At 45.6% G+C, this 143,486-nt stretch overlaps 1 long non-coding RNA gene across 2 annotated transcripts; it reads left to right on the forward strand.

Annotated features, from left to right (window-relative positions):
* The first annotated feature begins 18,359 nt into the window (after window positions 1–18,359).
* Window positions 18,360–106,265, forward strand: LOC135443398 (uncharacterized). Of its 2 annotated transcripts, XR_010439006.1 has the most exons (4): window positions 18,360–18,673; window positions 40,559–40,639; window positions 74,064–74,440; window positions 105,452–106,265. It is a non-coding gene; the product is annotated as an uncharacterized LOC135443398 (long non-coding RNA). The 2 variants fall into 2 exon arrangements; XR_010439005.1 differs by lacking the exon at window positions 105,452–106,265 and having other exon boundaries at window positions 74,064–74,741.
* The last annotated feature ends 37,221 nt before the right edge of the window (window positions 106,266–143,486 follow it).

The following is a 143,486-nucleotide window of genomic DNA, read 5'->3' on the forward strand; positions in this document are numbered from 1 at the left end:
TTCCCACAGGGAATCTGAGGAGGACTCTCCCTCCTCAAAACCCCCAAATTCCAGTGGCAGCAGGGTGGGCTCTGGTGCTTGCCCAGCTGAGGGGACGTGCCAGGGCAGGACCATGTGCCAGCGCCTGTTTGTGCCCCTGCAGCTCTGCCACCACTGGCAGCAGGGCACAACCTTGAAGTGCCCCATCTTGCAATGGGCACCTGAGCTTTAAAAATCTCAAAGTGATTATGAAGGGGGTTCAGCGTGGTGGCAGCCACCCAGCACCTACAGCTGAGTGATGAAAATACACTGGAGTGAAGTGAACTAGCTGCCATCTCCCTGGAGATATTCCTACAGCCTACCTGAGTCTAATACCCCAAGAAATTTGAAATTGATGTATTTTTAGAGGACATGTCAATTTTGCCTTTTTATTCTGTCAGCCAGCTCTCACTGTACTTTCAGATTCAGATGGCACCACAATTTCTCCTGTCTTAATTTTGATTAGATCTCCCCAAAGACACGTAAAATCAATATTCATTTAATAAAATATACCTGCCCCTAGCCCTTTTCTGCACTATACTGAGGCCAGGGATAGAATATTAAACAGACTCCCTGGCACTGGTCTTGTCAGCAGTGGCAGCAGCATTAAGAGGCATCAGACATCCCCAAAAATGTGGTTGAGAGGCTGCAGGGGATCAGGTTATGGGTGACAGAGTGGGTTCCCCCAAGAAAGGGCAGCTTCCTCCTTGGGAGCCAAGTTTTGGCTGTCTTGTTATTCTAACTGATTAAGTTAATTTCCTGGATGTGGAAATTGATTGACATTTTTTGTTATATTACTGATATAAACTGCTGGTTTAGAGTCTGTATGATTTAAAAAATATTTTTTTAATATTTTCTTTGCTTAATGAGTGTAGAATTGAAAACTGGATGCACAGCTGTACTTGCTCACACACAGAAAAGTGTGTGAGAGATTGTAATTTCAGTGAGCAAAGTTGTCTGTTGGAATATGAGGCTGTTTTTCTTCCTTACAATGTCCTTAATCATTTTTCATTATCACAGGTACTGGTGATAGGGTAGATGCTCCTCCCCAGAGAAGAGCTGATAGGAGCCTCATCCAGGAGTGGCAGCTGAGAGCTCCTAGTGATGGATCTGAGTTCCACTTCCTTGGGTTTTGTACACCTTAAACTGCTCAGATAGAGTGACACTCTGCACTGTGTAGTTCCTACATTGTTTTGTTTGGTTTTTATTCCTCCTCTGTAAAGTTATATTTTGTTTCCCTAATTGTATTTGCAGCCTCTCTGCAGGAAAAGAGGAGGCAGCATTTGGAGGGCAGTGCATGATCAGGTGATGCAGATACCACTTTTGGGAGGTTATATTATCCACTCCCCTGTTGCTGGGTACCACCCTTCTGCTGTGCAGCCCAAAGCAGAAAAAAAAAATTCTTCAGCAGAAAAAAATCCCTTTTTTCTGTTTTTTCTTCCCCACTGCCTCCTTAGTACTCCTTCCAAATGGATTGCATTTCCTCAGCAGAACTACAGAGGTTGTGGCTGTGGGTGTATTCTGAACTTTATTTTAATTTATTTTTCATCATTTCACAGGCTCCTGGGACATCTTAAGTATGGGTCAAGCCAAGGCAAACATGAGATGCCTTGGTTGCTTGTCTGTAGAAAGGACCTGGTATGCTTTGGGTGTGAGGATAGGGAATTTTCAAGTCTCTGAATATGGATTATTTTTTTTCTTCTGTTGTGCTTATGAGTTTTGAGGTGGAAAGGAAGTCTTTGTATATTCAAATGAAATTCTTATTTTTTAAATACTACAGCATTTCTGTATATGCAAAGTCTTCACTGACTTGATATTTGATTCTTTATCTTTTTTAGCCACATTACATGTAGCGATGCAGATGTTGGAGTAAGTGCTTTTACACTGTTGTGCTGGTCTGGAATGCAGACAGCCATTGTCCAAAGCAAATCCAGCACTTTAACCCAGGATCACACCCTCAGCCTGTCTGGTTGGTGCCTTGGGCTGCAGCCTCAGCACGCCTTGCCTGCTGTGACCTGTGATGCTGTGATGGCAGCAGCCCCTGCCTTGTGAGCAGGCAGGGAGGGTGATGATGTTTTAAGTAAATATCCATCCAGCTGAGCCTGGTCAGGGGTCTGAAATGGGAAGTGGATTCCCTTTGCAAACATCCCCATCCTTTATAGAAAATGTAAATGAAATGGGGATACTAATTAAATTTATGCCCTCCTGGCATGTCTAAGGGCAAAGACAGTGTGTTAAAGCAGGTGACACAATCCCAACAGCTTTGCTGGAGGAGGGAACACATCACTGCTGCTAGGCTTTGATAGAATGAGGGCAAACCTCTCTAAGATGCTGATGTTTCTGCTTTGTCTTATATTTGCATATTTCCTGTGCTTACACAGGGCTCCTTGCTTGCAATCAGTTATCCAAGCACTGACGAGTCCTCAGCACTGTGGAGCTGTCACTGGCTGTAGCTTCTTGTCTTGAAGGCTGTGAGGGCCTCCTGGTAGATGAGGTTTTGTTGAAGGTGGAGCTCCACCTCCACCTGGGACAGCCCAGCCATGCACAGCAAGTCCTGTCTAAACTCAGACTCCAGAGTAAATGTGGGTGCTATCTGAATCTGGATTAAAAGCAGAACTCCTGGTTATTCCTGACCAGCTGCAGCTGAAGCATTAGGGGATGGTATCCTGTGCTTTATTGTAATGGGGTGGCTTGAGGTTTGTTTTCATCTGGTTGCCCCTGAGCTTCCTGCAGGCTGGAGCACCTGTGCTCAGATTTTCCCCTATGTCCTCAGTGCCAGTGAGACATTTCAGCTTAGGTGGAGGCAGCGCTGCAGCAGTGCCTGTGTACAGACACTGCTCACTTGGCTGAGAGTAGGAAGGCAAAACTGGGGTCCCAAATTTTCTGGGGAGCCTATGGGATCCCTCAGCAGATGTGGATGGAGAGACCCCCCTGCCTTGCAGGGAGCTGGGGGTGCCCTGGCTGCTACAAAGCCACTGGTCTCATGAACACCCTTGCAGCTCCCAGTCAAGCCTTACGTTAGAAGGCACTGGAATACAAGAAATGAATCCATTTGTGTATCCTGGTAGCTGTATCAGAGCCACTGGGGTGTCCAGGAGGAAATGGTGTCACATGTTGGCAAGGCAGCAGCTGCATTTGCTGGCTTAGCTCAGATCTGGTCATTTAAAATCTGCAGCTGAAAGGCTGAACTATGAATCTTGGACTTGAAAGTAATTTTTATCTAAACACAGGGATTTGAAAGCTGGAAACCTATCAAAGGTACAGGTAAAGTATCTGAGTACCTTTGAAAACAAATGGCTTAGGAGAGCACTGTGTAGTAATCTCCAAAGACAGCCCAAACAACTGCTGGAAGTATTTAGGGAATAGGAAACTGGAGTGTCTGATATAGGAGAGGGACTTCAGAGCAGTGGGCTGGAGATGCACTGAGAGGTGGTAAGGACAACATCTCTCTATATACATTGAGGAGATACTGGATTTATTGCAGCATGCATCTGAAGGGCTTTCAGAAGTGGACAGGGGCAATGGAACCTTGCTTGTGGTGACCAAAATAAGAAAAATCAGTGGAAAGCTCTGGGAGTTCTTGTCCTTGGAGGAGTGGGGCTGCAATGCTGCATGAATCACGAAGGTCTCTTCCTTAGCCTCATGAGCAACCAAGGCATATAATCTCATTAGCAAATTTATCAAGCTGCATCTTAAGACTGATTGGGCTGCCTGCCCTGTGACTGCTGAAAGGCATCCACAGCTTGGAAGGGCCAGGGACCTTTGTGCTGCAGCCTGAAGTCATTCACAGCCAGCTGATGCTGATTAGTTCTTGTGTCAGTGCCGTCCTTAGCTCAAATCCCTGTTTCCATGATGCAGACAGCATAGCTCATACCTTTACAAACCCCCTGAGCTGCACATCTGACACAGGCAGCTCACTCACTCTGTCCTCTCCTCTGAGAAGGGTTTGTCATTCCCCTCCTGCTTCTCACAGCTGGCTCAGTTCAAACACATCCTGCTTGGACATGAGCTCCTCAGAGCCAAGGTCTCCTGCTGCTGCTGGGGCAGCCTGACATCTTTAGGTCTTTCAGAAATACTTTGTCCTCCAGCTGCCAGCAGAGCCTCATTGCCCTTGAAACCCTGTGTGCTGACGTACCTGTTCACCTGCACTCACCTGCAGAGAGAGGTAGAATTTCTAGTGAGACCAGCCTTAGCTAAAATCAGTCTTCGCCCAGCTCTGGTACTAAGCCCCAAGCTTGGTGGCTGTGGGAAAGGCAGTACTTAAAAGGACCAACACTGAAAACTGTTTAATTTTCATGATTTTGTCCTCTTTAGCAGGATTGTTCATCAATGTCATAGAATCCTGGAATGGTTTGGGTTGGAAGGGACCTGTAAAGGTCATCCTGTGAAGTCCATCCCCCTTGCTGTGGGCAGGGACATCTTCAACACTACTGAGTTGCTAAAAGCCCCGTCCAACCTGGCATTGGATATTTCTGGGGATGGGGTATCCACAATTTCTCTGGGCAACCTTTTCTAGTGCTTCAGCACTTTCTGGGGAACCTGCTCCAGTGTTAAGCATCTTCATTCTAAGAAAACAACTTCTTTAATCTATATCAACCCTCTTTCAGGTTAAAACCATTGTCCCTATCACAACAGGCCCTGCAAAAAAGTTTGTCCCCAAAAGGAATCATAAGAGGTCTAAAAGCCCAATATATGTTATACAAAGTACATGTAATAAAATAGCTTATTTATTTATGGTTGCACTCTTGTCAATAGTGACTAAGAAAATGCAGTTGTAATTCTGTGATGGTTTTGTTCGTAATAGACTTTCTGCTCCTAAGCTGAAATTTTTACTTTAAATTTTCTGCAGATTTTGAGTGCTTCAGTTCTTTGTTTAAACTAGTTGTGTCTTCTTAAATAGGAGTCACAGGGGCTGGGGTGAAACACCAAACCTTTTAGGCAGTGTCATGGTTCACTTGGCTTTCCAGGGTGCTCCTCAGCACTGTGGGTTTATTGCAGCTTCAGCTCTAATGCACTCAAGTCAGGACTAGACCCTGCTGTGGAGGGTCAGAGAAGCTTTTTGCAGTGGTGCAGTTTGCCATAGGCATTACTCTGCCATAGATAAGGGGTTTATCTGTCCAGTTGTGCTTTTGGTGGCTGTAGTTTGAGGCCCATCGCACTGGCTGGCCCTGAGGATTGAACTGTCAGTGCAGAGCAGATGCTGACAGGGGCCCTTGCTTTCCATGCTTCATTTCATCTGTGTGGAAGGAAAGGGGAAACAAAAAGGGAAAAGTCAGCAAAAACAAAAGCAAAAATTCTGCTGCAGCTGTTTGAAACAATGAATGAACTATGATGTGATGTTGTGGGTGTTTGTTTCATTTTTTCCCTCATTTCCTCATGCAACTTTTATTATCTCTCAGTCTTGGAGATGGGAAGGTCCACTGTCATGACCTGGTGCCTTTGCCTGAATCCAGACATCCCATCCCCCATTAGCTGGACTGGGGGGGCAAACCCACAAGAATAGAGATATTTGAGATTTTAAAGAAATGTTTCTGTATCTATCTGGAAGTAAGTGACTGGTTTGAGCACTGGCCTCGTGGTACAGTGGACCTCTGGAGGCTGTAGCAGGTGATCTCCCAGTGATGCAAGCCCCGTGGTAGATGTTGTCATCTTTGTCAGCTGCTTGCCCTGCATCCTGGAGGCTGCTGTGCTTGCCATGGGTGGCAGAAGGGGAGCTGTGTCAGCTTCTCAGCTGCTACCAGTCAAAGCTGAGGAATTAGTTTAAACTGTTGATTTAATTAAGCTGGAGAACGCAGCAAATAGTTTGTGCATGCCAGTAATGGGTGCCAGCAGGAGTGTCCTCTCACTCCTGCCAACTCTGCTCTTCAGAACATCTGAGAACCGGATGCTGACTAAGGGTGGTGGTAGGGTTTGATCCCCTCTGGTGATTTTTGTGTCATCATGTTTAAAAAAACATCCCTTTCACTGGGAGGCTCATCACATGGTCTTTGAAGGGTTCACATTCTTCAGGGTATTTCTAGTGCCTTTTGATAGGCAGAGCTGTGATCCTTGGGTATTGTGCCCGATGTGCCTCAGGCCATCCTGATGAAGAGGACTACATTAGTGCAAAGGAACCACTTAAAATAGTGTACAATAAACTATCACAGGCTTCTGGGCTTCCTGCTTGAGGGCTCGGATTTAGAAGGCAGTTTCACAGAGGTCCCTTTCTTAGGGCATGTGGAGAAGGAGGGTGGCAGGAAATGGTGACATTAAGGCATTTCAGGATCACAGACTCTCTCATCCCCCAGTACCCCACAAATGGGGCTGTTTGTAACCCTTCATTACGCTATGTTAGGGTTGGGAGAGAACAGACTCTTTTCATCCTTCCCAATCCGTGTGTGCCTTCAATGATTTTACACTGTTGTGAGTGTTCATGAGAAGGCAGGGAGATTGGATGACCTCATATCATCTTGGGTGCATTGATGCGCATCTCTACAAATGGAACTGCTTCAGTTCAAAGAAAATCATCAATTTCCCTTGGTTTCAGGTCCTTACTAGTGGTGTTTCTGGTACTTGAACTGTATGGGGCAGCATGGGGCAGCTGTGCATGTTTCCAAATGTAGCTGAGTAGTTAGACCTCCTCAAATGAAGTGTTCTCAGAGTTGATGCAGATACTTAGCTTTTGCTTGCAAGAAGCTGTTTGAATCCAACTTGAGTAGCCAGGTGGGCTGAGGTTGGCAGCTGAAAGAAAATGCAGCCCTGACAGGGTGAGTTCTTACAGACTTGCCCTGTATCAGTGAGAACAACAGCTACCAGTTAAATGGGCTTTGTTAACCCAAGGCCAGAACTTTGGTGTGGCTCTGGAAAGAGCAGGCTGGCTTTGGCAGGTTTGGATATCAACATGATGCATTTCCTGGTGGTGGATGGTGGGAAAGCCCACGTGTGCTGTGCAAAGAACACTCTTTCCTTGGAAAAGTATTTACTGAGATAGCGATGATGGACAAGTCTCCCATGGTAAACGTGACTTCACAGATCGTGCTTTCAGCCTCATGGAAAAAAATAGAAAAGGTCTGGAGGTTTGAAGGTAATGTGTTCTAAAAATAAATATTAAGAATTATTGTTGATCTTGGGCCAGGTGGTTTCAAGATCAAAATCAAGGCCAAGGCATTTCAGGTTAGGTTTTCAGGTCATTCTTATTGGCTTTGTTAATTCATGCTGCTTATGAGGTAGGAAAAAATTGTAATATCTAGAAGAATCTTGCCACTTTCTTCCTGAAAAAATGCTCATAAGGTGTTCTGACTTCTCTGCCAATACACCAGTCTGCTTTGATATACCAGTTTATTCATTGGAAAAAAAATAGTTTTTGGTGCTTTTTGTGTAATCAAAAGTCATGTGACATTATTTTGGTGTGGTGACATATATATAATGACAGCATGTGGTTGCATTTAAAGGGTTGCAGGAGGACTTTAAAAGATAGAAAGCAAAACAAAGAAAGAAATTAGAAATCACCATTAATATGACCCCAGATAGGCAGACAAAAAACATAGCAAATAAATAGTTGGAATAATTTCTTCCTGGGTTTTCTGACATCTTAATGGCAAGCTCCAGCACTTCTGGTAGCTTGGAATTCCATCCTGCTGGATGGCAGAGCTGCAGTGAGCACATCAGTGGAGCGACCTTGGCCCTGGGGAGGATGTGGAAGAGACCAAAACCCCAGGTATGACCAGGCTGCACATCCTGATCCAGCACAGGAGGCTGTGAGAGCATTTTGATGGAACCAAGATCAGATTTGGCTCTAAACACTGTCTTGGTGGTGGCTTCTGGTGAGTGCTTCTCAGGCTGATGATTTCTGATGTTTCCTCTCTGAATTTCCCAGTATTTTGTTGCTGGCTCTCTGTAACGCTTTGCTCCTAGGCTGGAGTGCCAGGGAATTGGAGCTGAGAAAACCACTGGAGCTTTTTGAGGTGCTGATGCTGTACCCTGGTGCCCCTTTTTGGGAAGGGAACATCAGTCCCCTGCCTGAGGCAGCTGGGCTATTGCTTCCCCCAGCATGGAGCCAGCCTCTGGAGGGGTGGATGGGGCTGAGCCCTTCAGGAGCCACCAGGGATGGGGAGAAATTCTCTTTTCCTGGGAGAACCTGTTCTGATCCCCTATCACTGGGGTTGGCTTTGGGCATAGGGTCCCCCTCTCCTTGTCTTACTGTCCTAGGAGGGCATAACCCTGATGCTGGGAGCAGCTGGAGCCAGCAGCCATGGCAGGGCTTGTTTTCCCAAGATAATCCTATCGGGAACGGCTCGGCAGATGTAGGTGAAAGGTGATGCTGGCACTGCCCAGGCTGGCTGCCACTCTCCAGGCTGAGTCCTCAGCTTTTTATATCCCTGCTGCATCACAGTGCAGCTGCCACCCTCCTGCCTGTGCTGAGGATCAGTGGGCAGGGGATCTGAGCACCGTGCCAGCTGCAGGAGCAGTGCCACACGCCACAGTGTTACCGCAGGTTTGCATCAGCCACAGATGTGTCTGACCTGATAGCCTGACTCCCAAACAACCAGTGCTGGGTCACAGGAGGGCAGGAGTGTCATCTGCTTGAGAGGAAAAAAAAAAAAAAATTAATCTCCTCTAACATTTTAATTATTGTTGCTGTTTTTTAGCCCTGAATCATGAAGTTTACTTGTCAGTATGTCACTTCCTATTATATTCTTGATGTGTTTCTTATGATACTTTTGATGTATTTCAGTGTCCTCTCCTTCCTCCTTTTCTTCTTCTTTAACCTTGGAGCTTCTTTACCAACTGTATTCCACATTCTGGTTATCTGCTGTGAGTACCAGCTCTGCACTTGCCATCCTATGTAAATGGGAAAGGGGTTTGGAAGGGGCACTGATTTCTGCTGCAGCATCATCCCCTGGAGAATTGAATTCAGTCTAGGAAGCAGACTGGTGAAAAGCGTGTCTTAATGAGCAGTCTTCAGAAAGAAGTTATTTCAGGTATTTCAGCCAAATAGCTCTGAGGACTTAAAAACTGGGGCAAACAGTATCTTCACTTATGCAAAGATAGTGTCACTCTCAATGATGTCTCTCCATTCTTTGTGAGAAAACATGGACATGAAAACAGATCTTCTATCTCTGGAGCAGATTACGCCCATGACAGAGAAGTCCTGACTCCCCAGGAGAGAGAGGCAGAAGTGGGACTGTTTGCTTCCATCAAGGATAAGTCAGATGCTTAAGGAAGGTTGGGCTTCTCCCAGGCAGCTCTTGGGCAGGAGAGACAAAAGCTCAGGCAGCAGCTTCTCACATGGGTGCAGTGACAGGTGGATCTGCTCTTGGTGTTAAGGGTTTGCACAGACATCCCTGGCTTCACCTCTGGGTTTGGTGGACTTTTTGGTGAGCCTTCCTTCTGCAGGGAGACTGTGTGGAGGCCTTGGCTGAGTCTTGGCAGTGGAGCCATGGAATTGGTGTACAGTCAGTGCTGCAGGACCAGTTGTACAGACTCCAGGTTTTCCCTCCCTATTTGTGAGTTCAAGATGATGTTTAAACAGCTTAATCGGACCCAAGGGTTTTTTAATTTTTTTTTGAGCAGTCAAAGAGCACTCCCCTGCATTGCTGCCTTTGGAAGGGTGGCAGTGCTGCCATCAGAGGGGCTGTGGCAGAGCAGAGAGGACAGAAGTGCCAAACTGTGGGGTGTGTGGATGGAGAACCCTGCACCCTCCGGGGCAGCATCATCCCTGCAAAAGAGAAGAGTCCTTTTGGGCTTAAAACATTGATGAATGTAAATGAGCCATCTGATGAAGGTGCTCATTGAGGGGGTTACACTAGGTGACCTTTAAAGATCCCTTCCAACCCAAACCATTCATTGAACCTCTGATTCTCTGAAAGTTCTCCTGAGTCTCACAGGCTTTGTATGTAAATACACTATTTAACTGCATTCCCTATAGCAAATGGTATGTGGCAAGGAATTCCTTTGATGCCTTTAGATGCTAATGTGGTGATAAAACAATCCCTTCTTTTTCCCTTGTTTTTTCTCACAGCATGTAAGCTCTTCAGAAAATCATGTCATTAAGTATTTAAGAGCCTAGAAGTGATTAAAATAAAAATATTGTTAGCAATAAATAAGTGAGAAGAGGTGCAATATTTTGTCAGTCTTGAAGGAATAAAAATTTAGAAATATTCAGGATACAGGAAGGTAAGTTGAATTTGTGAGGACATTCAGGCATCAAAATGATGTGAATTATTTTATATAATGATATATAAATTATTTTATGTAATAAATTATAACCTCCATCCATGCAGCTGAGCGGGATGATGCCTTGTTTGTGCAGGGTTGGTGGGAGGCAGATCCAGGGTGAGGAGCAAACAGCTGATTCCCTGCAGCTCTTGTGCTTGTTTTGCAAACCTGGAGAGGGTTTTACAGGAGACAGACTTTTCAGAGGTCTTGTTTTTTTTGTTTCTATTTTCTTCCTCTTGAGGTGGCTGCAGTAATATTCAGTAAGGATGGAGGTGAAAGCAGAGTGGTCGGAAAAGAGACTTAACTAGGACTGAATTGTTTTTGTTTAGCAGAATTAAAACTAAATTAGTGCATGTCAGGAGTCTCTGTGAGTATAAGACAGTGAGCAAAACATCTGTTCACAAACACGTGAGATGGGACAGGTAGAGCTGAGTGCAGCCCTGATTGGAATCCTTGCATCAGCAGAAAAAGGATTTACTCTTGGATATCAGCAAAAAAATGAGTCCTGGCCTGTAACTTAATAGTATAACTGTGTGATGCAATAAATAGAACCTTTCCATGCTGATTTAATTAAACCAGTGCAACATCTATGTTTAGATGAAGCCAAGTCCTACACTGTTACAAAATCTTTTCTAATAATAGTATTTTTTTCACCTCATGAAGGTCCTGATCCCTGAGCTGCACGTTAAAGCTGCCTGTGACAGCAGGGCAGGCATTTATTTGGATCTGACAAGTCAGAATGAGTCAAGGTCATTCCATGGGCTTTGTTATTATTTACTGAATATTGAACATGTGCCCTTAATAAGAAGGACCTTTCAAAAAAGTAACAGGAAAACAGAGCCCAATGTGCCAAAATGTTTCTGTGCTTGTATTCCCAGTGCTGTTTTGAAATCTTCACCTCAGTTGCCTTTGCAGAGCCTTGTGCCAAGCCTGGAGCACGTGGGGCTTCTCCTGGGCTCCACGGGGCTGCTTGGACTTCAGGCCAAGTGTGACAGTGCCCAGGGAAAGTCATTACCTCTGGGCTGCTGTCCTGGTCTTGCATGAGGAGGCAGCCACCAAGGATTCAGCTTTTAAAGGAGCCAGATATTAAGCTGGAAATGCGTCGGTCCTGCAAAGGGTGACTTAAGCTCATTAAAAAATGTCTTTTTCCTTCTTGGCCTCTACCCCCTCGCTGCTTCTCAGCAGCTTTGTGCTGATTTGCTTTGCCCACAGTAAATACTCCCAGCAAGAGCAGAGTGTGGTTTCCTTTGGATTGAGGAGTTGAGCTCCAGAGGGATGCAGAGAAGGGTTCAGGAATGTCCCCTTTTGGCCAGCAAATCAATTTGGTGTTCGTGGGGCTGGCACTGTGTTGATCCAGTGCCACAGGGATAAAACTTCACCAGCACTGGAGCCATTGGCTCAGTTTCGGTCCCACCAGTGCCTTCAGAGGACCAAGCCCATCATCCCAGCTCTGCCTTTTTGGAGCTGAAGCAGGGGCAGCATGGATGGCATAAGGACAATGATGGCATAAATGGGGACAATTGTGAATCCATTTTAACAGAGGGACTTCAGGAGGCTGCACTGGCGGGGGAGTTGGTGAAAGCAAATGTCAACTGCGACCAACATGCCTGGATATGGTTGGTTTCATCTTTGAAAAGTAAGGGGCTGGTGTCTTCTGTTCTGTGTTTTTTTGATTTTTTTTTTTTTAATAGCATCCAATTAATCCCTCTGTTAGCCACTTTTATAATTTTAGCACAACTCCTTTGCTCCTGGAGTGATGTAGTCTTGTGAGAATTTCAGCATTTATTTGACTACAAAGCATGTTGTTAGCCTGCATGGTAACAGCCTAGATCCTGAAGGCTTAAAGAATAGGTCTAAGATAAAGAACTGAAAATGTAATGAGCAGGAGGATTATTTTTGCAGCTGGCATAGTGATTTTTCTTTCCTTTCATTGTAAGCTGGTAACTAATGCTGTGCACTGAAAATCATAAACAAAAGGTAGCAAAAAGAGTTTGCAGGGTTCAGACTGAGCCCTGCTCTGGGAAGCCAGGATGGTTCATGGTGACCAAGCCAGGTGTGGGAGCTGTGGGTCATTTTGGCCAAGGCACAAAGCGAGTTTGCAGTGAATTTTCTCCCAGTTTTCTCTGAACTGCAGCAGTGCCTAGCAAGGGAACCTGGTACTGGGTTTTGTGTTGATATGCAGTGGAGCAGCTCTGGAGATGGAGCAGCAGCTCCATGTCATGCCAGAGCCACCTTGGTGCTGGACATGGGATGGTGGGAGAGCCACTGGGGGCAGAGCTGCTGCGTGCCGGCATTAGGGGCCAGGGAAAAGAAAGAGGCTCTTGCTTGAGCTGCTGGCAGCATGGGAGGTGGAATGCTGCTCCCGTGGGTGTGAACAGTAGGATGGAAGGGCTCTTCCTTCACCCCGGTGTGCTAGTGATACAGTGAATATAATTGAGAGACTGTTTTAAAAATGCAAACAAACAAAAAGAGTGCAAAAATCCATTCCCTCATGCATTTGAAGGGTTACAGCTTATCTCTGCAAGATTAGCATTGCAACCAGCATTTCTAAAAAACACCCTTTAAGCCAGAATGCAGAGTCTCCTGTGAGAGCAGGAGGCATGAAGTGCTGTGCTGAAGTTCTGTCCCTTGCATTCCTGCATCCACTTCAGTGGATCTGCGGGTCTGATTTTCCCCTGATGTACATCTCGTGCCATAAGTGTTCAGCAGCTGATGTCAGACTGGTCTTTTTGCATGCCTGTTACTGAGTATCCCACACTCTTGGATCGGTGAGTGGTCAGGTGGATGTTCCTCCTACCCAAGGAGCCTGATTGCATCTCAGAAGGAGTGTGGTCATTGGCTTGAGCTGCAAGTGGTTACAGGCTGAAATGGTCTTTCTTTGTGGATTTTGTTTCTCAGTGACCTTTCAGTTTTTCTGGGTGAGGCAATCCAGTATCTCTTAAAAATCACACTCTTCAGCTCATTGTAAAACATCTTTTTTCAAGAGAAGGATGTGTGGAATGCTGTGTTCCATATTAGAGGTGATTTTGATAGCATGAAATAGAATTTTTTTGGTACTATCACCCAAGTTGGGAAACATTCATGTCTTGAATGCTATGAAAAGGCAAGTTAATATTTTTCTTACAGTTTGTTCCTTTAGTCTTTTTATGTAACAGTCTACCATTTATCAGGAGAATATCTCCCCCCACTTCTCCTTAGGGAAGGTTTTCAAGATTTTTTCTCTTACTGTATTTGTGTCAGTTGGTGCAGATTGAGAATAAGGTTATGAAATTTTGCTTTGAAAATGGTCCAAGGTGATGTGAGGTGCTTAAAATGTCAGATTGTGTGACATTTGCTTAAGATTTTCCTTTTTGTCTTCAAAAATGGTTAAAAGAAGGGGGTTAATTGTAAAGTATCTCATCAGTGCTTCAAATTGTAGCACCCCAGTTTGTGATCCATCCTCATGTGGAGTCACTTTGTGAAGTCAGAAGAGCATAGTCATGACCTGCATTTTGTGTGAGAGCTACAGCTGTAAGTATACAGCCTGTTGGTCACTTGGCTGTTGATTCAGGTTGGTGGGCAGACCCATCCCAAGTGTGGGTGAGGAGTCCTGGGTCCATAAGAAGGACACAAATTTGTGTGATGATTCCTTCAATGGAATAGCTAGACTTACACTTTAAAATTAGACTTTATTGGGAAACTATTACAGAGTTCTTGGAAACATTTTTGTTTTGCACTTCATGCCTTACCAAACAATGCTCCTTTGCTTGTCTTTTTTCAACCCTCCCTTTTTTTATTGGAGTTTCCAGAAAGGAATTGATTTTTAGGATGAAAAATTGTAGGGTGAGGCAAGATGAGTGGTTCTTGCCTCCACCTTGTTTTCCTCAAATACTCAGGCTTTGGACATGGACTTGTCTTTGCCTGGTCACAGACTGGTGGAGCGTCTGCAGCACCCTCTCCTCATTAATCATGTCCCAGCCATAGCTGCTTTTTCTTCATCTGGGAGCAAAAGCCCCATCTCCAGGGACTGCCTGAGATGTTCACCAAGCTTGTGAAGCCCTCAAAAGCAGCCAGGTTACTCCAAAAACTTGGTGTTGCTGAGTGAGGAGAAAAAGCCACAGCAGCCTTTACAGTTTTTTTCCTTTGTGTTTCTTTGGGAAATAATTGGTTTTGTTTATTTATCTTTTATATGGGCTTAAATATTATGGGCTCATGATATAAGAGATTGTTAACTGGTGTCCTGCCATAATTCCATAAAGCGAACAAGTTCATGTTTCCTCACTTATGCAAAACACAAGTCCTATTGACCCAGAATCCATGATTTTGCCACTCTCGCTTCTATGTCAGATTCAGTCTATAGCTGCTCTGAAATTTTATGGCTAAGAACAGGAAGCCAAGGAGAGGTTTTGGAGGTGGCTTGAGCTGATTCATCAGCTGGATGTTATTGCAGAGGACAGTGTGGGCTTGATCCTCTTCTTCCTCCAGTGGTGGTGCTGAGCCTTCTCACTAAATCAGGAGAAATGCAATCCCTTGTGGTAGCTGAGAGCAAACTGCTGCCCTTCAGGAAATGCACCTGCAGTCATTTGCTAGAGAATTTGTAAAAAACCAGGTTGAATTGTTTTCTTTTTTTCCCTTTCTATTCTCTGTTGGATAACATTGACCTTGATAAGCCATCTCAGCATCTGGAGACGTTCTTCTGCATGGAGACGTAACAAAGCCATTTTGGTATGCTCACCTTGTGTTTAGTGATTTTGGTGTTGGCAAACTGAGCACATACTGCTCACAGTGCCTGGTGGCAGGAGCAGCAGACATGAATACCCCAGTTTCATTCTTGCCCACCATAAAGTCACTGCTGGAACTTACTGCAGTGATCCTGAGGTTTAACAGGTCCCTTACTGCATTTAACTCACATGGCTGGGTTGTAATGAACATGTTGGAGTGTAAAAAACCCAGCCTTTTCCTTCAAATAAAACACAGGCACAGAAAACATCCCTTGTTTTTTGAAATGAGCCATTGCACTTGGGACTCTTTAACATTCAAAATTTAACAGGTAGGACTGCTCTCTTCCTCACATATTTTTCAACTAATGAGGAACAAGTCTTTTCACTCTTTTTGTGTGTTTATTAATCATTTGGGGTGTCTCTATTGCAGGGCACACTTTGCTCATTGCTGGTTCCCTACAGCTCATGTTGACAGCTCTTGCTGCCCTTGGAGAGGAGCCGTGGCTCAGGGTGCTGCTCTTGTGTTGAGGGTGATGCTTTGTTTGCTCAGAGCTGCCACGTGCCCAGCCCGTGGTGTTTCTGTGTGTGAGTGATTCAACCCTTGTTGTGTACAAGTAATGGAGTAGCTCTTGTCAAGGGATGGAGAAGATGAATGTGTTTTTCAAGTGCTGGCCCATGACTTGAAAAACCTGGATGTGTTTCAGAGCTCTGCTGCCAACCTACTGCAGGACCTTCAGTGAGCTGTTAAGGGCAAGCCCTCTCCTGTTGGGGTTGGTTGGGGTTGGAGAGCGCTCATGGACAGTCTGCAGGGAAGACCCTCCTCCAGTCTGAGGGGGAAGCAGCAGTGGAGTAAGCTGGAGTGATGTTCTTTCCAGCAGGCAGTGTGGTCAGTATTAAAAATCTGGCACATTTTGAGGGTAGAGTCCAGAGAACTGGAAAGTTGTCTTTTCAGGCATGTGCTGGGCACAAGGGTTTGAACTTCATCTGCCTCTCAAACAGGGTAGTAATGAGACAGTGTCTTCTCCTTACATCAGGGGGTGAAGTTCCTCCATACCACAAAGGAAGATGCTTAAAATGAGCATTAATCATCTGCAGTTGGTTTATCTGTTACAGTCTGACTAGAAAAGCCCATATGTTTATGTAAAAACACAAGTTGTGCAAGGTGCTGGTCACTGAGCTCTTGCATAGCCCGTGAGTCCTGCTGCCATCCAGCTGGCCTTGAAGGCAGATGATGGGAGTGCTGTGAGAGGTGTGGTATATGCAAGATGGGGGGAGATATAAAAAGTAGAAAACAAAACAAAAAAAAATTACATTTTCGCTTGTTGGACTGTGGGGCTCGTCTCCCAGGAGAGCTGAGCAAAGTACATATTGACACATCCTTGTTGGAGCCTGGAGAACGAGTCCTGCTGGTGCATCAGGCACAGCACAGCAAGGTTGGTGGGACAAGCCTCATTTCTCTGGAAGCAGAGATTCATCTCAGTTTGCATGCTCATATTTTACAGGTAATTGGTTTATGGAGAAAACAGTTAGCTCGAGGATTTTGGGCAGGTGTTCTTGCTGCAGAGAAATAGGTTTTACAGGCATTTTCCATGTCATGAAGTTATCAAGAGTAGCTGAGATTGGCTGTGTAATTAGTGTGATGGGAGTTATTTTGGGAGATACAAATCCTTTTCCAAAGTGTTTTCATCAGCTCAGGGACTTGGGTAAGACCTTCCTCAGCTTCATTTCCTTTAACTGGGGGGAAGTTAGGGAATATTTCATTTCCTAACCCTCCCTATCACTGGGAAAACACTAGAAGCAAGGACAAGGCAATTCAGATTTCTTTTTCCACAAATTAGCAGACTTCAAGTCTGCAGACTTCCAGTTGCCTTGTACCAACCTGCTTGCTGGGTTTTGTAACAACAAAACACGTTGGAGGCACACCAGATTTTTGTGGGTTATGGTGTTGTCCCCACAAGCCAGCTTAGCCTGGGTTGTACTAAGGTAATGGTGCATCTTTGCTGCAAAGAAGGCAATTTTTATTATTTTCCCAAGGGAAGAAGTAGTTTTGGTTCAAAGTAGATTTTGTATGTGAGGTGACTTAAACATGATCAAAGTCAGTGGAATTTTATTTCAAATAAACATGTGATTCTCCTAATCAACCCTTTAAAGAGAACATCTGGGGAAAAAATGTCAGGGTTTTGTACATTTAATTATTCACTTGATTTTTCCCTTTTAAATATCTGATGACGTTTCCGCTGTTTGAGGGTAGATAGGACTTTATTGACACAATTAGCAAAACAAATGATTATCACACCTTTTCCTTAGCCCTGTCCTATTTGATCTATTTGCTTGTGCTTTCATTACTCCTGTGCTTGGTTACATTACACACAATGTTATCACCTTCCTGTGCTTCTGTAGCTAAAACAAAGTAAAAAAACCTTTTTTGGCTCTCAGCTGCTCTCTGCTGTTTTCTTTTTACAGATGAACTAGAAAGCAATGTCAGGCAAAGAGTTATTTGAGTTTCCTTTCAGCACTTGTTGGGCCTTATATCCGGGCCTGGCGCTTGCCTGTGTTTATGCGACAGCTTTCATATTTTAAAATAACAAACAAAAATCCCAGCAACTCTACTCCCAGCACAATTAGTGCGATCAGATTAAAAGAAATGAAAAAACAAACAACCAAAACCCCCCAGATCACGATGGGTTCATATATGTCAAATACGAGAATTTTTATGACTAATTCCTCCGGTATTTTGAGCCACTTTGCTGGGATGTGTTTATTTTCTCTGAAAGCAGAGGTGGGAAGTGTGGCTCTGTCTGGTCGGAGGTCACATTGGGCTGTTGTGCTGAAGGGCAGAGTGTTTCTGCTCTGTCACTGGTGGATTGTGCCACACTTTGCTGTGGGTTACTGAAGGTGTGATTCTCCTGATGGTGGAGAGACATTTTCCACTGAGGTCAGGAAGGCAGATGGTGCTGCTGGCCTGCTGCCCTACAGCCCTTTCCATCCTTCTCTTCCCTGGTAGTGAAAATACCTCATTAGGTTTAGGAAGTGTGGCAAAAAGAGAGGGAAGGAAAACTCTGCTCTTTCACCTGACAAAAGAAAAAGAATAGTTTTGAAAAGATGTGTTGGCTAGGTGAGAACTACTTTCAGTTGTTGACTTCTCCTCCTCCTCCTCCTTTCACATCCCCTAGAACCCATGAGGCAGCTGGAGGTGGTGATCCATGCTGTGTCTGTGGTCACTGTTACACTAATTTAAATAAATCATACAAATAAAAAAAAAAAAGAAGCAAACCCTAAAACCTTCCTTCTGTGCAAAAATAAATCAAGAGATTGGAGTGGGAATAAACTTTGTGCAATGTGGTAAGAGCTGTAATGTAAATGGCCTGTCCCTTTCTTCTCTCTGAAGGTCCCAAGCCCATGTGTCCCACTTGTCTGGAAGAACATTTGGAGTCCGGCAGCCTGGTCCTTTTCATAGCTCCAGAGGATTTTTAGGAGCATAGGGAGCATGGGATGCATGGACCTGAGGACCCACAAAACCTTCTGGAGAATGTTCGCTGTGGATAAAAGCATCTGGAAGTTTCTACCATCTTTTTACCCTGATTTTTCCTGGGTCACCCTGTGTCATTTGTGGCCCTGAGGATTATAGCACACAGTCACTTACTGGAATACCTCCCCATGCATCTTCTTGAAATGGAGCCACTGCTTTACCCAGCTGGCAGATATTTTCTCCTCTCCCAGAGCTTTTCCAGTGCAGCAGCAGCACTCCTGTCCAGCAGGTATGTAAATGGTTTTCTCATTGACTGCCCAGTTTGCTTTCTTGATCTTCAGTTCAGTCTTTTTTTTTCCCCCTACTAGCTTCTGCTAAAGGTAAGACCTACCAAGGCCCTGGTGCCATATTCTAAGGGTGACTTTTCTTTGTTGGGGCAGACCCAGTTTGAGATGTAGGTTCTCATGGATCAGTAGTGTCAGCTGCTGAAGGTTCTGATGACCAACCACAGCCTCATACATGAGGGAAAGGATGGATGTGATGGATGGATCTCTTCATTCCTCCACCCGGATCCTCCAGGACCCTTGGGCAGCTGTGTTTGTAACCCGCAGCTGCCATCAGCCATGTGTGCATCAGCTTATCAGGCTTCATGGTCTCCTTTCAAAAAAGATGACACAAGTGGTTTTTCTCTTCTTGGTTCAAGAGAATTTCTGCTGAAGAAAGTAAGGTTGAGGATGACTTATCCCATAAAAAATGAGATGCTTTTAGCTCTAAAATTAAACTATTCCTATTCCATATAGACGTGTATAACTCAACAGCACTAGTGGTAACAACCAAATTTGCATTGTATGAGTCATTTACAATGAATCAGATGTTTTTGTGGAGGTGAAATTTTTTTTCCCATTCTTTCTAGCAGAGAATTATTGTTTTGGTTTCTGTGGGTATCATTTTGCTGTGAAAATCATTCTCTTTGGCACTTGTGCTGTTTTGGTCAAATGCTCAGGTGTGCTGGTGTGTTGAACAGATCTCTTCTTCTTACAGGGTAGATAAAAAATTTGCTCTTTGTCTCTAAATTTTATTTTCACCATACAAAGAGGAGATGCTGAAGGAAAAGGGCTAAAAATGCTTTGATGTACATTTATTCTGCATTCCCCTCAGCATTTGTGAGGCATTAAAAGTTTCATCTTGCATTGTAAGCAAAATTTTGCATCAAAGGAAGGAAATGAGAGGGGTAGGGTGGATAGATCATGTTCAGTGGGAAACATAATCAGTTGCCTCACTCTTCAGTTTGACTGTGACTCGTAGGCCAGATGGAGATGGTAGACAGAGATTGGGGATAAAGATGTTCTTTGCTTTATCAATGAGCAAAGTCAAGTGCTTGCTGTGCTTGTAAGAGAGGCTGGAGCTAACAGCAGGGATTTGGAGGTGGAAGCAGCATCCTGCCAGGCTGGTGGGGATGGTCCATGCTCATCCCTGCAGTGTGGTCATGTGCCAGGGCAGAGCCTTCTCCAGCAGCACTGCCTGGAGCTCAGCCCAGCAGGGCAGACCCTTCTGTGTGCTTGCATGGACTCTGCTCTGCTGCAGAGACATCCCCTGGAACCAGCTCTTCATTTGCACATGGTTTTCCTTCCTTAACCTGAGTTAACAGCTTTCCCCATCACTGAAGTCCCTAGTGTTTCATTAACTAGCTCCTAACAACTTCTAAAGCACCTGAGAAAAACAGATGACTTGCAGTTGTTCTTTTTATCTACAATTAAAGCAAGCACCATTGATAATTTAATTTTTTTTTTTTTTTGTGGTCAGCTGATTGACAAAGACATTTCAAACCAAATCTCCTCTTGTTGCTGTAAGATGTGAAAGGGTCTTTTGTCAGTAGCACATTGCAGTGGAATGAGCTTTATCTTTTATAAGTAACTGGGAGCAAATGGGGTATCAGTTGCTCTGCTCTGGTGCTGCCAGGCCCTTTGGTGCTTCTGGACACTGAACAAAACCTGCCTGTGACCTGGATAACCCAGAGCAGCCCCAGGGTGCTTGACCTTTCATTGTAGGGTCAGCACTGACAGCGAGCAGGGAGAAAAGCCATGGTGGATGTACCCTGAATTTTGTGTTCTGCATGGCCCCTTGCAGGGTGACTCCCCAGTCACACTCAGTCAGGCACCTGGCACATCTGGGCCACCTGGGATGGCCCAGGAATCAGAGCTTGGCCAGGAATGATGTTTCAGTTGTAAATGTGCGCTGTCCTTTACAGGGAGGAAAAATCATCTCAGGTTTTCTTCAGAGCAGGTCTCACCCTGCACAGATGTGGGGCAGCTTCAGAGGGTAAGCAGTTTAAGGGCTTTGCTGTTGGTCAGCTTGAGCATCCAGGCAGGGGGCTGCTGGCTGCATCCCTAGGTGCTAATTAAAAGATGAATTACATTAGCATTCAAGATATTTGCTGGTAAAGTAGCAAAGATTTGCTTTGAGTCAGGTTGTGGATCCTTGGATCAAAATGTCCTTTAGGGGGTTGGTCTGTACACAGATGCATGTTATTAATAATAATTTAAAAAATACAGAAAGCTTCTATTTGGCTGCCTGAGAGGATTATGTATGTGGGTATGTGTTTCAAAAGCACATAACTGATTATAAAAATCATTGATGGTCTAAGTCAGTATTAAGGATGGTTGGATGACAGTGAAAAGCAGCCCTGGCACATTGCAGGGATGTTCTTGTCATGACTAACCCCTCTCACTCTCACCCCTGTGGAATTTTTCAGTGCCCAGCACAGACCAGCACTGAAATTGCAGCTTTGCAGAAGTTTTTAAATCTCTCCCCAGCTGGCAGCAAATTAAGGAATTGCAAGTATTTATTGGTTTAAGGATAAAATATAACCTCAAAAGCTATAAAAAATTTTGACAATGAAGCTTTTTTTAAGGGAGTCTTACTTTATGGTTTTCTGAGTCAAATGTGTCAAAGCCTGACAGAGGAAGAGGTTTTAATCTACAGGTGCTGTCCCTTGCTTGATGGTTTCCTGCTTCTAAAATTACTTCCAGGTTTTTTGGAATTGGGTCTGAAACTAGTTTCAGTTTTCAGTTTGTGGGCAACCTTGCTTACCACTTCAGCAGGCTGGATTTGTGAGGGGTGGGGGCAGCAAATGCTAGTGCTTTTAAACATTCTTATTTTGGCTGCCAAAAGTCCATTTGCCACTTTTAAAATATTTACAGCTGAATCTTTGGATTCACATCTTCTTTTGCTCGAGGAAAGTGCTGAAGCTGGCAATGCTGAAATGTTGCTTTGATCTTTCTTCCCCTGTCCTGCATGGGGAGTTTGGAGGAGAGCGTGCCCAGGGTGAAGTATGTTGATTCACCTGTGTCATCCTGCACAGGCTGACTTTGCTCATCGTGCAGCAGTGAAAGTCAGCATGAGCAAAGCAAATTAAAGGTGTATGTCAGTCCTTAGTTTATGCTAAAAAGATCAACCACTTTTCAAGTGTGCATTTTCTCTCCTTAAGGGCTGTCCCTCCTTTGGGGCACCTATTAATGAATGCCATTTGTGCCCAAACTTTGTGCTCTTACAGCAGGGCAGGTAATTGGGGATACATTAGGCCATATTTCTGTTTATTCATATAAGTAAATAAATATTCATTATTTTTAAAGATCTGGAATAATCCTCCTAGTATGTCTTTAATGATCCTCTATTGATGACTTTAAGACCTTTCTTGGAATGTTGTATTAACCAAAGCATCCCAATCATTACTTTCAGAATAAAAATATTTCTTTATGTGTGATCTTTACTTTTCCACAAGCACCTGCATCTGCCGGTACTGACTTACTGTGCACAGTAAACACTGAGCTATCTCTTGACTTACTGTGCTCTTCAGGTTGCAAAGAAGCAGTGACCTAACACAAAACATATTGTTAATGCCAGGAAGAAAGCAAGAGGTGTCTGCTTGTCTTCTGAATCCTTTGTGTTGCTTTGAGGGGCTCTGTGCAGAACTGGAGGTGCTGACAGGCTGTTTTCTGGTGCTCCCAGCTGCTGGGCAGTGTTATGAGGATTAGCATTGAGGAACTCTGAGCAAAATTTGTCTCATGCCACGAAAATGTAAAGCCTCCAAAGCTGGCTGGCATCCCAGGGCTGCGAGAGGCCCTTGGAGGGGCTCTTGGTGAAGGTGGCAGGATTTGCACTGTTCCCTCTGTGAATGGGACATGATCTGAAGAGTTTCTGATTAAGCTTTAATAATTTCCAAGCTGGTTTGGTTGCTTACATAGGGCAGCAGACAAAAACTGCTGACCAGGAATGGCTGCTATGGGACCAGTCTGCCATCATAGGAGGGCTTCTACCTAATCTTCCTGTCCTACAGTGTGGTGCCCAGTTCAGAAACACAAAATATCATTTTGGGCAATATTTTATTCTCAGGGTGTTTTCTGAGCTGAGATCAAACCCAGCCTCCTACCCTGGCAGTGTTTTGGGTATCCTGTGATTTTGCTGGCTCTACTTTTGCAGGGTACCATCAATAGGCTGCCTCCTCTTTATTTTTGCAGTGTCAAAATCAGGAGGTCAGATTAGAGACCTGGGGCTTCAGCAGCAGAAACAGGGCCTGAGTGTGTGCAAAAAACCAAAGTCCCTATATTTATAACTATTATTGTAGACAGCTTGGGGGATGAGGCACAGCTGCATTGCAGCCGTGGTGCCTCTGGAAGGTGGATCTCTTACTATCCTGATTAGAAGTGTATCCTCAGGTCAGGTTCAGCAGCCCAGTTTGCCTGGCTGGGGGCATTCCCTGGGGAGCTGAGTGATCTGGACACCCCACACTGCCCTGGCTTGGCCCCCTCCACAGCTTGGATATGCCCTCCTGCCACTGGCAGCATTCTTGTGGCACATGGATGTGGGATTGCCATCATCCTCCCCACTGGCACTATCTCTTGGCTTTCATTAAGCTTTTTGCACAAAGCAGCTCTTTGTGGTGGCCCCTGTGCAGTTTTATCCGGGGCTCCATTTGCATCACCATCAGGTGGTTTTCATTTGACCTTTGCCTTGCTTAAAAATTAAGTACCAAGGTACTAGGGAGAGAAGTAATTTCCCAGATAAGCACTTTTCCCCTGCTCTTCTGTAGTTCATGGGGGAGCTGGCTTACCCTGCCTGTGGATGACTAAGGAGGAAATTCTTTTTTGGTTAGGATAATGCTGACAGTTCACTGGAATTTTTTTATCATGGGTTTATCATTTCCTCCCTACGAATTCTTATGTTCAGGGCAGGAAAAAAAATTAGTGGTGACCACAAGTTATGGAATTTGCCTTCTGTGGAAAAGATGCTGAACAGGTAAATCGTGCTGTCAGGTTTGCCATGGTTTACATGGAGGATTTGCTTCATATCCAGTTATATAAACAGGCTGGTGAGAGTCATGAATATTCTAGCACCTATCATCTTTCAGATGTGTTTTTTTAATGTTAGAGTTAATTAATGCTCATATCTGTTGAATATAGGTGAGTGTAAGCCTGCTCATCTTTCAGGTGGGGAGGAGGTTTGCATTTATCACTTGTCTCTCTGAGATGGCAAGGTCAAAGTCGAGTTTATGTGTAAGGGGCTTCTGGGTCACCTTGTTAATCTCTCTACCTCCCTTTTTTTGTAGAGAGATCTGGATGTGTGTCTCTAGAGAAGGCAGATGGAGTTTGGCCAGAGAGACTCTGCCTTTTGGTTAAACATGTGTGTGTTCTTGCAGTGTTTGCTTCCCAGTGATTGCACTGTTGATCTTTCTGCAAAGGCTTGACACTGCTGCTGAAAAGCTTTGACACTGCAAAGCGTTGTTTACTTATGAAAGTGTTATTATGTTTTGAATATCTATTATTCATCTCTTGTGCTAAAAGTGACATTATGTCATAAAATTGCTCTTAGATTTCAGAGCTTTGAGGAAAAGCTGTTTTTTTGTCCCAGACTCTCAGTGACAGTACTGGAAAGTGCCTTACCCTTTGTATCTCTGTAGACCCCTTTTATGAATTGTGAGTGACAGCAGGAAAAGTATAAAAGAGTGCAGAGGAGCTGGTTTTGATGTTTATAAAGGGCTTTGATAAAAGATGCAGCACACAGACTTGATGTTATTTCCTATTTTTAACTTCTTAGGAGCATAAACTGCTCAGATCCAATATTTATGTAAAAAGGGAAAGAGGGGGGCTGTATTTCTTCTTTATTTTCTCCTTTATTTTTCTTTTTTAGGGCCAGGTAAATTAAAATAGGAAAGTGTCTCTCTTCTATGCCCTAGTAAAATATTCTTCCATGAAGCATCAGTAAAGCCAACTCCATGGTGCTGAATGTGTGGATGGTGCTGGAGGAAACCAGCTGCAGTTTTGAAGGCTCCTTGTTTGCAGGCTTGTGCCTTCAACCCCCCAGCCATGGCTGGCTCCAGTGGACCCAGCAGCCATGGTGATGTGTGTGGTGATTCCTCAGTAATGGGGAATGAGAGTCAGAGAAATCAAACATGGAAAAACTGGGGCAGTTCCTCCCCTTTCTCTAAAAGTCAGTTCACAGTACAGGCATCTCTCTAATAAGTAGATTTGCTTGCCCCACAGAGATGCAAGGCTGTGCTGGCTGGGTAATTGCAGTTTTACTGATGAGAGTGCTTGTCATTATTTCCAGCTTTCTTGTTGCAGTCTCCTCTTTGGTCTTGTCTGCCAGTATGGCTGGCTTGTGGTGGGCCTGTGTACTCCTTCCTGCATGTGAACTCCTGCATATTCCCATGCATGTGACACATCAGGAGCTTTATGGCACTTTCCATGTGTGTGTGCATAGAAAATACGTGTGAGAGTGGATATGGGCTGTGATGCATGCATGGCATTGGCATGGACATTTTCATGATTGGTCCTTCATCCATGCATGGGCCTTCATGCTGGAAGGTGAGTAATGAGAGTGCAAACCTGTCCTTGAGATCCACCTGATGACAAAAGTTATCCTCTTGCTTGAAACACCGTATTTTCTATTTTATTGGGGCTAAGTGCCTTTAAGCACCCTGTGGAAGGAGTTTTGCTATCCCTTGGAGAACCCTGGATGGAGCAACTTTGCTGAGTCCCATCTTGCTGCAGTGGAAGAATTCCTCTTGATGGGATAGACACAGGAGCAGCTGTCAGTGGAGGTTTTGAGTTCTTCATCAACATACAGTCATTCAAGGGGCTGTTCAAAGCAGATGCTGGTTTAAGGTTGCTGGACTTTAGCAAACACATCCCAACTCTCACCCATCTGAGGGGAATGAGCACTTTCTGCTCTGTTCTTCATGCAGGAGCTTGTATGTGAAACCATAAAAAAAAGGGAATTACCAACCTTGGGTGGTCATTGGGAGTGTGTTTGCTTGGGTGTTGTCTCCCGGCTCTCTGCTGTGTCTCCAGACCTCAGGCTGGACACTGAGGTCTGCAGGGTGGGAAGTGTTGTTGTAGAGCTGTGCCTGCTTGGTAGCCTTGCATCTCCTTTGTGGTGTTGAGTCCCCAGTTACATGCCAAAAGGACAACTCTGGTCACACACAATTACAGGGGATGAGGCACAGTTTTATTTTCTTCTTGCCTCACCCATGAAACTGTGTAACAGCATAGGTGAGCAACTGACTAGTTGGACTTGGCTAGCTTATAGCAGTAGTGTGTCAGCTCATACAGGTGTCTTTTCAACTTCTGACAGGCTGTCCAGTTAGGCAGAAAGTGTGGCTATCCTTAGTTCTTTTGTAAGGTATGGGAGGACTGTTTTGTTCAACTGGAGTGGACACCATGGTAAATTGGAAAAGCTGTTGCTGAGTCTAGAAGAGATGAGTTGGGGTAGAATTTGTTCAGCTGAAGTGACAGATGCTGCCTGTGCCCCAGCTCTGGCACTGCTGTTGGAGGGTTCTTGCCTTGCCTTGGTGCCTGCTGCTCAGCAGGTTGGGTGCTCCCATTGCCTTTCCAGCAGCAATCCATATGCTCTGGAGCCCAGTGGGGGCCCCCCAAAACCTCTGTGTCATTGAGCAGGGCTGTGCCAAAGTGTCTAATGAAACATGGATCTTGGCTGGCAAGAGCTGCAGTTCCTCTTCTTTTGAAAGAAGCTGGGAAAGGCTCCCCAAAACAACCAGTAGAGAAAGTGTCCAGATGAAAGATCTGGTAAGTCTCAGTGTCCCCTCTGTGGTGTTTTCAGGCTCTTCTGTAATCAGCTGTCATTTCAGGATCTGGGCGTATTGGACTTCAGGGAGTATGGATTGAAACTTAAACAAACAGTGATTCTTCTATAAATATTTAGCTCACACTGTTTAGGAGCTGCTGGGAGTTGGAGACAAAAAATGGTTTAAAGTTCATGACTGTCTGGAAAAGCTATCGGAGGGAGGCACTTGGTCACCAGATTGCCTGGCATGTTGGTTTTGAATAGCTAATCCTCCTTTTTTCCCCCCCTGAGGAAGAGGATATGTTAAGCATCCTTTGGAGAGGCATAAGGTTGCTTTTTTCCAGTGCTTACATGGCTGCACTGGGGACTCAAATCAAAGAGGTTTTCTTCAAGAGAAGACATTGCATGGAGTAAATGGATGGTGCACCCTGGCAGTACACATCTTTTCAAATCTGGACTGGTCATCAGAAGTTCATACATCTGCATGGGAGAGGGGGGATGTGTCTCCAAGTGTGTGCTTTTGTCTGGCCACCTTGATAGCAGGACAGAGGTTTGTGCCTGGGCCAGCTGCTGCCAAAGGAGGTGGTCCCTGTTGGGGGATACCATGGATCTTGGGCTGCCACATTGTTCCTGCTCTTGCAAAAACCTTGATAGTGAGATAAACCTTTCTCTGCCAGCCTTCTTTTTTTCTCTTAAATATGGAGATAATACACTTTTTTTTCAAATTGCAAAGCTCTTTAAAGAATAGAAAAGAACAAAATGTGATGATAAGAAAGGCATTGGTGAGACAGGCAGGGGCATACAGGCTTTGAATAAGCAGGGATCTTCACCATGCACAAGAGTCTGGGGTTACTGTTTAAAAAGAAGAGAAAGTAATTGATTATTTTCTCTCTCCCCCTGTCTTGCTCTTCTAACACAAAGTACTTGCAGTTGAACTAGATGAAGGTTGTAGGTCTCTTTCAACTATCCCATCCCATCCCATCCCATCCCATCCCATCCCATCCCATCCCATCCCATCCCACTAATATAACAGTAAACACGAAATGTTTGCCATGTCCTGTGAAACATTTTACAACTGTTTGCACCACCCCTGCCCCTGATTACATCCTGGGTCTTTTTGTACCAGGATGATTGGAGTGCCCTGTCCTTGTGGCCAACTGCTTTGCCTGGAAGGTTAATGGCAGAGGAGAAAATGTGAGGGAAGGACAGGTAAGAAAAATGTAAATTTCTCATTTGTCAGGTTGTTGAAACTACTTTTGAGGTTTGAGAGAAAATGTCAGTATTTGAGTTGGAGGTGGTGGCAAGCTTGATGTTTTTTCCCTTTCAATAGTTTCTTTTAGTGCCCTTCCTAATTTAAAAGAAGGTGTTTAAATTATTAATGTTTCAGCAGTGAAGCAGAGGGATTCCAAAGCCTTTGGCAAATATCTGCTAAAGCATCTATCTTAAAAAAGAGCTTCATGTTTTTTTCTGACACCATCTTTGACAGAAGCTCCCCTTCTGTGAGAAGTACCGAATTCACAGAGGTGGACAAAGAACTTGATTTATGTAGAAGGTAATTTTCTCCAGTGGTGTTTGGCCAGAAAACATAAAGATGATAATGATTTTTATTTTTTGGCATAGCCTTTACCAATCTCTGTGCTTCTGCCTGTGTTTGAAGCAACACTGTGCCATGGGCGAGTGCCAGCACACTGTCTGTGATGCTCAGGTGCTGCCTGTGAGAGGTGGGTACCCTTATCTGGTCCTTCTGGCTGCAACATCCTGGAGATGAGAGGCAGCTGAGGCTTCAGATACTTTCCCCAAAGCTGTAGTTTGAGCTCAGGCCTCCCATTAGATTTACCACACATTTTCCTCCCTATTCCCTTTAGGTATTTGTACTGATTTTGTACCAAATCTCCTTCTTGCTACTTGAATAAAGAATAAAGTATTATAACTCTGGCTTGGGGCAACTGTCCAAGGGATATATTGGGATACACTTGGCCTTTGAAAACAAGGACTTCAGTCTCCAGCCCTGTCAGTCCTTCTGGCTCCTGGAAGTTTTTCTTCCAAATGGTTATTTCAAACCTCAGAGAAGAAGTTTGTGTTTTTTCAGAGCTATGATTAATACCATTTTTACGCTTCGTTGCAAAATGCCACACAATGAATGAGACCAGCAGGGTGGTGGTTTATGGGTGGCAGGGAAAAAAAAAATCAAACAAACACTTTTAAATGCTGTTTTGGAAGAGTGATGTGCGTGTGCATGTTTTATAATCTTCTGTGAGCTGTGGGGTTACATTCCTTTTAAAAAGAAAAGAGGAAAAAAGGTTTAAACTTCATCTGTGGAAATAATGTCAGAAATAGTTGAGAAACTGAATAATTACAGTCTTTTTGTGGGTCAGTGAAAGCAAAGGATTGCTATGCAGTTGGCTTTGCAACTGAAAAGTCACAGGATGGTTGCTGCTGGCAGGGACCTGTGCAGGTGCTAGGTAGCTACAGCCAGTTGCCCAGGACCATGTCCAGATGGCTTTTGCATGTTTCCACAGATGGGGACTCCACAATCTTCCTGAGCAAGCTTGGTCACCCTCATGGTAAAATGAGGCATAGTGCATGGTATTTCAGTACACTGGCCACCGGTTTCTGCTTGCTTCTATTGCAGTCTGGGAAGTTTGTGGGGGTGTGTGGTGTTGGGACAGAATGCGTTGAGTGCAGGGGAGCCTGGGCTGCAGCTGAACCCCATGGCTCAGGCTTGGCAGTGCTTGGCTGGGACTTGGGAGTGTTTGGCTTGGCATAAGATGGCAAAAATGGTCTCTTCAGCAGTTAGCAGGGAGTCTTGCTGCCTGGTGGCCGGGTCTGGGCCACTCTGATTTGCTTTTGAGGCTGTGCTTATACCTGAGCCTTCAGCCAACTCTGCTGTCTTTTGCTTCCCTTCCATTGACAGTGTGCATATTCCCAGCTGGGGGTCACTTTGCCACTGTGTCATGGTTTGACCAGGAAGGAGTGGGAATTCTGGGAAGCTGTGGTCAAACCAATGAAGGTTTTGGGTTTGAGACTGGCGTCCGGTGTGGCCAGTGGGGTTTGGACACACCTCCGAGAATACACAGGGGTTAAAAGCAAGGCACTGCCCTGGCACTTCCTCTTTTGGACATCGTCAGGCGAAGAGGTCAGATCTCTCCCCCGCCCGGCCCGCTGCTGCTGGGCGGGGGAGGGGCCAGCCACGCGGTAGGCCTGGGGCCTGGACAGAGATGGTGTTGAGGGGGCTTCGGGGGGGGGCTTCGAGGATGGAAGGGTGGAAGGTCCCAGAGAGTCAGCCCTCGGGCAGCCAGCCCCCCCCCTCCCCCCAGGAGAGCAGCCAGCCAGGAGGAGAAGGAGGGAGACTGCCCGGCCGCAGCGGCAGCGTGTGGGCAGCGTGCGTGGGAGTCGTTCCGGGACCGACAGACAGAGACTGAAAACTTTTAACCCTTTCTTGCATGATTGGGGCCTTACAAAAATGCTAATCCTCCTCGAAGCTGAATAAGAAGGGAGATGAGAGATGAGATGACTTGGCCCGGAGATTGTGGAGATGATTGGATGGGGAGAGATGATTTGGAGTGGCCTTTTGGCTGGACTTTTTCTTGTAGCCATGGACTCAGTTGTTCCTGTGACACAGACTGCATTTAGGGGAGGCAGTGCCTCAAAACCAGGAGGGTTCATTTGTGAGGACCCCCCGGCCCCAGGGGGTTGGAAAAATATGGGGGGACAGTTGTCCCAAAAGCAGAGACTGTGCCTTTTGGAGTGAGACAAGGCATCCTTGAAAGACCACCCTAAAAGCAGCTCTGATCCATGTCTCGGTGGTGAGAGCACTGGGCATGGAAGGAACATGTCACAAGCGGCAAAAGGACTTTTTTCCCCCGGGCGGTGCCGAAGTGACAAGGAAGCATCCGGGATTTCAGTGTGTTTCCAGGAGAAGCCTATGGAACAAGAAGGACTCCTTTCCTCTTCATGAACTGCAGTTTGAGTATACTAAAGTGTCGTGCTGGGCTGGGCAGTTGGTGTTTTTTGAGAGAATGTATTGGATTGGGAAAGTCAGGGAGTGGGGAGGAGGAAAAGTGGTTTTTGTAAGGTTTTCAATTTTTTTTTCCTTTTCCTTATAGTCTTTCCCTATTTTTCCTGTAGTTTTAGGTAATAAAGTGTTATTTATGTTTAAGTTGGAGCCTGTTTTGCTTATTCCTGGTCACATCTCACAGCAGACACCAGGGTGAGGCATTTTCATGGGGGCACTGGCTCTGTGCCAGGCTCAAACCATGACACACTGGAATCTAGGACTTATTTATCAGCATAAAATCAGGCTAATTACACCTTTGAAGCGTTCAGCTTCAGTAGTGCTGCAGCATCAGGTGCTTCCCTGAAAACTCCATGTTAGTGGCAAACCCTGGGGAAAAGAGGCCTAGAGGTTTCTTGTGGCTGTGTGCCTAATGTCTCCCCATCCTGAGGACAAAGAGGATGCTAGTGCATGTGGGATGCTAGTGCACCTAAGCCCCCACAGAGACATTTGGGTCAGCACAGATTTGCTTCCTGGTGGCTTCATGTGCATCCCTCACACATGGAAAATAAGCAAAGCCTAAGACTACACTCAGCCTCGCCTTGTTCTCTAGTGTTTCCTCCTGTCTTCCATCCATGGAGAACAGTAGCCCTTGTTTGTTGCCCTGGATGCATTTTTCTTTTCCTCTAAGCCATGTTCTTTTAATCCTGTTTTTGTTGCTGATAAGTGATGGGAATAGCATCAGTGAGATGATACCTCCCAGTGCACACTCCCACTGTCTGCAGACATGTCCCATATAGCCCTTGTGCCAGTGATGGGTATTTTCTCATTAAAAATAGACCACAGACAATGGCACTTCCTAAGGACCGTGATTTATCATTTAATAACAAGTGGTTACTCATTTCCTTCGGAAAACTTTCTGGAAGTGTTATTTTTCTTTTCCCCCTTGCTTCCCATTTTTTAATTTCCTTCAAAACCCTTCATTACTCATCAGAGCCACTGTGTCTGTTAAATGAAGTGTTCCCTTTTCAAGTGGAAATTATATTTATGATTTAAAGTTAATGAAAATAACAACTCTTAACCCGTTGGGCATGAGCTTTTCTTTGTAAGTGCCTGCAGCCCTGAAATCTTAGCTCAGCCGCAGGAAATAGCAACAGAGAGCTGGGTAGGTAAGACTTGAAACACTGTGATGCTGATCCTAAATGGAGAATGGATGATTTGCTTGAGCTGACTTCAAAGAAAATGTCAAGAAATTTTAGAACTCATATTGTCTTGAGTTGCCAGCCCTTAGCTGTGATACCTCCAAGTTCTCCTGAAGGATGGAGAGCCTGCAGAACTGCTAGGCAGTCTCATACCAGGTCTGGTATTTTAGTGACTTTACCAAAGAAGTTCAGAAAGCTGTAGAGTGGTTCTTGAGGAAATCCCAACAGCTCAGTAAACAAACTTGGGAAATGTGTTGAAGATGAAATCATTGTAAGTTGGTATTTAAGAAGCTAAAAGAAATAGTTCTGTGCTGGATTGGAAGTCATTTGCAGGGTCAGTAGCAGATCATATGGTAGATTGCAGATGATACAGGAGATGAAATGCAAACAGGGACATTGCAGGTACTTCAGGTCATAACATCTTCCCTTACAGTTGCCTTAATGAGCTGCAAGGGTATTTAAAGGTACGAAAAATAAATTTAATAAAGACAAGTGCAAAGCAGCACTCTTGGAAAACGGATGCACGTACCCAAAATGAGCAGTAACTCTCAAAATGAGCAGGTTAACTACAGAAAGGAATCTGTGAGCTGCAGTGAATGTCAGGCTTGTTGTGAATTGCAGTCAGATGCTGTTAGAAGACAGGTAGATCTTGAATAGCCCAGACAAAAATGGCAAAGGTAATAATTTGTCCTATAAAAACCCTGTTTGAAACACAACATCCAGTCTCAGCCCCTCTATTTTAAATATGAAAGCAGGCAGCTTGGGAAGATGAAACTTCTGTTTGGGAAAATTTACTTACAAGGAATAGCTGGAAGATTTGCATATGTTAAACCCAGGGAAAAAAGCCCCAAACCACCAGCCCACAGGTGTCAGGCTGTGGTTTGATGGTATGCTGTCTTCAGCAGTAGTTTTGGGGCTAAGTATCTCTGCTCTCCTGGTACTGACTGTGCTGCATCTCATTGTGTGGTCAATTGTGTAGTCACAACTTGTGTCCACACTGTGAGCTGGGACAAGGAATTTCATTCAGTATAGAAAAAAGCTGAAGTGTCTCCAAATTTATTTCAAAGTATGGCCATGCAGACAGCAGATGTTATGCAGGAGGAAGGAGGGCAAGGAGAGGAACTGGAGATTGTGAGCCCCTGCTAGAGCTGAGACTTGAAGGAAACACAGCAGATTTGAGACATCCAGGAAGGTGGTGTGAGGAGCACACAATGTCTCTCCATGTCTGAAGACAGGACTATACAAAAATTGCATTACAGGAATTCCTTTTCTGGGCATGGTCTTCCTGTGCATCATCTCTGTCACGCCTGGTAGCAGTGGGGTAGGCTGGCATTTCTCAGAGTGTGGGTTCCAGCTCCTGGTGGTGGTGGTGAAGGAGAATGAGTGAGGCTGGAGCTGACCCAAAAAGCATTAGAAACCTCTTTGTTAGCAGCACAGCAGCCCTTTCTGGGTGGTGGGGCAAGTGATACTCATTGCTGGGAACTGCAGCCGAGTCCTGCTTGCTCTTGGCAGGGCTGTGCCGGTGTTGCCTTGGAGAGCAGCACAAAGACAAGCCAAGAGAGGGTTCAGGGCTTGGTGGCTGCTTGACTTCCCTCCTGGTCCAGCATTTCTGCAGTCCTTGCATCCAGATTTTGGCATGGCTTCTGCCCCTGTCGGTCCTGCTGAGGCTGAGTGTCTCAAAGCCTCCTGATGTTCTAAATCCAAATTCCTGTCATTACTGCTTTGCACTTGGCTTTTTGGCTCTTGGAAGTAGTTTGGTTGACCACAAATTGGTCACTCTCCGCTGTGATGTAAGCTGATGATCTCCTCTGCTGTGGGTGCTAAACCAAATATCCCTGCAACTGCTGGGATGCTACCAGGCTGGTGTTTGCAGCTGATGGGAATGTGCTGCAGCTATGCAAGCCTTGGTGATTCAAGCTGATACTTAGGTTTATGATGAAATGCTAAATGCCTGGTCTGTTCTGTCCAACCAGCTCTACCCCTGGGGAAAAAAAGGGGGTTTACTGCAAGAAGAAAGGATATTCCGGTATTGGTTGGTTGATAATGAGAACACAGAGCATCAAAGCTTAAACAGTATGTGCTGGGTTTTGAAATCACTGGAGGATATAGAAAGAAGTGCCTTGAAGAGGAAGATCACAGATAGGCAGACCTACAGGATATGCCTGGCTGATTTTTTGTAGGCTGCAGAGCTTTCCCCTGTGGTTTGCAGGGTTCCCTTGCCTTGCTGCATCTCTGTACAGCTCAAAGCACAGCATCTTTGTCCATGATCTTGGAGGATATAGATGTGAGCCTTGCTAGGAAGATCTAGGCTTCAGTTCCAGTCTTGTTAATGCTAAAATACCCTAGAGAAGAAAAAAAAGGCAGTTTGCTATATTTGCTTGTGACGTGTTTGACATTTTGTCACTGAATCTGGCTTGTGCTGATCTTGGTTCCTTAAAGAATAAAAGAAGCATGGTAATTTGTCTTAAGATGGATACAGAGAAAGTGAAGAAGAGAACAAGTTGTTTACTATTCATTGCCTTTTTCAGACTGAAAGGCTGGGGCTTACTCTGGGAAGAAGTCAAATCCCCAGACAGTTCCATATAACATCACCAGATGAAGGGGTGGCCACCACATGAGGCTGACTGATGGCAGGGCTGGTGTGGCAGGACTGCTGAGTGGAGCTGCAGAGCTCTTCAGTAGGGTCAGCAGAGTTGTAGTGGCATCTCAGGGATGTGTCTTTGGACACACAGAAAACCCATCTTTCGTGGTTTGGGTGACGCTGGAGGCTCCAAACTGCATTCCTGAAACCCCACGGTGCTGTACAGGTGACTCAACAGCATCAGCTCTAAACCAGGAAATGCAGAGTCTAGCAACTGCTGGACTTCAGAGGACAGGGTAAAAGGACTGCAAAGACATTGGCACAAAGGATTTTTAAAATATTTTTAAGGAAGACAAACTAATAACAACTAACTTTCTCTAGAAATCCCCTTTCAAGGAACAGATGCATTATGTTAATGACAGTGGTGAATATAATTATGTGTAAGGATGAAATCTTGGCTTTGGTGACTTCACAGGACTAGTATTTCATGCAAAGAGGTGTTCTTGGAAGCCAATCTGGAAGTATAGTCATGGCAAGAGGATGTAGGGCTGAGTGGGACTTACCCGATAGCCACAGGAAATGTTTAATGTTGTTTTTACCTTGATGTATTTGGTCCAGGGCTGTTGGTACTGCAGGGCATTCTGAGCAGGTGGATACCAAACAGCATTTGTGACCAGGTAGGCCACCCATCTTCTGGTCAGTTTTCCTGTAAGAACATCTGTAAGGCAGGATCAGCACCTCTCCTGGATGGTACCCCCACAGGGAGCTGTGTGGCACCTTCCTGGGGTGGGTGCTGGTGTGTCAGGACTGCCAGAGCTTTGCTTTCACCTGCTCATCTCCCCACACGCTTGCTCAGGGTGCTGAAAGCAGAGAACCTCAACAGAGCAGACACACCTCTCCACCCCAGCTCTTTTTCCCCATCATTGTTCCCAGTTTTCTGTTCACCTCCCTCCAGCAATGTGGCTGAGGGCTGCTGTGACCGCAGTGAAGCCTTGCTGGCATCTTCTTCCTCCTCTCTTCTATCCTGCCTCTCCTTCCCTCTCCAGCTGCCGGGTTGCTCTAAGCAACTTTGGCTCCTGTCCCAAGAACAATCTCTCAACACACAAAAACCAGGAAGGCTAAAATAACACTTTAAAATTGTTAAATAAATAGTGATGGAGCTCTGCTTAAATGGGAAACGCAGAGTAATTTGTTAAAGGCTTTTTGTGCTCTCTTGGACAGGGATTGGCTGTGTGTGTGTGTGTGTGTGTGAAGCATTTCTTGTAGCTTCTAAGCTGCATCTCGTGGCCCCAAGTGGGCAGAGAGGGTTATGTGAGTCTGAGTTACTAAACACTTACAGTAAAAGTGTAGTCATCCTGAACCTCAGCCAAAGAGCTGGAGGTTTTGTAAGGCTTTTTTTTTTTTTTTACGTTTTCCCTTCTCTCCCTGCAGGATGCTGCTGCGTCACTTGCATTCTTCACCCCAGCCCAGCAGTAACTCTTTCCAGACTGCCAGCAGCAGTCCAGGCACTTACATCCTGCTCCATCCCCTCTCCAAGGGCTTTGTGCATAGGGCAAGGGCATCCTTCCCCTCTCCCTCAGCAGAGAAGCTGCTGCCAGCTCAGACAGAGGTTCCCATCTTTCTGAAACATGAAAAACACTCATTTCTCTCTCACACTTTTTCAAAACTGGAGCAAAAATAGAATAGCATTTACTGCCATATGAGAGAGTGAGAATGGGAGGCTCTGGATAAGCATTTATAAAATATCCAAGGGAAATGGATGCCGGCAAAGGCTCTGCTGAGTGGGAGTGGGTGTACCAAAATGTATGTGTCAGGATGAGAAATGTATTTCTTGGGAAGGACATGGAGAACTGGCTGCTTCCCAGCACACAGCTCCTCCTGCGGCTCTTCCTGTGGGAGCTCTCTGCATTTCTTTTTAACACATGGACTATCTCCCCAGCCCACTCTTCTGAGTAGAAACTAATCTGTGTTTTGAGAGAGTTGTTTCTTATTAACTCTCTGAATGGGGAAAAAATAACCTCCACTCCCTGTAGTGGGAATTGCACAAGTCAAAATTTTACATTCCCTTTTCCAAACTCCAAAGTCATTCCTGGAAGGATGGGTTGTGGGTCAGAGAGGGGCTGTGCCCTCCTGCCCCACCTGCTGTGAGAGCTGTCAGGTCTGGCTGTCAGTCTGAATGCATGATGAGAGCAGAGTAAAACTGCAGTCATGGCCTGAGCAGGGATACCCAAAATTAACATCAAAAGGAAAGGAGGGAGTTGTCCAAATACAGCCTGCAAACCTTTAATTCTGTAACAGTGGTATCCCGAGCCAGGTAATCTCCAGCATCAGTGTTGCTGCAGTAATGGAAGCAGCTGATTCTGTGGGAAGATGAAGGTTTCATGGAAGGTATAATAATCTATCTTAGATGTTTTAATTTTCCCTTTTCATCCCAAACATAAGGAGCAGAATTTCCTCCACTTTGAACGGGTCTTTTTATGTTCTCTTTTTACAATTGGGTAGAACAAAATCATGTTTCTTCAGTATATAAAATGAATCTGGCAGTCTGGTTTTGTACTTCAGCCTCCCAAAGAAACAAGCAAGCATAAAGCAAGAAGATACACTGCCTACTAAAATGTCCTACTTATTAAAAAATCCACAATAAAATCCTCTTTGAACATCCTGTTTCAACTCTGCAATAAAACTCACTGGTCAATTAATGGTGGATCTCCTGTTCCCATGGAGAAAGGCAGTTGCAGACTTAAGAGGTTGCTGTGGGAAAGGGGGGAAAAATAAAATTAAAAAGATCCAGTCTTGGTCTTGCAAACAAAGGTTGCCTTGGATTGCAGTCACATGTTGCAGTTCAGCTGATCTTGCTCATGCCAAAAGGGGAAAGATTTCTAGTACTTGCCTGAGCCCCACTGAACTGGTTTAGGGAATTAATTAGAAGAAAATTACTCACCTTTTGTGTTTTTTCCTATCTAGTTTCCTCTTAGATTCAACTACCCTGCCTTAGCTCACTAGGTCGGGGGGTCAGGGGCAGCTGGGACAGGATACTTGGCCATTGTGTGAATTTAACAGTAATTTAAAATTACACCACTGACAAATGTGTTCTGGCTTTTCCCAGCTGGGGAGGAAGAAGTCTCTAAGTACCCAAATCTGGGATACCACTGAGCTTTGTAAGTCCTACCCCTGGTGGCTGAGTTGCATCAGCAATATCAGGGCAGAAGCCCCTGAAAGAGTGTTCTGGGGTCAATTGCAGTCCCCAGGCACATCAGATGAACTGATAAGCTGGTGTTGGTAAAAACCTCACCGTGCATATGTCTGCATGCAGTAAATAGTTTTGGCCTGGTCAAGCTCCTTCTCTAGGGTGCACCACTCTGTGCTAGAGGGAAATGTCCAGAAGACCCTCATATGGCTCATATGGACATCATGTGAAATGACACAGAATCCACTGGTTTGGCTTCACAGGGTTGATAGTGAGGTGTGCATTACATGGCTTTTTGGGGCAAAGCCAGCATAACAGGTTTATCTCTCCTCCTGGGTGGTTTGCTCAGGCCTTAGGGCTCATTTCTGATCTTTATAAGGTGTATCAGGCCCCTGGGTTTCAGAGGGTCAGAGGATACTTTGACTGAAGGGTATGATCTCATCAGAGCCAAGTATTGAAAAACTTCCCAGGATTTTGTCGCTTTGCCCATGTGTGTTCTGTGTCTGGCTGTGTCTAGAGAGCTGCTGGGCTGGCAGTTGCCAGGAGCTCCACTGCCCAGCTCAGTCCAGGCTTTTGCTTCCTTGGTACCATGCCATGTACCTTTATTGTGGTGAAAAAAAAATCTAGTGCTTGTTAGATCCCCAGACCTGTTCATTTTTAATAGGTTGGTGTTTTTTTTTTTTTTTTCCTAACCCTGAGACATTATGGATTAGGGCTGCTGAATAAAAATAAAAGTGAAGAATCAAATATGTTTATAAATTTTATAGTGAAAAGGCATATCTCTTCTTCTTGGCTGAGGTGGTATGAAACGCTTGCCCCATCCCAAGTTTCCTGTGCTCCCTGGTGGCTTCGAGGTCCTTGTTTGCAGCACCCCATGGAAAAGATAAAAAGCTTTGGTGTGTGTTCCCTTCGGGGCAATGTGGATTTCTCCTCAAAAACCTCAGTTCTGGCGACCGGTTTATATAAATGCCTAAAAAATGAGGCTGTGCCTTATCTCTTGAGAGATCGTTGATGGATCCATTTCTCAGAAAGATATTTTATTCAGTCCTTTAATGCCACGCCACTCCCTTCATTCAGTTGCCTGGAGTCTTTTATCACGGCTCCTCTTACTCATTGCTTAGCCAGGTTGGGCATATTTAGTTCTTTTAATCTTTCCTGCACCTCAGCTGTCTTTAATCATCTTTCTTGATGTCAGGACGTTTGATGCCCACTTCTGCCGAGAACAAGCCTAGGTTGGTTCTTTTTTAGTTGTGTTTTTTTTTTTTAAATTCTCTTTTTTTTTGTGTGCGTGTGAATTGCTTGGGAAATGTCTCCAGCCGCTTGCCCAGGCTCATGCCTGGATTCCTCAAAAGCTCCCTCGAATGTCTCAGTGGATATTGAGGAAAATTTCTGGCTCACCATGTACACCACTGGACTTGGCACCCTTTGGGATTAATTAAAATGTTTATTTGTTGGGTGTGGGCAGCAGCACATTTGCCCCCACCAGATGTTGCATGGATTCTGTTTCCAGGGGCAGATTTCTCTGGGCATCTGGAGAAGGGTGCAGGTGCTGATGGTGTTTATAGAGAACAGGTCCAGAAAGGTTACTGTAACCTTTGTTTCCTTCCTGTACCTGCCAGCAACAAGGAGAGAGAGGTTTAATTGTTCCTATGATCTCAAAAGCAAAGCCTGATGGTAGCTTTATAGGTGCCTGTGCTGCAGGTCAGGGCAATGCTTCTCTGGAATCATGACCCCTCTTGCTGCAGGTATTGATGCTGTCCTTCCTGAGTAGTTAATCTGTTTTGCACCCAAAAATAGTCATTCAGAGCTTCCTAAATGAGTTTGAAGGTGAGGATTGCTGCTAGCTGGTACCAGGCTGAGCACTGCATCCCTTCAGGGCAGGGTCTTCAAACTCGCTGTCTGAAGCTGATGTGTGGAGGTGTCCAAAATTCCATCCACATACCTCCTGGATACCTGCTATTTCTGTGGGAGCTGTTTCCTAAAGCCTGATTCAATCATTTTCTTCAAATAGGCAGGCTTAGATGCTGACTGGAAGGGGTTAAGGCCCTGATCTCCAGGTTTGCTGGGTCTAGGCCATGGCTGTGCAGCCAGGGGTGGCTTCCCTGACATGGACTTTGAATTACAGAGCACTTGGCAGGAGTTAAAGAAGGCCAGAAGCTGCCTCTCCCTCCCCCACCTCCCATTAGGAGGGAATGCTTCTCATACTCTCCCAAATTTAGCAGTGCAAATGTGGCTGGGTTTAAGTAGGCTGAGCTGTGAGGAGATTTTGATGGTGATAAAGGTCTCCTTCCCTCCTCTGCCTCACACTTACACTGCCTGTGTGATAGAAAGCTGTTTGATATATGGCTGTGGGAATTGTTGGTTGTGCCAACAAGGGCTTTGTGGCCTGAGAGGAGAGGATGGGGACCTGGATGGTGGGATAGAACAGTCTGTGAGGACCACCACCCAGCAGAGCACTGAGAACCTGAACATGCTGCTGCCTGATGTCCGTGTGGCTGTCCTGTTTGACTCTTGGGCAGTAATGAGAGGGCTCAGCAATGTCTGGAGGTCACCATGAGGAAAAGCCACATCCTCTCCATGGTGACACTGGGATGCTCTGGGTCATGGAGCTGCTTCCATTCCTTTTCCTCACAGCCCTGGGCCACCCAGGCTCCCTGTCACTCCTGTCTGTATTTCCTCCTGTTACTCCTTAGGAGTGTTTGAGGGATTGCTCTGGAGCTGGCAGTGAACATCTCAGGAGGACCTTGACAGGCATTTTCATGCCACTGGGGCACTGTGGGAGTCCAGCATGGGACAGGCTGTAGGGCTCCATCACTGATGCCTGAACTTTGCTGGCTGCAGAGGAATATGCTGCCGCTTCCGCCATGTCCCTTCACCAATTTATATATTTATACATATGTATGCATATATGTATATATTTAAATAAGTAATATGCATTAAATAGATATATAAATATCATAAATATTTAAATGTATACATAAGCTGCTATTTATATAAACTATAATTTATATATAACTGGTTTCCACTGCAGCCTTATGTTGAAAAATTAAGGCAATTGAAGGTTTTTGGTTGGAGGGAGGGGACAAGATTGAGCTTGCTGACATTTCTTTTGTTGCAATGTTATACAGGTCTCGATTGACTGCAGAAAGGAGAAGGGAGGAGCATGTCGAAGGGAGGTCAGATCCTGCCAGGGTTTCCTGGCAAATGAGGTGAGTGGTGATGTCTTTCAGCACTCATAAGCCTAGAGATAGAAGCCCTCTGGGTCTTCCCTGAACCCTTTGTGTGAGACCTCTCCTGTTGATCCTCCAGATTTCCTTTTGGTACAAGTTTCACTGTGTTTGCCTCTCCAGGCCTGATGGGAGGATTGTAGACAGCTGTTGTGCTTGGGAGTCTCAGAAGGGCTGGAGACTCTCTGGAATATGTTGGGGTTTGTGCATCACACAGGACTTGTTTTGGGCTGTATTTGGGCTTCACAACAGGGGACTTTACTTGTCTGGGTTTAGAGAACTCTGCTGCAATTACCTGCTACTGATCCAGCCCCCCCCCCACCCCAGCCTCCTTTTACAGTCACTGGAGGGAAAAGGATATTTTTAGGAAGTGTCTGACCCTGACCTGCTGTAGGCATCTGAATGGATTGAATCATTCCCTACAATACCTGTTTCTCTGCATTGTCAGCACAGCCAGGGCAGCTTGTTTGGTTGTAGGGTCTGCAAGGCGTGTAATGTCTGTACCCTGTGTAGGAGGACTGGAGTTCAGGGTGCTTGCTTGTGGCTTGGGGTGTCCAAAGCCACTGCATGAAAGCTTGGCCTCTCCTAAGCTGCCCTTAAATTTTCTTCAATGTTTGGACACAGCTTAAATCTGTGAGCCACTTGTCTGAGCCTTCTCTCGGCAGTTATACACCCTGACTGGCAGCATATGTGCATTCCTGAAGGATAGGGTATGATTGCTGAGGAGGTTTCAGTCCAACTGGGTCATCTCACACTGGCTGTTGCAGCCCCAGTGAGAATCAGCAAGAGATTCCAGCCTCAGGAGTTTATTCCAGCCCCAGGAGCTGCTGCACTAAGGCCCAGTGAGGCTGCTGGGGCTGCACTGTAACCTCCTGGGAACCAGTCCTGGAGCTGCTCTGCTCTTTGGCTTTCTCAGTGATGTGGGTTGTGGCTTTTCAGCCACAGGAAGGTTTGGAACAATGCTTGCCATCACCCCATGGGAACCTGACACCTGTAGAGGGAGCATCCACATCCTGATACCTTGGCTAAGGTGCAGAATCCCCCAGGAGTGGTTCCGTGAAGAACTGGGGCCTGCATGTCAGCTCTCCATTGATTAGAACCTCCATCCAGAGCTTTTGTGCACATCCCCGCATCTCTCAGCCAGGAGAATCCTGCACAGACATCTGCCTGACTTTGCTAGGCCACCCCCTCTGCCTTCCCTCCTAGTTCTTGGAGGTGGAGATGTGTTCTGCTTGTGTTTGCAGAGTGCTCAGCCTGGGCTGGCTCATCCCTACTGCAGTGAGGCTAAATATTGACACTGGTTGAAATTTAGATGTACAAGGTGTTGTACCTAAGCAGAGGTAACTCTGGAAGATTTTTGGTGTGTTTATGCTTCTGCTGATGCCCTCAACATATTTGTTCTCTGAGGGCAGTCTGTTCAGAAATTAGGATTGATGATGATGGTCCGTTGTCAAGATTATCACCTTTAAGTCAAAGAACAAATATAATTTGCTGTAGTACATCACTCTTGTTTAGTTGTAATTGGGCAAAGGAAATGTGTGTGTGTGTGTGTATGTGTGTGTGTTATTCTTCATTTATTTAATGTTTTCTCTGTAATTTACTGTTAGCTTTTCTGTATTGCTGATAATTGGAGTGTTTTCATTGCCACCCTGGAGAGAGGAATCTCTCCTTTTTATAGCACGGGAAACTGTCGCAGTGAAATGATGGAGTGGTTACTGTGTGGTTACTGCTGCCCTTTGCCAGAGCCTGGCACATCCCTCACCTGCCTTCTGTCTGTCTGTCTGCCTTGGGGACCAGAAGATGTTGCAGGGACTCACGGTGCCCTTGTATTTGATGCTTGCTTCTCCCACTGGTCTCTTTGCTCTGAACTGTGCCTCGATTCTCCATCCAGAGAGCAGGAATAAACTGATTCTTTGGAGTAGGTAGAATTGGTGTTAAGGATGAGCAATTTAACGGGAGATGCAAGGGCTGTGTCTAAGAAGGGGGGATGCTTTTTGTAGTATCAGTGATTCGAGGAAACAGCCTCATTTTTATTTGGCTGCTGGACATCTCTCTGGGTTTTCCACAATTAAGTTCACTCCATCTGGCTTTCTTTCTCAGTCACTCCGGTTTTTTTGAAGCATTTTTGTGCTGGGCTGACACTGTGGATATCAGCAAGGATATTCAGGGCTCATGAAATGCAAAGCCAGGAAGCTTTCTCTGCTTTCTTTGAGTTTAGGATTTCCTTGAGCTGGGATGCTTTGGGATTCTGGGACATGGTAAGCAGGAGAATGTTGTCATCTCCATCTTGACCAATATGAAATGAGCAGCCTGCCTGAAGTGAGGAGGGTTTTGCAAGCCTCAGTGACACCATTTAAGTACTCGAAAGGGGTGTGAATTGGGGGTGGGTGGAGAAGGAGGTTTCTGTGTGCTTCTCGGCAGCTAAAAGCAGGTGTTCAGTCATCTGAGAGTTGCCCTAAAGGCAGAGAATAAGGATGCAAATGATCTGTGAAACATAAAAGGAACCATCTGAATGCCCCTTTTCTTGGTTTACCTCCACCCTGGGTAGTTTGCATGACACAGGCTGATCAACCCTGAGAAAAAGCAGTTCTGTCCAACTGGAGAAGATAACTTTGTCAAACCTAACGACCTTGCAAAGAGGCGAAAAAGCAAAGCCCAGAGCCAGGACACAGACGGAAAAGTGTGGGCTGTGGCTGTGCTGTTTTGGTGGGGATGTGGGGCCCTGGTTGGCACCTGTGGGGTCCCTGCTTCCCCCAGCTTTCACAGCAGCCCAGCTGAGTCAGTGGCGGTCCCAGAACGGGTCTGTGATTGCAGCTTCAGCCCTCCTTGATGAGGCAGTGTGGGGAACACTGGGTGAGCAGAGCCCACCCAGCCCCTGCCCCAACAAGCAGCACATGGGACTGGCTGCTTTACACCCACCTGGAGCGGCTTCTAGGCCGAGCTTTGCCTCATCTCTGATGCACTAGCAATGCACGAATCCAAGGGGTTGCTGCAGCTCCAGGGCTGCCTGCTCAGGTGGGGACAATGCCTTAGCTCGAAACTGGTGTGGATTTAGGACCCTCCTTGTCCAGCCCTGAGATGCTGAGTGCAGGGTGGAGCAGTGCTCAGCTGTTGCTCTGATCATCCTCCTCAGTCGAGTTCTACACCCAGCCTGCATTTGCACCATATCCTAAATGAACTTTTAACAGAGTTCGTTTCTTTGCTGTGATTTGGACCTGCACATGTGTCTCTTGGGTGTTGTCAGCTCAGCTGTAGCTGCAGATGGCTGGTTTCCCCCCACCTCTCACCTGTGCTCTCCTGTCCTGTGGGTGACCATTTCATTGATAGTTTCTCTAATTTTCCCAGTGTTAATGAGTTTTTCCCCAACTACCATCCCCCGCTTCCCCAAAGCCAAGACATTGACTCTTGCACTGTGAGGGATAATTGCTTATTTATTTTGTGGACTGCACCTCCCTCTTTCTGATTTCACTTGATATGTGCAGGATGTGGTGATAAAAATCTGTTTGAGCTGTCTCCTGTTTCAGACATTTTTGCTTCTTTAAAGTAGCTTCATGGGACAATGAGTGTGTACAGGGCTGCTTGGATAGGAAAGTGGAGAGGGAGCAGCAGGCTGAGCCCTGTGCTGTCTGCATGCTCCATCCTTGCACCCAGGTGCTTGAACAAAGGTTTTGAGGTGTTCTGTCCTCACAGAGCCACTGATACAAATTGGGGGGAAAAAATGTGACATTGTTCAGTCTACTCTCCCTTCAGCTCCTTGCAGACTTCTCTCCAAGATCCAGCTGCTTTCCATCAGCAGCTCCCGGGGTTGTGTGGGCCAGCCGGCAGCTTGCCACGTTCAGTGGTGACACGTCTGTGTCTGGAGAGAGCAGAGCATCCCTGTGGATCTGTACAGTCTCCTTTGCAGACTGCCTGGTGTGTATGGCCCTGTGGCCCCTTCCAGCCTTACCCATTCTGTCATTCTGTGCCATTCTCTGTGTTCATGGAGGCCATCCAGTTGCAGCCTGCATATATTTAGCTGAACCAGGTGTTTTCTGGCCTTTTTTTTATAGGTTTTGCATCAGTGGTTTGTTTGGTTCTGCTGTTTCCTCTTAAAGTTAATGTGGTTTACTCATATAAGTTAACAGTGTCTATGGGTGGTTTACTCACATGCATGAAAAAGCTGCTCTCAGAGGTGGTTTGTATTGTCTGTATTTTTATCTTGAGTGTCTGATCTGCAGCATGTCCTGCAGAGATGGCTCTTTTGGGGGGATATTGCCAGTGTTTGGATGCTTTTCCTTAATAAATTTGACTCGTTTGAAGAAAACTGTGTTCATTTTCTGAATTATGAAGTTGCGTATTGAAAACCTTTATGGAGTAAAGGGGGCTGAGGTCAAGAAGGGTTAGTTATGAAAACTGGGGTGTATTCTGCTAACATCACAGTGCCCCAGGGGTAATGCTTCTGAGCTGTCACCCTGAGTCATAACTGCCCGCCCCAGTGCAACTTCCAACCAAGGCAGTGTCACATTAGAGAAGCTGGCATGGAAACTGGAGCCTAGAGGCTTGAGGGGCCTCAGTGATGGGGCTGCTGGGTACATGATGCTGATATACCCCTGTGGAAAGGGGGATTAAAAATTGGGCAGGAAAACACAGGGTCCAAGCTGCCGAATGGCTGCATGTGTTATGTTTCCTTTTTTATTTTTTTTTATTCTTCCTCTTTTGTTTGTCTGTTTGCCTGGATTTGGATTCCTCCCAAAATGAGGACCTGAGAAGTCTCTAACAGCAATAAAGGGAGCTCATCTGCGGAGGAAAGGGTTTTACCCTTATTGCACCCTTAAGCAGACTGACTGGGAGCTGCTGACTTGGGATGAGATGGGTGGTGGTTTTCCATCTTTCTGCATGGTCATGACAGGGAGAGCTGATGTTTGTTCTAATTGGGAATGTGTAGTGACATGCCAGGAATACATCCTTGCTGGGTTGCATTCTTCTGTGGGAAGGCATCAGCTATACATTGTGATGGGGATTAGACCTTACTGTATAGATAGTGTTTTGCAAATATATTTTCCTGGGAAGTTTTCCTAATTGGGCATAGTCTCAAAGAGCATGAATTGGATGGTTCTGACTTTTTAATGTTATTCCCAAAGCCGTGGTGTTTTGGGTGAACATCTGAGGCTGCAGACCTTTCCATGTGCTCTGCTGTGAGGGTCCCACTGGTGTGGGCAGGGCTGCTGGGCAGTTGGGCAGAACCAGCTGGGAAGTGGCAGAAAGGGCATTCCTTTTGTTTGATTGCTGGCAAATCCCATACCATGTAGGTTATCCATGGAGAGATGTCACAATGATGAAGGAAAATGGAGAGTCTTGTTGAATTAAATTTTCATATTTCTTTAACCGTTGTGCTAAAAAACAAAGCCCTCCAAAAAGCTTGGTACTTCTTGGGATTAATTTTTGTGTGTTTTCTCAGAGCACAGATAAAGGCTATAAAAGGAGTTTCATTTTCCAAAAGGGGGAAGAGTTCACTGAGTGTGAAGTGCCCTGTAGCATATTCCCAAGTGACCTTGGGCAGGGTCAGACAGCTGGACTAGAAATGTCCAGAAGTGTGACTGGGCATCCAAAATGCTGACCCACCTGGACATGTTGTACCAGCATTACTGTGCCAGTCTCAACTGCTGTTTGGTGAACTTCATGGCTCTTGAATGGCTGTGGTTTGGAGTCAGGTGAGGTTGGGTGTGAAATAAAAAAACATGGTTTTTCAGTGTAAACACCACTTAATTCTGTGGAAAGAGTGGGAACAAATAATGCTTTGGACCAGGATCCTCTATGAATCATGAAAATTTTCTGAACATTTGGCTTATGTTAGATGTCCAATTTCCAGACAGCTAAAATTAGGGAGAGAGCAGTAGTAGTTGTACTTTCTTGATATTTCTGTTGCTTGTATGTAAAATGAATTTAGTATTAAGTCCTTGTTTCCCTGAAACAGAGAATAAATGTAATACTTGGAGCTGTTTCCTGGCTACAGCAGCAAATGAATGCCTGTGTTTGGGATAACAGGCTGATCTTTGCCATGGGTAGCATCTTTGAAACTGCCAGCATGCTGAGAGTTAATGAATGTGCTTGTATTTCTCTTGATGAGCTGGCGTGTTAAGGCTTTGAAATCAATGTCACAGCTGCACACCACTGCAAACCTTTTTATTTAAGGTGTTCATTTCATGAAGTTCAAATAGCACCCATGTTGGACTGAATTCCAAATCGCCAGGAGAGTTTCGGACAATTTTGCTTGAGGTTTCTCTTGTGGTTGCTTGCAGGAGAAAAAAGCCAGAGTAAAGTAACCAAGGTCAGCACCTCACTTCAAGCTGCCAGTAGGACTCCTCCAGAGAGAGAGGGATTGAGTTACCCTCTGCCTGCAATTCATCCCTCATGCCTATAATCAAATAATCCAGTAAAACGGCGTCAAAAAGGATGGGAAAGTTTGGAAAAATTTTTGCTGTAAGTTGAGCTGGGCAAATGATGCTGAGTCATGTTGGTGTCTTGGGCACAGATTTCTCCTCAGAAAGTGCTGGGGTGTTATTTTACCCAAGGTATTGCATTGAAGTCCTGATGTCCATGTGTTAAGCAGAATGGATGCATCTTCAAATCACCGTACTTGCCCCATCTTGGTAGTAAGTCTTAATTTTTGAGTGCTGTGATTCTGATTACATTTTTCACTTATTATTGATCAATATATGTAGTGCCTTCATTTGAATTTAATTAGTTCTTGTTTAATATTAAAGTAGGCTTTATTACAGATAAGTACTACCTTGCATTTATTAGTTTTTCCATTCTAGAGGATCTGTAAAGTCTTCCCAGGGTTGATTCCTAACCTGAGGATGCTCCTGACCCCTTCAATGCCCTTGGAAACATTATCTAATTGTGGTAAAAACTGTCCAGCTCATTTTCATTTATTTTCCATCTCCTTTTTCCTCCTTAACTTGATTGTTGTGAAGTCATTGAGCTAACAACAGTATTATTTGGTTCCAATTTACGTTATTGACATTTCAGCTTTCTCTGGGTTAAATGGCATCCTGGTATTCCCTGCCAACATTGCTTTTTGTCTAGTTAATGTTGGACTAACTTTCAAGGAATAGATTAAAAAAATATTTCTGAGGTTTTGCTAATTTTTGCCATGTAAGGGCTGTGTGACTCTCAGAAAGTTGCATTTCAGCAGCAGGCTGGACTAGACAGAACACTGGTGCACTCTGTGATGCCAAGGAAATAATTTGCTGCAGTGCCCTACCACATGCAATCCTTGTTTTCCTTGGGATGTCTCCCATGGACCTTCTGGCTGATTTTTCTCATTCTTCAATCTGATGTGATTGTCGTATGTTGTGGTATGTAGGGCTCCAAGCCAAGAATATCCAATATTTTTGAAATGTGTTCATTACTGTTTAAAATAGGCCTTTTTTCCATTCTCTTATAAGATTGTGCCACTTCTCTAATATGCTAATTTTACCTCTTCTTTGGCATCCATACTCCTTGGTGTTATTTTGGTGTGTACTGTATATATATCTTATGTATAGCTCTGTGTGAGTATGCATTACTGTATATGATTTATATAAAGCTTGTCTGTGCTGTCAGAAGGAAATAACTCTCACTTTTGTGGTGGGATCTTGGCTTGGATCTGCTGTGTATGACCAGTCCATTGCCAGGTCTCTCTGTCTTGCTTCCCTTCATTCCCAAGCAAGGCCATTGCTCCAGCCAGGCATGGGAAGACACAAACTATGGAGCACCACTGCAGGTGACTGCAGGTGAGGGATGTGGGGGCTTTGGAGCTGCTGGGTGGAGGTCTCCAGATCCCTGAGCTACATTCCTGTGTGCAAATGAGCATGGGTCCACAAATGTGGTCAAGGTGTACATGGAGAAAATGGCTTTTAAAATGGGGATAAAACTGCCCTGAAATAGAGGGGGAGACATATTGGACCATGACTAGAGTATCACAGGTGTGGATGAAGGCTGGAGACAGCAGCCAGGGCAGAGGTGGAACGTGTGTGTGGGTGGAGAAGATCAGTGTGAGAAACTGCACTGGATGGCAAACGTGAAAGGAAAGTTCTGATTTAGATGGGAAGATCATTAATTGGGCAAATTGATTCCCCTGTAGTTTTTTGAACACCTACCTTACTTTGCTATTTTGCTTTCCTAATGTACCTACTTGGGTCACATGCATGGACCCAAAAACTGGGTAGAAGGACTGTGACAGTGCCAATATGTTTGGGGACAGGAAAGGAGCCAGAGTTAACTGTGGCATCCAGTCATGGAGGAAGAATGAAACTTTGTGGTCAACTCTGACTTGAGGGAACCAGTGTAGCAACATGACCATTTAATGTTGTTCATGTTTTTTGGTTCTGCTTAGAAGAGGGTGATCTCTATTGCCTGGACATTCATGGTCTTTGTTATATGATGGCATCTCTTTAAGGCCTCCACATTGTCATGGTGGTGTCTACCAAGGGGATGGAGACCTGGCTCATTGTGACTTTGTCAGTTTTACATATTTGCCCAGCTGAATTGTGATGGTCTTTGTTGTAGGCAGGTAAAGGTTTCCAAGAAGCTCTGGAGTTCCTGGGCTGATGACCTGAAAACAGAGACATAAAATATGTGAAGTGAAAAGCAGGAGGATGGGTTGTTCTTTGGGACAGTTGGGTGTTTATTAGGAGGAGGATGTGAGGCTGAAGTGATTGCAGGTAAGTGCTCTGTGTACCTTGGCTGCCAGTTTCTAGGCTGTCAGCTGAGGCAGGTGTTATGCCAAAGCAGGATATTGCCACCTCCAGCAAGGATCTTGATGTGTCTGGCATGACAGGGAAGGCTCTAAACTGGATTTCTACTCAGTATTACACCAGATTTCTGGGCTGAAGGGACAGCTCTTGGTCTAAGGAGCATAGTGGCTTGTCACCAAAAGGGTTGTTCCTGATTAGTGCTGGTGGAGCTGCTATTGGTGATGGTATCACAAATACTGATCCTTTCCTACAAAGGAGGACATCTTACAGTGTGATAGAGGCCAGAAAGGTGTTAAACTGTTGGGCCTTTTTTGTCACTAAATGTGACACCATAAGTCAGCTAGAGCTCTGAAGATGGCAAACTTTCATAGGGTGAAGTTACTGAAGGAGGGGAGACACTCAACATGATTAGCTTCATTCACTGGAGCCTTAGGAAGTTGAGGATGGGTTGGTGACTGTATGGGTGTGAGCAAGCCTCCTGAATTGGTTTTCTTTATGTCAGCCAAAGGGGGATTTTCCAAGATTGGTCCTTATGTTCTCCGAGCGAAGCAGGCTGAATGTTGTTGTATCTGACTCTGCAGGAAAGCTGGCACGGTGAGCTGACACGGTGGCAGTAGCACTCAAAATTGTGTATTATTCCCTTCACAGCCAAAACTAGAACAAGAAAAATATCTTGTGTCAACCTGGCCTTTGAAATACAAATGAGTGAGCTCAAGCTCACTTGTAAATGTCACCGTGTGCTTTGTGCTCTCGCTCCCTAATGCGGTTGCTTTGCTTTCCCAGGTAACACATTTTCAGGCTTTTGCTTCAAGTGATGCTTTGACAAAGGGAGAGGAGAAGAGAGTCACTGTGCTTTGTGTTGAGTCCTTCAGGGCTGTTTTCCCACTGAGAAGCTGCACTGACCCTGAGCCAACTCAAAACCATCAGCACAGGCACTGTGCTCCCATGAAAGCCCAGCTGCAGCCTCACGTTCTTCTGCTGTCAGACTTGGGGGCATGGTGTATGAAAGGGCACTGTGCAACTCTGACAGCCTTGGCTTTCTTTATGTGCTGTAAGACTTTCTTAGGCATTTTTGTGTCCCTCTGTCAGGGAGTCTGTGCTTGCTTGCTGAAACTCATTCATCTTGTTTTAAGGGATGAGTTGTCCTGTCCTGGACCACCAGCAAACAGCTGTGCCTGGCCAAGCCTGCTGCAAGTCTGAGAGAGCAGAGGGGCAGGCACTGATCTCTTCTCTCTGGTGAGCAGTGATAGCACTCGAGAGAATGGCATGAAACTGAGTCGGGGCAAGAGGGGTATAGGTTGATTATTAGGGAAAAGCTCTTCACACAGAGGGTGTTTTGGTACTGGAATAGGCTCCCCCAGGATGTGGTCACAGCACCAAGCCTACCAGAGTTCAGGAAGTGTTTGGAGAATGCTCTCAGGCATATGGAGGAACCCCTGGAGTTGTGCTGTGCAGGGTCAGGAGTTGGACTCAGTGATCTCTGTGGGTCCCTCAGCTCAGGACAGTTCATGATTCTGTATTTCTATGGCAAAGCATTGACCTGGGCAGTCACCTTTAGGGTCCTTTCTACTGCCTTTTGCAGGATGCACTTCTGGGATTTACACTAACTCCTGCAGCTTCTTCGTCAACTTCTTCCCCTCAAAATTGAATCACAAGGCATGTAGAGAGCCAAGACTGCAACAGGGTATGTTGCTTTGGTAGAGAAGCCCAATGTGGAAATGAACTGTGCTATTTTGGGTTATACCACGATGGGCTGGCTGGGTTTGGTGACGTTTCTGTCCTGTCTGGGATTAACCTGATAGGGATGGTAATACAAAAAATAACATTCAAAGCAAATAAATGTCTCAGAATTGCATTTTGGGTGCTAGAAGATGCTCATCATCAAAACCTAATTGTTTTAAACCAATTTGCTGATTAGTTCAAGCCAGCTTTGAGACTCCTGTCTGAGTAAGAGGCATTTCTGTGGAGTTAATCAGAAAGAACTGCAGTTTCTTTTACCATGAGCAAAAATAAATGTCAGACTGAGGACAATGTGTAACAGCAATGACTGAATTTGTTGACTTAGCCAGAAATATGCAGCCAGTAAAAAATAAAATCATGTGGAAATACCTCACAGGCCTCTGAATCAGTGCTGACAATTCCTCTGAGCTTTATTGCAGTTGATGAATAAAGTTATTGAGACGAGTAGCAGGAGATTCTCTCATCTACCAGCACTGGTGAGAGTCTTCTCCACAGGCTGCAGGTGGATCTCTCCTCCCCTGTGGTTCTCCATGGGCTGCAGGGGCACAGCTGTCTTACCTTGGGCTGCACCAAAGGCTGCAGGTGCCTGAAGCACCTCCTGCTGCTCCTCCACTTATTCCACAGGGAGCTCGTCACTAATCCAACTATGTGGGTTTGGCATTATATTGGGGTTCTATATGGTGTGGAGGAGGCAGCTACTGTGTACCTTCTTTCTGGCTGGTTAATACTCCTAGTTTGCAGTGAATCTACCCTTGCCCACACCTCTGCTTTTACCATTTTAGTTAAAAACTTAGCCTGGTGCTGTGTACGGCTGCTGGGCTGTTGCTCATTCCCCACAATGCTCAGCCACAGAGCATACACACAGGGGCTGGTGCTCCAGTCCTCTGCCTGGGTTCCTCCCCATGCATGACTGTGATTTAAAAATATGTAGTGGGAGACTTCCCAGACTGAAAAGGGCTTAATCTTCCCTGGATGAGCTCAGCTTTTTTTACAACACTCCATTTACACCAGTTGATGTCTTTCCAAGAGTCTGAAATCAAGATAGTGACCCACAGCTGGTGCATCTGCCAGAGCTCCCTGGGCAAAGTGCTGAGTCTGCTGCTCTCTGGGCAGGAGGCTGCCAAGAGGTTTGCCCACAAACCTAGTATTTAGTGTGGTAAAACAGGGGTTTATAAAAAGTTTTAGAGGCAAGGCTGTGTCAGTGTGCTTAGATGTATTCATGAAATAGGGTTGTTGTTTGAAGGAAGTTACTGAAATGGTACCCATGGCCCCATACAAAAAGCTGGTACAATCAGGGAAGATCTACCTTCTCTCCATTTCTCCTTCTGTTTACTGCCCATCTCTTTTGATAATTTTGAGTCTTTCTGCTTTATGCTTCTTTAACTTTTTGTTTGCTTACAAACCTCCAAGGTGTGCTGGTAACTTCACTGAGTTTTAGTGCTTTTGCCTTTGCTGTGGTGAGCAGTGCATGCTGGTTGGATCACTGCTGTTACTTTGGGTTTTCCCAAGTCTTCCCACAGGCTGCTTTTGGTTTCAAAGATACTTGTTGAAAAAAGGAAGATTTCCACAAAAAAGCCTCTCACACCTCTGATGCATTCAAGCACGACTCCTGTTGAGCATCTGCACTGGATGTACTTGGCAATTAAAAGCTAATTAAAGGGGTAGGAGTACCAGTTTCAGCTATTTTTATGGCACGTATGTCACTTTGGTACTTTTGCAGTGTGATGTCCAGCAGATTACTGGGTGATGGGTGCAGGGACTTGGGGGCATACCTGTGAGCCCCAAAGTATTGCTGCCTGTCTGTCAGGGCGCTGCAGTGCTGAGCATTGGCGTGGCAGCCCCTTGGAGCCATCAGCAGCACAGGCTGGGAGTTTGGTGAAGCTCTGCAGGGGCAGCATGTGCTTCATGTGACTGAACCCTCTCCTTTGGAAACTGGCAATAGATCCAGATTTCCCACTTGCTGTACCTTTCCTCTGTGCAAGCTCTCCCCTCTCCTCCTCCTAGATTGCTTTCCATTTCCCAGCACTGCAGCTGGGTAGGAGCATCATGGCCTTCTGTGCAGCACATCAGCCTTGTTCTGCATGCTGACTTCCCTCAGTGGGATAGGGACAGCAGTGGTGATAGATACCTGCTCTCACTCAGAAACACCCCTCTCAGTGCAATCCTGCTGTATGGGGTGTGTTTCCCACCCTGCATGGAGATAGCCAGAAGAGTCCTCTGAAATCTAAGCATCACCTTGTACAGGTGGAACCTCTTTTGGGTATGAATCAGGAGGCAGCATCCCTAATTTGGATTGACATAGCAGTGTTGGAGCCACAGCTCTAATCTGTCAGAGCCTTTTCTGGCAAATCACTTCAAAAAGGGTGAAGAGAAAGCCCAGCACTGGGCACAGACAGGTTGCAAGGTAGGAGTTACCAGCTACAGCTGCCTCCAGGAGCAACCAGAGCTTCATGGTACCATAGCCAGTGCCCAGGCCAAGAGCAACATTCATGTCTGTTCACTTACTTTGATTTGTCACCTGAGTGTTTTGTGCAATTTTCAAACCGTTGTGTGCACATCCAGATTCTCTTCTCCTGGACCAAACAGGTGTCCTCCTTTCCCTTAGATGGTTTCTTCACACAGAGGTAGGGAGTGGCAAAATATTTGTTCAGAGATAAAATGAATGTGTTTATCTGATCAGGAAACCTGGGTATGGGCAATACCCAAGTAACATTTTTATTTGTTTGAAGCAGCTTGGAATTTTTAGGAAAATCAGAGGAATTTCCCTTAGGATGAGCTGCTTAGCAAGTGTCCTGCCAACCAAGCTGATAAATGCCGAGCAAATCCAAAACAGAACACAGCACTGTTCTCTCCAGCTGCCAAGTTTGTGTTTGCTTTGGGGTTTTAATTAGAGGCAGTTCCCCCAAACCAAAATGTTTTATTTGTTTCCATCTTCCTTTCTTCCTCCTCTTCCTTGTCCACTCCTCCCTTCTGCTGCTGTTGGCTGTGTGCTCAGCTGTGCTGGGCTTTGCTGGGCTGTCACCATTCCTGCCACCATGGGGATGGCACTGCTCTTTTCCCCAGCTCTCTTCAGCCCCTGCACTTGCTCCAGCACTGATCCACCCACAGCTCACTGTGCTGATAGAAATTCAGCATGTGTCTGTACTGAGGGAGCTTCCTGCTGGTCAGTGAAGCACATCAGCAGCTGGAGAGGTTTGGTGAGCACCAGGGCCAGCAGTGGCTTTAGGAAGTGAGAAAGGTTACTTGGTCGTTTTCAGTGATTAGTGTTAGATTTGCGCATTTTATAAAGCTTTCAGCCCAGTCCACCTCACCCATCAAGGCTGCATCCACATCACTTAGAGAGATGAAAAGGTTTTGTGTATTTTTTCCCCCCTCTCCAAATTGGTTTTTTCCTCTCCAACTGCTTTGAGAGTCCCGAAAGCACCACGGTACAGAAAGAGGTCATTGATTTTTCCCCTCTATCTTGAAAGTAACCCAAGTCCTCTGCAGATAATTCTGGCATATGGTAAAATTTTATTTCAATAGAAGGAGAGAGCTTGGTAGACCATCAGCTCCTTTCACTTCAGTTTAGTATTGTCTTGTCACCCTCACACATGCAGAAATATGCTTTGTTCTCCTATTCACTGGTGCATCCAAGCTAAATGTGATTGAGCCTGGTGGCTGCTTGGATGAGTTATAGGGTGTTTCCAGGTGCCATTTGTACATGAGGACTCTGGTGATGCAGAGAATGGTTGTTTTTTCACTGTGTCTTTTAATGATCATTCAGACTATTAAAGCATTTCTGTGTATATTCACATTTATCTTTGCATTGGCTACATTTCAATTCACTTTCTTCTGTCTGAACACTTTCATTTTTGCTGAATAAACTGTTTCTCACAAACCATACTAGTGAGGTCCCTGATGTTGTGAGGGATTTGGGTGATTGGGTTTTTAACAGCTCTTTCCACCCAAGTGTGGATTTCCTTTCATTATGCACCCTCTAACTGGTTTTCCAAGCCTTTCTCACCTTGTGAGTTTCTAAATGTGTTGGGGGGTTTTTGTTTGTTTGTTTTTTGTTTTAATGAAGATGTAGGATCCTTTCAAATAAATTGAAGCCTTCTGACAATAGAGTTGCATTTTTTATGTTATTTTCCACAGACACATACAATATGGAACATTGTTCCCCAAGGACCAGATGGCTTGAAATCCATCATTCAACCAGGGTAGAGTAGCACACTTGTTCTCTTAAATCTGTTCTTTCTAATAGTTACCAGTTACGGTTATTAGGAATTTTCTATGCTGTTGGTGATTTATAACCCTTTCATTCTCATATAACTGTTGTGGACAGCAAAATCAAAGGTCTTGTTGGTGTTTGCCCAGGGCACCCACTTTGGTCATATGAGCTTGGGCAGAGTGCTGTACTAATGTGGCTCTGTGGCTTTTGTCTTAAGCTGGATTGAGTCCCAGTCAGCTTTAGGCACAAGCAGAGCAAGCCCAGGTCTGTCTGCACATGTCTGGCTGGACACATCCCACTTGGGTCATGTGAAATCCCAACTCATCAGAGCCCTGGAGGGACCTTCTCGCCCTTGGCTGTGCCTGTGAACTGTGTAGCACTGGATGTACAAAGTAATCACAGGGAACCTGAAAATGCCTGTGATGTGAAATTGTAACATTAATAAAAACAAAGGAATTGTTTGTGTTCAACCAAGCAGAGTCTTGCCTGTTTCTCAGAGAACAGTGTTGCCAGCCTTGCAGTCCTTAGAGAAACCCTGATCAAGAGTGCTGTTGCTGACCTGCAGCCCAGGTGATTGCAAGGTGGCAGGCACAAGCTCTTGCCCAAGAAACTTTTTCATGTGCACATGTACAAAATGTCTGAGCATGGGAAGTGCTTCCCAGCAGGGAAGGCAGGGCCTGTGTTGCTCAGTGTAGATGCTGTGGTGTCCCTCTGTATAGGGCGAATCAATCCCGAATCTGCAGAGAGGCAGCCCAAGAGATGCAGCCCAGCCCCAGTGAGAAGCACTGAAGGAGGTAAGGGTGCTCTCCCTGTGTGTCTGAAGTCTGTAAAGTCTGTGATTTATGCCAGGCTTCTGTCACTTCAGTATTAGTTCAGGTCAAGTTCATCTAATGGATGAGAGCAAACCCATCCCTGCTGTGTGTGCATCTCCGTTGTGGGCTGCAGAGCACAGGTCCCATGTGGCTGCTGGATTCTCATCAGAGTGTCCTGCTTGGGACTGCTGGGTCGTGCCTGGGGCTGCTGGATCCTCCTTGGTGCTTCTGGATCCTCCTTGGTGCTTCTGGATCCTGCTTGGGGCTGCTGGGTCCTGCTTGGGGCTGCTGGCGCTGGTGGCCAAGCAGGGCAGGCTCAGCCCTGCCCACAGCATGGCCAGCCCTGAAGCCTGGTGGAAGAACTTTCCTTGCAAGTCTCTCCTGGGCAGTGGAGGGAAAGTCACCTCCATGTGGGCTTGCTTTTTCCCCCTGTGTCTTGCAGTTTGGTAGAAGCTGTGTGTCAGAGCTGCCCAGGGTGTGAAATGTGATCTTCACAGGTTGTCTTCCTGGCCAGTTGGGCATCTCCTTGACTGGACAGCAGAGATGCCAGTGCACATGTGGAGGTTGGAGCTACTGGCAGAATCTGGACCAGAACACTCTGAGGTCCTTGCTCAAGGCTGCTTCTGCTCCTGGGGCCAAACAGTAGCAAGGGATGCTGGTGTTGGTCAGCTTTAGATGACAAACATAGAGGGATGGGAAAGATTCAGGGATCCAGACCAGCTCATTCAGTCTCAAAGTGACCCTGATGAGGACAGGCTGACAGAGCTGGGGTTGTTCAGCATAGAGAAGAGAAGGCTCCTGAGAAACCTTTTTTGTAGCCTTTTAGCACTTAAAGAGAGTTTATAAGAAAGATGGGGACAGACTTTTTAGCAGGGCCTGTAATGACAAAGGGTAATGGCTTTAAACTAAAGAGGGTAAATTCAGACTAAATAAAAGGAAGACAATTTTTTACAATGTGTGTGGTGAAATGATGGAACAGGTTGCCCAGAGCAGATGGAGTAGATGCCCAATCCCAAGGTTGTTGTAAGTAGATGCAACAACAGGACACTGGGTCTTGGTGCACTGTGAAATGTCCTCAGGTAACTTGTGCCCACCTGACAATGTTATGCAAGTGGACTTCTTGGTCATGTTGTCTGCTGTTAGCCTGGGGATCACACCTAGTGCAAGCAGGTATCTCTTGATCTTGATGGGTCTTTAAAAGTGTTATTTTCCACTGTGACAGTAGGAGCACTAGCCATGCCCCTGGGTCTATTGTCCTTAGTCCAAATGTTGAATCAAAGGCTGTCCACCCCCCAGGGAGCTCATGGTCTGGATCAATGACAGGAGGTTGTGATTGGTACATGCATATATATAAAATAAAAACGCCAGGACACTATTGATCATCTTGACAGACGTGTCTCAGAACACCAGCAGCCTCACAGTTATTGAGTGTTCTTGTAAATGTCACACAAAGGAGAGTTTTGATGAAGTCACTGAGGTAGTTTGGCAGACATTTGAGATGAATTTCTACCAGACAAGGGGCAGGAAGGGAAAAATGTCAGTCAATATCAAAAGCATTTTCCATTGACTGGCCCAGGAGAACAAGTTCCTGAGTAACAGTCAACAATATAAGAGCCAGCAGCAGATAGTGGGTACTGTAGGGTGTGGGGTAAGCATTGAGAGTTACAGAGCTCTTGTGTGATGAGACAGGGAAAGGGGCTATCCTTGGGAAGATGAGGTGGGATAGAAGCCATGACCCATGTGGTAGTATTCTTGCTCGTCAGGAGAAGTTAGGTGTCTCAGGGAAGGGTATTGGCTGTGATGTGAGAAAGCAAGAGCTTCAATGACAATGTCAGATTTGGATGCTGGATGAAAGAGCATTCAAAAGATGTCCTGAGACTTAATTTCAAACAGAAGGAGACCAGTCTGGAGTAGAGAAGAGTCTGCATAGAGGAGGGCACAGACCATCATAACAATACAAATTTGTGGTGTAGGTGAAAGGGAGCTAGAGAAGGATGGGAGCATGGGTTAAACCATGGGGCCCATGGGAGGGAAATCTGAAATTGAACTGGAGGATGATGAAGGGTCAGGAAGGGAGAGATGAGAGATAGTGCTGACAGAGGCAGCTGGAGAAGCCAAGGCCAAGCAGAGGGACATATGGATTTTGACCTTTGGCTAAGGAGCCACTACTTTTTTCACTAGAATCATGAATAGGTAATATTGCTTCCAGACCCAGACAGGATCCTCTGCAGATAAACCAGTGCAGACAGGGAAAAGCTTTGCATGTAACATCATTCTGGGGTTCATCAAACACAGATTGGCAAAACCAGATGGGCAAAACCAGATGGGCAAAAGTGGTGATTATCCTACTCTGGCCAGCGTTGGGGTGTGTGGCTTCACCTGGAGCTCTGTGTGCAGTTCTAGGCCCCACCAGTTTAGAAGGTTGTGAAAGTCCTTGAATGTGTCCCATGGAGGGCAGCCAAGTTGGTGGAATTGTTGAAAGTCATGTCATGTGAGGAGTGTCTGAGGGCTCTGGGCTTGTCTGGTTTGGAGAAGAGGAGGTTGAGGGGTGACTTCATTGCTCTCTAACAGCTTCCTGAGGAGGGGAAGGGGAGAAGGCAGTGCTGAGCTCCTCTCCCTGGGATCCAGTAGCAGGATGTGTGGGAATGGTCCAAAGCTGCATCAAGGAAGGCTCAGACTGGACATCATAAATCATTTCTTTGCCAGTAGAGTGGTCAGACACTGAAACAGGCTTCCTAAAGAGGTAGTCAATGAGCCTGCCAGTGTTTAAGAGGCATTTGGATAGTGCCTTTGATTATATTCTTTAACTGTTGGTCACTCCTGAATCAGTCAGGCATTTGGACTACTGGTTGTTGCAGGTCCCTTCCAACTGAAATTATTTATTCTATTTTATTCTATTCCATTCAATTCAATTCTAATCCTGTCCTGTCCAGTGCTATGCTGTACTATCCTGCTCTGTCAGAAGTGGCTCTGTGTGTGTGCTCTGGTCAGGGACCCCTGCTGCACTCCTGCCTGGGAAGGGATGTGCCTGGCTCCAGTGCTTTCTGTCCCATCTCCCTGCTTGTGATGGGGATGCTGTTCCCATAAAACAGGCATGTGCTGATGTCTCTGCCTGGCTACACAAGCCAGCTCTGGAAAACCTCAGCTCCTAGATTACCAGCATAGCAGGGCTCTCTGCCTGCAAAGGTGTAAGATTACAAAACACACACTCGAAAAGCTTAACCAAAACCACCTCATTTTTAGCAGTTTGTGAGGGTTTATTCATTACACTTCAGCTGAGGAATGCAGGAATGTGAGCAGCATTAAACCTATTCATTTGGCAGGGGGGCATCTCCTCTCCCCTGCTCCAGCCTGCTTGGCTTTAATGATAATTGCACCTCTTGAGTTGTTGAGTTGGCTCTCTGCCACAGGGCCCTCCCCACACAGATGTGTGTGGCACAGTGCTGGGAAGGAAGGCTGGAGCCTTTGGCAAAGTTCAGATGGATGCTTTGGAGCGGGGCCGTGCTTCCCTTCCCGCTGGGATGCGCTCCACCACTGCTCTGCATCCTGCCCTGCATCCCATCTTGCATCCCATCCTGCTCACACCTCCTCCCAGACTCCTCTGCTGTGGGCAGCTGCCTGATTCAAAAAAAGGCTTTGCTTTCTCCCTGACAAGCCCTAAGCCCTGCAAATGACTTAGGCTGAGGTTTGAATGGTCCTACCTTTCCAAAGAGCCTGTTCTGCATGTCCTGGGCCACCCTGCCTTTCTGGGACTGCCCCAGTGCCGACATGGGCAGAGACTCATGGATGTGCTTCTGCTCTTGACTCTAGGCAGGGAAGAGAGCAACAGTCACTCCCCCACTCTTAACATATCCTGCTGGGGAATTCATGCTGTTGTCGTCATGATTATTATTATTTCTTTAATGACTCTGATTAACCATCCCCAAACACACCTAACAGTATCCTAGCATCTAAAATTTACCTATTGATTTAAAAAGCCTTGTCACTTTAAAAATGGGAAATAATAATAAAAAAATAAAAAGGCAGCAGTAATTTTTGTTGGCTTGTTAAGAATTTGAAAGATGCAATAAAATCGGATTTTGGGTTTATTCGTGCTGCCTGTTCCCAGAGGAGGAATGTGGTGCTCTGCATAACCTGGCTGCGAGCAGCAGCTGCTGCTGTCACTGCAGTTTCACAGAAAGGGCCTGGGATGCTGAGGGAACTGGTAGCACTGGATCCCTAATGAGAAGACAAGTAGTGTGAGTGAGTTGTGGATGCACAGGCTGGGCAGCTGGAGAATTAGTCAGCAGAAGTGAGCACCATGGCTACAATAGCCCTGTTGACCTATTAGAAGCTGGTACAGTTGAGGCATAGAGACATGGAGAAGGTTTTATTGAAAGTAGCTTCAAGGTCTCTGTTTAAAGGACACTGTTTTGAAGGGTCTGTAATGAGAATGAACCAGCCTAATTCATTTAATTAGCTGGGGCCCAGCCATCAGCTGGGCACCCCAAGGTTTCACCTGCTGCACAGGGCTGAAGAGGAGACAGCCTGTTCCTAGATGCTGAGATGAAACTAATTGTGTTTCAGCAGCTGGGATGAATTTGGACAGAGTCTATTATTGTACTTGTGCTTGAAACGTTAATTAAACCCTCTCTTGGCAGGACTGAGCCATGGAAAGTTAAGTGGTCAAGAGGTTTTTCTAGGCCCTTGGTTCTCATATTTGGGATCCTCAGGTGCAGTGCTTTGATACCCAACGCCTGGATATCGGTCAAGTCACTAAACTGCTTCATGCCCATGGTCCACAGCTGTACAGCAAGAGCTAGGGCAGAGGTGATCTTCCATGCTCTGTATCAGCCTCAGTTTTGAAACTCAGTTCTGGGTATCATCAGTAGATAGTTCCTGTCCAGTTTCTTCTTGCTTAAGTTGGACTTCTCTGAAGGTGTGACTCTTGGACACATAATCCTCAATAGCTACAATGATAATCCCTTAATTGTTCATTTGTACAGTAATTTTAGCATTTACAAGAAGGCCAAATGAATTAATCTGAGGAAGATGAGAGGATGGGATGGACAAGATGGGTCCACTAGAGCAAGTGAAGGAATTAAAGAAGAGCAAATAAGTCTGTGGCAAGGTGAGAGACTTTTCTGTCTGCATTCTCCACCTAACACATTCACTGCCCTGGACTGAGAAGAAGCAGCTCCTTGATAGTACACTGCAGAATATATATAGCAAATAGAAATACTTTGCATCATCTTCTGTCTTAGTGATCCTCCAGTCAGGGTGGACCTGCTGACCATGGTGTGTCCTCCATGGTCACCTGTACAAGTGATTCAATAAGTCAAGCACCATTAGAGCCATAGCCCCTGGCAATATGGCTGCTGCTGCTGGAGGGATCCAACTTTGCAACCTTTGGGCAACTCTCAGGGTCATGTTTGCTTTAACAGGGACTCTGTATGGCAAGGTCCGCACACTGGCAGCTCCGGGTTCACTGAAACGCCCTCTCCCAGTCACCTCAATGTGTAGTTGTATGACTCAGACCTTGGACACAGAGAGTTTGGGATAGTAAGCACAGAACAAAAATCCCTGGTGATTTTTTTGTGTTTTGTTTTGCTTGTAAGCACCTGCAATTATCTATCTTATTCATTAATGGAGAAACTGAGCCACATTTGCTACCTGCCCTGACAGCTCTTGCTCCCTGCAGGAGGTCTGCACTCCTGAGCTTTAAACACAGAAAATTTATAGTTAGGAAAGACAAAAGAAAAAAAGTGATGCCTTTCCGATTAGCCCCTTAGCAGGGAGAGTGCCCAGTGCTTTCCAGCACCTGTAAAGGTGGGGCACACCCTATCCTGGGAAATGGCTGTGCCATGTAACAGCCCTGCCCTGCCCTCCTGCCGGTAACTCATACCCTGCAGCAAGACAGCGCAGAGGGATGGGTAGACTTGTGCTCAACCAGTCCTGCTTTCTCCTTTTCTCCTCGCCCAACGGGTTGTTGGGCAACTTCAGGATTGCTCAACCCAGTGGAAGTTTCTCCATCGGGATGATGGGTGCTAACAGCACTTAAGTAGTTGTTAAGTGCTTTGGGATCTGCGGTAGCAAATCAAAAGATAAGGAGAAGAGGTGGGGGAGAGGATATAAGTGTCAGGAATTTAATTGGGAAATCCTTCTCATTGTATCACCTTTGTATTTATTCTGAACCCACTGCTACTGTTGGCTTTCTAGAGCTAGGTCAAGACTGCCGTGAATCCAAGACCCTGAGCCTTGCTGCTGCCTCTGGGTTATGCTTGACATCATTACTATGCTAACAGCAGCGGCAAAGCCGATAAAAAATATTTGTGTCTCCTGGAACATAACCTCTTTGGGATGAGAAGAGGTCCTGGCACTGCACTCTGCCCAGATTTAGCTACAGATAATCGAGTTTTTCCTACCGACATCTTGGGACGATGGGCGGTTGTACGACACGGTCCTTTTGTGGCGTCCTTGCAGTGCCAACTCTTCTCCGCGGTCCGTCCTGTCCAATGGCGGGTGCTTGGCTGCCATGTGGGGCTCAGGCTGTGCCAGCCCTGTGCTGCCCAGTCAGGCAGGGCACAGCTGGTGACTTGCTCTGCGGTTGATGCAACCCTCTCCCAGGATCTCTGGCTGAGCTCAGCTCTGCATGTATGCACATGCAGAGGAGCATCGCGAGAGCCGGCAGTCCTTCCTCCTCCTCCTCCTCCCTGGTGCCGGAGCTCGCTGACGAGCCAGCATCAAAGCAAAATTTCCCACTGGTGTCTCTTTTCTCAGAGGCTGCCTGTCTCCATCACTGGCTTTCAGTGGCATTGAAGCCTGCCTGGGAATGGGCGCCACTCCCACATAGCTCCTGGGTCGACTCTCATTAGGAAGGGCGTATTCCTTGGAGAGGGTGAGCTGTGCCTCTCGTTTTGTTTCTCCATGTAGGAGCTGGGCTGCAAAGCCAGGACACAGAGCTGTGTTTCTTCCCCAGGGGTTGCTCTCACTGGCACTGGCTGTGGCTGGCAGCCCTGTCAGTTGTGGCATGGCGATTAATGCTGGCACAGTGGCAGTGCCTGGGTGGCCGAGCCCTTCCTGCGTGTGCTGGGCTGCTTTGCTGGACCCTGGGCAGGTGCCCCATTGGAGCCATGCCCTGTTTTGGGATGGGGATCTCATCCCATGCCCTGAGTTACCCCATGGACTCTGTGGTGGTAAAAGGCATCTTCAGGGAAAATGTTGCAGTTCCCAGTTCTGTGCTGCTGTTCCCCAGGGTTCTTCCAGAGCTGGTGGCCCTGGCTGGCCCAAAATCCCAAACTGAGTACTTTGCTAGTGAAAGAAGGGTAGCAATGTGTGCCAGAGACAAGGAGTGAGTTGTTGTGCGCTCTCCAAACCAAGTGAAGAGATCTGAGCTTCAGAATCTCCCCAGAGGTGGCTCCTCTATGGCACTACCTGGCATTACTGCAGTTACTGGGTAAAACACCATGATCTTGTCCCCACATCTTCCCACTGACTGTGTCATCATTTATACTTTGGCTTTATCAGGGTGCAGCGACTGATGCAGCTTTGGTGCTCACTGATCTCCTTGGAGGAGAAGGAGAAGGAGGAGGAGGAGGGCAGGAAGGAATGGGTTGCCCAGAGAGGTGGTTGATGTGCCATTCTTGGAAACATTAAAGGTCAGGTGGGACTGGGCTTTGAGCAACCTGCTCGAGTTAATGTCCCTGCTCACTTGAGTTTGGAGTAGATGGTCTTTAAAGGTCTCTCACAACCCAAATGATTTGATGAGGGCAATCCCCAGCCTGGCTAACCCAGAGGGGCAGGTTGGGTTCAGGGCATCCCCCGACCTTGTTGCTGAGCTGCCGGAGTGGAGGACAGAGGCTGGCCCAGCAACAAAGGGATAGTTGCATGCATTGAGGGGAGATCTGAGCACTCACATTGCTCAGCTACAAATTCCTCTCTAAATGGGTATCTCAGGACCTTTTTAAAGGCTAGTGCTAATTAATACAGACTCTACCTGTGCTTACTCTTCAACAGCAGGATATGTCAGTCTGAAAGCAGGCTGGAGAGGCAAAACAAGTTTTGGGTTTTTTAAATCTTCCCACAAGACATGCCTTTCTGAGCACTGAAGGACATATTTGCATTTTTTGGGACATAGTGTGAATACTTTCAGCAAATACTAAAATAAATACACTCATCCATCCCACGAGTACATACAAGGCAGTAGAAGATAACTACACTTGACGGGCTCAGCATCTTGTTATTCCTGCATAGCTTGTTGGTCAGGGAATTTGTCATGTCCTTTGACAGTGTTTCAGCTCACCTGTATTGTCTCTGGTGTATACCAAGCTTCAGCTGTGGGCTTCTCTCTTCAGCACCTAGTCAGAAACAGCTTGCCTTTGGTTTGCAGTCGATGTTTCTAGCTGGTTCCTCTGGTGCTGCAGGACCACACAGTAAGGCAGTCAGCTGAGAAATGGGATCACTTCAGCAAATTCAGTCCAGTTTTTTGATAGCACACAAAAATACAGCTAGTCACTAAAAACCAAAAAGCCCAAGGTGGCATTCGGTGGTTCATCTCTGCAGCAGCTGAGCAGTGTTAGTGTAATATCTGTCTGTCCTTCTGCACTGCTGCACCCAAAACCAACCTCAGGCTGCCGACTACAAAGGATGTTGCTGAACACACTCACAGCAGGGAACTCATCCAACTGACATTTTTTCCTTCCCTTGGGTTGCTATTCTGTAGATTTGGTTGTCCAGTCCAGTTTGCAGTCTCGCATGGCAAACTGGCATGCCCTGGCATGGCTGAGAGGCAGGAACTAATAGGAACAATATCATGGGCTGGTCCCAGTGCCAGAAAGCTTGTGGGGGAGAGTCACCAGCCTAATCACATTGAAACCTTGGGAGTTGCTGCTGAACTGGGAACCTCCTTGGGCTTTGTGCCTGCCCTACTTCCCAGGGCAGTTTGGTTGATGGTGATAAATGGTAAAGTCTCAGTGCCCAGTTCCCTGCACACAGAGGTTGTTCCTTTGTGCTCTTGCTTTTAAAGTTATCAGCACAAAATGGTAGAGGTTGGGAGAGTGTTTGATAAATCTTTTCACATTCTCATCTTTTTCTATATTTGCTTCCCATCCTGATGCTCTCTATTAGCATCAGTTCAGAGCAAGGCCAGCTCTGGTAGATGTGAGGTTGGGAGGAGCTGGGCTGAGTGCCAGGCTTGGGGCTGGATGCCACATGTATGGTTTTTTGTCCTTCTTGCCCCAGATAAGCCAAGATCTCCCTCCCAGGAGCCATGTTTCTGTTTGGCTTGTGTGGAGCTGGGTTTTGAACCTTCTGCTGACTGATCTCAGCAGTGGGTTGCTTACCAGCATCTTTGCTGCAGCATGAGGATGGAATTGATGTCCGTGCTCATTGCAGGGGAAGATGGAATTGATGTCCGTGCTCATTGCAGGGGCCTTGAACTATGTGACTTTAAAGCTCCCTTTCAACCCAAACCATTCTGTGATTCTATCACCCCCTGTTCTGTGGTCAAGCAGGTGAATATTTCTAACAGACCTGAGGGAACCCCTTTTGGAGCAGGGGAGAACAGGCACACCCTTCCTCTCTGCAGCCTTCTTCCAGCATGTAGTACTCCTGAGATTTGCTGTTTCCCTGACTCAGTGTGCAGTAACACCAAACCCTCTCTTTCCTTTGATCCAGGGCTTTTAAAAGAGCAGCATGATGCTCCTGTGCCAGCCAAACAGCTTTGATTCTGCCATGCAATGTGGTGTGCATGTGCCCAGATTGACAGGGGCTGTAAACACCCATTTCCTCGCAGAAGTTGAGAGTAAATTAAACCAAAGCTCACAATTTCATTTTGGTTTATTTTTATATTTATTTATTTATTTTTCCTAATGGTCCATGTGTTTTTAGCACTTATTACTGGATGCAAGGGGATGCTGCATCAGTGTGTACCTGCAGCATCCCTTGTTAGCTCACAGCTCTCATCTCTTGTGCAAGAGAGGATGCTAACAATGGCTGAGTCCCCAGAAGGTGTTTTCCTGCAAATCCTAGAGACAAATCACACTAATGGGAGGTGACTGGCTGCAAACTTGTGGCCAGAGGAAGATGGATGGTTTTGAGCAGGGGTGTTGTGACCTGAAACTTAAGCCTGTAGCTGGGTCACTGCTCCTCTTTCAAGTTGTTTTCACTGGGCTAGAAGCTTTCTTGTTATGCATGGAGTTGCATCCAGGGAGGATCTGAAAGGTTGCTTAACCCTTTGCCTCACAGGGAAAGCAGAAAAGAAATCATAATACAATAAATCCAAAGCAATCCAACCATCCTTCAAAAAAAAAGTCTGAGAGCTGAAAAAGCCCACAAAGGAGGATGCTGGGTTTATATTGCTTGTTCAGCAAACAGTCTGCATTGGGTTGAGGTTGCAGTGAAGGTTTATACAGAAATTCAATGCCACTTGGGATGTAACATAGGTAATAGCATTTCCCCCCCTCTTTTCTCTCCTCCTTCATCTTTGCTCTAATGCATTTGACTGAATTACAGTGCAAATCCATGGCTGTATAAATACCAAGTGGGGGAGAAAAAAATGCAGCAGAAGCCACAGGCATTGTTTAGGTGGTTCTTTGATGTATTTCACCCATGAATATAAACTGCTAGCCTTGTGGGATGGTTTTGGGCTAAAAGGGGCTTGAGACTGGTTTGTTGGGTGCCTTATAAAAGCACTTCACAGACATTTCACTTCCCATCCTTTCTCTCTTGATGTGTATGCCTTGCAAAAAGGGGCTTGTACTCTCAGCTCCCAAGATTAAACCCCTTTTACTGCACAAATACTGTTTGGGATCCACAATTTGTTCATATGTTGGGATGCCTTGAAGGATATAAGTCCAAGTTCTGGCACTTCCAGATCAATGTTCTACATGAGCACCTTAGGTTTCACCAGGCTTGTTGAGAAACACTTGTTCCTCAGGGCAGATCCTACAGCCTAGGCTAGAGTCAGGAGTGGGACCATGCTGGCAGTGGTGGGTCTGCAGTGATGAAGGAAAGGACAGGGGGATTTGGCAGCTGGGCTTGTTTGTTTGTTTGGGAGTACAGGGGGAGGACTAGTCTGTGATGCTTGGCAATAAATTTGGCCTGATACTAAAGTGCCAGTTCCCAGGAAATTGCCATCAGAGTAATTAGCATGTGCTGACTTATTTGTACAGTGATAACAGCAGGAAAGTATTGAAGCAGGAAAAACAAACACATTATTCATTTGAACCTTCAATCCACAGCCTTTACTTGACAGTTCACTCTTTGCAATACACAGGTCTATTTTTAGGCTTCCAAGTCAGGCGAGCTTTTTTTTCATTTTTGTTTTGCATTTTGGTCTTTCTTTTGCTGACATAAATTGGAAATTAATCTGTGCTTAGAGATAAACAAACCCAATTTTAAAATAAACCTTTTGAATACCAAAGACTCTGTGAAAGTGCTGAAGCTTCAGTACAAGGCTCTTGAAACCTGTGCCCATGCAAATGGGATGAGCTGCAGATGGCAGCTAGGGTAGGCAAGAGGAGCTCTCTGTGCAGATGCAACTCTGGGTAGTGGAATGTGATCCCTGTTTCTATCGGATGTGTTTGCTGTGAGCATCTTCTTCAGCCCAGGTTTCCCTGCCTGGTGGTGAGTGCTGCTTAGCCAGCCAGGTTAGAGCTGTCCTTTGACAGGTGAGCACCGAGGAGCAGGTTTAGTAACTTGGGTAATAATTATTGTTAACGAGACTGTGGGAGAGTGGCACAGGGTCACAGGAGTGATTGTGGTTGTGAGGTATCTGAGGAGGATATTTGGGGAAAGGCAGCCTTGTATGTGTGAGTATATGGAAAAGCTGGTAAGAGAGCAGGAGATGTTCGGGGGTGGGGGGAAATGGGTGTGGAGAAATGTGTGGCTTCACCTTGGAATGGAAACAATGGGGATGAAAGTGTTTGCTTTGCCTTTCCTTTCCTCCCCTCTTCTGCTTACCAGCCAACCGCAGAAGCAATTCCCTGCCAGGCACTTGTGCTAAATCCTTTGAAAGCTCCTCTTCTCCTTTGGCTAATATAAATTCAGAAAAAAGGGTGGAGGCAGAAGACAGGCTGTCTGCAGGGGAAGAGAGGCCCCAGGGTTTCTCCTGGAGATGGATTTGTGAACAGCTGAGAAAATCAGGCAAAGCATCTCCCTCAGCCAGCAGCTATATCACAGGCACCCCTGGCCACAAATGCAGTGCAGATAAATCAGAGTTAAAGTGCCCTTTTTAAATACCAAAGGCTTTTAAGTATTTGAACCAGCCATCAAAAAGGTGACTTACCATCTCCATATCTTGAGCTCTTTGCATGGAGCCTGCATGCCTCCCTGGAAGGTGGGGCTTAGGCAAACACTAGGAGTACTGCTCAAATCAAAGGTAGGAATGAAACTTGTGACCTCCCTTATGCAAGATTCAGACTGGGTGACCCCATGGTCCTAAAGTCTTTGGGAGTGATTGCTGTACTTTGCAGCCCCAAAAGTTCATCCCTATCCCTGGTTCCCCTTGTAGTTTCCAGCTACCAAGTGCAGGTTTAGGGTTGGTGGAGGTTGGTGGATTCTGACTGCAGCCTCCAGGTTTCTTAGGAAGCAGTAGCAGCTCCTTGATTTTTGTGCCACAGGTTAGTTACCCTTTTAATCCTATGGCTGTCACAATGAGCCCCCCATGTTTTAAGCCCTAAAGGAAGAAGGGGCAGGAATGAGGGAAGGTATTGCAAATGCACAACCATGAACCAGTACCATGATGATGAAAACTTTAAACAAACCAGGCAGGAGGTGAAATTTGCTTTCTGTTTGAGGGAGGGCTTTCCAGCTCTTTGAGAGAGAATATATTCAGGGACTATGTCCTGGGGTATGCCTTTGAGACTTAGAGGAACCCAGCAGATGTGAAGATCCTGGAATCAAGAAGCACAAAGGGAACCTGCAAGCATAATTATGATAAACATCAATGGGTGGTTTCAGAGTGTCAGAACTGGGAGCTTCATTCCTCTGGCTCGAGTGCTTGTAGTCAGGAAAGTTTTGTGTGCCTTTCGTAGAGCCACAGACCAGCCCAGACTGGAAGGAATTGTCTGGTTCAGTCTTTTGTGGGAAAGGGAGCCAAGGTGATTGCAGCAACCTTGTCCAGTTGTGTCTTTGAGACCTCCAGTGATGGAGACTCTGCCATCTCCCTGGGCAGGTTATTCCAATGAGTGACTGTTCTCACTGTAAAATGCTTATTTCTTACGCTATGCTTTGTTTCTGGTCAGTGGGGGTATTTTTTTTTTAATTCACTTTTGCCTGCATATGATTTTTCCTGGTTTTTTTTAGCTGGGAAAAAACATCAGAGTGGATTTCTTGGTTTAACAGCATTTTGTTTTGCTGCTTGTGGTATGAATCTGGCACTGTTGCTGCTCTTCAGAATCCACACCTGGGTAGTCATGGGATGCAGAGGACCTTTGGATGGGGCAGGGATGTCTGGGGCTGTACAAGCCCAGCCACTGATAGTGGGGCAGCTTGTTCTTCACACCACCAGTAGCTGAGCCTCTTGTTCTTTGTTCCTCATGGATTTCTAGGCTTTAAGGACATTGTGCTTGTTTAGTCCGATCTGCTGTATAACAGAGATTCCTTGAATTAATTTCTACTCTGTAGTCAGCAGTTGTGAATGCAACCAAGCATACATTTTTGGGGGAGCAAGAGAAGCAAGGTGGAAGCATCCCATCTTATTTTGAAAATTGCCAGTACTAGATCCTTGGCCATGCCAGTTGGAGGACTTTTCTCTCTGTTAATTACTTGAAGTGTAGAAGAATGGTATCGTTGCTTCTGGTTTGTTTTCTGTTGAACTTCAACTTTCAACCTTTGGTCTCGTTATGCCTTTGTCTGGCAGGCTGAGAGCACTCTTCTGACAGGTACCTACAGGCTGCAAAGTGCCTTTTAACTTTCTCTTTGATTGACTTCCTTGAGCTCCACGCTACAAGCCCAGGTTTGTTCTTGTGGTTGTCCTCTGAACTCTCTCCAGTTTTTCCAGCAGTATTCTTGAAGTGTGGGTACAGGTATGAAACCTCACACTCCCATCAGCTGTGCCAGCCCAAGGCCTGAAGATAACAGAGCCTCTGCTGGTACGTGACATCCCTGGTCTGTGGAGCCAGGCACCATGGAGCTGCCTTGTGAGCTCACCTTGGGCTAATTATGCCTCTTAGCTCAGCCAGTCCTGTAGGTCTTGTATTTTTAAAAAGTTTCCATGCACCCCTTTCTTTAATATGCCAAACATCTCTTTAATCTTTTTGATGTATTATTTTTTTTTTTATTCTGAAAGGAGTTTTAGTCCAACCTTTCTCCCTGTACCAGCCACACGTCAAAAATCTTTACAAAACTGGGAGCTGCTAGGAATGTGTTTTACAGAGCTGGAGGAAGGAAAGTAGTGTACAAGGGGGAAATAACACTGAGATCTCTAGTGGATGGTGGGACAGGACCGATGCCTACCACTGGCTCCAAAGTTCTGCAGGCTTTTTTGACCTCTTTGGATCTTCACAGATTGTTTTCTCCTGTGAAGATAGTTAACCTGCAAGCACTGTGCCAGTCAAACCTGTCATTGCTGGCTATGTAGTGTAAAGCTCATCACGAAGCTTCTTGCCTGGGGGTCATGGACTGGCTGCTCCCATTGGGGTTTGGGTCAGTGCTGGTGAATTTCTAGGTACTAGACACAGAGTTAAGTGTATTTCCAACTGAGATGTTTTTATTATTGGTTCTATGTTGTTTCTTATGTGTAATGATTCAGAGGAAACAGAGGTGTTGATCTGATGGGGAACCTAGAAAGCCTTTTGGTAATATCATCCAGATGTTTCCTTAGCACATCTGCTTAAGCCACTGTTGAAGTCAATGCCTTCAGCAGTGCTGCTGCTGTGTTTTACTGCCTGCTGCTGTGTGTGATGCTAATTTATGAGTAATGCAGAAATGGAGGAGGGGGAAGTTTAGCAGCAAAAGCAAGGACAGCCAGCTGCCAAGGAAGCGTGGGAAAGGAAGGCAATCCAGACTGTAACCCAAATTATTCTTGCTTTTACCATTCATGCAGGGTGTTTGGAAGTAATCTTGCATGTAATTTTAAGTACTGTGCCCCAGGTTTGCCTGGTTACAGGTCACTGTGTACCTGTGCTGTTGCAACTCAGCCATGTGGCCAAGACATTTGTCTGTCTGAACACTGACTTCAGCTGAGAGCAGGGCTCACACAAGCTCTCCTTGTGTGAGGAGATACTCCTGCCTGTCCCCTCATTAGTGGGAAGCTGTTTCTTTCCCTGGTTGTATCTGTTTAGCACTTCAGCACTGCCTTGCTAATCCCTGTGCCAGGATTGTCAGCATGTGCTGTTCCTCCAGGGAGGGTCAGCTTTGGGACAGCTCAGCTGCCTCATGCCAGGGCTTTGGGCAGCCAGGATACTACTGGGAGCTGTGCTTTTAATGTCACTGTGTCAGCCTTGTGCCCTGCCCACGGGAACATTGCCAGCAGCCTGAGGATAATGTTCCATAATTCCCAGTGCCCTGAGCTGTGCAGTCTTTCTAGGCTGCACACTCCAAGCCCTGGGTCACAGCCCTTCCAATATGGACTCAGATCTGGTGAGCAGCTCCTTACATCACGCTGTTCTTCCTCCCTCTTCCCCAATGACTTCTACTGCTGGCTCATTTTCTGTGTCACAGAGAGCACGTCTTCAGAGCAGACCAGTTTGTGGTGCTCACTGCAAGCTACTGATGTGGAAAGGTCATGGCAGCCACAAGGTCTTTGAAGAAAAGAGAATCTCATCTCCCCATGTGAAGGCTGGTTTGTCACCTCCCTCCAGGGATGATGGGGTGACGTTGGAGGTTATGCAGGTTAAAATGGGGAAAGAAGATGGAAACGTGTGGTTGGGGTGTGGCAAAGCCCTTCTGCAAGGAGATGTTGGTGTGGTAGGTGCCTGTGAGATGAATGGCCCAAAGGTGTACGTCTCATCCTATTTTTGCCTCTTTCTCTCTAATGAGTGACACAGCACCGTGAGCTGGCTAAGGAAGGGCCATCCAGCGCTCTTGGTTACGTGTCAGAGAGCGGCCCAGCTCGGTGATTCACAGGATGAAGGTGGACATTGCACAGCCCCAGAGGAGCCTGCAGAACCTTGTTTGTATGTGTGGTCCTTCAGAGAGTAAAGATGCTGAAACAGCACTGCAGATCTTGGAGCAGGAGAGACAGCATGGCTTCTAAATGTTTGTCACGTGAACACAGAAAGCAGCATTTCTGCTGACACATTTCTGGAGCTGTGGATGCATTACCACCCTCATGGCTTGGGGCCCATCTTGTTTCCAGTTGCCACCTTGTTAGCTGTACCCCCATGCTCCCAGGCAGTGCAGAGCCATTTGCTTCCACCACACCAGCTATGATCTTGTTTCTTCTGGCAATGGACCACGCTGCTTGGCTTCCCTAGCCAAGGTGTGTTTGAGCATCAGTGGCTTTGTACCTCCTGTGCCACATCCTGCACTCAAGGAAGAGGTTTCTTCTGCAGCATAGACCAACTTTCCTGCTTCTCATAGAATGATATGATAGAAAGGCCTGGAAGACGCTGTAGAGATCATCTATTCCAACCCCTCTGCCATGGGCAGGGCCCTCACTTCACTGTTGGTCTCTGTAAGTGGGAACATTAAATCTGGGCAGGACCAAGCTTCCATTAATATTAGAGGGCTCTTCTTTTATGAGGCTAAATTACAAGTTATTCCCAGCTGCCTCCTAAACCTGACTTTCTATGTCACTGGCCCACCCTGGCAATCCTCTCTTTGCTGGGTTGGAGTTAGTTTGCAGGTCCTCCCTAATGGGATAGGGCTGCTGGCCTCTTCTTCTGCAGCTCTTCCCACCCAAAGAAACCTTGTGGACATCTCCATTGTGTTTATTTTCCGTCTCTTTCAAATGTCCCCTGAACACAGATGAAGGCTGCTTCTTTCTTGCTCAGGTTGGGTTGCTTGTGCCTGGCTAGTGTCCAGTGGAGGAGCTCCTGGACATCATGAAAGTCTTTAGTTTAGATAAAGTACCTAAATGCTGTGTTTCCATTTCTCTCTGCACACAAAAAAATGGCTATTTTTGATAAAACTTAGAATTTAATCTAAATCTGATTTCTGGAGTTGTACCTACCTCCTCAGTGGAGCAGTGTGTTATACCCAGCAGAGCAATGTCTGCATTCATATTAATCAACACAGTGTAGTCATTTTGCTAGTTTGTGACAGTCTGCAGTTGAACACTTACATTGTTTTAGGGTAGAATTTACATGTAAAGCTAACTGTGTTGTATTGTGTATTAAAATCCACTTAATTTGATTACAGTACCTTTGATTACAGTTTCCTTTGTCAGCATTTGAGCTGACTGTTACTTTGTCACTAATCCCCTGTGATGTTGCAGTTGAATGCACCCTCAGGAGACAGTCAGCCTCAGTAATCCTCCTTTTTGGGGAAAGTGTAGTAAAATTTGGAGAGGGTTGGCTACTGACAGTACACCTAAACTTTCTGACTCCATTTTGGCTTGTATTTGAAAGGAGTCTTTGTTTCTAATGGAAGTTATAATACAAAATGTAAAAGTTTGGGACTCCAAAGGGAAATTTTCCAACTGCTGAAACAAAGTATTTCAAGTCAAAATGAGTTTCAATTCAGCAACTTTCAAAATTTCAAGTTTTTTATATTTCTTTCCACTCATTCAGAATGGTAGAAAAAAAACCAACAAAATCTTTAAATCCAACAAGTATTTTTCTTTGACATCTCTTATTCATCTCAGTTAGATTAGTACCTTCCATTGGCTGCATCTTGAGGCAACAACAAGATATTCTTTTGTCAGTACTGCAAGGTCAGGGTGTACTTTGATGGGTGAACCAGTATCACTCTCTTGATACTAATAGAAATCTTGTATAAAACTTGAAGATGTGTCAATCTCTCCTGATCCAGATATTAAAACTGTGTTTTCTTTATAGGTCTATCCACTGTTTGGAAGATGAAACCTGATGAGCTGCAATTTGGGTTGGATTACAGTATTTCAGAAGACTTTCTGAACTTGCCAGGCAACCCTTCCCCTAGACTTTGGGGACAGAGGAAATTAAATTTATATTTCCAGTGTCACACAAGGAGATGGAATGGAGTTGGCTGCTTTACACAAGTAATGAAAACCAATGCTTTGCTGCTCTTGGAAGGAGTGCTCAAAAGGAGAAAAGTGTGGCATACACATCTTGGTTTAGAGACAGATTTTATCTGGGAAGAGTGTGCCCAGGGGAAGATACAAGAGGAAGGAGAAGAGGTGATGCTACAAGCCAGCTTCCTGACCTCCAGAGTGGGACTGAAGCTTTTTAACAAGGTAAAAAACCAACAAACAAATGCAAAACATTTTCTTTCCTTCATACCTCACTGAAATATCCATCAGACAAGAAGTGAGATGAGTAATGAGTCCATGCATTGAGTAGTTTCTCCTGCTGTCCCCAGTCTCTGTCCTGTTCCCTGGCCACTTCCTGTGTCCTGCATCACCCATGCCTTGAGCAGGCTTCATGTGAAAATCATCAACAAATCTTGACTGCCTTAGTTGTCCACATAGCTAAGACTTAATTTTTCAAGCATCTCTGCTCACACACACACACACACACACACAGACACATATTAAATGTGCTGTTTCTGGAGACCACTTGTGCCTTTGCTTTATGCCTGAGGATCTTGCTGCTCTGTTGTTGGCATTGAGGATGACAAGTCCCTCACACTGTTTGCACTGCACTCTTTGTAGCTCTAGAGCAGGACAGTGATGTGTTTTCCAAACTGATGAGATACAGAGGGAGCTGAAATGTATGGGCTTTCACATTGCTTTGTCCAAAGCCACAAGAGGAGAAAGGCAGAAAATAGAGTGAAATTACCTGTTTCCAGTTTACTACCTTCAGAGAACTGAAAATCATAGGTTGTGGAAAAGAAAGTTGAAGCTTGATTTAGTTTTTAGCTTCTTTCCTGCTGCAAATGTTTTTCCTCATAAACGTGCATGGCTCCTCCCATGTTGGACCCTGGGCTCTGGAGTGCTGGAAGCATTCCTTGGAGGAGAAGGCTGGCCAGGATGACAGAGGGGTGCCAGGCTTGGTCTGTTCTAGCAGCAGTACAGCTCCATGGGCATGGGGGACATTCAGCTTTCCTCTGCTGCACTTGGTGCACTCTGTGCACTCTGAAGGCTGGATGGTGGTGAGGGTGGAAAGGGTTCATCAGACTCTCCCTCTGAGTATGTGTGGTGTGTGTGATGGTACCATGAAGGCCATGCCAGTGTGTGCATGGGGACCTATACTGTCATGGCAATATGCCCTAATAAATTTGGCAGTGATGAAAAATGCTGAACTGAACTCCACTGAGGTGAAAATCTCCTCCTTCTCCTCAGATCAGAGATTTCCTGGCTGTCCCTCACCCTCATGTCTCAGCACTGAGCTGGAAGGACCATCACTTTGTATCAGAAGTTTTTAATCTCTGTGACTCATTCAGCTGTTGGTTTAACTGCTGATTTTTCCAGTGAAAATGCTAGTGACATGGGTAGATGTGGTGGGAAGGTACCACTGTCTGGGAAGCAACAATGGTTTCACATCTGTGAAGAGACTATCTATGACTAAATGTGTAGCTGCTACATTTCTAAAGCAGATTTGAATCAGAGAGATGAAGGACTCTTTCAAAGTCTGGCTCTGGCCCAGTTCCTTGGAAGAACCAAATTTAAGTATTTGTTCGTTAAGCCAAAGTTTCTGTTTCAGAGTGGATGTTTAGATGTTAATCTTGCATTGAAATTCCCCCATTTAAAGGTGAGGTGACAAAATGTGTGATACACATTGAACAGCAGCCACACTGTTGAAGATGAAAGGGAGTAGAAGTGGCTGTAGAAGAGCGAGACCATCTAGTTTGATATCTCTCTTGGTGATAGCTAAGAGAGGAAAGAGTATAAGAAAGAGTGCTTTGGGAATGAGCTTTTCTCAGGAGATCCTTGCAGAATCCAGTGGTTAAATGTGCTAAGTGTTTCTTGGGAGTGTCCTTTAGGTCCATTTGTCCCCATGGATCAGATGCTCCTGTTGTGCTCAGGTTATGGAGCTCATTACTCTGAGCAACCCAAGCCATGCTGCCTCTGGCCCCAGTGTTGTGTTTATATGGATTAGCCGAGGTCACCTAAATCAGAGGTGCTAAGTTGGATTCAGCCAGGGGACATCACAGCACCTGGTGGGCTGATGGTCCTGCTCCAATGACCAGGAGATTGGATTTCACCCTCAGTCCTGTGTAATTCTATCATTTAACCCCTCTACTTCTTCCCCTGGGAAGCATCTACTGGCACTTCACAGAGAGCACCAGTCATATCTGTGGCTGTGAATTCCTGTGTAACAAATGGGATTTAATGAGAAGAACAGACCTTAGAAAATGCTGTGCAGCTCAGTCTTCAGTCATGTAGGAGGGACTGTTGTCTTCTTGGTGGCTTGATGCTTAAAGGAGAGAGATAGAACCCCTTGTATCTCACAGGAGCCTCTTCCAGGTCTCCAAAGAAGAATAGAGTGTAATTTGGCACTTATTATTTCATTGCATCAGCTTTTCTGGGTCTGGGAGTGCTCTTAGCACAAGCAAATAAATTACCCGTCTCATTTTGCTGCATGCACTGCAGCCAGCCATATGTTTGAGACTGATAGAGATTTTTATCTCATGGACTAAAATTACTGAATGGAGGATGACATTTCTTATCAGGGGCTTTGCTGAATCAGAGAGTGGCCCTGGCACCCAGCTCTGAGACACCACTCCTCTTTGTCCAGCCTCTCAGCCCAGCAGTAAATGGATTTGTGTCTGTAGGTCAGAGGTGCTTGTGTCAAGGTTTTGTTGCAGATCGAAGCTCTGAGGATTTTCTGTGTGCCTGGGAGGATGTGGGATTGAGGAGGGGAAGGGAGACTGTTCATGTGACTAAAACAGGGCATCTTAGAGCTGTGCAAATACATCTTCACTTAGAAGTCCTTGTGTGCACAGCTGATAACTTTAGGCTTCACATCCAGGGACTCTTTTCTCCCACTGGACAAAGGCTTTGCTTCCAGTTCTGTGATGTGAAAAGCCATCCCCTCCTGCTGACAGCAAGAGCTTTTCTCCAGACTTTGAGCTTGCATCTCTCCGTCCTCCCATCTCTTTCAGGACAGGTTCTTTTCCTTCCTTTTTCCATTTCTGTCTTTGGAGGTTAACCTGGTAGCTGCTGATGAGTCAAGGGGTTGTCTGGGTGTTTATCAGGTAGGAGAAAGACAGAGAAGCTTCTTCCACCAAGCCCAAGCAGCTTCTTTGTGCCTTGTCTTTGCCTCTTAGAGCAGAACTGACAGCATGGGATGTTCAGCTTCTGCAGTGCATCTGGACAAAGCTCTCAATGGAGAGTGGCCTTGGTGAACTCCCCTAACTGAGCACTGTCCACAAAGGCAAGTGTGCTCCTAGGAGTCCTGCTGGGCAGGAAGCAAGATTGGCTCCCCACCCAGCCACCCAAGCATGGTCAAACTTCCTGTAAGAGGTTCCTAGGAAAGGCACTCTGAATTACCGTGTGGTTTTCCTCACAGGGGAATGTCTTCCACACAACAATACTCTTGTAGTGTTGTACTAAGGGCAGGGTCATCTTCACAGATCAGAATAAATCTGCTAAAATGCCATCTTTGATGGAGAGGGATTCAATGTGCAACATTGAGAGAAACATCAGTTTCTTCTGCCAGGTAGTCCCAAAGGAGTTTTTCAGTTTATCTGTGACCATGGCAAGGTACTTCACTTCCCTTTTAATTACAAGTATCTTCCAGCCGGCCTGTGCCAGCCCTGTAATGCACAGCAGGAGGTCAAGCCCCATGGTCCAGCAGAAACCATTCTTTAGGTCAGTATAAGAGTGGTGGCTATGGCCAGCACAGTCAGTGAGGACATTGTGGCTGAAAGTCCCACTGTTTGCACCCTTCCTGGCTCAATCCTGGCATGCTCTTGCAAGCGTGGGACTCATCTTTGAGTGATGCTGCCCATGGAAGACCACTTTATTTCAGAGCCAAACCACCAGCACTGCTTTCTGCAGTGCCCCATGAGATGCCCAGAGATAGCAGCCCTCTGTGGTGTGGCTGTGGGCCAAGGCTGTGCTATAAGTGGCTCCTTGGGGAGGCTCCTCTGCCATCTGCAGCAGCTGTCAAGAAATGCTGGGGCTGATGGGTGCAGTATCCTCGGGGTGCCCCATCTCCAAGGTAGGGCAGGGGTCAGAGAGCAGGACGGTGCCACCCTTCTCATGGATGGCACCTCTGGGCATGTGCAGCCACCTTCCTCCTCTTGAAACAGCACCCACAGCCTGATTTTCAGGTGTTTCTCTGTCTTCCCTCCTGCATTCTGATGGTGCAGCCCAGCATCCATCACAGCTTGCAGCATGGGGGTCCCAGGCACCTGTAGATGCTGTCACATGTGGGCTGGGTCTTTCTTCCTTCAGACCTTTTCACCATTTTCCCCCTGAATCATGCTGAGTCACCCTGACCTCAGTGGAGCAACCTCAGGCCTGCCCATCAGCCCTGGCCCTGCACCAGCAGTTGAGCAACCACTGCCCTGAGGTCATGCTGGAGTGGAGGTCTCCAGGGCACTGGATGACCAGCTGGCCCTTGGGCTTTGCTCCCCAGCAGAGTCTGCATGCCATTGCACCACAGTCATGCTTTTCCCCTTTACCTGGCTCCTGCTGAGGTGGCTGTTTGTTGCCTGTTTGCCCTGGGTGCTGTGATCTCCTGTCCTGTGGGAATAGCCAGTTGCCTCCGTGGGGGATTGGGGAGATTATGGGGAAGTGCTGTGTGTAGGACTAGTGACCATCTGAGGTGACCAGCTGGTAACTCCCACTTGTCAGCCTGGCCTGTCCAACTGGATGCCTGCCTTTAATAAAATCACGGGATCACGTTTGATTTGTTAAAAGAAAGAGCAGAGGGGGTTTCCTCCAACTGCCAAGTGCACACACTGTCTGACCATTGTCTCAGGCATCGTGTCTGCCTGTGACTTCTGAATTGTCACAGATAACCTCGGTGAGCTGGGTCTGGCAGCATACCCACCATGGAGTTCACCCCAAATGCCTGTGGGGTGCACCCTGCATGTGCACAGCATGCACCCTACACACTCACACGAAGCATGCTGCACACCCCTGACATGTAGCCCATGCACCCATGGCATCATGGCATGTGCCCCACACACCCAGCATGCCCAGTTCCGTGCACACTGCAGCCTTGTCGAGGTGACGTGCTGGGTGGCAGTGCTTGAGGTGATGAGAGCTCACATCTTTGCTTTCAGTTCCCAGACTGAGTTTGCAGTTGGAAAAAAAAAGCAAAACCTGTCATTTTATTTGTCAGCTGAGGTAATTTTTTTTTTCTAGAAGCTGCTAAGGCACAGTCATCCTGGAACCCGCAGGCTCTTACTAGAAACCATTATCTGGGTTAGACTGACACACATAATGGGAAGGTTGAATTGGCCCTAACACATGGCTGGAACATAGTTAGTGCCCAGTGCTGCTCCTGCTCTGGTGCAGCCATGGGTGATGTAGTAGCCTGTGGAGCAGCTACAGCTCTCTTGCAGTTGATGGTGGCTATCAGATGTCCCATGTGTAGCTCTGGGAGTATGGGAATGGAGACTGAACAGGCTGAATTTCCAAATATTCCCAAATACTCATATCCATAAATCTGTTCATCATAGATACTGCCAGCCAGGTATGAGTTGTGGAGTATAGGGGAGCCTCCAAAACTTCTGCTCCATGCTTAGGGCTTCCTAGTACCAGCACAGGCCTATGCAAGCAGAGCAGGACAAGCCAGCAGAAATGCATTACACATGGGGGAAAAGCAGACTGGCTTGGTTCCTACCATTTTAAGCAAGCCAGAATACATCTTTTAGAAGGGGAGTCTTCAGTAAAAGTTCCTGGGAACCTCTCCTTTCTGACTTTGGTGTCTTGAAAACAGCCTGTTTTCAGAGGTGCTGTGAGCAAGCCCTGTGTCCTGCACCTTGTGCTTGCTCAAGTGCCAGCTTTTCCCCATCCAGTTTCTGTCCTCGTGTCTTGTACTTGATTATCTTCCCATCTGATTTGTCACAGTAACAAGCAGCTCATTTAGGTAATTTCCATCTAGCTCTAATTAAGATTCTCCATGCCTTTTTATTCCAATGAAGAAAGGGGTTCCTCTTGATTGCTTTTGAGCACGGAGCGTGCAGCCGGGTGCCCTTGACTTGGGCAGTGTTTAGGAGCACGTGGAAGTGCTTTCCTGATCTGAACCAAAACTGCAGTAAATCTTGACAACTCTCAGCAGGAGTCTTTCATCTGCATGAAGCCCTGTAAGTGAAGGAAGTGTTGGCAACTCTTGGAGCCAACAGAAAGAATGTGTAAATCCTGGCAAGGAGGTGAATTACCGTGGAGTTCAAAGCATGACACACTCCTTTATGTACTCTATCTCAGTTGTCAGGAGGGAGTTAGCTCTTAAAATGTGGTTTTAGGGATGGGGACTGAGTTATTTTGTGCTTTTGTTTTTGGACTTTGCCAAGCATTCAGGTGAATGGGTGCTGCCCCGTCCCACAAACTCCAGCTGGCTAAGCATTGTGGGAGGAAGGATGAAGCTGCTCTGGCATTCTTTATTTACTTTGGTGCTACAGGAGAAACTTTACAAAGCAGTCAGTCCATAGCTCAGGAAATATTTTTCTGCTGACCACATCCCTAGCTAGCAACTGCTCTCCCACTCTGGGAGTGAAGGCAGGAAGAGCAAAGTTCTAGCTGAAAGTCCTCTTTTTTCAAAATTAGTCTGATTTTCATTTTTTAAAGTACTCAATTGCCAGGTTATTCTTGGAGGTATCTTTAACTAGGCCTTGCAAAATATTTCATGTCTTTGGCAAACTTTCAAGAAGGAGGTGTCTTAGTGATTCTGTACAACTCCAGAGAGCTGCAGAGGATGCAGGCAGGTGGTAATGCCAGAAGGAAGGGATTAGAAGTCAAAATAAAGGCAATTTATGCAAAGGCTTCATGAAGAAATTCAGCCTGATGAGGGCATGGAGTAGCAAAACACCTTCTTAAGGACAGACAGAGCATCACTGCTTTGCTCGTGTGACACGGGGAAGGATCCAGCTCTCTTCCCCAGGGGATGGACTGGTGCATCTTTTCCATCTCTAATGTCTCTGCTTCCTCATATCTGATGTAAATAATTTATAAGGCTCGAAATGTGATCATGGGGCCGTCTGTGCAGGAGGAAGATTAAAGCCTGGGGCCAGCAGTGTGCAGGAGACCGGCTACCTAATGCAGTGCCTGTTCTCCATGGGCAGTATGCCAGGTGAACAAGTGCTGGATTAGTGCCTGAACCATACCAGAGTCATCCCACCCAGCCCTTTTGTTCTTTCCATCCCTTTTTCCATGTCTCCTTCTCTCCCTCTCTCCCTTATTTTCCTTTTTCTTGTCTTTTTTTTTTTCATTCCTCCTTCCTTTTTTTTCCTCTTCTGTTTTTTGCTGTTTTCCCCCATTCTTTATATGAAAAGTCAGCATCACAGAGGGGTTCTCACTTCTGTACTAGTCTGGCTTCAACCTGGGGATGAAAAATCACCTGTGGACAGAGAGTGGAAGTCTGTGGAAAGCTGTGCTGGTAGTGGTCTGAGAGATGACTTGAAGTGCCCAAGTTCAAGACCCTTGAATTCAGCCTAAGTAGCCAGTGAATGTCAGTCAAACCTGTAAGGCAGGCTCTGGTGTGAGGAGCTGCAGAGCAACTGCAGCACAGTGTCACTGGCAGGTCCCAGGACAGCTGCACAGGTGTTTTAAACTTTCTGGAAAGCAACACAATGTAGAGACAAATCTTACTGGTTGTGTTGCTCCCTCACTTGGCAGACTTGCTCCTCGCCTAGAGCTCCAGAGACTGAAGACAATCAGAGTCCATTAGCCATTCTGAAGCAGCATCCAGAGGTGTTGATCAAATATATAAATAAACAGAGCCCAAACTCCAAAGGTGGGCTCACTTCCAGGGGAGCTGCCTTTATCTACTCTGGTGTCCCAATGGAACACCTCTCTTGTGAGGTAAAACAGAGACAGCTTGGGATGTTCAGCATGGAGAAGAGAAGGTTCTAGGAAGATCATAGAGCACCTTCCAGTACTTAAGGGGGCTATCAGAAAGCTGGAAAGGTACTTTTTACAAGGGCATGGGGTGACAGGACAAGGGGGAATGGCTTCAGACTGAAAGATGGCAGGTTTAGGTTGGACATAAGGAAGCAACTTTTTACTGTGAGGTGGTGGGGCACTGCCCAGAGAAGTTATTGATGCTTCATGGCTGGAAGTGTTCATGGCCAGGCTGGATGGGGCTTTGAGCAGCCTGGTCTAGTGAAAGGTGTCCCTGCCCATGGCAGGGGGGATTGAAACTAAATAAAGCTTTGAAACTCCCTTCTTACTCAAAACACTTTGTGATTCTTGAAATCCTGCAAGTTGTGATCTCCTATTTCAGTTGATCCATTTGCATTAATTGAGAGGGAAGAAATATGACATTTTCAGTCCATTCAGCAGCAGAGACATGCTTGTGCCAAGACACTGCTGGCAACTGCTGAGGTGGCAGGTTCAGTAGAAAAGTGGAGGAATGACTGAGCCCAGAGCCTGAGTATAGCATCCCTTCACCTACACAGGTGAGCTGGATCAAAACACCATAAAATACCCTGATAAAATGTTAGTGAACCTACAGAAATATTCTCTCAGAATATCACTTCTCTCTGATTGTTGAGGGAAACAGGTCAGCCTACCAAATGCAACAGGAGTCAACAATGATTACATTTATAAGGGTCATTTGCTAACAATCTCTCCATGGCTTTGTCTTGGTATCTCTTGCTGTGTTTGTGGAGAGCTCATTTAAATGTGTCTTGTCTCTGTGCCTGGGTGGCTGGTCTTGTCAATTCCCCTTGTATCACTCATGGAAGTAAATTGTAAATACATATGTTTTTTAACTCAGGGCTTTCATTACATCACATTCAGCAGCATGATCTCCTTTTTGTACCATCTCAAATTTATCCTTCAAATAACGCACATTATTTTTTAGCATCATTTCAAAATGCTGCAATAATGTTATTGTAGACACAACTATTGTAGCTATTCATAAGAACAGGATGCTTTCCGTTTCCTGGGACTGTACATAGTATTTTCATTTTTTGGCTTCTCTTTGAGAATTGTGCAAACCACTCTTTATTTTCAGCAAAGCATCTGTTTTAGCTTCGCCATTACTTTGTCTTTCAGACTGAAAGGGGCCTCAGAGCATTTTAACCTCCTGCTTCCCCTGCCTTGTAATCCCCCCAGGGCTTGCCAGGCTCCTTCCCAACATGAATGGGGGCCGGAGGGGGAGCAGGGGAAGGGGGATTCACTTCCGATGAAGTCAGCCGGGCTCCGTGCTGGGAGGAGCTGGGCAGGACCCCCCATCCTGTCCTGGCTCTGGGCTGCCAGGGCTGGATCAGCCCTGAGCTTGGGAGCCAGGCCTGACTTCACTCCCCTGCCCCTGACCTCCTTGTGGAAAGCTTTTCCCAGCAGGAAGATGCATGAGGTTGTTAAATGCTTCCCAATGTCTGGCTGAAGTTTCCCCTTTCCTATTTTAATTTCACTTTGCTTAGTTTGATTTAGGTGATGATTTAAGAAAAGGCAAAAAAATCACTTTCATTGACAGTTTATATATATTTTTTTCAATTTGAAACATCTTGCTCTACTTTTAAGTGGATAAAAATCCTTGGGTCTGTCACAGGTGCAATATTGGCTTCAGAGAGCATCTCCATCTCCACAAATTGCTTTGTCCCAATGTGAAGGGATATTTTAGAAAAAACTAAGTCATAGGTTAAAAAAAAAGAAGAGTGTTTGAAAAAGAAGGATGCACCAGGCATATCTGTTCTTTTTTTCCCACAGTCATAATTTGGTGCTGCTTTCTTTTCATGTTCCGTTGGTGGTTTGTGGAGTTCCACCCCTGAGCACCCATCAGCAGCAGAGACTCAGTGCTGGGCAGTTCTCGTGTGTCTGCCCAGGTCCTGGCTGCAGCAGGCCTGCAGATGAGTTCCTGTGAGGAGCAAAATGCAGAAGAGTGGGTCATCCTTCCTTCTGTGGAGTTCTGTGGAATGTAAAACACCTCTCCCAAATCCAGGGAGGGTTTTGGCATGGTAGAGCTGGAGCTCGAAGCCCTGCTGAAGTTCCAGTGCCTCAGCCTTGGGCTAGGTGTTCTCCCAGGGCTGTTAGTGCTCAGTAGGAACTCTGGCTGCATTGGGCCATGCTTAGCTCTTGAAGCATCTTTGAGTTCCACTGAGCTTCTGCTCTTGAGGGTGGTAAAGGAATTTATGTCCACTAGAAAACACAACAGGTGGCAGAAGCCTTGAGAGATTTTCTATCACAAGAGCAAGCAGGAAGGAGACTGCTCCTCCTTCTTGTGTCTTTTCCTTCCCTTCTCCATCCTTCCTCTTTTTGCTTGGCACTCTCTTCTGGGACTCAGCCTCCACTTAAGGGGATGCCACCACCCCTCCTGGTCAGGAAGCCAGTTGTGCAGCTGAGAGGTGCTGATTTTTGGAAGCACTGTTAGATGTTTTTGTTTGCTCATCTTGCAGATCAGGTGTGGGAACAGTCGCAGCCTGAGATGCCAGTAGCTTACAGTTCCATCTGACATATATTTCAATTTTTGTTATCTTCCTGCAGCTGTTTTCACAACACTCATATGAAAGGTCCACTTATCTCACTCCTTCCATGGTAGAAAAGGCTTAAGAAAACATTCCTGTTTGTTTGTATTGAAACTGGTATGGTTTGTGGCTTTTATGTTTTCTTGCAGGGTTTTTTGTTTTGTTGGGCTTTTTTTTTTATCATCTTGAACTCTTGACCAGAAGGTAACAAAACACTCAAGGGCAGAGTCTTATCTCTTCTACATCAGTGCAAAGGTAGAACTGTCACTGACTGTGGGATTGCATTGTCTTGTTTCAGAGGCATGCCCTCTGTTTTAAATAAATAGATGAATCCCTCTGCAAATGCACATTAATTTTCCACTGCCCTTTCTTACTCATTAAGGTATGTTGCAATATAGTTACTAGGAGTCACACAACTCTCCTATAACACATCAGTTGCATCATTATCAAGACCTTTTGTTTTTTTTCTTCATAGGAACAGCTGTATCAGAGGGATAGATGTAGAGGGCTTAATTTGGCATCCTGGAGCAGTGCACTGATCCACTCAAATACAGCTTTGCATGTATGGACCAGGGGTTGCACATATCTCGCTGCCCTGCATGTAGCCAAACACTGTGAAGTTTCAAAGAAAGCCTGGGAGCTGGGGAGATGGAGCTTGCGTGGTGCCTGCAAGCCTGGCCAGGTTTGGCACTGGAGCTTCTCTGGGACATGAGGGATTTGGGACACAAGCTGTTGCTCCTCATGTCCTTTCCTTCTGATGGCTGGTGTGGTCTCCTGCTGTTCAGGAGATGTTCTCCAGCACAGCAGTGGTATTTGTCCAGCTTGGAAGGGTAGTCAGGGTCCTGTTTGCTCTTGTTATTAGATTGGCTGAGAGGCTGCAGACTGGGGGGAAGGAAAAGCTTGATTTCTCATGTGTGTGCTCTCAGATGCTGGGCTGAGACTGAGCTTGTCTGGTGGGGAGGCAGAGGGGTTTATGGTGTCATTGCTAGTCTTTGTGCCTCTGGTCATTAGGAAGATGCAAATCATACGTTTTTTTAATTGGCTAAAGTTGGCACGGAATAAGTGAGTCAGATGCTTCCCCCTTTGCAATGGTTTTCCTGTCTGCAGATCGGTGGCGGGCACCGAGGGCTTCACTTGCTGCTCTGCTCCAGCAGCCCCAGGTCAACTGGAAACTGTTTCCAAAGGCTGCATTCCTTTGATCAGTGACTAGTGAACTCAGGTATTTAAGGTAAATGTTACAGCTTTCTGGGAACTGTCGCCTGAGTTGCCACATAAATGGCGTGAAATTATTGTCACAGAGCCAGTTTGGCTGACACAGGAATGTTTTCCACTTGTGTGGAGGTACAAGAGAGGACCTCTCAGTGCTCCAGGATGCTGAGGAATTCAGCCTCTCAGCCTTTCTGAGAAGAGGTTTTCCTGCCTGCTTTGTAAGCTGTGAAAACAAAACACACAGGTGAAGAGAATTACCCGGGATCACGTAGGATGCTGCTGCGCTCAAGATCAAAACCGTCATCTTCCGTGTCCCAGTTTTCACTCCATCTATTAATACACCACGCTATTTTTAGCCCTCTAAGTAGCCACGTTGTTTGTAATTAGCTTCACTAATAACTGCTCTTCCATACGCTGCAGGACCCACCAGCAGAGCAGCACGCTTTTCCGAGCCAAGCTAAATACAAGGGCGGCTAATAAAAGGCATCCGCATTTCCAGTTGGTTGCTGCTGAACAGACGCGTGTCCTTGCAGCTCTTGTGATCAGTCAGCTGCCTAAATACAGCTCCTGTACTTGGGTTAAGGACGAGGTGTTGCTACTCAGGGTTTCCGGGGCGTTCCCCTGCTGACCTTTCAAGAAAGTGAAGCATCACGGCCTCTCCCTCTCTCTGGCGTGTGCTGAGTCAAGGCTGCTGCTTTCGAAGAGAGGTACGCAGTACCTAGAGCAGGAAATTTAATTAATGGCTGCAGACATCTCTGGTGACAGCTATATTTACACCCCAAGAGAATTGCTAGTTACTGTAGGGATTGGGAGGTGCACTTGGAGCAGCTGCATGGAGCTGAGTGACCAAACCAGATGCAAATCCAGCAGAGGAGATGATGCTGAGCTGCACTTCTCTTGAATTCCACCAGCGACTGCGATTTTGCTCCATTAAAAACACAACTGCTTCACCAGTACCAGCACAAAGCTACCTAAGCAAACAGACACACTAGTGGTTAGGAGCAACAGACTGTTTTCACACATTTGCTTTTAAGAATCCAATCTCTAAACTTCCAAACCCAAAATAAGGAATCCAAAACTGTTCTCCAGCCTGCAGAAAGTGAGGAGCTGAATGACTGCAGTGCTGCATCACCTCACCACATGCTTGCTATGTGACTTTTGCACCAGTTTTGTGTACAACAGCAGTTGTAGGGGCAGTCAAATGAGGTCCCCTTTCGGAAAACCCACGTCAGACGCCAGAGCTGTGACCTCTTGTGAGAGCACAGCTCAGTTGCCTCCAGATCTGCAAGATCTGTGAGAACGTCACCATGTTTTGCATGTGAGGTTTTTTTCGCTCTCCCTCTTTGATATAAATATATTGAGATGGTTATCTTTAACTGTGCACACACACATGCAGGCCAAGCTGGTTCACTGAACACTGGCACAAGCCTTGTGTGCTTAAACCAGCGGTCTTTATTCAGGCAAAGCCCTGTTGATTTTTCCTTGCTTCTGTAAATTCCAGAGCCTTGGTCCAAAGCTGGCAGTGCACATTTGTTTGCCTTTGTATCGTAATACAGATGGGCAATCCTTGTAATACAGCTAAATTTATTTACTGATAGAAATGTGCAGAACTGTGATAGGTTGCTACATAGGTTATTATTGATTTTGTTCTTTTTATTCCTGCAAAACTGGCTAGGCTAAATGCTATATTAGACCAAATAGACCTCTCTTGCTTTTTATTTTTTTTTTTCACTGAAAATTGAGCTGGCAAAGTGTTCTTTTCATTTGTAAGAATCTCCTAATTTGGGTCTAATATTGTATCACACATGCTCCAAAGCACCGACAAGGCTAGATTACATCTGTGACCAGTTCAGTTCCTACTCAGGACTTCATTTGCATCTTGGCAAGAAGATATGACAGTTTCCCCCCCTCTTCCCTGCATACTAATTTCATATGTAATGCATCTTTTGCCATTTTAAAGGCAATTAAAAGGCTGATCATACAGCATAACTGAAACAAAAAACACCAAATCAAGCCCCAAACCCAAAATTAAAAAAGGCTAATAGGAGGGTCTCAGAGGAGAACCTAGAAAGGTTCTGGGTAAGAACCAAGAGTGCTTACTGGGTCCAGTTCTCATGTTCTTCAGATAAATTCACACATGGGAAGAGGTGGACAGGAAGACCTGGGATGGGAAAGCCCGGAGCAGCAGGTTGCTTGTTCAGCCCAGTGCAGGTGTATCTGGGAGGAGATGGATGACCTGCTGAGACAGAAGGATGCTGATGCTTCAGGAGCAAATGGGTCTCACCTGTTATGGTGGTAATTAGGCTGAACATAGAAAGTAAGTTTCTCATTTTCAGGGAAACTTTTTAATAAAAGTGTTGGGATTAAGGTGTTTGGTTTGTTTCTGGACAGGATTATGTATTTGTCTGAGGTGGGTGCTTATGGAATTCATGCTCCAGTGAGGCCTTTCTCAATCCTATTAAAAAAAAAAAAAGGGAGAAAAATATGTATATGAAAATAAGTCTGAGGTTTCAGGAGAGACTAAGTTGGCCTGGTTTTATTTCTAAATGGCTGTCCCCATATAGAGCTTTGCTCCAATGAAGGAATCAGTTTTATTCCTTGGCTGATGAAAATTAAGTGCTGAGAATGACATGTGAGGGTGGGGTTATGTGGCCCTTCTCACCCAGTGTGAGTGTGCCCATGCCACAGGGGTTGGTCCCACTGTCTTTAGTCTTTCAAACTGATCCCATCCCTGCTGGTGGTGCCTGGGTGCACATGATTCTGCAGCACTGCAGCACTGACTTGAACAAAATCTAACCCAGAGAAAAATCACAGTCTAGCTTGTTCTTTATTGTGTCAGTTCCTGCACTTTGTCCTCAGGGCAGGAAGGGAAAGCAGAGATCACCCTGAGCAGTGCTGGGGCTACAGTGTGAAATGCCCAGCAGTGGGTCCCCAGTCTGAGAGGAACATGGACCTGTTTTAGCAGGTCCAAGGAGCCCATGGAGATGATCAGAGGGCTGCAGCATCTCACCTGTGAGGAAAGGCCCTGAGAGCTGTGGTTGTTCAGCGTGCAGAAGAGAAGGCTCTGGGGAGACCTTAGAACACCTGAAGGGGCTACAAGAGGTCTGAAGAGAGACTTTTGACAAGGACATGGAGTGATAGGGCAAGGGCGAATGGCTTCATACTAAAAGATGCTAGGTTTGGTTTGGACATGGGGAAGAAATTTTTTTATGATGAGGGTGATGAGATGCTGTGACAGTTTGCCCACAGAAGTTGTAGATGCCCATGCCTGGAAGTGCACAAAACCAGAATGAGGCTTTAAGCAACCTGGAAGCTGTCCCTGGCCATGGCAGTTATTTGGACAGGATGATCTTTAAGGTCAACTTCCAACCCAAACCATTCTGAGATTCTATGAAATGCCAGCCATGACAAGAGCTCTTATTTTCCAGTCCCTTCCAGTTAGGAGGAGATTGAGGTGGCCATCTCAGGCTTCAGTATTGGGTGTGGAGGTCTTGGGGTTTGGTGGATGTGTGTTGGTTCCCACAGCCGTGCCCTTGTGTCTCTCCCCACTTGCAGGCAAGCTGACAGGAGCATTGTGCCCACCCTGGGCTCCCTTGCCCACAAAGCCTCACAGCTGGGCTGCAAGAACAGCAAATGGGCTCCTCTGTTCTGGCAGGAGGCTGCATGGCAGCCTGTGTGAAACACTTTAGTGGCTCTGAGGTATCAGCACAGGGTGATTCATGCATGGGGTTTTCTCTCACTTTCTGGCATGTGAAGTTGGGGAGGTGTTTGGAATTTTCTCCCCTCACAGCCTCCGCTCCCCAGCTCCCCTCTGAAATTTCTGTGAGGCACCCATACCCCCTTGGGAGACCCTTGGGGTATTTCCTCCACCTCCCCAGCAGTAATTTCTCTGTGAGAAAGTTTTCTGAGGCTTGGCCTCACCTCCTGTGGCTCACCAGAGTCTACAATGCGCAGGCAGGCAGCGAACACAAAGGTCGCATATGGCTGCGTGCAAATGAGCCTGTGTGGTCATTCAGAGTTGCTTTCCTCAAACAGACTTGAAAGAAGGTGTCTTTATCTTTTCCTGTCATTATTTTCACCACTAAATTATTTGTAATTTAGTTGTTGTCCTTTAGTAAAAACTGGGGGAGGTGGGGAAGCATCCCCCGTGTTTAGGATTGTTTTGCACCCAGTGCATGGCTAGGTTGGGGTTTCCCTGCTGCTGGGGATGTTAAAGACCCTGACCCCAAGCAAATCTTCCTGAGCACTGTGTCCTCACTTGGACAATCACTGCCAGGCAGGGAAGTGATGAGCACAACCCCCCAGGCTGACACCATCTGTACATTGGAGTCCCAGTCCCAAAAGCTGTGTCATGCACAGTCCCTGCCTTAGGTGCTGGCTGAAGCCTCCACCAGCAGGAAGGGTCACATTGTGGTTGATTTAGTGGTACTTCACTCATATGGACCCCGATGTTTGTCTTGGAGCTCCTGGTGTAGCATGGTTCATCCAATGACCCCCAAACCACCTTTTCCTCTGCCACTTTGTGTGCTGTCTTGCTGACCAAATACCATGCCCTACATTTTATTTCTCTGATAACATGTTCTGATAGGTTTTTTCTTCCTTCTTGTTTTCTTCACAGATTTATCTGGAAAGTATGACTGACAGGAGCAGCTTACTCACCATTAGATAAGTATTGCAGATGACTCATGCTGGAGTATTGATAGCTGCTGCTGAGATGGATATCCTGTTTTATAACAGCTGTAGTGTGATGCCAAGAGCCAGAAACCTTAATTTCACTGTCCATGCTTTTCCATGAATGTGCTTTGGGTCTCTGGCACCTTTTCTCCTTGGTTTATCCATCTAAAGGGTTCGCAGGGAGGGGAGGTTTTGCTTTCTTCAGTGGGGTACAGGGTATGGGGCAGCTCATGTCACCTTGAAATGAAAGCTAGGATTGAAAGGCTGCAGCTTTTATAGCTGTTCTCCAGGACATGCAATATTTGTCTTTTTAATAGATGCTATTAGTGTCTTTCCTCGATTCTTTGGGTTTTTTTTTTGTTTGTGTTTTTTCAGAGCCATTACACCTCTTCTTCAACAGAACAAACCAGAAGGTGTAGAAACAGGTGAGACAGCTGCTGTTGCAGCATGTTACTTTTGAATCATTAAGGGAAAAATACTGGTTGCAGTAAAGTGCAAAAAAAAAAACCCCGTTGACTCAATGGCAAGTGAGAGTTGTACCCGATGAACTCAGCTCCATTAGAGGCCCTGGAATTGCTACATTCAGGGACAAATTTGCTACCTGAGAGCACCTGTCTGAACCTCCTTTTGCTTCCAAAACCACTGGCCTCAAGGCTGTGTGAGCAATAGGTGATCAGATTTAAGAAATGATGAGCAAGAGAAAGGAGCCTGCCCTTGGGGGAGATGCAACAAGAGCTGAGCTGTGAAGGTGGGGGTATGTGCAGGATAGCTGTGATAGCAGGATAGCTGAGCTGTGAAGGTGGGGGATATGTGCAGCTCCTGGGGAGGTATTAACCCATGTGGGATGGCAGGGATGGAGGTGGCTTTAGCTTGGATTGGTGCAAAGGACCATACAGCAATGTGGAAATTTGAAGATAAAAGGAGAAATTTTTCAAGGGAGCATTGCAGCAAAGGCCATGCTGCCAGTGATGGCAGCACATGTGGCTCTGCCTGATGTACCTACCTGTGTGTGGGTGGTGTCACTGGGGATGGCTGGGACCCCACCTGTACTGCACTCTTGGGCATCACCTGTAATTCATACCATCTTTAAACTGCTGAGGATGTTTGGTTTCCATGAAGGTGCTTACCATGACTGAGAAGCTGTGGCTTGAGCAGTGTGTCCCTTTCACCACCAGGATCCTGGGGCAGGACCTTCCAGTGGGGCAGTGGAGGCATGTCAGGTGCTGCACCTGATTTCTCAGCAAACATGAACCAGAGCCTGGAAGAAAAATCTGTGCTGTGTCCCAGCAGCATGATTTGGGTCTCAGCAGTTACTGTGAGAGTGATGAGACACTAGAGCAGGTTACCCAGAGAAACTGTGGATGTTTCATGTGGAACACTTCATCCTTGGAAGTGTTCAAGGTTGGGCTGGACAGAGCTCCAACCTGATCTAGTGAGAGATGTCCCTGCCCATAGCAGGGGGTTGGATTAGATCATCCTTGAGGATCCCTTACATCCCAACCCATTCTATAGTTCTGTGTCTTTGATTCTTTGCTACATTCATTGGAGCTTGTGTTCTTCAGGCTGTAACAGCCCTTTGGAGTAAAGAACTGGATCCTGATCTTGTGTAAAATAAAAAAAAAACTTCTTGCATCTGGCTCCAGCAGAAACTCCTGCATGATGGCTTGTAACATAGTCTCAGTTAGGTCCCTGCTTCATAGAGTAGAAAATGCCTTTAAGGCCTCCTCTGTTTAGGCTCTGCATCAGAGATATTCACATGCTATGAAACTACCTCAGGACTAAATTTTTTTGAGTGATAATCTGATGTTGCTCTTGGTAGAAAGGATGGGAGTTTGGCATTTGGGGATCATGTAGCATCAGTCAGTGAATGCAAGGGCCAGGGCAGCAGGAATTTACCAGCAGGTTCTTCCACTTTGGCCATATCCTCCCTCATTGGCATGTCTAAAAAAGCCCCAAAATTTTGATGAATGCTCTTAACCATCACTTAGTGGAAATATTTTTGGGGTAGAGGAATGAGAGCACTTGTCCCTGCCCCATTCACCTTGCATCACTGGGGTCAGGGTGGCAGCTCAGAGGCAGGATCTGTGCTTCCCCCGTGGGTGGTCTCAGCTCTACATATTCAAATCAAGCACCCAGGCATGTCACCTCAGTGCAGCACGAACTGAGAGAGGCACAGGGGCTTTCCAGCCCTGCAGGCCAGTATTAGTAAGAGGGTTTGTGTGTGGTATGTCTTTGGGTTCAAGCTGTGAACTGCCACTGGGCTCTAAAAACTGCTGGTGAGCCTTGGTAATAGCATTGCAAAAAGTTTCCGAGAATCATAATAACTTCCCTAAATCTATATATTTTTTATGTCTAAAGATGTTTGGGCATTTGTTTGTGATGAAAGTTTGCTCACCCCAGTAGAGGGGCTTTGTGCTCTTGCCATCATTTGGGAAGCTCAGGCAGGTAGTGGATAATGATAAGGAGGTGATTGTTGGGATTTTGCTTCTCTCTCTGTCATTTTGGGATGGTGAATTTCGGGGCATATTTGAGGGTTTGGTGAGTAGGTAGAACAATTTATAGCAACGTGAATGGCCTGTATGGTAACTTCAAGATTGTGCCAGCTAAGCAACTAAATCAGGGATTACAGATCCCAGGGCACCTGAAGTCCAAATAGGTTTTTAAATCACACAGGTCATTTTAAAAGAGATAATTAAGTTTCTGAGTTCCTCAGTAGTGCCTACAAATGTTCCTGCAAATGGCTCATGAAGCACTCGCAGTCTATAACTTCTGCCAAAGGAAAATGTGCTATTAGGTGGAAATTAGCTGCCCATGTGGCATTTTTTGTCTTGGAGTCTCAGGGAGTTTTATTGAGATGTGTTAATACATCTGTGCTGAAGGTACTACTCATCTGCACGCTCTGATAACCATCCTCATGTGAAATGAATCCCTGTGGAGCTGTTTGAGATCTTGCTGCTCCTAGTTCCCAACCTACCTGGTTGCCAAAAGCTGCTACCCACAGAGGCAGGGCTAAGGATGAGCTGATGTGCATCTGCACCTTACCCCTTGTTCTGTATGAGCACAAGCCCATCTTTGCTTACTGGGAGAACTGGAGCAGCAGGTGGGAAGCTGAAATGTGGCATATCTATTCTGTCTCCCTGTACTGGGGCAGTGGAGGATTAAGGGCTGGAAGTGCACTGAGGTGGAGGCAGTGACATGTCAGGTGCTGAAGTTAAGCTTTGAGAGCAGTTTTGCCCTCTGGAAGTGTCTGCTTTTTTGCACTTGACTGGTTGGCAAGGTGGGAGTGTTCCCCCACCATGTAGGTCAGCAGTGCAGCTTTTGGTTTCTGCTGCAGCCAGGGGCAATCTAGTCAACGCTGTCCACAGGGTTTCAGGTGTGATGGGACCCTGATGGATGGGACAAATTGCACCTTCACCTTCCTTGGCTGTGTGGCAGATTCTTCATCACCTGCAGAAGCACCCTGTGCCAACTTGTTTGGATGCAGGTGCCAAGGCTGCAAACACCTTTCTTTGATGAGATGTGGCGTGCCCCAGCCAGCTCACTCTGACTAGATAGGATACTTCAGATGGCTCTAGGGTGGATGAGATGAATCCTACACTTGCTGTAGCAGTGCTCATGCCCTGGGCTGCCTGGGGAGAGAGGGGGGTGTTAGAGCAAGTTTAGTGGGTCCTTCTTGCAGCAAGTCTGACTTGCCATCCTTTTCTGAAGAAGATAGTGGTCAGATCAAGGCCAGCTTGGAGAAGGGAAAACTCCTGTAGGTCACTTGCAACTTGGCAGTGGCTGAGTCACCTACAGTCTGTGCACCCACTGCATCTGTGACCTGTGGATGTGGTGGGGAGGCAAAGCAGGACTTGAGGGCATGGCACAAGAACAGTGCAGAATCTTTTCAGGAATAATGTTGTTTGAGGCAGTACAGGGACAGTAAATACTGTCCTTTTCCTCAAAGATTCAATTAGTTTTGTGGCAAATGTTGGTTTCTGTCTTGGCTCAAGGATTTCATAATTTTAACACTTGCCTTCTGGAGGTCCACAGGCCATGTGAGCATGGGGAGCAGAGGCTAATGGGTGCTTGGTGAGCATCCTTACACTGGTGCACAGGGAGGGTTGTTCCATTGGGCTCTGGCTGTGTCTCTTTCCAGCTCCCAGCACCTTCTCCCTTTCAGATGGTCCCTGGTGCAGGTGTATGGTGCTGGCTCTGCCATCTGCACTGGTTATGGTGGCAGCAGATTTTCCCCCTGCAAAGGGGCTCTCCCTGGCTGCTGCAAGGCTTGAGCAGGGAGCTGCTCTAGCTGACCCTGCTATTGCAGCAGATCTATAGATGTCCTATTAGCAAGGAGGAGGGGAAGCACCTGGAGACACATCTTCATTGGACCATGTCACACAGCTGTCGTAAGTGGGCAGCAAGCCCAGTCAGTAGGTCTGCACAGTGCCACTGTCCTGCCTGTGTGGCCTCACCAGCCTGGCTGCCTGTCCCAGGCAGTGTCAGCCTGTGCAAGAGACTGGTGCTTGTTTGGTTGTGTCTTAAAGCCTTGATTGGTATCAAATCACTACCCCAAGCCTCCCCCAGCCTCATTTTTCTCTTTGCATTTGGAGTTGCAGCCTCAGTTGAGTGAAAACACTCAAGCTAAACCCTGTGCCCCAACGGCTGCTCATCTGAAAGTGCGGAGCCAGCTCTCAGCAGCTGCTAAAATAGCAGAACTGAAGTGGGGAATGAAAAGTGAGATGGTGATTAAGACCCAATTTCCTGTCGTGGCCCCACAGTGTTCCTGCCGGCAGTGCAGACATTGGCAGCAGTGGTGTGAAATGTCTCAGCCTCTGCCTTGGGCTGGCTGAGCACTTGCACTGCCCTGTGCTGCTCGCTTGTCTCAGTGCTTTGTGGATGCTGGTTTGTTGGTTTGTTGGCTCCCCTGAGCTCAAGGGGATGATGAGGATCCTTTTAAGGAAGGGGGGAAGGGTAGGGAGTCCATGCAGGCTGGTCCTGGCTGAGTTGGAGTTGGAAGCAGCTGTGGTGAGACCCAGGCCAGCCTTGAGGCAGGCTGATGTTAGCTGCTTTGTGTTACCTGGAAGACATGAAAGAGTGCACAGGATTTGGGAACACTGGTAACACTGGTCCTCTGGATCTTTTTCTCCTATCTCTGCCAGTAATTTTCCTTGGACCCACCATTTAGGACTGGGAGAGAATAAAATGCAAGAAATTGCTGCTTAAGGGATGGTGAAGCTCCCAAACTGATGCTGTTTGTTCATTTGGGTTGTTCACCTGTCCTACTGTTTGGTCCCTCATGTACCTAAGTGTTGTAAAAGAGCAAATGCATTAAAATTAATTTATCTTTTTGACTTCTTGCATCAGAAGTTCATTCAAGAGAAAACATGAAAAATTGAGTACAAAGATGATGCTGAGCTGATGGCTCTTCCTCTAAGGACACTGTTCCGCTTGCACTTACTAACATGCTCTGTGTGTATGAGTATCAAAGGCAGCTTCTGGTTTCATTCTCACCCTGGAAGTGCAAATCACTGCTCTCCTGTCTGTGCTCCAACAGCTCCTAGGTCTGTGTTGTACAACCTGATGTGTTTCAGCAGTCCAAACCACATCATTGTAAACTGTATCCTTACTGATCAGAGCAGTAATGTGCAGTGCAGAGATGGGACTTTCTTGTGCTTCTTCGTCCTTTGAAGAAAGCCAGTTGCAAAACCCATTGAAAGAGCCCAGAACCCCACAGACCGTGGTGCTTGCTCTGCACTTAGTGGTTACCCCATTTCTTTCTGTGTTTGAAAGAGCAGCTCCCATCACCCACCCCTCTTAAACCCACCAGAATCTCTCACTAACTTTTGCTCTGCAAAGGTGAGTTACTGCTTAATTGGGCAGCATGAGCAACCACTGCTTGAAATTGTTGGATTTTACTCTTCCTGGCTTCTCTTGGGGTCACCTGCATCTTCTCCAAGGCTGCCCCTTCCTCTGCATTCATGCAGCTCACTGTGCTACTGGCATGGCTGGGAAGGCTTCTGTTGTATGAGGTCACATAACTGCCCTGCACAAATCTGATCAGTTTGAAGGAAATGTAAATAGAAATGTAAATTTATTTTTCACAGAACAAGTAGTAAGCACATGGGAGAGACTCTGACAGACAGTGAGGGCAGATGGGAGGGAGGCTGTTGGGGCAGATGTGCTGTTTCACAGCAGCCAAGGCGATTGCCCTGCATTGGTATCCTCTGCTGGCACTACTTTCCTCCAGCCCAGGAGTGCTCCTGCAGGTGTGCAGCCTGGGGCATGCATGGCCAGCATGCAAAAGGCAAGGAAGGGGTGAGAGGGGACTGTTGATCCTGAGCCTGGCAGAGCACCACGCATCATCTTTCCTGTGAGGAGGGGCAGCTTTTTTGTAGTGAAAGACTTCCTGCGCTCATGAAGAGACTCGTGTGACATCCTCTGCCATGGGGGAGAGGGATATTTTATACTCTTCTGGTGTCTTTCATACCAGAGGAGTTCAAAGTGCTTTTAAGACTATTTTCATAGTCCTGAGGAAGGGATCAGCAGTAGGTTTTGTATGAAATGTCCTTTCCTGCCAGGAGAACAGCACTCAACTGTGCAGCTGCAATGCTAGGAGCCAGAGCTTTTCCAACATACTGATGTCTGCTTGCCAGCAAAACAGCACCTTAGCACAGTGTCATTTCAGGAGTCTGGAGGAAGAGCTACCCAGAATTGTTTTGAGTATTTTAGGAGCTATTTTGAAGGAGAATTGATTAGAGAGGAAATAGTGCAGACATGGAAGGTAAACAGCTACGTTTTGAGCAGGCAGGACAAGTATGGCATTGAGGTGATAGTAGGGAACAGACTGCAGATTAATTTCTGTGCATAATGCCACCATACAGATGCAAAACACTCCCCTCTTTGACGAAGAGATCTTTCATATCAGTCTATGGAGGAAACAATGCTTGGTTGAAAGAAACTGCATAGGCTTAGTCTCGTGGTACCTGGCATATTCCCTAGTCCTGGGTCCCCAGGCCAGCAAGGCTATAGAAAACATGAAAATATGGAAAACCAAAAAACTTTCTCCTAGGATCCAAGCCAGAAGGGTGTTCTTCTGGGATGATCCAAATGTCTTTAACTAAACTCCTGCAACTGAGAATGGCAGTTTTGTTGGCATCTGTTAGTCACAGCACAGAAAGGCAGCAGGTTGTGTCACCATCCTGACTTCCAGGTGATGGTCATAGGGCTGGGAGGTCATGACAGAAGCAGAAAATTTGGTGGAAGAGGAAGGGTCTACTGTAGTGAAGAGACATGAGAGGTTGGACAGGATGATCCCAGTGTCCATGTCAGTCTCTGGAAGAGGACTGGTATGGGCTGCTCACCAGTGTGTCCTGATGTCACTGAGGATGGCATGCAAATGGCAGCTCCTCATGCTGTGGTCTTTGTCTAGAGCTCTGTAGCCATCCACTAGCCTGTGTTGGATGGCTTCTCCAGTGTGATCCCATGTTCATGGCCACATCCACCAAGCAGTGCTGGCATATGGTGTAAGTCAGGAACTGCATGGGAGAGCAACTGGGGTCACCCTGGCCAGCATGAGCCATTTCCAGTGGTCTTCCTGCTGCTTTCTGGTGGTGGGAGATGTGCTCCCACCTTGCAGTGTGTCCAGCCCAGGCCAGAGACTGCAGGTCACACTTTGATGTGCCTGCCCTTTACCAGCTGTGCCAGCTTGGGTTGCTTGCCAAGTCCACACTTAGCATGGAAGCAGCAGAGCCAAAGGATTCCCAGGGTGTGTTGGATTCTGTTTGCAAAGCCTGCAAGGAGATGGAAAAGGTCATTTTGTCTGGGGCAGGAGAGGAGGAAAGAGGCATAAGGAATGATGCCATGTGGATTTGTTTCATTCCCTTGAGGAAAACAAAGCATCTCTGCAACAACTTGATGATCCTGGAGATCTTTTTCAACCTTAATGATTCTGTGATTCTATGACAGGAGAGCAGCATGGAAATAAAAACTGAGATAAGGAAGAGATAAAAAACTGAGAGAAAAAAAAAGATAAAAACTGCCTTGCTCCTTAGCAACCTTCTCTTGCATCTCACCTCGCTGGGTCTCTTTACTACCAACAGTAGGGAATAAAACAGCAGAAAAAAAAAAAAAGCACAAGATGAGTTTTGAATGGATGCCAAGGTTGATTTAATTAGATGTATTGAATTTGTTAACTTCTGAACGATGTGGCTGTCATGCAGCACAAGTGACGAGCTGCGAGCAGCGACGGCAGCGTGGCACCGACCTGCCAAAAGGCTCAGCAAAGCAGAAGGATTGACCTACTTCCCGGGCTCCATGGAGAGCACAGGCGACTGCCCTCCACTTGCTGTTGCTGTGCTCCCTGGAGGGCTGTACATCCCTCTGTGCAGAGGAGAGCTCACCAGCCCAGCACTGCCATCATCTCCAGCACGAGCCTGGGGCTGGGTAAATGTCTGTGTGCCCCTGGGAGGCAAATCACTCAAAGCAAGGGCTCCTGCTTTGTCCTGACTTCTGTCTTCTGGCTAACACTGATTTTCAGCTTCTCCCACTTAGTTCACCCTTAAAAAAATACCAGTGTGTTCTGATAATGGGACTAAATGCTGTTGCAGCTGATAAGGGTGATAAAATCACCCATGCACACTGCCATGGCAACCTACGGCTCTTTGGTCTTGATGTGTGTCTGCTCTTTGGTGTGAGCACAGATGTGTAGGTTTGTTTGAGACTCGGCCCGGGAATCACCTGAATCTGGAGGATTTCTTTTCTCTTATGAGCTCTGACATGGATGTGGAGCCACTGAACAGCTCCTTTTCTTGCTGGCCACGCTCAGCATGGAGCAGAGCATGGAGCAAATTGCTTCCCCTTGCACTTTCCCAGGGCCCTGGCAGTTCAAATTGCATCTTGAAACATTTGTCAGTGCCGGGAAAGAGGCTTCTGAAAGAGAAATTTGTTTCCAAATGAATTCTGTAATGGTTATCAAGAGGAACTGCTGAGTGTCTGCTCCCAGGTCTGCCATCGTGCAATGCACGTGTAGATCCAGAGTTCTCCCTGCAGTGACCACAGGATCGCTTTGAGATCAACGTGATGCATCCTGGACAGGTAATATTCCAGTTAGAGAAGTCCCAACCTTTGAGATCAATGTGGTGCATCCTGGACAGGTAACATTCCAGCTAGAGAAGTCCCAACAACCAAGTGGGATGCTAATGTTCTGCCCCTGGTACCAGCCATGAGCCAAACTCCACGCATTTGTTTGACAGTCTTCTCCATCGTTCTCATTAGTGTAGATGCAGGAATATGTCCTGTCAAACTATGTCTGTTAATTGATGAAGAGAGAATGTGGATCTCCTAATCTTCCAGCACAGAAGTGGTGCTGTTGTGATAGGGAGTGTTTGCCAAGATCTTTGGAGCACGAAGACACTGACAGAGATATTTGTGAAGTGTACAAGTATAGAAGTGCTGCACGAAACCATGATCTGGGCTGTGCTGAGTATTGCTGTGTGACCAAATGAGATGCTGACATGTAAGGGAAGCTTTGGCACGCCATCAGCCTCCTCTGATTATTGTCAGTATTAAGCCCGAATTGGAAACACCAGGCCAGGTATTGTTGCTATTTCAGTGGGGAAATGAGACAGAGCAGCATTGGGGAGGTTGTCTGAGGTCATGCAGAGAAGACAATTGGGATGTTCGTTCCCACCACCCAAGCTCAGGCCTTCTCCTCTTCTTGCCTTAAGTGTGCCTTCTTCTCCTGGCCCTACAGCATTGCTCAGCTTAAGGAGAGAAGGGTTTGGATGGGAAGATGAAAGAAGAAATGTTATTTCATTGAGCAGTGTCAAGAAGTTATATGGGAAGAAGAAAAAGAGGATGGATGGAAGGAATCCAGCTGTCTTCTGCAGAGAAGAAATCTCTTTGCAGCATTGAGACTGCTTTCAGGGTTCATGATTCAGCTTTCAGGTTGGTTGTTGATAGTTGGGATGTTTTCATTTTGACTTCATCTGTTGACAAGGCAGTAAGAGCTCTGTGAGGACGCGTATCTCTCCATCACATATGACTAATTGTACTGGGACAGCCGTGAGCACAATAACACTTCTGTTTTCCTCCAGAACAGCTCCATTACAGACTGCCTGGTAGCTGAGCCCCAGCAAGTGTTTTTGCAGTTTTGCTGATTGTGCAGCCCAGATAACCTGTGAGAGAGCAAACATGGAAAGTGTTGAATATTCAACTCACAGCCCAGAAAACAGTCTTGTTTCACTGCTTGTCTGAACTGAGCTTTTAACTGCGTGTTGTCAGTGCTTTTCAGGAAAGTCATCTCGTCTGGGACATGTCATCTGGCAGCAAAGTGCTCCCATTTAGGGACAGCCATCAAGAGTTTTGCAAAGGCCAGGGCTCATGGCTAGGCACTGTTGTCTTTGTAGCTCAGTTTTGTGTTTTACTTTTCTCATCTCCTTGGAGAGCAAAACCCAATCTGTGCAAAACAAATGCATTTTTAAATCAGATTTGTCTTAGTCTTACTCTCAAACTGTCTCCAAAAAAACCAGTACCTAGCAGAACCTAGCAGAAGACTTTCTCCAGATGTTTTCTGCTGTTCATCCTATTTCTGCAGCAACCCAGGAGTTTTGGTACAATGTAAGTACTGAATTTAAACTTCTTGGCATTAAACTGATCACCCCTTGCTCCTCAGGGTAACAGCTGTATTTATGCATGAAAGCCACACTCTCATTCCTCAAGAAGTGTGTCAGCACAGATGAGCCTCTGACCTGAATATATCAACTCAGTGGTCAACAGCTTTATGCAGAAAGAGCTTTGGTGTGCAACTCTTCCACTTGGTGAGTTTAATCTATGTATGGATTACAACAGAAAGTTCTCTACAAGAGGCCATGCAGGTTTAAGGCTGCCCTTGCCTTTGATGAAATCATTGCTTGCTCCTCAAGGAGATTTGTGATATCTGGAATCTGCATTCATAGTGTGCAGGTGGGCAGTCTGTCCAACACAGGAACGTAGTGGAGATTTTGTGACTCTTCCTCTGTCCCTTTTCCCTAGGAGAGAAGCCAGTGTTCCTGCCTGCAGCAAGGCACTCCATCTGATTTTGGAGTGCAGGAGTACTTCTGTCGTGATGCTGTGACAAGGCCATGGTTTCTGTCTGGGTGTTAGAGGAGAGCACTCCTAGTCAGCAGGAGAAGGATGATGCACCAGGAGGTAGCCAGTCTGTGCAGACCTTCTGAGGGCTTTGACTTCTCATAACAAATTCACTGAAGGTCCATTTCAGTCTGTTTCTCCTCTCCTTGCTAGGTTGGCTTTGTTATTTGTTGTTGGAGGACAGGAGTTACCTAAGGAGCTCTGGGCAACTGAATAGAGGAGCTGAGCTTAGGATGTGAGCTTGGCAGCTGCAGACCCCAAGGAGGAGACTGCTAACTGCTCTCCTCATAGTGTGAGAAATCTCTGGACATGGACAGAACGTGCGTGGCATTATGGCTGTGATCTGCTCGGGATGAGTGCTCCAAATGCCCCTTGCAGGGGCTAATGCATGTGTCTGCAGCTCTTAAAAATAAGGATGTTTCCCAATGTCCCCTGTCAGCCTTGAGCAGAGTTCCCGTCATTCCTGCTGGATGCCCTGCGGTGGGAAGAGCAGGCGTGCTGGCTGCCAGTTCAGGTCTAAAAATGATGTCTGTGCAAAGTCCATCCTTGTCTGGACTCCAAGGGGCTGCTGTGCACAAGGCCTTCACACAGTTTCCTTAACAGGCTCCTTTTCACTTTTTCCAGGGACTTGCACTGTGCTTCATTTCAGAGTGATCCAGTGAATTAACATATTGTTGCTGCTGCCTGGGTAATTGCATGCCCGGGGTCTGCTCTGCTCCAGCACAGTCTTCCCGGCTTCCCAGACAGAAAGCATCCTTCTCCTTTGGCAAACAAAGTTGCAAAGTATTGCCCTGAGGCCTAGCTCAAAGACTGGAGGAATGGGAGGGTGGAAAGAAGAGAGGGAATCTGTTTCTGAAGGTATATCTGGCTTCAAGAGCTTACTTATCAATGAGGTGCTGGAGATGGAGTTTTTCAGTCTTTATTTCTGTACAAAAATACTAATTTTGCCTGAAGCTGTGGTTTTCCGGCTGATATATGCAGATATTGGTATGGGTGCAGTTACAGAAATTTAGTTTAGTACAAGTCACCATGAGGACTCAGAACTGCTTGAAATGAGCTGTCCTGGGTCACACAGGAATTTCAGCAGAAGTTGAAACTGAGTGGTCTGATACCCTCTTTGTACTGAAAATAAAACTCTTTGAATAGGTAGGTGTAAAAATGCTTGCTGGTCTCACTTCCAAGTGCAAAAAATGTCACGTGTGGATAAACCCTTAGAGCCTCTAAGTTCCTGTGAGACGAGACCACATCTCAGAACACTTTGGTGAGCATATTATCGAAACAAGGTGGGTTTCCTGATGCAGATGCAAGTTTGTATTTTTGAAAGATGATACTCAGTCAGGACTGACTTCTGGTGGGGAGCTGGCATCCCTTAAGCAATGGTCTCCAAAAAGAAGTGTGGTTATGTGCATTATGAGGAGGGCAGCTTTACCTCCTGGCACAGCTTGGCTATCAAACAGATGCATTAAGAGGATGAAGAGCATCCAAACTCAGGGATAGTGGGGAGGAAGTTGATTTATGGCTCTGCCACTGACTTTCTTAGTGACCTGGGGTAAGAAGATGAACCTCTCCTTTTCTACCTTCTCCTCTTCTGCCCACCCAGCACCTCTGGCAATAGCCTTGTAGTTTGTATAGCTCCTTCTAAAAAGCTGGAATTTGGTAGTGCTATCTGTTAAGTCCCTTTTCATCTTCTCAGTTGTGAACATTTCCTGTCTGTTAGCAACATAAGCTATTTTGACTGAAAGGAAGACATTTTTCCTACACTTTTTTTGACACAAGGGATGGAGAGGATGATGTGGACATGTTGACAGAGTAGCTAGGTCATTCTTGCACCAGAGCTGTGCAGTTTGAGGGGCAGAGGGAAGGCTTCTTGAGGCATCTCCATCCTGTGGAATAGAGGCTGCAGCCTTGGGCAGTATATGGAGAGACGTTTTGTGATTGGCCTAGCCATGGGGAATCCTGATTGATCTGTAACTATGTGTGTGTATTTATGCACATACATAAGGGAGGAAGATGGATGTGTGTGTGTTGCAGATGGGATGTGGACAAAGGTTCCTTGGCCGCTGGCACCCCAGCTGAGATGAACAGCTGCCTGTGGGCTGCTGTGAGACTGCGTGCAGGACTGGGGTTTGTTGTGTCCTGAGAGGAACATAGACAGAGTGCCCAGGGGTGCCTTCTGGGCCTTCATGGCCTTGGATGTGGTTGTTTCTCAAACTCTTTCACTTGGGGGATATCTCAGTCCCTGAGCACTGAGTGATTCCCACCCTTTCCTCCAAAGCCTTTGCACTGGTGGCAGTTTGGAGATGGCCAATACAGGCTGAAAGGGATCTTGGGTGGGTCAACTGTGAGATCAGACTGGGTTGTTCATGACTTTGTTTGGTCAAGTCCTGCTCTCAGTGAACTCACTGTGTTCCCAGTGACCTCCCTGCAGGCACTGGGGCTGCTGCTGCATCCCTCAAAGCCATCTCTGCCGTGGCTGACAAGCCCAGCTCCCACAGCCTCTTCTCTTTGGGCAAGTTACCAGTGCTCCTCCACTGCGCTTGCTCTAGTTTGTCCATGTGTTTCTTGTACCAAAACAAGATGCAGTGTCTGGATGGGGTCTAATGAGGGCTGAGATCTGGCTGTTTCTGCTCCTGCAGGCCATGCTGTTGGTCTTTGCTGCAGTTTCTTTCCTAAGGTCCAGTTAGCCTGTGGTCCCAACAACTGTCCCAGCCCTTGAGGAGTGGCAGAGCTGCTGGGACGTGGGGCTGTGCCTAGCTGATAGTTAAATAGGATCCGTGTAACTGTGCTTGGAGAGCCCTGAGTGTTTCTCCACAGCCAGGAGAGAAGAGGAGCACAGAGGAGCCCTGGGGTGGCAAAGTCTTCTCCCTGCTAATGGTGTGGGCTCCTGTAGGGAGAGACACAGAGCCCAGACAGAGGAGGCAATGACCTGAGTTCTGCAGGAAAAAGCAGAGAGGTCTAGTGTTATAACTACCACTGTCTCACTTACTCATCTGGAAAGCAAGATTTTACTCGCTGCTCTGCTTCTCGTGGGGCTGTGACTGTTGATGGCTATGGACAGCTGAGGTCCTGCAATACCAGTGCACAGGGCTGTGGAACATACCTCACTGTGCTCACTGCTGGGCTTGAACCACCACCTCTGGAGCCATGAGCAGAGGAACAGTGTGTATCCATGTATGTATACCACACTCAAACAAAATGCTGCGATTCCAGGCTGTGCTGCCAAGTTGGTGTGTGAGTTTCAAAGCAGCAACCTATATTCTTGATGATCCAAGAGCCTTGGGAAAAGATCCATTTTTTAATGCTGTACTAATTTAATAAATGGCTTTTTTTAGTGTAGGAAGGCAGCAATAAAAGACAAAAAGGAGAAAGAAAAGACAGAAAGACCTGTACAATCATTTTAAAGGTTTTCTGCTTTTCTGTTCATGTTCTTTTCAGGAAATGAAACTGGCTATATATGTGTAGGATTGAAACCACATATCACAAGCCACTGTCAAGTTCATAAAGTGACCACATTGAAAAAATAGTGAAAAAATGGGTTCTTACTGGTGCCTTCCTAGCCTGTAGGAATCCTGGCTGTGGCTTGTGATTGTAGTAGGGTGAAGATTTGCATTTTCAAGTTGGCGGTTTTCCTTTTTGCTCTTCCACTTCCTACAAACTAATTTAGTGCAGTGTTAATTGTGAATCTAGAATGCAAATCAACTCACCTGCTTGTTTTTTCTTTCATTTTCAGATTTTCTAAGTATGGAAGCTCTCCTGAGGAGCTGCATTATGTGCTGCAGCCCCTGGGATGGGATGCAATGCAAGGAGTGAAGAAGAGCTGCAATGTACCACTGTTTTTGTGAGGAGAGGGGCTTTCTGGCATGTCATATGGTGCCAAAAGACATTTTACTCTTGGCAGCAAAAATCCTTATCCTTCTTGGTTTTTTTTTTTTTCCGGGACAGATGCTATTTCCTGTTAGAGATGCTTTGTATGCAAATCAAGGTGGTACAACAAGAAAAAAGTCCTGAAAGCAATCACACCGATAAACTCAGCCCACTGGGGAATTCCTGCTTATCATTTATCTTTTGTTTTTTCAGTTCTGTACAAGATACTTCTTTGCCTGTGCTTTCTTACAGTCTTTAATGTTTGTCCTGCCAGACCTCTTGCTTGTGAGCTACAGTGCTTGCATTTTGCAAGGCTCCATGTCAGTCTGCACAAACAAAAGGCAGTAAGTGCTGGAAATTGGGGTTAACAGTCCCTGTGTTTCAGCTTGATCTTGCATTGATCTGGTGCTTTCTTAAGTTCAAACCAGATGTGAGCCTCACACTACAGATTGCCACATGGCTATAGTGATGATCTACTGGAAAGGTGATCCCAGAAACCTCAGGAATGAAAAAAAAAAAGAGATAAAAAGCAAAAAGAAGCCAGCAAAAAGTTTACCTAGTAACTTAAACAGGAGTAGGATTTGACTTGAGGCACCTCAAGAGATGGTGTGGGCAGCACTGCACTAATGCAGTAACATGAGTATGCAGTAACATGAGTTGATCACCTCAGTGCTCCAGCAGAGCAAACTCACATAGAATCACAGACTGGTTGGGGTGGGAAGGGACTGTAAAGATCATCTAGTTGAACTCCCTTGCCATGGGCAGGGAGGCCTTCTGTCAGGTTTTTCAGGGCCCCTTCCAACCTGGCCTTCAACACTTCCAGGGGTTGGGCATCCACAACTTCCCTGGGCATCTGCTCAGCCTGTGCCCTACAGGTGTCCCTATAAGTGGATGGGGCTGATCAAAACCTGCAAAACCAGGCTGCCACCCTGCTGATGTTACAGCAGGCTGTGAGGGTGAAAAAAAGACTCAGAAGCAGAAAAGGATGTGTCAGAGAGCTGCAGAACAGCATTGCCAAAGAACGTTCTCGTGCGTGTCCAGAGATAGCCACTGCAGCCCAGGTCCTGTTGAATCATGCTGTGGTTGTTCTGGCCTTTGTGTGGGTAACAGTGATAATCACTGTGTGTGGTGTTGGGTTTTGTTATTTCTTTTTTTCCCCCTTAAATGTAAAATTAACAGTCAAATTAGCATTGGTGAGGCAGCAAGCCTGGTGCAGTCTTTATCTATCCTGAACCTCGGAACAAAGGAGGGGAGGAAAATGGCTTGGCCGGTTTGGCAGTCGTGCACGTAACGGTCCCGGAGTTCAAAGCAAAGGGCACAACAGTCAGATACCCCAACCCGCCTGGGCTTGGGCTGATAACTCACATTTCAAAGTAAAAGGCAATCCTACAGGGGCTCTGCTGAGTGCCTAAAGCTCCAGTGCCGAGTCGTCTTTAAAAGGGGATTTCATAAGGAGTAATATGAACAGAAATGGCTCTTTTGTGGTTTTACACATTCCAGGCATGCCAGGACTGTTCCTGTCAAGGATGGGCAGTCTCTGGGGTTTTGGGTTCTTTTTATTTTTTTTTTTTACCCCAAATATTTGCCACAAACTAGCAGCTGAAATGGTGAAAAATAAATTAGAGTTGCAAAATCATTACAGTAGCAGTAATGGAAACTGTGAGGCTTATACTTAAATTGGCTGTGGGGTTTCACTCCATCTTCTGCACTGTTGCACTGTGAGGATTACTATTTTACCTGCTATGACCACTTCAGGGTGGATGATTTGAAAGCGGAGCTTTAACTGTTGGTTACCCAGGACCTCAAAAAACAATGCTTTTGGATTTTTCAGAAACAATACCTTTTCAGCTGAACCACTGTTAAGTCTGAATTCTTTCAGTATCAGTGCAGTTATGTGGCCACACAGCATCTTTATGTGATGATTTCTGCAGGTCTGTGTAGACAGAAATGGGGCCCAGCTGTTCCTGCTTCAGGTGCACTTTTGTTTCACAGAGGTTATGCAGGCTTGGATTGCACCTGTACACATTAACACAGAATTTTAATTGATGTAAGAGTTTCAATGCACAAAGTTGTGGTGCCTGAAATCTTAAAGGAGAGCACCTTTGCTCTGCCTTAAAACAGTCTGAAGTTTCATGTGCAATAAAACACTAGATGGTTTGTGTAGACCTGCCCTGCTAGATGAGGGTCTAATTCATAAGCCTGCTGTCCTCTTCTTCTCCACATGGATACTGCTCCTCTTGACATGTCCTGTGTCTGGTGTAGTAGCAGGACCTCATGGACAGCTGGGAAAGCCACAGCCAGAGGTGTTACTGCTGTCTCCTCACAAAAGGTATGTCTATAACAATGTTCTGTAAGGTGTGTGCCTCAGCCCCCCTGAGACGCCCTACACAAACTCTCAGTACCTTTATAAGCAGCACACACTGACCACAGCCAGCTCAGCACCCTCATGAGCTGGAGCTGCACCTTTACCTGCTCTGCAGGTGACACTAATCCTTCTGGGGGGGAGCAGGAAATGGAGCTGGGCTCATCCCAGCAGAGTCTGGACCATGGGACCACAGATATCCATCCTGAGAATTTGTTTTCAGCCCAAGTTTGACTGGGGCACAAATGCAGGCAGAAGGTGAGAAAGCATCTCTTTGAAAGTGGCAATAAAAGAGACACTGTTGGAATGAACTTTCTGGCCTGGTTTTATTAAATTTGAATATGGTTACTTAGAGGTGAACAGGAACTGGAGTGGATTTAGGGGATGGTTTCTGAAGCCCCCCTCCCATTCTCCAACATGGGCTGATGTTACAGGGAAGTCTCAAGGCTGTTGCCTGGGCTGTTTTGGGTCTGTGGGTGGAGGAACCTAATCACCAGGGTTGCCATCAAATGCTTCACTTACAAGATACAAGGAAGGAGTGCTTGTGTTAATTCTGTGCTCAACATACATATTTTTCATCTTGGACAAGTCTGGTCTTCCAGCCTTCTGGACTACTGCCATTTTGGGTTTGGGAAAAAAGTTTTTTTCTTTCTCCATCAGTGCTACCAACCACAGAATTTTGGAAACAAAAAGTCAGAATGGGGTGTTCAGTGGTGAGCTGTCTTTTTACTAGGCTGATCTTTCAGGAGTTGGTTTTGAGGTGGATTTCATTCTGTCCACTCAAAGTTTCTGCTGTGGAAATATTTATTGCTGTGAAACTGTAGCAAGCTTTATAAGTGGCAGGAAAAACTACTTTTGTAACCAAACAAGTGTGCGTTCCCTACAAGTCACACGGGTGTACATTTGGAATTTTTTTGTTTTGTTTTGTACCAAAACAATTTTTGCACTGTGTTATCTGGAGTGGGAAGATGAGTGGACCTTGCATTTTAATATAGATTTCATCCATTTAATCACAGCAGAAGCATACATAGAGATTCTCTGTTATTCTTCTTTTTCTGTGTATTTGCTTAGTGTTTTATGCCTTAGAAATATCTGTTTTCCTTCTTTTTGATGGTTTGAGAGTTTTGATAGAGACAACAAAAGTGCTTAAAAGTATTAATGTCCTTGGGAAGGCTACAAAAGTTATGCAGTGGTGAAGAGATGCAGGCAACCTGTAGAAGAGCCAGATTTTGACAGCATGGGAAGTGGTTAGCGCCTCATTGGACATCCTCACATCAAAGCTGGACAGTGGGCTCTTGAGATACTCTGTTTGAACCACAAATTGCTGGGCTTTGGGCAGAAATCACTGTGTGAAATTCTGTGGTCTTTATTAGGCAGGCGGACAGACAAAATAATTTTGCTGGTTTCTCTCGGCTCTTAGAATTTATGAATCACATAGTCAGGGTGTTCTGGGGGGGTTTGAGTTTCCATGAAAAGTTTGCTGTGGCAGCACGCAGACAACAAAACCCATCTGTTCTCTTGTCCTTTCATCATGCTTTCGAATTGTTCCAGAAGGAGGATGAAATTTGGCTTGTTATTTAAATTTCAGTATGGGTGGCCAAAGCAACTCTACCTTGGTTATTATGGGCCTCCTGTGACCACAGGAATGGATGGTGCCTTATGCCAGCCCTGATTTAACAAACACCTGAGGACCGACTCAGCACTGCAGCATAGCCCATGGGAATTGTGTGCCATGGGATCCTGCAGCAAGGCAGTGTCTGGGAATATCTCCACACTCTTTAGTAGTAAGGATGTAATCAGCCCTTGTAGGCTGGTATCTGATTAAATAGCACAGTGTGGAAAAAAAATCAAACCCACACTCATTTATGGCAGTTGGACATGTGTAGTTTGGAGGAAAGAATTGAGGTTCTGTCTGAAGTTGTGTGAGCCCATCTGGGGAGCAGTGTCAGGGAGGAGTCCGTGGGATCCTCGTGTGTGATCATGTGAGAGCGAGCTTGTGATGGAGCTGTGAGACAGAAAGGAACCTTGCACCTCTGGAGAGCCAGCAGGAGCAGGGATGTAACTCCTGACTTTGACGTTTTAAAGGGTGACATGTTGCCTGGTGTCTGTACTTGAAGAAGGGAGGGGAACTGCCAGGAAGAATTCATGGAAAGGCACTGATGATTTGGGTTTGCTTTGACTCTAGGTGTGAGGAGTGCAATTTGGTTAATTGGGATGAAGGCTGGCAAGGGGGTGACTTGACTGCCACATCTGGAGGAAGAAAGTTTTGATCAGCAGGTTTGGGTTAAGGAGGAACCCTTAGAATTTCTATGTCCTTTTCCAGATTTTGGAGGAAATGTTTCCCTAGCATTGCAGGTTTAATTTAAAATATTGGGATTATTATGTGGAATTCTTGGGTGAAAGGGACTGATAAGCAGTGTAGTGAAGGCAGGATGGATTATTTGGATCTTTCTGCATTTACGCTCAGTACTCTGTTACTCCCCAGCACCTTCTTCCCTCAAAGAAGGGAAGCACCTTCTTCTACCCCTCCCTGGGGTAGGGAAGTTCTGCCACAGCACTGGGAATATTGTAAACTGTCAGGACACAGCACTTTGGAGCCATCTCATCTCAAGACAGGTGTCTAAGATATCTGCCTTTCCCTCTGGTAATGGCTGTTGTCCTGCAGCAGCTGTGTGGGAGGCCAGAAATCTGACTGAGATGTGAACTCCTGTGCTTTGGATGTCTGAAGCTGTGTGAGGGGAACGCCCCTCTCACTGCCTGTGTACATGATGAGGAGTTAGTGGAATAAAGAACTTAACAAAGAGCCATCTGACACCACCTGAGATGAAAATAATATGGAAAATTTAATCAGCTCTCTGCAGCTGAGCAGTCCCTGGAGGTCCTGAACCAAACCTGACCCACTTGCTGAAGCCCAGCAGTGCAGCACTGGGCACTCCCCTGCCTGCCTTCAGAAGAATGAAGGGACGGCAGTATGAAAAGAGACATGTACAAGGGACAGCAACCAGTGGTAAGTCTTTACTAAGAAAGACTCGGGTATTTTGTTTGTTATTAAAAGCAAACCCACCTTCTGCAGCATTTCTCTTTGTGAGGTGCTCAGAAAGGAGGGAGGTGTTTGTAGAGGTTTGTTTCCAACCTGATTGAATGTTTTCCCAGTTCTTTCCCTGCACTCCAGCTCATCCCATCCCAGTCTTTGCAGACATGCCATGTTGGGAAGCAGCTGTGAGCTCAGACTCAGGGCTGAGTTCTAACATGGTAACTGTGCTGCGGTCAACTGCTTTGCAGGGATGGAGGGAGGGCTCTTGCCACTGGCAAGGAACGGCATGACTCTTTTGCCAGTTGTGCCAGTTTGCTGTCATGATGGCTTATCAGGAGCCCAGCCTCCCATCTCTAAGCTCCCCAGAGATGTTACCATTTGGCCATGGTTTCAGATTTGGACATCTGAGTGGATAAACTGCAGTGGGTAAAAATCAAATCCAAGACTTCTGGGCTTTGAGAGGATGATAGCAGTGGACTATTGGTAGCAAACTGTAACCCACATCCCCTTTCCAGGTAGATGTTGCTGAGAAGATGATTCCCCTGTGCTCCTCAGAAGGGCTGCTGAGCTGCCAGATGAGCACCAAGCCTGTGTATACCCATCCTGCTGGCTGCAGCCCTTGCTGCGCCCTGGGAGGATGCAAGGCTCCGGCTCTTGGAATGGCTGCCACTGTCACAGAACAGTGAGGGAAAATGCCTCCTCCCTGGACACAAACCACAATGATTTGCTGGTGTTTTTTCTTGTTTTTTTTTTTTCTTTTTTTTTTTTTTTTTTAATTTTCTTTTGGCTGTCTGAATAACTAAGTACAAACCTCTTTCACCTATTTGACATTAATTCACTAATGGATGGCAGAAGGTTTCATGTTTGGTTTTTAGCTGAAAAAGTGATGATGCAATTATAAACCTCACATCCATTATGTATCTTTGAACCATGTGACAAGTGTGAATTTTTACAGAAAATGTGAGAACGGTGGGAGTTGTGGAATAAACTTTTTTGCCTGAATTTTATTCTAAGTCTTGAATGAATGAGATGTATTTCATGGGACTGAGAAAACTGTGAATTTTCCCCATTTCTTCCTTCAGAGTTGGGCTTTTTTGTTGTTATTTTTGGTTTTGGGTTTTTTGGGAAGGTTGATGTTGTTGTTTAGCTTTTTTTTTGTAATCAAAATATTTACTCCCCAAGTTATATGATTTCTCATAAACAAGTTAATGTCTAAAGAAAAGTGAGGATGAGGAAAGGCCAGACATTGGGTTTTAGTTATCTCCTATTTTTTCCTTTTAAGCTTCAGAAAACTGGCAATTGTTTCTTTTTGACCCACTTTCAAATCACATTAGCAAATGAATACAGAATGGGAAGGACAATCACTTGAACTTCAAAAATGCAGCAGGTCAGGACAGGAGAGAGCAGCAGCAATCCTGCTCTGACTGTCTGCCCAGACTGGGGTCTTTTAGTGTATCCTACAACATTTTTTGTGTCACCAATAACAAATTTCCAGTGATTGGAAGGGGATAAGGAAAAAGGAGCCCCTAGTGCTCATTTTCCCATTTTCCTTGGGTCCCTTTCAGGTGTCAGCAGTGTGCATCTCAATTTCACAGTCACTGCAGCTGCATCAGGCACTTTGTTCTTGTGTAGAACACATCAGTGCAGGTAAGTGCAAGAGGGTGCTTGTTCTGGTTTCAGAGCTCTGAGCCTGCCATTAGTGCCAAGGCTGAGCACAAAAGCCTCACTCAGAGGGAGGGCACATCATCTTCAGTTTGCAGCAGGGAGCTTGGTTGCAATACTCCCAGGGCTCACTGAGCTGGCTCACATCTCTCCTGGCTTGTGGGAGGATGGACCTTTGGCTGTGATTTATCCAAGATTTTGCTGAGCTGCTCTTCTCCACAACAGGTCTGGCTTTGCAGGGAAGGCATGGCAGCAGCTTCCTCTGGGTTTGGAAAAGTCAACTCCACAGTTACTCTCTTCCTGGAGAAGCACATTTGATTTACCTTAGGAAATTAGTGCTGCTGCATTGGCCTTGATGGATCTAGGCTGTGTGGTTTGTGTTCAGTTCAGGAGAGCTCAGTGGCATTTCTTAATCACTATCAAAACAGTTCACTGTGTGATAACTTCAGCATTCCCAGCTTTGGCCTTACAGCAGAAGCAGCAGTGCTTTTTCTTCTGTGAGTTCCTGATTTTTTTCTGGCACTTGTCAGATGTAGGGAAGGGTGATCTTGGTGTTGCATCTCCTGAGACCTTCCTCACTGTTGTGCTCAGCCAGTGCCTAGGAAAGATGAGCTGGTTATCTATGAAAAAGAATTGTATCTGAATGATTTATATGTGGGAATATTCCAGTCTCTGCCTGTCTGCTTTTCTCACTGTGAGATTGAGGCATCACCTCTGTCTTCTGTCCTTATTCCCATTTTGGGGAATGGCTGGCTGAGCAGCTGCAGAAAAGGTAGCAAACCCAAGAGATGTGGGATGCTGATACAGCTCCCCAGTGTTTGGAGTGGTGCTGCTGGGGGTGTCCAGCCTCAGGTGAGCATGGCAGTGGCACCCTTGGAGTGCCTGCTGGAACCTTGTAGAGCCAGGGTGTGAGTTACTACCAAAATTTAACTGTCTCAGTTAAACTGTTAACTGTCTCAGCCTGGTCAACAGAGAAATAGCACTCTGCTCATAACTGGAAGGAGATATGGCTCTGCTTGGCTTCTTGAGAGCTGCCTGGAGTTTGTGCACAACTCCATATCCAAAGCCTCCCTTTGCCTGGTGCCTGACCAGCAGGTGACAAGCAGAGGTACAAAATCCCTGTCCCCAGCCATCTGCAGAGAGAGGAGTTACCCTGGGACCAGCTCTGGCATTGCTCCCTGAAGCTCGTGGAAGTACCACTGCGTCCAGATGTCCTGCCTGTCCCCTGCATATCCAGTCATGTTTATTAAACCTCTGCAGCATATTGGGATTGGGAATCAAAGGGATGTAGCACAGTTTGGGGTCTGTGAATGGCTATAGAAATCTGGGCTGGGGAGATGGGAGCAAGGAGTGGTAATGTGCTAAGCCACTGCAGGTGCTGGATCAACAGAGGGTGAAGCAGCCCCTTGCTGCCCTCCCACCAGCAGGCTCCCACAGAGATGTGCAATTCAAACAGCAGAAACCTGGGGGGGATTTGCTCCTGACTTGTGGCACCTCCTCTTGCCCTGGTTGGCAGCCACCATTGGATGTGTTGCCTCATGCCAAACTTATTCAGAGATGCCTAATCCTCTGCAGCCAACCAGCTCGGTGTCGAGGACTTCCTTCCAGGAGCCAGATATGTCAGTGCCATTATGCATGTGGGTCTTGAGTGACTTGTGCAAGGCCAGGCAGCAAGCTTGTGGCTGAGCAGGTGTTGAAAACCAGCTCTCCCAAGCTTTGAGTTGGCAGCCTTTGCACTAGGAAATCCTTCATTTAACTTTCCACTGCAGCAGATGGGCTGCATCGATGTAGGAGGGAAGTCTCCATGCGCTCGTGCATTTCTTCCCGTCCTTCTTCACCTCCTCACACTTGTCCCTGAAGGCATCTTCTCTCATGGTAAAGAAATACTGTTTGGTGTCCAGGAGAGAGCAGAAAGGGAGCTGGATTGCCTCTGGCACCATGCACTGAAGAAAAGAATGGAATCGTTTTGGACAAGGTTCAAGGCAGGTCATGCAAGTTTGCAAAGGGCTTCTGCAGGGCTCCCTCACCAGCTCTTATCCATGAGAGCCTGTCAGGTGTAGCAGCAGGTTTCTCTGCCACCCCTCACATCTTTCTTCTTCAAAGCAGGAACAAACTGCCCTGGAACAGGCTGACCTTCGGCACAATTATTTCTGCTTTTTTTTCCCCCAAGTCAGGGGCACCTGAGTAAAAGCTGAGGAAAGCTAAAGCAACCTCAGCTTTTTGTCAGCTTTCCTTGCAACAGTGACAGGGCTGTTGTTCTGCTCTTGGCATTAGGTAAGAAATCAGTGTTACCATGGGAGCAAACTCCCAAACAGGTGGCGATCACACACATATTAACCTGAACAAGTGCAGGAGGCACCACGTCCCCCTGCGGATCCGCCAAGGGTAGAGGAGATCTCATTACTCTTTGTTTGTGCTCAGAGTGTGGCTGTCCAGAGGACGGTGCCCAAATAGATAAGGCTCTAGGCACAGATGTCCGGTTTGATTATTCCTTTCCTTTTGCAACAAACCATATGGTGCTGTGGGCAGCACAGATATCTGGCAATCAAAATTCCTGGGCTCCCTCCCTGACTGCCATTCGCTCCTTTAATTTTCAAAGCGGTTTTCATGCATCAGCAAAACTTGCTGCCTTGAACCTCCCCACCCCCTTAAAACAAGAGCTCCCCCACATCGCTGGAGGTGCTTTTAAATATAGTCACCATGTCTTGCTTTGCTATCACAAAATTAGGTGCACTTAATGCTGCTAAACTACTTTGCCACCAACGGATAAAAGGCACTACAGACAGGTTGCTAATCACTTTGATTAAGTAAAGCACCTAAAGTTTGCCACTGCTGCTGGACGATTGCAGGCTGATCCATCTCTAACCCGCAGGAGTAAGATGAATTAGGCACGATAAGCATTGTTTGGTTTCTGGTGCGTCAACCAGTGAGTGAAATGAGTTGCTGTTTATATGCCAGGTCACAGAGAAAAGTTTCTTGTGATTGGAAATTATTAGGCACACTGATTAATGCTTCCAGTGCTCTTTGATCCAGAGCTGCCAGTTGGAATGAGTCTTGCTGCACGGAGACATCCCAACTGCATGGTAACAAAAGTGCAGGGGGTACAAAAATTGACGGAAAAAATGCAGGCGGGGATGGGAAGGCTCTGCTGTAAGATATGCTCTTTTTCCATGGGGCTCCAGGCCTGCATTCTTTGAAACCATCCTCTTATTCCTGGAAGTCAAGGCAGTTTGTTACTCATATTGTGCTTGTCAGGTTTATTAATTTTAAAGAAAATGTTCAGGAAGATTGCCAAGTCATCTGAACTTCCAGCACTGATAAGGACCTCAGGGTCTGCTAAGTTAAGAAGACAACATCCCAAGTCCAAGAAAAGCTTTAGAATAAAGTACTTTCTGAGTAGTCTCAGCTCTTGTGAAACAGTTATTTCTCTCAGTGTGCAGGTGGCATCTCCTTGTGATCGATGTTTCTTCTTTCAGCATAGGAATTCCCATTTTTAACCTTCAATTAGAATACCTCCCTTTTATCATAGGTGAAATATTTGAAATCATTTCCTATGACAAGACACAGGAAGATTTGCTTGAGTAAGAGGTAGATTCCCCAACATTTCTTACCATTCCCACACCAGCACACAATTTGTCTTCATTATTTTGTGTCTCCTTCAAGCTTTGGGTTCTATGGTTGAATCTTGAACCAGCTGGGGACACGAACCTGGCTGCATTGCCCACTACACTTTCTTTACAGCCAGGAGTGTATTGTTTGTCATGTTCACTGTCCACACTTGGTCCTTCTGGGGTGATGTCCTTTTTTGTGTGATTTGTGTATATCAGGATGAGATTTCAATAAAAATCAAGCATAGCCTGTTAGCAGATGGTGAATGTTCACTCAAAAGAGCTCTGGAAAATTAGGAGTGAAGACTCTAAAATGTCTGGATTTATCACAGAGCTGAATTGTGAGTTACCACACCCAAGGACATTAAGCCTTTCCCAAATCACTATCTGCTCTTTATTTTAGGAGAGATCCATAGCAAATTACCTCAGAATTTTTCTACTGCAAACCCAGGTGGTTCAGCAGCTACAGCTGCTTCTGTTAGGAGGCAGGAGCTGGGGCTGCCCCCTCCTCAGGCTACCCGAGGACATCTCTGCTGCTCATGGCCAGCTCTTGCCTGAGCCCTGCTTAAGCACTGAGCATTCTGGCCATCCCACATTTCTCTTAGCTCATGTTTGTGCTGCCGACTCCAGATTTTGCAAAACATGGGATAACTTTTGAGATAATGGAAGTGTTCAGGAGCTGCGAAACCAGTGGATGAAAACTGGTGCCCACTGGGGATATAGGTCAGTGTAAGGAGGAAATTCTAATGCTTTTTTGACCAAACTTCAGTTTCTTTGGGTATGTCTATGTTTTCCATGTTTGGCCAAGCACAAGAGCTTGCAGAGAGCAGCACTGATGCTTCTTTGACATGGGAGGCCCATGTCCCATCTTCCTCTTGAGTCAGTTGCCTTCAGAGACACCTGGCCAGACACCTTCTCACCACCATTTCACATATCCAGAGATTATCTGTGCCTTCCCTGAGCTCGTAGGCCTGGGACCACAGCTGGTCCCCATACAGAGCCTCTGATAGGCCATGAACTCACCCCAGGCTGGGCTGGCAGCTTTGGGATTTCTCCTTTGCTCAGCTGTTTTCACAAAATGCATTGAAAGCTGACCATCTTAACTTACTGTGTCAGTTCTCTGACATGTTTGGTTCCTTCCAGCCAATGCATTCAGCAGAGAGAGGATGGACAGACAGTGAATTCCTGGATATTTTTATGTGGGAAGTTGGTATAAATATGAGTATACATCAGTTTCCTGCCTTTGTGATGTTGTGCTTCATACCTGTTTTCAAGCCTGTGTTGTCTTCCTGTGCATGGTCTGAATCAGTTAATATCTAATTGCAGATCATTTTCATAAAAATAGATGCCTACTCTGCCTGTTCTCTAATTTCCAGGTGGCTCCATGGTGGCTGCCTGCTGCTCATGTTCCTGTTTTCCTCCCCAGCTTGTGTGGCTGCCCTGGCATGTTGCTGGGACAGGGAGCAGTGACGCAGGGTCTCCTGGAAGCCTGTGGATGGGCCAAGTAAAACACAGCTGGGCATCATCCCAAGTGCCTCAAAGTGCTGCTGCACCGAGTTAGGTTCCCATTGTCTGAGACATCTCATTGTACTTAATAGCAATGGAGGTGTCTGTATCGCCCTCATTTACAGCAAGCTGGTAACTGGGGCCATGAAAGGGAGGAGTTTGAGGTTAGACATGCCTCCAACTCCTCGGGATAGGAATTGCTGCTTATCAGAAGCAATTTTGGAAAGGTATTTCAGGTGTGGCTTCCATGCTGGAGACAGTATCACACTGATGGAAGCCATCCCAGGGGTGTGTGAGAGCACTTGGTGGCCTCGACACTTCCCCAGCCACATGGCCCTGGCACTGCTCCCTGGCACTGCTCCAGCTCACTGCCAGCCTACCTGCTGCCTTGCCTGCCACATGCAAGACAAGAAAATGTTGGCGTGACTGATAACCCCATCCTCCTTATCATGTTTATCTTGGTATGGATCCTGGCAGGGAGGCAGTGGGTGGGATGCTGAGTTCAAAGGTGGCTGGCCAAAAAGTTAGACAGCTCAATCATTTGCCTTGTTATTGCTACCACAGTTAACCCTTTGGCTGCTGGCCCTGGAGTAGGGTATGTGTGAGGCTCTGTTCATCTCATGGCTCATGGCTCAAGCCATGCCAGGTATTTCTGTTAGGTGAGACCTTTGGTTGCAGCCAGTTTTGCCTTTACTGGTAGCAGTTTCTTTTTTTCCTCTTTGGTGAGAAGTTGCTGCTCCCAGTAAGAGGCTGGGCCATGCATGCCTGACCATGCCCATGAGGTGAAGGGCAGGGCTCATGCTGCAGGCTGGCATGACGTGGAGCATAAAACAAAACCATAGCTGGGGAGGCATGGCCAGCAAGCAGCATGAGACTCACAGCCCCTCTGGACAGGGTTAGACTGGGCAGACACCTGGCAGAGAGAGTGTCTGCCAGGTGTCCAGGTTAGGGTGCAGCCCAGGGCATTAAAAGTCTGGGTGTGTGAGAGCTGGAGCTGCTGTTTGAGTTAGTTTGAGATCTTAAAGATCTTTGTATGTTGGACATCCACAGAAAGAAATTACTGTTGAATCTTCCTGCTCTCTATTCCAAATTGAAAAACTCAGGACAATTTTTTCCCCCTGACCTAAACACATAGCAAAGTATCTCTTGAGAAGATATGGGAAGGAATCACAGAAACAGAGGCAAGACTAGGTTAGAAGGGACCTTCTGACACCATCTGATACAACTTTCCATTAAAAACAGGGTCTTAGATTAGGTTAGCTGAGACCAAATCAATTTTCATCTTTCTTATTTCTAATGAGAAAGAGTCTGCTCTCTTCAGGCAACTGACCCTAATGTTGCTCTCACAGAAAAAAAGTCTTTTGATATTCATGGGGGGCTTCCCTAGAACTTCCCTAGAAGTCAGTTTTACCCATTGCTTTTTCTCCTAGAATAGTGCATCCTTGTGAAGAGATGTGTCTCCTCCAGAACTACTTTTTAGGTATTGAAAGGCAGTGATTTGATTTCCTCACACTAAGCCTTCCCTGCTGAAGTCTGAGCAAGCGACGTTCATTTCTTTGTAAAGTTTTCCACTCCCCTAATCTTTTGGTCGCTTCTGGACCATCTCCAGGCTTTCAATGTCTCTTGAACTGGGAAGAAAGAAACTGAGCAGTGTGTTCCAGGTGTGGCCTAACAGGTGCTGAGCTGAGTGGAAAGATCACATCTCTTAATTTACCAGTGATAGTCTCACTGACTCAGCCCAGGATGCTGTTGGCCATCATCGCTGCCAGGATACTTGGCTGGCTCATGTTCCTCTTGCTGCCTGCCAAGACACCCTGTGCCTTTTCAGCAGAGCAACTGTCCAGCCAGCCAGTGCCCAGCTGGTGCTCCTGCTTGGGATTATTCCATCATCCCAGGTTCAGGACTTGACATTTATCTCTGCTGAACCTCATGTTAAACCTCATTCTTGTTGGCCAGATCTTGACAGCCCATTGAGGTCTCTATATGGTGATTTTTTCTTCCAGCACTTCTACCTCTTCACCCAGCTTAGGCTCATCCTCAAATTTGGTGACAGTGCATTCAGGCCTAGCTTCCAGACCACTTATAAAGCTGAATTGCATTGACTTCAGAAGAAATTAATTTGTGCCCAGCTGCCAGCATAACCTTGAGCCTTTTAACTTTTGAGCCTCTGAACTCAACAGTTTAGTCAGATCCTCAGCCATTATTGTTTCATCTGCCCAGACCATCTCTTACTGACCTGTCAGAAAGGATTTTGAGGGAGGCTGTGTCAAACACTTTGTGAAAATCAAGTTGATGATGATATTCACTACTTTCCTTTCATCCACTGAGTACAATTTTTGTTCAAACAGGATTGACCCTTCAGATTTTTCATGCTGGCTTTTCACATTCAGGTTCTTGAAATGTGTTTGCATGGAAATAGCTTTTGTAGTTCCATAGTTCTCTCAGGGGCTGAAACAAGGCTGTCTGGTCTGCAGTTTCCTGGATCTTCTTTCTGGCCCTTTCTGTAGGTAGATATAGTCTCCAGACTGGAAGATATCTCTCCACAAACCTGTTTACTCTTTTGTTTTTCACTTGCCCAGCATGAGGAAATAATGTGTTTGACACCAGACAACTGGCTTAAAGCACTATGGATGTCAACATGCACAGAACAGAAGATCCTTGTGTGTGTTGATACCAGTGCAAGTTAGTTAAAGAGAACAAAATCTAGGCTGGAAAGGACAATAGTTCATGGTGACATTTGGTTATCACCTAAATTCTAAAGGTGCTCTTGTTGATGGTAAAATAATCCTGTCTGCAGATCTAGGTGAACTAAAGTGCAGTTCTCTGTAGTTTGAGCTAACTTTATTACTACTCTTCCAAGTTTTATTTAGCAGGGACTGGTCTTTGGTTTTGCATGCATTCAGCAGTCAGCAGTCAGGATTTTGGCCTCTCTGCCAGCAGCTGTAAGCCAGGTCTCTGCAAGGAGTGAGCTTGGTTTCAAGGCACTGTTGTGATATTGCATGCAGCTGATTCGTACCATGATGATGGAGTCCTTAGATGGAGTTGTCACCTTGTGAGATGCAGCTAGATTTCTTTCAGGTGAAAGGTATGTGTAAAGTTTGCAAAGACCAGAGCAATAAGTGGCCTTTTGAACTTACATTGATATCAATAATTATATATATCCTTATATACATTGTTTAGTCAATGCAGTTATTTGACAAAATTACCCCAAAATACAGCAACATGCACTCTCAGACTTATATTCCTCTTTCACATTCCAAAACAAGATACACATCTTTAGGTCAGACTTTCCAGTTTTGAAATATTAGGAGTTATCCATTGATACCATAGTAGATGCATTGGAACCTGAGTTTTGCATTTTAATAATCACCACATTAAATAGGAAATACCTTCTCGCCACTGCCAAAGGATGGGTTTTTCTGCTCCAGCTCAACAAATGCCTAAGTCCTTCATATATCAGCTGTTGGTGGCTCACAGTCTGGCTTCTGAGAAGAGCAAGAGGAGGATAGCAAGGGCTGAATAGGAAGTTGTTGAAAGACCAGGAAGGTTCATGTGAGGCCTCTGAATGAGACTATCCTCCCAGGCAGTGATTTGTTAACATTCAGCCGCACATGGGTGTCCTTCTGCACCAATGGATTCAAATTTTAAGGTGTAATTGTAATTACAATTGTAATTGTAAGGCAATTGACATGACATTGCTTAGCACTGTTATTGATATTCACAGAGCAGGTAGCTAAATGTCTTCCCTCTAGGAGGGTGGAAGCCCAGCATCCACCCAGACTCTGTTAATACCAACCCCAAGTTATTTCAAGATGCTAAGAAGGAAAGTGTTCTTTTATTCCTATTTTTTATATTTTCTTTTCTTTTTTTTTTTTCCCTCCTCACTAGAATTACCTGTTTCTGCTCTGTCTGGAAGGGGTCAATAGAAAACAAGATTCCATTGGAACACTGAGACATGTCATTGCAGCACCCATGGTCAGTGTTATGTGGGTGTACATTAATAGTCAGCTGAGTCTAAATAACCATGCAGAATGCCTGGTTTTGACCAAGCAAGAAGTGGCAGCTGTTTGCACTGGTATTTCCTCCATGCTGTGGGCTACCTGCTGGCTTTGCAGAGGTGGAGCAGTTTGGGGTGTCATTTGCCTGAAGCACTTTGTCATGCCCTCCCACAAGCCCTCCTTCCCTCTGTCTGGCTGCTTGCAGGTTTTCAATGAAAGGCCCTGTTCACACATGCAGCAACCCAAATTATCTCTAAATAAACCAGTGTATGTGGAGAGTAATTCATGAGCACTTCCAGCACGGTGATAAATGGCAGGCAGGGCCAGTGCATACAAGGTGGCCCCTCAGGCATGTGTCTCAATCAAATTGTGCAGAGATACTGTAGAGGGGTGTGGAAACATGACCTTAAAATAAGAGCTGTGTCTTTTGGAGCTTTAGAGACCAGATTGTGAGTGACAGACATGCACTATTTGATCTGTCACCTCTTGTCTAACATTTTATTTCCAGAACTTGTCACATGACTTCAAGTTTTACTCCCTATTCCTCCTCATGTGACTACCAGTCTACTTCCTGTAAAAACAGCAGTCACCTTAGCCTCTTAAAGACAACTTGAACACCCAGATGAGATAAATAATTACAATTTGAAAAGTTTATGTACTGACCAGTTGTTTTCCAGCCCTTGCTGACAAAATTCTTGAAGTGCAGTTGAGCTTTGCCTTAGCAAATGCTATTCTTCTGTGATGACCAAGAGAGAGAGAAAAAGTCTGCAAATGTAGGAGCTGTAGGAGGTTGTGGCCAGGTTTATCCCAGCAGGTTAAACAGGGACAAGACATAACCCTGAGCACTGATGTATACCTGTCCATTCTGTAAGCTGTTAGCACAGCTCCAGCCCTAGCCAGAGCTTCTCCAGACAGTGCCTGGGCACCATCTGTGGACGCACACTGGCCAGAGGCCATCACCAGTAGTAATTAGGCAGCAGGCACCTTGCTCTGGTGATGGGAAAGAGCTTGGTTGTCTGGATATGAGCAGCTGGGTAGTTGGTTCTGGTGCCAAGGGATGGAACCAACTTGTGTTATTTACATGTATGGACAAGATGAAGGTTTTGGAGTACAGGAGCCTCGGTGGTGAGGTAGAACAGATGTGAATTTTGCAATTTCTATTAAACTTTCAAGTACTGCTTTCAGATACTATCTCTCTTGAAAATCCTGTGCTTACTGAATTTCTATTATTACTCTGACATGGCAAGGAAGGGAAGAAACCCTTGGACTTCAGATAGCAGACATAAAATAATGTGGAAGAAATGTTAAATGAAGGGAGGAGTTTTGTTCTGGTCCACAGACAAACTATAGGAGATTCATAGATCACTGATGATATAATTAGGAAGTGCGGTGGATCTTCCTGTTTGTGAGAAGAGGAAGAAGGCACAGAAGGAAAGGCAGCTCAAAAATATGGGAATATTAAACACAAATAGTATGCAACCTGATGTGCAGTGTCTTGCTTGTCACATAGTAGTGTCTGTGCTATGTCTGTACACATCTGTACTAATGTCTGTTTTATTATTAGGAATAATAAAAGGCATCCACTGTAGTCAAACTGGTCATGCTTGTTGTTGAAAAAATTACTAATTTTCTGCCCTTAAAATTCCAACTGAAATTGATCTGATTCAATGCTGTAAAGTTCATCCTTCATAAACCAGCAGTCCTGGAATCCAGCATAGATGAATTATAGATGGAATGTATTTTTGCCCATTATGTCAATGCATTGCCTGTACTGGGGAACCCAAAATTGAACACAATGCTCCAGATGCAATCTCACAAGTGTCAGATAAATGGGAATTGAAACTTCTTTAACTTACACAGTTGTTTCACCATAGGAATAGGCTGGTTGGTCAGCCAAGAGATCAACAGCTCTCTGCTTGTCTACACCAACATGATGGGTTATCTCCAGAGGAGCTGGCATGTCTTTGGCTAAGGCACTAAGCTTAGAAATGTGCCTGGCCTGAAAAGCAGAAGGTGGACCTTGGTCCTGCCTGTTTGCACCACATTGATGTATCTTCGTGTCCTGCTGAAATGGAGTACCATGAGCATAAGACACATGGTCTTAACAAAGAGGGAGGCAACAGGGATTATTTTGGTGTCTCAGAGGGCTTAGTGTAAAGGATGGTTCTTTCTCTGTCCTGAATGTTCTTTCAACCTATTTCTGTGTTCATTCAGTTTTTTGAATCTCCTGCTTTTTAATAAAACCAGACTTGAAGTGACATGCAGCTTGACTGAGGTGCTGTGCTGTAGCTGAACTGCTCTGGTTAGTGGAGCTGCAAAAGTGTTTGCAAAATATTTGCAAGATGGTAAAGTGAAGAACCAGGTGAATTAATTAGTAGCCCTAAAATGCTGAAAATGAAAGCTCTGTGATAGATTGAGGGGCTGGGGGAAAAATCCCCCCTTCCTTGCCTTGCATCCTCTCACCCGCCATCCTTTCATTATGCTCACCAGGGTGGGTGAAGGGGATCCTTACAGGGGGAGTTACAAAGCTCTTGTCCTGTTCCCAAATGTGCACTGAGCAGCCCCAGTGCCTCTCCTCTCAGGCTGGGAGGTCTGAGCAGTGCCAAAAGCTTCTGGCCCCCTCTGCCAGCCTGATGCTTTGAAAGGATATCGTTGGCTCCATGACACTGTCGGTCTGTTGACTTGTGTTTGTATGTTTGTGCTGGGATGTGTGCACAACTCAAAAGCAGGTCTGAGGTTAAGTAAAGCCCCTTGCTTGGTGGGGAACCTTGATCAACATGTCACAGAACGTGACAACTTCCATAATGGTTTTTAAAAAATGTGTACAGGGTTAGCTGCCAGCTTCCAGGGAGGGATATGTGTAACCACTTGAAATATTCAACTTCTGAGCTCTGCCATCTTCTCCACAGCAGTTTTGAAGACTTTGATTTCTCTATGCCAGTTACTGTACCATTTATCTGACATCTTTGAGTTTTGTGTGATTTACTGAAGGGTTTTTCATGTCAGAGACTTAACATAGGCTTTAGTGTTCTGATTTTTTTGCTAATGTTCTAACTGAAAAAGAATTGTTGGCTTTTTAAAAATTTTATATTATTTCTGTCTCTATTTATGTCTCTCTTTATGGGCCAATATTTAATACTTTTGAAAATTTACTCCTTTTATCATGTCTTAATTCAGGCATCCAAAACCATGGCCCACTTTGAATTTAGCCCAGACAGCCCTGCCATGACATGACACAGTTTTCTCTTTGGGCACACAAGTTAGCGCAGAAGAGTTTGGAGTGTAGTGTGATAAAAAGATACCTAGGCTGCAAGGATATAACAAAGTTTTGTTCTATATACATTACTTGTAGCATACTCTTATGTCCCTCCAAGACAGGGGATGTGGATTGTGCTCTTTATGAAAAGCCTGTATAAGCATTAACTGCTGAAAATAAAAAGATGGTTGAGAATGATTTTGCAGTCATTATGGACTTCTATTTCAAGAGTAATGTGACTGCTTGAGTTGGTAATAAAAACCAGAGTAGGCCTACCTTTCACATGCACTCATAAACAAGTGCTGGGGTATTTACATGAAAAGAGGAATACTTATGATGCACAAAGAAATATTTTATTAGAAAGGCAGAAACCCAGAATGATAACATAACCTGCCCACTACCTTCTAAGGTCACAGTCACCTCTTCTGCTGATATTGGAGTAATTTGCCACCTTTCTCATTTGCTACATACTTTTCAGAAATGTCCTTCTGCTATACATCTTGAAAAAGTTTAGTGTTAAACTGGTTCTCCCATCCCCTCTGGACCTCAGTGCAAATGAGAAATGAAAATCAGGTGAAGGCTTATGAAAACAACTATTTTTGGCTTAGCCCTTATAGGACAACAATTCCGTTGTTCTGCTCTGATGTTGTCAGTGTGACTCATCTGTAGAGGACTTTCTGGCCCATTTTCTTTAAAAATGTGCTCTATCCAGAGAACTGACTGGGACTTTCTAAAACTGGAAACACTGAAAAAGAACAGTTGGCCCGTTTGTTGAATGTTGGTTAACACTTTCTATACCACCTGACCTCAAAAGGTAGAATATAGTTGTCTTATGCAGGAAGATGCTTTCAACCAGAAATGTGTTTTTATGGACTTTTTTCCCCTTTTTTTCCAGGTGGATGGGGATTATGGAGAAATCAGGTTTCAAGGCTGTTGTGGAGACTTAGTTCAGGTATTCTCAGAGACTGAATAGCTGATGACTGCTTCAGCATAGGAAGAAGGGTCAAGACTGGATAATGCTACTCTGAACCTCATCTGGCCTCTGGTGGTACCTTGCAAGCCTTGGGTTTCAGAGGATTTTCTGGTCTTTGAGATTCCCAAAGCAGGAAGACTGCTGCTGAGCTTTCAGGGTGCCACCAGTGACAGAAATGTGATGCTCAGCAAGAGCCTGGAGATATTTCATCCTTTAGTCCCTTGTTGTCTAGGATGCAGAAATGCCACTTTTCCCCAAACTGGGAAAATGTTTTCCTCAGTCACTCAAATACCAGAAGACAATGCATTGGAGAGCAAAGGTTAGGGGAAACTCAGTCCTGCCATCCTCCCAGCAAGGATATGTCCCTTCCTTTTCACTTGTGTTTTTTCCCTGAAGCTACAAACTCAGGTTGCAGTTGGATAAGTGTTTAGTTGGTGTAACACTGAATAATCTCTCTTTCAAGGGTTTTAAGTACTACGTTGAATTAGGACTTTGGAAAGGTAAAAGCCAAGCTCCCTTTGCCAAGAACAACTTCCATTCATAGAGTCAGGAAGTGATCTGACATGGACATTGATGACCTACTTTGTTATCTGTATGTGAAATCTGGCTCTGCTGACACCAGTGGCAAAACTGCCATTGATTTTAAGAGTTCTGAATTTCATTTTCAGTATGTTTATTTGCATTACTTTTTTTCCTATAGTGTTTGATATGTAGGCATAGAGGTCAGGGGGAAAATAATGATATGATTGAGACACACTTTCCATTATGGTAACTGTGGGAAGATACATTCAGAGTTTTGCCTGGCACTTTGAAATGCTTTTAATTTTTTCCTACCTGCCATGCTTCAGCCTTCCAGGTTAACCTTGTGTATGAATGGCAGGTCTTATTATTTTGAGTGTTCTGTGTTTTCCTTCATTATTTAGATACCAAACTTGCAAAACATTCCTCTTAGCAGGGCAATTCATCCTCGCTGGATCTTAATGAGACCAGTGCTACCTTTCCTGGGAAAGTATGTGCCTCTGGTAAGAGAAGCCCACCTTTCACAAACCACAGCTAAAGCTTGTTTTTTTTACTGAAGCACAAAGCACACAGCTACTTGCAAATGTCAGTTTTCTTAGCATGAAGCAAATATACATTTTGTAAATGTGGGAGAGACATGTTTTGATGTGGGTCTTGAACAGGGCTTCAGTATAGAGATAGCTCATCTTTAATTTATAGTTACATGCAATTGAACATTCCAGGAAAAGCCATTTTGTGGTTCTTGGGCCAGGGAAGAAGAAGAAGGAGGAGGAAAAAACCTTCTACCCTAAACAGTAACAGACAGGACAGGCAGAACAGATCTATGTTCCTTAGGTGAAAACTAAGTAAAGAGCTCTTAAAATGTTTCTCATTATTAAAATCACTGAGAGATTTGTGCTAAAGCTCTTTCAGGTATCAGCTCTTCTTTCTCTGGGAAAAAAAGAAACACTCCTTTTTTTGTTTGCTACCTCTGTTGCCCCAAGCAAATTTAGTTAAATTCAGCTGGCAGCCAGTCAGGGCTCCCCAGGGCTCAGTACTGGGGCCAGTTCTGCTTAACCTCTTTATCAATGATATTGATGAGGGCACGGAGGGCATCCAGTAAGTTGTGTACAGCATGCAGCTGGATGGGACTGTTGATGTGCCAGAGGGTGGGAGGGCTCTGCAGAGGGATCTGGGCAGGCTGGGTTGATGGGCTGAGGCCAATTGTGTGAGGTTCAACAAGGCCAAGTGCCAGGTCTTGCACTTGAGTCACAGCAACCCCATGCAGTGATACAGGGTAGGGGCAGAATGGCTGGAAAGCTGCCCAGAGGAAAAGGATCTCTGATCAGCAGTGGCTGAACATGAGCCAGAGTGTGCCCAGGTGGCCAGGAAGGCCAATGGTGCCAGGTCTGCCTCCAAAAGAGAGTGGCCAGCAGGGCCAGGGCAGTGATTGTCCCCCGTGCTGGGCGCTGGTGAGAGCACACCTCAATCCTGTGTCCAGTTTTGGGCCCCTCACTGCAGGAAAGACATTGAGGGGCTGGAGTGTGTCCAGAGAAGGGCAATGGAGCAGGGAAAGGGGCTGGAGTACAAGTCTGATGAGGAGCAGCTGAGGGAGCTGGGGATGTTCAGCCTGGAAAAAAGGAGGCTCAGGAGACACCTTGTCACTCTACAGCTCTGTGAAAGGAAGCTGTAGCCAGGTGGGGATCAGTCTTTTCTCCTAGGTAACAAGTGATAGGACAAGAGAAAATGGCTTCATATTGTGTCAGAGGAGGTTTAAATTGAATATTAGAAATAGTTTATTAATTTTTTTCACTTAAAGGGTGCTCAAGCATTAGAACAGTCTGCCCAGGGAATTGGTGAAGTCACAATCCCTGTGGAAATTTAAAAGACATGTAGATGTTGCACTTTAGAGACATGGTTAAGGGGTGGACTTGGAAGTCCTGAATTAATGACTGGACTCAATGATCTTAGAGCTCTTTTCCACCCTAAAGAATTCTATGATTTGAAGATGCAACCACAGGTTTTAATCTGATTATGAGACCTGCTGCAGGAAATTTTCTGGCCTCTCTTGTGCCCAGCTTTGACTTAGTTGATTCAAAATGGCTTTTTTTTTTTGGCCTGAAAATTCATCAGTCATTTGAGTCCAGCCAAAAACTTTAGTCCTGTGGTATGTTTATAGAGGGAGTTACAGTCTTTTAGGAGTCAAAAACATTTTATAAGCCGTAATTGGTTCATGCTTTCCTTCTACACATATGCAGCCACCACCAAGCATGAGGAATGTCGTGGGTTTTTGTATCAATGGCAAAGATGTATGTAGGCAGCACGAAATCTTAAAAAAACCTGAATTTTATCATAACTTTGCATTCATGCTTCTAAAAGAGCTATGGGATTTTTTAAGGGTCTGTACCTGTTGGTCTGAAGAGCACCAGCAGTAATCATAGAATTATAGCATTATTAAGTATGGAGAAGACCCCCCCCAAGATCAAGTCCAACCTTTGACAGAACACCACTGTGCCCAGTAAACCATATCATGATGTTCCATGTCTACCCAGGGATGGTAACTCCACCACTTCCCTGTGGAGCCTTCCAATGCTTGACTATTCTTTCAGTGAAGAAATTTTTCCTAATATCCAACCTGACCTTTCTTTAGTGCAACTTTGGATCATTTCCCAATGCCTGATTTCTAATTTTGATTGTTCTGGGGTTAATGCTACTGTGCCAAGAGTGGTAACACATTGCTGGATTATCATTACCTTGGCCTGGAATATCTCAGTGCTCTTTGATCAGCACTTGGGTGAGAGAAATTTCATTGTAGCCCTTGTCTGGTACTGCAGGTGCCTGTGCACTGCAAATACAGCTGCGTGTCTGGCAGCACTGCCTGTGTGCCTGTCCCTGCTCAGAGCAGCTGCCTCGGGCTCCTTGCTGAAGGCTCTCACCTCAAGCAGCAGGATTGTTCTGCACTGTGGTGTATTCAGCCTTTACTGATGCTCACCATGGCCTCTCCTGACAGGAAAATGGGTCCTTGGCTAATCTGTCAGAAATTGGCTTGTCCTAAATCATAGGAACAAAGAAAAGCTTGTAAGGAAACCGCTGCACTATCTCTATCAGTCAGCCTTTCCTTATTTCTATTACATGCAGCCTTGCTTATGTCTCTGGCACTTCAAGGAATACTCAAATTCTGCTCTTTTTTTCTTTTTCTTCAGACCAACTGTCTTTGGGTCTGATCCAGACCCCAGCCAGTTTGAGGAAAGTCTTTCTAATGCTACTGGCTGTCTTTGGATCTTCTCCATCACTTTTATTGCTCTTTAGTAAATCAGAGGCACACATTTGACTTCTTAGAAAGCTGATCTCAGGAAGGTAGAAACCTTCTGATATAAGGTTTGAAAATACACTGAAATAATTCCAGTGTAGCACCTCAATGCCCTGCTTGAAACAGATCTGCCAGAGGGTTGCTCACCTCAAAGAAGGAGATAACAAAGGGAGGATTTTCTCCTGAATATAGTATGGTTTCTAATATTTTCTATTAAATACAATCCAATGGAAAATATAAAAGAGAAAGAAATCTTTTTGTGCAGCTTGCTTCCTCTGCCCCGCAGACAAATTGCACAGGATCAACTACTTACACCCTTACTTTCTATAATAAAAGACCTAAAAAATGTAGTCAGATCTCAGCCTTTAATATATGCCAACAGGGTGAAATGGATCAAAAGTCTAAATCAGTACTGTCAAATATCTGTAGGAACTAAGGAAATAGGTTTCAAATCCTTACCCCAGAATCAGCAATGAATGTGGATTTTTGTTTTGGAATTCTGTTTTTCTGGGGCTTATTATTATTATTATTATTATTATTATTACTCTTATACTTAGGAGAAGTCTTTTATGGAAATAGAAATATTGCTTATTTCTGACCTACTGGGCTGAGGTCTAAATTAAAAGAGCAGCTGATTTTCAGAAGTCCCACAAGGATGGAAGAGCACAAGAGCAGAGGGTCCTTGATGGTGGCTTCATGGAGAAACAGGAGAAGCACAGAGTCAGTCCCCAGGGAGCAGCTCCATGGTGCCTCCTCTGTGCCAGGGCTTATGCCTGGCTCACAGTGCCATTGTACCCCAACTCCGGAGCAAAGCATCACTGAAGAGGACAGTGTGAGAGCTCCTCATGTCTGGAAGCATGTCTGGAAAAAGGAAAGCTGCCACAGTCACCCCAGACGGATGGGATCAGCTGCTGAGGGAGCACCTGAGCTGGAGATGGGGATCTCTGGAACCCCAGCTGTTCTCCATCTGGGCTGCACCTCTTGGTGCCTGCTGAGCCACCTGCACAGAGTGGTTCTGGTCCTCAGATCAGATGGGGCTTTCCACCAGCATTGAGGAGCCTTCACTGGAAGAGGGGAAGCTGAGAAAGCTGCAGAGTGAGCTTCTGCTTGGGCTGAAAAAAAAATAAAATTCAAAGAGAGCAACTGTATGGGGTGGATGGCAGGTTTGAGGGGTAGAATGTAGTGTGATAGAGAGTGTGGCTTGGTGTTCCCCTCCTTTCTCTAAAGAAAGGATTTCATGTCTTAATTTGGTACTTTGTAAAATGAATCTTGCCTGTGTCAGAGGCAATCTCCGCTGTTCTCCTCAACATCTGGGCTGAGACTAGTGCTGATTTTACTGCTGCTCTTCAACAGAGACCTTTGGAGGCTAAACCTGACCATTTGAGGTTCAGCAGAGATGTTACAGGTGAGTTGTGTCTTGGTTTTGAAGGCTTTGCTGGAGCCTCTGGATGCTACTGAAATGTTTACATGCAGTAACAACAACAAGGGCTGTTCTTCATCTTGTGTGGAGTGGGGTGTTCTCTTTTGGAGATGGCAGCCGTGTCTGCCTGGGAGAGCACTAGATTTAACACGGGAACGATTGGAAACTGGTCACAAATGTATGGATACTCCAGTCCTTTTCCACAAAAAACCTGAAACCTAATGAAAATGTTTATTTATTGTTTTATTTTGGCTTGCTTTCAGATCTGATTATATTACAGCTACAGAGATTTAATTAAGAAAAATATTGAATGTGGTCAACTTTGTGCACACTAAGGATGTGATGAGAACAGCAGATAATGTAAAAACTCTTAAATAGTTCTGTTAGTCTCCTGAAAAAGAGGAAACTTGGTGTTTTCTAACCAGTATTTTCCTATCATGAAATAGGATTGGGGGATTTTAGAGGATGATAAATTGACTATGAGTCAGTGGGGCAAAATTGTGCTGAAGGAATCTACTCTACTGTACTGCAGATAATGTGGTGTGTACTCAAAAACTAAATAAAAACTACCCAGACACTCAATTTTCCACTTTCTTCAGCACTGACTGGGCCACAAGATGCAGTTTAGGGCTTCATGTTGTAGAATTGGACAAGTGACAGTGCAGAGCTGAGACCACAGCAGTTGTGGAAAATGAGAATCAGTATTTTTGCAGAAGAGGGTGTTTCCCTGACGGGAAGAGAAGGGAATGAGAACACCTCATGACAATTACACACATAAACACTCAGACTCTGCAGCAAGACACCTGATCATCAGAGATGCTCTGTCTCCAGGACACTACTCTGTATGGGATTAGAACTGCAAAGAAACCAAATAGAATAGCATGAGACCATCTCAATGTGAAAATGGAAACCCAGCTGCTTTGTTCTGTTGTTTTTGCATCTGTTCCACATTGCAAGAAGGCTGATACCAATTCCTATGTAGCCAAATACAGTCAGCAAAGCATCCTGTGTGGTTTAAACCCAAATTCTTGGGGAAGGATTAATCTGAAGGGTGCATTTTTATTGTCTTGACTGGCAAACAGCTGATCTGATGAGAAGCCTGTGGTAGTGCTGAAAGCTCACAAAACTATTTCAGTAGCGTCTTAATTCATGGCTCATATCTCAGTTTGTGCCTCCACATTGCTCGACACTAAATCTTTCAGCATTTGGGCCCAGCTGCCTCTGCTCTTTTCAACAATAAAGATGAGGGTCACTTCTCCTCATTAGTCACTAAAAGCTGAATTTAAAAATAACATGCTGATGTTGCTGCACGGAAGTGTTTAAGTTGGATTAAATATGAGAGAAAAATAAATCTGGGAAGAGCAAGCTACAAAGGGAATTGCAGATTCACTTTCCAATCTGAAAGATTTTTAGGGCAGAGACTGTCAATTATTTTGTTTGTACAACAATCTCAACATAAATGGGGCCTCTAGCTGCTTCCACAATGTAAATTATTGATGCTGTTAGGATCCACAAAAGACATGTGCCTAGCTTTAAGCACAGGGGTAATAAAACTGACATCTAAAGGAATCCTTTAGCTGAAAGTTAAATATGTGCTTATGTTCTTTGGACTTCTGGTGGCTGCTTTAGGGCTTATGTACCTGATGGGATCTTGAAGTAACAAAGCTTGCTGTGCTGTGATAGGGGATGCAGGTTTGAATAGACACACTTGGGAGTTCCAGATAATTCTTCTGACCTCTCAGAGAAACTCAGCCCTGTTGACTTCACAGGAAACCACTTGAAATAGATAGTCCTTATCCAAAGTGACAGCAGGTACACGATCCTAATAAAAGAAACATGGACCCGTTGCACATCATCCTGTCATTGCGTTACCCTGCCTGACAAAGGAAGGCACTACACCGTGATCTGAGAGAGATCTGAGGTGACATGGCACCTGACAAGGCATCCTGGCTGATGGAAAGGGAGCCGGGAGGCAGGGAGGGTGGCAAGGAAGCCAGGCTGGAACCACCTGGAGCTGTGGCTCAGCACTTGCTGATCCCTTTGTGTTGGGTGGTCTGTGCCTGCACTCCCAGCGACAGATGTGAGTTCCTGAGGTGCCAAAATGAGCCTTGACTAAGCAGAAATAACAAAAAGGAAAAACTGAAGAGAAAAAAAAAGTGAATAATCCTCAGGCTCTGGGGCCTTTTTGGGTAGCTATTTTTCACCCCAGCCTTTAAACAACCTGTGCCACAGCAGATTGCAAGCCCTTACAGATTTCCTAGCCTTTGCCTTTTGGAAAAAGCCTTGCTTTCTTTTTGGCTCAGTTTACATTCCTTTTCAGCCATCTCTCCCTCTCTTGGAGGTGGAAGTCTGCAATGTATTATGCATGATGTTATTTAAACCTCTATGTTGATTGTGGTTTCTATGGGGGCTCTTTTTTTGATGTTGTTCTTTTTGAATGCGTCACCTGCCTTTGGAGCAAGACACTTCTGGCTTGGCTGTCCTTGCTGTGAAATGTCAGAGGGAGCAACATGAGAGGAGCCCTAAGCCCTGCAGATCCAATACCAATACCATGGTGATCAGCAAAAAACTACCTGATCACACCTGTCTGTCCTGCCTGGGGCCTCTGTGCTCTTTGCATCCTTCAGTCTTTCTCCTCTGGTCCCCCTTTCACACACTTCCCCTTCCTGGGGGATAAGTTGCAGTAGCCTGTTGGAGGCAGTGCCTGTGCTTCCAACCGGAGGAACAACCTTCAGGAGAGTGAGCATGCATCAAAGGCATCCAGCTGCTAAGGAGGAAGTGGTGGATTTTCCCTTTTCTTTCCTCTTCCTGGGCAAAATGGAAAGGCCTGTGTAATGCCTCCTATCCATCTCTTTATCTTCCCTCTTGAAGTACAGAGCTGAGGGGCAACTTTCCATTCCTTACAGTTGTCACCATGTCATTCTTCCTTTCAGGAACAAGGTGACACAGAAACCTTTGGGAGATGCACAGCAGGAGCCCATGAGGGATCTGCCCCTGATGAGCACAGAGAGGTGGGCTCTGACCCCTGCAAGCAATGCTCTGCTCACCCCAGTGCCTCTGGTTCCACCTCAGCCTCCAAAAAATGAGATTGTGCCTCAGTGAGAGGAAGGATGACCCAGCTTTCCCAAGTGATCAGGAGAAGGTTTGGCTCTGCAGAAGGAAGGTCAGACTTAGAGCATCCAGTGCAAGGTGGCAGCTCCTGCTCCTTGGGCTCAGAAGGAGACCCTCGGCTGAGCCTGGTGGAGTCCATCTGCTGGTTCCAATGAGCCTTCTGAGCATGGATGGCCACCCATGGTCCTGAGACTCATGAAACACTGAGCCCTCTCACCTCAAGAGATTTCCTTTCTTCCAACTTCTGGCTGCATCCTCAAAGCCTTTGCCTTCACAAAGAGCCTTTTTCAGAGCAGAGGTGTACATATGTCCTCCATGGAGTCATTGTTGGAGCTGTGCTCACAACGCACTATGTTATGGGTGGAGCAAAACTGGTATTTAAAACTGGAAGAACTAAAAAGACAAAGGGAGTTACACAGATCAGGAAGGCTTGGATGAGTGAAAGACACTTTTGCCCCTCTGATGAATTGTGTCTGTTAAGTATGTTGCCTTTTTCCCAACCTGGAAATGAAACTTGAGATAAGTACACAATTTGGTTGTAGTCAATCAACCCTACCTAGGGCAGAGACCTAAGGTGAGGAGATGCCCTTTAAACAAGGAAGATGTGGGAACTGTGTGCTCCTCAAAAAGCTGTGGGAGACCTCAGGGGCATTCTTGCAGAAGGCAGTGCTGCTACATCTTCACAGATTCCCCATCACCAAGCTCCATGTGCTGCAGTCTCACTTGGTTGCAGTGGAAGTTGTCTCCCAAACACAGAAAACTCCATGTGCCTCTAGTGTGCCAAGCAGCTACAGCCTCTGCTGTAAGGCCATAGCCACTGATTGCCTGGGCACTGTGTGAAAATGGACAGATTTCAACTCTTGAAATCAGGTTTTGTTCATTAATCTTCGTACTGGGCTGACTCCCAGTCTTACGTGACATGATTAATTTAAGGTGGAGAATGAAAGAAATTTGAGATTTAGAAGGTAGGGGTTTTCTGACTTTTGGGCTAAAAATGTGTTGCTTCTCTGGAACAAATTTGGGGTTCACTCCTCTCTCTGTGATGCCTCTGTGGCCCAGGCAAGGGTTAACATCTCTAAGTCACCCGCTCCACTGCCCACCCTGCAACAGGCTTAGCTTGCCCTTCCATTGTTTGGACTAAACCTTCCCAGATTTACTTACTTCCTTTTGATGTCTGGCAATGTTTGTTTATTAGCGCCAGTGGCCTGTGTTAACTCTGAGTAAGTCTTTGACTAAATCCCATTCTCTGCCTTTCCTCCCTTCACGGGCTTGTGAGCTGATAAACTTCAGTGCTGGCTTTCAAACCCAGTGAGGTTAAACATGAACTTCTTTTACACCTGCCTGCTTTCCCAGCTAATGGACTCTGGTGTCTGCTGAGAGAGGAGTCCTTTTATGGCAAAGAGAAGGCTGCAAAAGTTCATTTCATTTCTGGTTTGTATGTTTGAGAAGTGGAGTTTTAACTCTTGGAGAGGAAAGAATTATTGTAGTGAATTCCCTTCTGTCCTGAGGTCATCTGCTTAACAGTAGCAGAGAAATAATAACAGGACAGGTATTAGCCCATAAGTCACATAGTGTTATATATAGTCAACCAAGCATTGTTTTATTATTCCCTTTTTTTTCACGGTGCTTAAGTACCATTTTGGGGCTCAGGGTTTAGACAGCTTCAATCTACTGTATGAATCAAGAGAAAGAAGATGAGAGCTGTTTGGGAAATGATAAGTACTTCCTATGGAAACTTTTGCAACAGTTCTGGTTTTCTTTCAATCATGGGAAAATTCCATTAAAAGAACAAAGCCTACCAAAAAAAAAAAAAAAAAAAGAAGAAAAAAGCAAGCAAAACCAATCCCCAAATCCACATACTTTTTTCACATTTTTTATATTTGAAATTTTTATTTTTGCTATGGGTCTATCTTAGGAAAGAAGGCATTGAAAATCCCCTACAACTATTTGTGGCTTTTCATTTTAAGACAAGCTCCTGACTAGATTTGCTCACGTTATTTAATTACAGACATAAGCCCTACTCTCAAATTCTATATGGGTTATGTACTTTATGTATATGCCCTAAGTTTTATGATTTATGATTACAAAATAAGGTTGCATGATAATTTTAAAGTAAAGAATCTTTGGATATTTATTACTCCATTATTTTGTCTCATAAAATTCTCTTAATCAGCAGTGATTAATTTTTGAGTCATCAGTATCTAAGAGTCCTAAAATGCCTTGTGGGTGCTTAAATATTCTTTTTACAGGATTTACAAATTCACTGATTTTTAAAATGGTGTTTCAAGAGTCTACAGATGTTCCAGCATGGAGAAGTATCTCTGTGGTGCCAGTCTGAACTTTTCTATGCCATAAAAATATCTTTGCCAAAAAGAATTCATATTCAAACTGCTGGTGATTGACAGATGGCAAAGAGGAAGGATTATAGAATATGAATTGCAGAGTGAATCCAGATTGCACTGAAAGGTTTTAAAAGCCTAGGGAAAATTTGTGGTCATCCAGAACTGAATTTACATGACAGTCAGATGACATAGTAACAGCTCTCCTTTTTGTCTCCAATATTTTTTCTTCATACATTTTCTTGAATTATAGCTTTTGGTGGAGGGGCTTTTAACACATTTTACCCATGATTCTTTGGCAGTGCCTTTGATCTCTTTCAGTGTGATGGTGGAAAGACTTCTGCTGAAGGTTTCTGACATCGTTGAAGAAATTGACTGAATTGTCACCAGTTCCTTTATAGTCCTGTCAGAACAGTGAGGGGAGTAGACACGTGCCTTCCCACCCCTCCTATTCCTACCCTACACTCCATCCCAGCCTTCTCCATCCCAGCCCCACAAGACATTCTTCTCCAGTGTCCCACTCCAGCTCAGAGCAGACATGCACTGAGTGGCTCTGCAGGGAAGGCAGCAGCAGGGACCACAGGGATGCTTCTGTGCCTGACTTCCACCTCTCTCCATGACCATCAGGGACCTGGTCACCAAGGCTGCAACACAGACTTCTCAGAGACACTTAGACACTGCAAAGGAGAGCAGACTGTTATTTAACTTTAAAGATGACCCTGTCTGCCTGTAAGAGCTATTCCTGTCTATGTAGAAACCTTTTGGTTTCAGGAGGTCTCTGGTTTGCACAGCCTGGGTTTTCTCTAGTCCTTTCTGCAGCCAATTTAATGCTGGGATGTGCACAGAAATACTCTGCAGAAGCCTGAAAACAGCTCACTGTGAGTCAAGGGGCACTATTTTCCAACAGGTCAATACTTCTGAGATTGTTATGACAAAAAAACCTGTTTACATGGAAAACAGTACTGATGGAGCTAATGTAGTTGCAAATACCATGTGCACTTCAGCACAAATCTGCATATAGACACAGATCTTTGTAAATGAATGCCCTAGTGCCACAGCAGCCTTCAGAACAGGAACAGCTTTGCCTTGTCTTTAACTAGGATTGTGAGTCACAGAAAGGTTTTGTTTCTCCTTTCTGCATGAAAAAAATCTGGCCTCTTGTATGTTCCAAATATCTTCCTTGAAACATTTATTTGCCTGGTGCAGTGCTGGACTGCTTGTGCCCTTTGCCTGAGCAGTCAGGCAGTACCCTTTGAAGATGTTTACTAATTAAATAAGAACAAAGATGGAATGAATGTTAAGGACCTTCAAACATTTGGTGTATGCTGCAGTTCTATGACTGTACTTCACGAGCTGCTGTAAAATCCATACAATTTGGAATATGCCACATTCCTTTAATGGATTCTCTTTGTTAAAAAGGTTAAGGGGAAACAAAATGAATTCTGGCTTGTTTTGTAGCCTGTTTTTCACATCTGCAACTTTTACAGTAGGAAAGGTGTAGAGTTTGTTGGATCTGGCAGAACACTGAGACCCAGCATGGCAGATTCCAGCTCCAGCTGTAGCTTTAAGAAACTAACTGGCTCTGCTTCTTTTCCTTATCCACCAAGCATACGCTGGTACCTGAAGGCACAAGTGCAAACCAAACCCCAGCTACAAGCACTGCCAGATTCAGGAGTATCCAAATTCTGAATAATCCTTATTTTTAGGATCTGGGGTAAAGTTGCTTTCTCACTCATTTAGGTGTGACATACTCGTGCTGATCTCAATAGCTGGAGATCTTTTTAATTAAAGAACAATGATAAAAAGCCACATAAAATAGGTTGCATCAAAGCATCATCATACTACAAATGCTAATTATTATAATTATACAAGATTGCTCACGTTTATTTTCTAGGCGGGAAGGCACACCAGCTGACTGGGTTTCAATGTGTGGCTATTTCAGCAAAATTTTAAGGAGTCAGATGTCTTGCCTAGGAGTTGTCCCTTCCAAGCTACATAGCTATGGTCAGTCCCTCACCTAATGTAAACATCTCACTCAGTGCATGAGAATTGACATGAGGGACTGTCTTTGAGTGAGTCCCAGCCACTTTCTTTGGTCTTCCTGTTTTAGGGACCTCTCCCAGGCTACACAAATTCTACATCCTCTGGGGAGGCTGTAGGTACATACAATGTCCCAGTGGGCTGCTTGTTCACCAGTGGCCCCATCACCCCTGGTTAGCCATCCTCCTGGGATTATGTCAGGGTTTGGTCCCTTCCAGAGGAATAACAGGTCCAGCATGACTGGTGCTGCAGGAGCTGGGGCGTGGGGCAATAGCAACACCCTTCTTTTCCCCACCAAGAGGGAAAAAGAACCTGGGACAGCAAATCTGCAGCCATAGCAGAGACTGTTTGTTCCAGATAACTTACCAGGGCAATCTTTGTCAGAAAAGTGGGAAGACACAGAGCTCCAGGAGCAGTGCTCTGGTGTAACAGCCAAGGTGGAGAGAAGGAGCCATGGTGAGCTGGAAAAGGTCAGGAGACAGAGGAAAGCAAAAGCCTCTCAGGGCACAGGAGGAACCACTGGGCTGGGCTGGGCTGCTCTTTCAAAGTCTGCAATCAATATTTGTTTTACACTGACAAAACTATGTTAGAATATACTTTTGCTGAGCTGATGAGCAGCCCCAACACATACCTTGAAAAGGCTAGACTGGAGCCCTTGTCTCTATATAAACAAACTGTGAGAGAGATAAAACATCTTGTTAGAAACAAACAAATGAAACAAAGCAATTTTAAATCACTCACAATTAAAAATAATTAAAGGCTGTTAAAAATCCAGTCTAAAGAGGATGAGTTTTTTCAAAAAAACCCACAAAACCCCAAAAACTCTAAGTGAGATGTTTCCAGAATGCAGTGTAATTTTAAAATCTAAAGCAGTTCAGTGGGTTAGAGAAAAACTTGTGAAAAAAGGAGCAGCCAACCCCAGTTTGTGAAAAAAGGAGCTGCCATATTTTTCTGGTTAAAAATACCAACCATCACCTCAAAACCACATTTGGTTGAAATTTTTACTTATCTTTTTTTCCTCTGGGGCTGATGAATGGAGATGTGCAAGACAACTAAATTGGCATCAGGTGATTGTTAAAGCTCTTGAGTAAATATTTGCAAGATCATAAGATGAATTGGCATGTAAGGGACCTCAGGAGGTCTCTGGTCCGGACTTCCTCAAAGCAGGGGCAGTGCTGAGACTGGGCTGCCCAGGGCTTTATCCCTGAGGTTTTGGAGCTCTGTGGGAGCCCATGAGGTGCTGAATGCAATTGTGTTCTCCATGTGTGCCTAGAGAGGGCTGTGGAGTTGCTCCCTTTCTGTTCTCTGCCCAAGGGTTGGAGCCTGACATTCTACTGTATGCAGAGGTCTGCCTTCCTGGGGGAGAGTAAGGTTGGGGCTTTTATTTACTGTTTCTGTTCAAAAACTTTTTCCTGGGACAAAAACATCATCACACAGCTCATCCAAAGCCAGGTACAGCATCCCATTTCAGATCACCCAAAGCTAAGGGCACTGATTTCACAGGTGAAAGTCAGACAATGGGCAATCTGATAAGACAGAGAGAAAAACCTGGCACAGGGCACTAGTGATGTCTGCACCTTTCTGTTGTGGTGTTTCCTTTCCTGCACTGGAAATGAAGGCACACAACTTTCCATAGGACTTGTCTCCAGGACTTGAAGCTGCACAGCAAAATTACTTTCATCTTTTAAGCAGCAGATTTTCACTATGAATTAAGTTGCATTTTCTTTTTGTCCCTAGTGGAGGGAGAGCTAGCATGTATTTCCAGTCTTTATTTTCCACACTACTGCTTTGATACAACTTAATAAAGACAAAGCACTATTAAAAAGCTCAGATAGTTCCATAAGTAACAAAGCCAAGGAAGTTTCATTTCCTACAGATTTGTATCTTAAGGTTGCATTTTTATGTGGTGTCTCTGGTGTCTCATGATAGATGAGTCACACACTATGATTTAGGTGGGATGGGTCCCTTTCACAGAATCACAGAGTCACAAAGTTGGAAGAGACCTTTAAGATCACAGAGTCCAACTCATGCCCTTACACACCTTGAGGTGTCTAATCCAGCATCATGGTCAGAGAAGGTCTAATTCTGGAGGTAGATCACATTTCTTGGGTTCTCATTCATCAAGGTTTGGAAATCTCTAAGGCTGGACAATGCCCACCCTCTCAGGGATCTTGTTCCAGCACTGAACACCTCTGAAGGGGAAACAATTTTCTTCTGTCCAGCTGGAATAGCCTCCAACATAGGTTGCAATTGTTTCAGCTTGTCCTTTCACTGTGCATCTTCCAGAAGGGGCTGTCTCCATTTCCCCCATTTTCCTTCCATCAGGCAGTAAAAAAAAAAGGAACCTGATCCCCTGCCCATCCTCTCCTGGTTGACCAAAGCCAGCCATCCTAGCCTTGCATTGCTCATTATGAACTTCAGTGTCCCCTCCATCCTAGTGCTCTTCACTTGGATGCCTTCAAGTTTTTCTGACTCTTCTGACTCTCAGGTGATGGTCACAAAGCAAGATAGAATACAGGGGTTTATTTTGCTATGTGATTTTTCTCTTCTTTCTCATCCTTCTATTTGCATAGCTTTAGTGTCTTTCAGTCTTTCACCTCTCTGTCAATGTATTTAATAATTTTTAAGCCTGATAATGGGTTTAACAAATTATTTCTGGAAAGGGTTAATATACAGGTACACCCAGTCTTACTCAGAGTAATTACACAGGCTTGATATTCTTATGAAGGGAGGCTAAAATGCCAGCAATGATAATTTATTGGTCTTACATGGAAAGAGGGAGGAAAAGCAGGTGATGATGGGACAGGTGTTATTCCAGAGCAGTTGTGTCTGTAGAAGAGGTTTCTTTTCTGAGGTGTTTGCCCTACTTTCCTCCTGGTATTTATTGACTCACTCAGACAAAATCGTTTCTTATAAAATCAGCTGTGTTAATCTAGACACAGATTTGAGGCTGTTTCATCTACCCTGGTGGACATTTCTTAATGCAGAAGTGCCAGTAGAGTATCAGCAGATGTTTTGGGGGATGCCCTACTTGGTACTTACTCTAGGTGACCTGAGGGTTGCAGGGAGGGAACTGAAGAACCAACTCATTGCCCTGCACATGGGAAATCTAAAAGGACTTGCCTCTCCAATGTAGCACCTTAAAAAATTGTATTAGCCCAAATGAGACCTATACTGGTAAAAAACCTGGTTCACACCCAAGCAATATTGGTTTTCTCCAATGAACATATTTCTGGCATGGAAAAATAGTTACATGGGCAAAACTCCTCTTTTGCCTGTGTAGCTTAGTGGAATGCTCTGCCCAGGTTAAGGCACAGCCATTTGGAAATCCATGTGGGCTGGGTACTCCATGCTGTCACACATCACAGCCTGGCACCCCCATGACTGATTCTGTCCAAATCTGTCCAAAGACATGCTTTAAAGACAACTACTGTGAATATTTTTGCACTAGCATAGCTGTATTGATTCTTGGAGGGTCAAGGATTCTGTTTTGCTCATAAGATTACAACTAAACTGACAAACCTTCCTGAGAAGTCACCTCTGCTCGATGGCAATTCATTTTGAGCTTCTCAGAGGTTACCATGAACATGGAAAACATCCAACAAAGGGATTGCAATGAATGCAGATTGAATGGCCCTTGAGTAGGGCTGAGTTTTCAGGTGGCAACAGAGCACCATGCCTGTGTTATATTAGTTTTGCATATTTATGAGCTGGTAAGTGTTACACGTTTGACAGGGCAAGTCATTGCTCAGCTTACAAGGGCTCTTTCTAAGACAAACAGGCACTTTCAAAAATCCACAAAATTTTATTTGTGTTTTTTTTTTTAGAGGAAGCTGGAGGCTGAAGCTGGAAACATACTTTTCAAAGAGCTAGAGCCAGGGCCCTTCCTCTTTTAAACTACTGGATTTGCTTTCATTTTCTTTAAACCAGTTTTTTGTCTCTGTCCTATGCTATTTCTTTTCTTGCCTACCTGCAAACTTCTTCTTCATTCCTCAGGTCTTCATTCAATAGTTAATACCTGAAGGAGCACCTAAGATGGCAATGGATAATGAAGCCAGCCCTTCAAAGAATCTTTGAATCATAAAATGGTCATGCATCAAGCTGTGGGATATATTTCCCAAAGACTATGAAAAAATGAGCATGAACTCTTCACATTTGTCAATATTCTGTACATATTTATTTTAATTTTTTCCTCCTTTCCTATGTTTGCATTATGATCACAAATCATCTCTCTTTACCATGCAGACTTTTTTCTTTGTGTCTGGTCTCACAGTCTGTCTTCCTCTAAGTAACTGAGTCATCTGGCTCATCTCTACCTCAAACTTCCCTAGGTGCTGAGTACTGTTCTTTCACAAATTAAAGTCTGGTTTTTTATGACTGGGGACTTTTTAGCCCTTCCTTCTTTTGGACAGTCTGTACTGGGTGCCTTTTCCTGTTCATGTACTTGTTTTTCTTTCCTGCCCTTCAGGAAGAGCACTGTCATAAAGAACTTACTTCCCCTTTGCTTTGTGTTCCTTCTGGACAGAAGACAGTGTGTGCTGAAGGTCCTGACAGACAGTGGGTTTTCCCCAAAATTCTGCACTTCAATTTTAGTGACATTTAACATACCAGCACAGTCAGAAATCCCAAGCTGGCTGATGAAGCTGGTTTGTATGCACCTACTTACCCACACATGAACTGTGTACAGAGTGCTCAGTGTCAAATTGAGCATCAGTGACCTGAATCCTGATGGCTCTTGGATTTCAGTGGTAGCCAAGCAGCAGTCTCAGTTCTTCTCTGGTCAT

Source organism: Zonotrichia leucophrys, chromosome 2 (assembly GCF_028769735.1).
Source record: "Zonotrichia leucophrys gambelii isolate GWCS_2022_RI chromosome 2, RI_Zleu_2.0, whole genome shotgun sequence".
NCBI lineage: Eukaryota > Metazoa > Chordata > Aves > Passeriformes > Passerellidae > Zonotrichia > Zonotrichia leucophrys.